Source organism: Muntiacus reevesi, chromosome 3 (genome assembly GCF_963930625.1).
Source record: "Muntiacus reevesi chromosome 3, mMunRee1.1, whole genome shotgun sequence".
Classification (NCBI taxonomy): domain Eukaryota; kingdom Metazoa; phylum Chordata; class Mammalia; order Artiodactyla; family Cervidae; genus Muntiacus; species Muntiacus reevesi.
In genome coordinates this window covers 31,100,607-31,243,522 of record NC_089251.1, presented here as the reverse complement: position 1 = coordinate 31,243,522, position 142,916 = coordinate 31,100,607, and the positions used below count along the sequence as shown (strand labels likewise).

Here is a 142,916-nt window from a genome sequence, read left to right as displayed (position 1 = left end):
CCCAAACTGTAGCAACCAGATGCCATCACATGTGGTTTCAAGGATGAAGAAGGCAGAGGGCCTATGTTACAGAACACACCGTCTGCTCAGGGAGATGGGACTGCAAGAGAGGTTCATTAAAAATATTCGTGGGTGGTTGTCTTCAGACCACGGAGAGACTGCCCAGATTTTGGAAAAAGTAGAATAGAAATGGGGACACCCCTATCCTGCAACTGATTGGTTCACATTTCCAAGGCCACAGCAGCTTGAGGAATTGAATCTAAAAATATGGATCTTAGTAATGGTAGGAAGGCAGTGCAGAAAAGCAGAAAAGGCATGCTAGCCAGAGTTTGAATCCCAGCCCTTTACTAGCTGTGTGACAATCAGCTTGACCTCTTCAAAGACTCCACTTCCTCATCTGTAACACAGAATAACTGATGGCCTCCTTCCCTGGGCTGTTGTGAGGATTAAGATATGAGTCAGACAGACAGTTCAACAGAGCATGTGTATGCGTACTCAGTCAACGAGCTCTAACATTATGGTATGAGTCTTTGACCTATGCTGCCACCAGTGAAACTGCTGGTATCCCAGCTCCCTCCCTTTTTTCTAGGGGATCCTTACTTCTCAGAAGTTGCTCCAGGGGCTTCCCTGGTGGCTCAGTGGTAAAGAATCTGCCTGCCAATGCAAGAGACACAGGTTTGATCCCTGATTCAGGAAGATCTCACATGCCACAGAGCAACTAAGCCTTTGTGCCACAACTATTGAGCCTGTGCTCTGGAGCCCAAGGGCTGCAACTACTGAAGCCTGTGTGCCCCAGAGCCCTTGCTCCACAACAAGAGAAGCCACTGCAATGAGAAACCCACACACCACAGCTAGAGAGTAGCCCCCATTCGCCACAACTAGAGAAAAGCCCGAGGAGCAGCGAAGACCCAGCACTGCCAGTTCAGTTCAGTCGCTCAGTCATGTCCAACTCTTTGCGACCCCCTGGACTGCAGCATGCCAGGCTTCCCTGTCCATCACCAACTCCCAGAGCGTGCTCAAACTCGTGTCCATTGAGTCGGTGATGCCATCCAACCATCTCATCCTCTGTCATCCCCTTCTCCTCCTGCCTTCAATATTTCCCAGCATCAAGGTCTTTTCCAATGAGTCAGTTCTTTGCATCACGTGGCCAAAGGATTGGAGCTTCAGCATCAGTCCTTCCAATGAAGATTCAGGACAAATAAAAATTAAAAAAACAAAAACAACCAAGTCGCCCCAGATGCCTTCTTTGGGCAGAAGTAAGGCATCCCAGCCTGAGAAGGCAGGTGGGACCCCTTCGGATGGAGAGAGGTGCTCTGAGGACCTACTTTGGGCTGGTCTGGTTCTGCCTTCCCTGTAAGCCTACTGCATGAAGGTTTGGCTTCAAGTCCCCTAATCTACTTAACATCAAGAGGGGCTTGGAATCAGCAGGCAAGAGGCAGAGTAAGGTGGGACACCCGGACAGCACCCCTTCTCTGGGGCCTGTGGCCCTTCCTGCTTATCCGTTTCCTTCCCTTGTCCCTGCCATGGACCCACTAAAGGGCTGGTGTCCCAGTCTCCCTAATCTTCCTCTTGGGCACCAGCCCTGGCTGACCCCATCTCTCACTCCACATCAGGTTTCTGGGACAGAATCTGACTGCCCGGCTTGGAGTAGAGGTCACTGCTAATCCAATAAGCTGGGAGGCAGAACAACTCTTGTGATGTTGAAGCCTTTGCTTGGGTATGGAGTATGGCCGGCTCCGAAGGCCAGAGAGCTCTCGTCCCAGGTTCTCAGCTGCCTACTTGCATCCATGCCACATCCCAAGGCTGCCTGTGTCCTAGCTTGACCAATGACACCTAGAGAAGAAGTATTCAGTGACATGAGATTCAAATTTCAGCATTGTGTGAGTTTCCAAGGGCAGCTGTAAGAAAGTACCACAAACTGGGTAGTTTAAAACAATAGAAACTTACTGTCTCACAGCTCTGGGGGTGTAGAAGTCCAAAATCAAGGTGTTGGCAGTGCCAGGTACTCTTTCAAGCCTGCAGGAGGATCCTTCCTGGCCCCTTGAGCTTCTGGTAGCCCCAGGTGATCCTTAGCTTGTGACAGCATCACTCCATCTTCACATGGCCAGCTTTTCTCTGTCTTCAAATGGTGTTCTCTGTGTGTGCCAGTATCCAAATGTCCCTCTTTTTTTTTTTCTAAAAAATATTTATTTATTTGGCTGCATTGGGTCTTCATTGTGGCACATGGCCTCTCTGTTGTGGCACATGGACACTCTAGTTGTGGTGTTCAGGCTTAGTTGCCTGGCAACATGTGGGATCTTAGTTTCCTAACCAGGAATCCAACCCGAGTCCCTTACATTGCAAGGTGGATTCTCAACTACTGGACTACCAGATTCTTAACCACTGGACCACCAAAAGGTCCTGTCCCTCTTTTTATAAGGATGTCTAGTCATACCATAGGATTGGGCCCACCTTAATAACCTCATCATAATTTGATATCTACAAAGACCGTGTTTCTTAAGAAGGTCATAGTCTCAGGTACTGGGGAGTTAGGACTTCAGCTTATCTTTTTGGGGATGACAATTCAACCCATAACAAATGTCCCTAAATAAAATGCAATGGGATCACCACCCTGCTCATTCTGTGACTAGCTGTGACAGAGACCACGTGCGAATTGTGAAATACTTATCTGGTCCTTTACAGAAAATATTTGCTGACCCCTCTTTAAAGGATCGGGGTGGCAGTGGAGGGAGTTCACAGAAGGAGAAGGCTGGGGGTGTGGCATTCTGGGCTGAGGGGACAGCAAGGCTAACCACAGTGAAAACCAGGATGTACCTGAGGCACCATGAGCCTGGAGCTGTCACAGACCAGGTGTTTCAGGAGCTGGAGTTAAAATCACAAAGCATCTCTGGTAGAAACATCTTCAGAAATGCTCCAGGGTGGAGTGGGTGTGGGAGCCCCTTTTGGATAAGCAGTGCAGGGTATACACCAGCAAGGAGACGCCTGGGAGGAGCCGTGGGGGTCCCGCTGGGGAGAAGACCCCGGTCAGGCAACTTTCTCAGGAGCATCATTGGAGGAGGCCAGTGGGCGCTGTATCAGAAGCTCCTCTTCCATCAGGCCCCATCTTCCTCCAGCTGCTCCAAGGGAGTTTGCTTTTGAGGATGATGGCCCGGTTCTCGATTCTCGAGTCAGGCCCTCTTTGGCTGCAGATGTCCTGGAAGTTCTTGGGCACGTCGCCTGCCAGGTGGTGAGATGGCAGGTGGCAAGATCTCTCGTTGTTTCCGTAGCAGCTGGGCCATGGGAGCCGCCCATCTCCCACGCCCCAACCCAGGGCTCATCTTCTGGCTGGGCTGGTGGCCTGACTGCACTCGGGGCCTGGATGACATTACCCGAGTCCGGCATAAACAACCCCACAGCACCCCTGTTAGCGAGCAAGTGCTGGGGGACTGCGCCCCACTTCGCTGCTGGCAACTGAGGCTCCAGGGACATTCCTTGACTTGCCCAGGATCACAAGGCTAGGCCGGGCCTGGCTGGGCAGGCACCTCAGCCTCCTGCAGCCCTGGTCCAGGCCCCCTCCTCTTTTCATTGATAACATAGCAACACTGAAAGAGAAACAGTGAAAGGAAAATCTCTCTGATCCCACCACCTTCACACAGTTCTACACATGCTAAGTGTGTGCTAAGTCGCTTCAGTCTCGTCCAACTTTTTACAACTCTATGGACTGTTGCCTGCCAGGCTCCTCTGTCCATGGGATTCTCCAGGCAAGAATAGTGGAGTGGGTTCCTATGCCCTCCTCCAGGGGATCTTCATGACCCAGGGATCAAACTCGTGTCTCTTATGTCTCCTGAATTGGCAGGTGGTTTCTTTACCGTGAGCACCACCTGGAAGGCCCTACACATGCACACATTCTTTAAAAAAGCATTCTGATGTGCTGAAAGTGTAGAGAACACACACACACACGAGCGTAATAAAACTGGGGAAATCTGAACGAGGTCAGTGGATTATATCACTGTCAATATCCCCATTTTGCAAAATGCTGCCATTGGGGGAGACTGTAAAAGGGGCAGCTCTCTGTATTATTTCTTACAACTGCATGCGAATCTGCAATTACCCAAATAAAACGTCAGTTAAAAGAAAAACAATTGTATGAAGCTGAAATCCATGAGTAGACAGCATTTCATGTTAACCATTTTACCCTAAGATAATATTGCAAACATTTCTGCAACCCTGACAATAACCATCTCCTTGCTGCACAGCATTTCATTGTGAAGGTGTAAAATCCTTTATTTAACCATTCTTCTTACTACATCTTAAAGCTTATTTCTTTTTTTTTTCTTTTTTGACTGCGCCTTGAAGCATGTGAAATCTTAGTCCCCTGACCAGGGATGGAACAGATGTCCCCTGCACCGGAAGTTTGGAGTCCTCTAACTCCTGGACCACCAGGGTCCCTGTCTCTAAATTTTAGGCACTGTGAATAATGCAGTAATGAAAATTACTGTGCATATAGCATTTCTAATTCTTTTAAACTACTTCATTAGACTAAATTCCCAGGGAGTGGGAGTCCTGGGCTTAAGGAAGGCTGGAGTTCTGTGGTTGTATTGTATTCTATTAATGTTTTGATACCTTTATTATTGCCTTTTCCAACCTACAGACTGGCTTTTTCCCAAGCGAGTGAAACTTCTCTGCTGAGCCTTTCAGCATTCAGATTTGTAGGAAAGAACCAAGGACAGCCCCACCTGTTCCTACCCACATAATGTCACCTGGGATTTGAATGGCAGAATGCAGGGGCAGCAAAGTTCAGCGAGAGAAGCTGTCACCGCCCACGGGGGCCTTGGCAGGCATCCCGGGACCTCCCCGATCCGGGGGTGGGGGGGGTGACACCCAAGACTTCCTCCCCAGCGAGACAAAGCGGCAGAGGCTAGGCGGGGCCTGCGACTTCCCCCCAAACAGAACGGGCACTTGCTCGGTCTTCTGGGCGCTCCTTTCCTTTCTAGAACTCTGGGATTCGGCTAGGGGCGCCAGGTGGGGAGGGCCCTGGGTGACAGGCCCACACTTTTCCGGGGCGATCGCCGCCCAGGAGGCGCAGCAGGGCGAGCCCTGGGCAGCGGCCTTCTCCAGCTTTCTGCGAGCCTGGGCCCCGCACCACCCTCTGGGGTGAGCCGCCGCTGCTCAGGGCGCAGGTGGGCGCAAGTGTGGGGGCCACTAGCCACACAGCCTGCTGGGAGGCGGGGGCCAGCCTTCGCCTGCTGGGGCTGTATTATTTCATATTATTTTATCTTAATGGATTTGTTTTATTATTCAAAAATTTGTTTACTTTATACTTTACTTAAAATGTTAATATTTTATATTATTAAAAATAATTTTATCATTTCACTTTATTTTTATATTATTTTATTATTACATTTTGTTTTATTCTTAATTTAATGTAAAGTTTTATTAATATAATTCAATTTGAGGGGGAGTTAAGATGGCCAGATTAAAAACAGTTGAATTTGAATTTCAGATAAGCAGCAGGTATTTTTTTCTTGTTTAGTATGCCCTATTTAGTATATGTGTGTTCCAAATATTCTGTCTTGTATTTTTATTTAAATCTGGCAACTCTATGAGTGGCAGAAAGCCTTTCTTTGTAGGGATCTCACTGATAGCCTCAATACCTTTCACAAAGAAACTGAGGCAGTTCATGTGAACTGGGGGTGGGCAGGAGGCAGGACTCTATGTCCCCTAGCTCCTCCCCTGGCTGGCCTAAAAAGCCCCACTGGGCTAAACCGATTGCCAGCATCTCTACAGGGGCCAGAGAACAAGACGGCAGGAGTCACAGCCTCTGTGGTCACTGTTTCTGTCCCCCCAGATGTGAGAAGGGGACCAAGTGGCACTGAAGAGGGAGCACATTGGATTTTCCCAACCGTGACCAGCCCACAGCTTCTGAAAGTGTTCCTTGTATCCATCTCCTGTGAGCCTCAATCTCTGAGTGTGGGTCTGGGGTTGTTGGCAACTGTGGAATCCGAGCAAGAGGTAGTTACCTCAGTTTCTCCATCTGTGAAATGGGGCTATCGTCGGGGTTACACAAAGTGAGCAGTAGGAAATTGCTTGGTCAACTGCAAAGCGCATATGCTCAGTGGTTCGAATATGTTGCACTTTCTCCATCGGTTTTGGTTGAGTCGCTAGGTTGTGTCTGACTCTTTGCAACCCCATGGACTGTAGCCTACCAGGTTCCTCTGTCCTTGGGATTTCCCAGGCAAGAATACTGGATTGAGTTGCCATTTCCTTCTCCAGGGGATCTTCCCAACCCAGGAATTGAACCATATACCAATGCATTGGCAGGCAGATTCTTTACCACTGAGCCACCAGGGAAGCCCTGTCAGCTTTACTGTGGTGTAATTCACAAACAGCAGCTTTCACCAGTTTTAGGTCTTGACCTATGTGGATGCTTATGGTAGAAATTCATATGGTAAAGAAGGATGAAAGGTAAAATGTCCAAGACAGAACCCTCTCTCCCTCATCTGCAACCTCCAGACCTGCTTCTCAGAGGCAACCAGTTTCTTCTATGTACTTCTGATTTTTTTAAAGCATGCAGATGCTTTTCAGTACGTGAGTATTTGTAATTGCATAGAGGTATATATGTGTATATGTACTCAACCTTATAAAACATACGGTGCAGACTTCTGCACCTTGTGTTTTTCACTTGCAAGTGCAGGCTGGAGCTCTTTTCCTGTGCCTATATCCAAAGACAGCTGTCCTGTTGTTCCCAGCGACTTCCTCTTATAAATAATGCTGCACTGAAATCAATTCCTACAAGTGGAATTGCTGGCTTAATGGAGACATGCGATTAAAACTTGATAGCTGTTGTCCAGAGCCTCTCGGAATGGCTTCCCATTTCCTTTTCCACAGTCTGCGATTTTGCCTCACCCTCACCAATTTCCCCATATTTTTGTCACTCTGATAGGTAAAAATTGGCAACTTATTTTAATTTGTATTTTTAAAATTATGAGTTAGGCTGAGCTTTTCACATATCTGTTACACACATGAATCTCCTTTTCTGTTGAGTCACCTTGCCTGTTCTTTCTACTGGGTTCTTTATCTTTATCTTTTAAGTTCCAAGCATTCTTTGCAGTTAAGGAAATTGGAACATTGTCTTTTGTATTGTAGCAAATATTTCTCCCAATTTTTCAATGGTCTGACTTTCTGTATTTTTGCCAGGAAAGAGTTTTATGCTTTTTAAAATCAAATTAATTAATCATTTCCTTCTTGGTTTACAGAATTAATACCATGCTTTTCTACTCTGACATTACAATAGAAATATATTCATGCTTTCTTCTTATGCTTTCATAGTTTGATTTTTACATTTAAATCTTTGACCCACCTGCAATTTATTCAATGTGAAGGAGAAAGGTATGGATCCGCATTTAATTGTTTTCCAAATGGCTAGCCATTTTCCCAGTGCTATTTACTGAATAATCCATTCCCCTAAGCAGTTAATGCCAACTTTATCATATTCTAAATTTCTACCTATAGGTGAGTCTATTTCTGGACTCTTTATTTTGTTCTATTGATCTTTCTACCTATTCTTTTTTTTTTTTTTCTCTACCTATTCTTATATCTGTGCCAAATTTATCCAGCTTTATCATGTATTTTTTTCCTACTTAGTTTTTTTTTTTTAGAAATTTGCTGGCTATTTTTCACTCATATTTTTTCCAGATGAATTTTAGTGTTATTTTATCAATATAGTAAGTAGGCAGCCTGAAATAGGTATTACAAAATAGTTTAATCACATCGTGGTATGTGATTTGGGGGAAAGGTAGTAGGAATTGGGTAAGTGTAATACACTGGCCCTATAATTCAGAAAATTATATTATAGGTATGTGGCAAACATACAGATAAGCCTAAGGAAATGTCACATTTTCACAATACTGTCTTTTGTTCAAGACCAAACATGTCTTTCCATTTATTCAAGCCTTCTCTTTTGTGCCTCAGTAAAGTTAACAGCTTTTTGTTAGATTCATGTTACTACTTCTGCTTCCCTGGTGGCTCAGATGGTAAAGAACCTGCCTGCAATGAAGGAGACCTGGGGTTGACCCCTGGGTAGAGAAGATCCCATGGCAACCCACTCCAGTATTCTTGTCTGGAGAATCCCATGGACAAAGGAGCAGGTGGGCTATAGCCCATGGAGTCGCAAAGAGTTGGATGCGACTGAGCGGCAACATAAGTGATGGTAGAAGTGATGGTACCAGGATAAAAGGTACAGATTGATTACAGCCAGAATGTAAGTGGCACAAATACAGTAATTGGTTTCTTTTACTTGCTTGTTCACAGCCATTGCCTGGAACGGTGCCTGGGTCATGGTGAGAACTCTGTAGATGCTTGATTGAATGAATGAACTGGGCAAAAAATTGGCATAAGATTGGAGGTTCCAGCAGCATCAAAGGTATTAAGGTGATGTAATTAATTTTTATTCCCTTATTTTATATCTTCCCCATTATCTATAATGGAGTTAGGTAATGCCTGGAATGAAATTTTTTCCCTGTTTTTGGTCAAAGCGTTTCCAAGGTGGCATTGCACTAGATGGCCAGCAGAGGGCAGGGCTGCCCTACTGTCCGGGACAGTAACCACCAAACCAAGTTTATTCTAAAGCCTGGAAGTCACGTGGAGGTTTAGTTACACGTCTGGGGACCTTCCTGGTGACAGGAATCAATCCCACTTCTCCCTCACTCAGATCTCAGCTTCCCAGATTGGAGGCAAAAGCTTTTGTGTGAGGAATACATCCTGTCCCATTGGGTCCTGCGCCTTCTCTGAACCAGCTTTTAATTTATTGAGTGCTGAGCCGCTTCTGAGTATCTTCTCTGGGATCAGCAGTCAGTGGGACTTGGTTACCCCCACAAGGCTTGTCCCTTCTGATTATAACTTTCAGATTCACACAGGGAAACTCGGGCTTGGAAAGATGCCAAGCTTGGCAAAAATAAATAAATAAATAAAAAGAGCTTGATTTAGGAACTCATCTTATTTATTTGTGTGTCTATTCAAAAAGCAAGTTGTACTGGTCCAGAAGTTAGGACTTGTGAGAGAATTCATTCATTCTCCCCAAATAGGCACCAGGTCCCTTTTCTGCCCAGGCACTGCTCAAGGCCCCCGGGGGAGCAGCAGACCCTACCCTCAAGAAGCTCATAGTTTGGTGGTGGTGGTGATAGGGGAACTGACAAGGAAACACAGAGTGTGAAATTGGTGATTAGTCCTATGAAGGAAAACAGGTTGGATAAGTGCATTGAGAGTGATGGGCCGGTGGTGCTGTTGGTATCAAGAAGTTAGGGAAAACTCCGATGAGGTTAATTTTGAGCAGAGACCTCAGTAAAGTGAAGGGGCAGAACTAGTGGCCTTCTGGGAGAAAGCAGCCAGGGACAAGATGTGCAAAGGCCCTGGGGCAGGAGTGTGCTCAGGTGGGAATCTGTGTGCGAGTGGGGAATGCAGGTCCTGGAGAGGCACACGAACCCACAGACCCTGCAGGCCATTGTAGACTTTGCCTTTCCCTCTCAGCAGTTGCACTGAGAATAGTCTGTGGAGGCGCAAGCTGGTGGCAGGGGGATTGGTTATCCGGGTGAATTGATAGTGGCTTTACCCGGAACTGTCAGTAAATGCTTGTTGAACTAAGCTATTCTGGTCTGATTTGGCTTGAAATCATGACTTCCTGGCTCGCTGCAGGGGATGGAAAAAGCACCACAGGAACAAAACCTCCAAAGGAAAATCTGGCCCAATTTTGGAGGTTGAGATAATAAAAAGGAAGACTTTTTTTTTTTCTCACTATTCTCCATCAGGAACCAGAATTCTAACAGGGCAAAGCTCCTGGCTAGAAATGCCCAACCAGACCTTGAATTTGGCAGAGGAGCTGTCTGAAGTCCAGGGCAGCAAGGTGACTCATCCAGCGTCACAGTGGCCACCTGGGACTTGGGAATGAGGATTCTTGCCCTGCACTGTGTATCTTTCACTGCTTCCTTCCTTTTCCCAGGCTCCCAGATGGGCTCTTCTCTGTTCCCACAGTATGAGTCGCCCCTGGCCTGGGATTCTGCCGAGGTCTGGCTACTTGCCAGCTTGGCCAAGTTGCTCCCAGCTTCCCCAACCTTGCCCTGTTCTTCCCAGGACCCCCAGCCGGCTCTGGTCCTCTTTCCTCTTGGCTGACTCCCTGGTTCTCTCACTCCTAATTCAGAGCAGAAATAGATTTGATCCATGGCTGATGCTGTCATGCAGTGCTGATGAGAGAGAGAACTCGCAGTGTCTGTCAAAATTATAAGTGCCATGTCCTTAGACCTAGAATCCCCCTGCAGGATTTATCCCATGCAGACACACGGAGACTCGTGCCCAGGGATCACTGTGGAGGGCCCTGCATTGTGAAATAGCCCCCTCTGAAGTGACCCCTCTTGAGAGTCCCTTGGACTGCAAGGAGATCCAACCAGTCCATCCTAAAAGAAATCAGTCCTGAATATTCATTGGAAGGACTGATGTTGAAGCTGAAGCTCCAATACTTTGGCCACCTGATGCAAAGAACTCACTCATTGGAAAAGACCCTGATGCTGGGAAAGATTGAAGACAGGAGGAAAAGGGGACAACAGAGGATGAGATGGTTGACTTGCCATCACCGACGTGATGGACATGAGTTTGAGTAAGCTCTGGGAGTTGGTGATGGACAGGGAGGCCTGGTGTGCTGCAGTCCATGGGGTCACAAAGAGTCAGACATGACTGAGCGACTGAACTGACTAACTGAAGTGACCCCTGCATCCTGTGACTCTGCCACCTAAGCCCTGAATGTGACTGTTGCACTGGGCACAAGGCCTCCTCCCTCTCTCCATTTCTGGGTGGGTCTCATTCAACCAACTGCCTTTCTTGTTGTTGCTGGCTGCACCGGGTCTTTGTTGCTGTGTGCAGGCTTTCTCTAGTTGTGGTGAGCAGGGACTGCTCTTCGTTGAGCTGTGCGGGCTACTCTTTTTGCGGAGCACAGACTCTAGGCACACAGGCTTAGTTGCTCCTTGGCATGTGGGATCTTCTCAGACCAGGAATCCATCCCATGTCCCCTGTGTGGGTGTGCTCAGTTGCCCATTCATGTCTGGCTCTTTGCCCCCGTGTGGACTGTAGCCTGCCAGATTCCTTACCAGGCTCCTCTGTCCGTGGGATTTCCCAGGCAAGAATACTGGAATGGGTTGCCATTTCTTCCTCCAAGGGATCTTCCCGACACAGGGGTCAAACCCATGTCTCCTGCATTGGCAGGCAGGTGCTTTACCACTGAGCCACCTGGGAAGCCCCCTGCATGGGCAGTAGGACTCTTATTCACTGATAAGAATCAAGGAATTCCCACCCACTTGTCCTTTTATTTTTTATTTTTGAGATATAATTCACATACCATAAAATTTGCCTTTCTGAAGTGTGTATTTCAGTGGTTTTTAGTGTATTCACCAGGTTGTGCAGCTATCACCACTGTATCATTCCAGGACATTTTTGTTACCTGCAAAAGGAACCCTGTACCCATGAACAGTCACCCATCCCCATTACCCTCTCCCCTCAGCCTTAGGAAGCTGCTAATCGGTTTTCTGTCTTCATGAATATGCCTGTTATGTACATTTCCTATAAATGGAATCATACGATAGAGGGCCTTTGTGTCTGACTTCTTTCACATAGCATAATGTTTTTGAGGTTCACCATGTTGTAGCATGTATGAGTACTTCATTCCTTTTTTGTGTCCAAATAAAGTGTCATCGTATACCATAAATGTAAATCACATTTTGTTTACCCATTCATCAGTGGATTGGTATTTGGATTCTTTTCATTTTTTTAGCTATCATGAATAACGTTGCTGTGAACATTTGTGTACAAGGGTTTGTTTGAACATGTTTTCAGTTCTCCTGGGTCTATATTCAGGGATGGACTGAATGGGTCATTTGATAACTCCGTTTCACTTTTAAAAAAATATTTGGCTGCACAAGGTCTTAATTGCAGCATGTGGGATCTATTAATAGTTCCCTGACCAGAGCTGGAACCTGGGCCCCCTACATGGAGAACATGAATTCTTAGTCACTGGACCACCAGGGAAGTCCCTCTGCTTCACTTTTTGAGGAGCTGACGAACTGTTTTCCAAACAGCCCCATCATTTTACATCCCCACCCGCAGTGTGTGAGGCTTTCAACCCCTGGCCTCTTGAAACTCCCCACCAGGATGCACTGTCTCCTTTGTTGGGATGAATGACACACATCTGTGCAAGCCAGACACTTGGGAACCATTCTTCAAACCGCCTGCATTCTTGATCCCTTCAGCCAACAAGTCCTCTCAATTCTACCTCCGCAAATAAGCCTCAAGCCTGTCAGTCCCTCCATCTCCCTGCACACACCCTGTCCACCGACATGACTCACTCAAACAGCCTATGTCATCTCCTCTTGGGATCCTCACCTCCAACTTGCTCCCTCCAATCTATTCTCTAGCAGTGTCACTTCTTTAAAACAAATTTTTGCCTATTTCATTTTTAACTGTAGGATAATTACTTTACAGTATTGTGATTTTTTTTGCCATACATCAACATGAGACGGCCACAGGTATACATATGTCCTTTCCATCGTATACCCCCCTGCCACCTCCCTCTGCCTCTTATACATGCCTCACACCTCTGCTTCCCACCACTAAAGTATATTTTTAAACATTTAAGTAAGAGAATTCCCTGGCAGTTTAGTAATTAGGACTTTGCGCTTTTACTGCTGAGAGAGCATTCAACCCCTAGTTGGGGAACTAAGATTCCACAAGCTTCAAGGTGAGGTCAAACATAAAAAAATAAAAATAAATTTTAAAAATAGAAGACTTAAGTAAAAGTTATACATTGTGCTTCTGCTCTGTCATGTCTGACTCTTTTCGATGTTATAGACTGTGGCCCACCAGGCTCCTCTGTCCATGGGAATTTTCCCAGCAAGAATATGGGAGTAGGTTGCCATTTCCTCCTCCAGGGGATCATCCCAACCCAGGAATCAAACCTACGTCTTCTGCGTCTCCTGCGTTGGCAGGCAGATTCTTTACCACCAAGCCGCCTGGGAATCCCAAAAGGTATGCATACACATGGTAAAAACAGTCAACTATTATCAGATAATACAACGGCCCACAAGGCCCTCTGTGCGCTGACTGCCTGTTACCTGCCTGGCCTCGGCTCCTGCCTCTCTCTCTGGCTCACTACAGTCCAGCCTCCCAAGTCTCCTCACTGTCCCTCGATCCCACCAGGAGTACTCCGACTGCAGGGCCTTTGAACATGCGGGTCCCTTTGCTTGGCATGGTGCACTCTGTCCTTTGTCTCTTTCACCTCTTTACTTAAACATCACTAAGCGATACCATCTCTGGCCCATCTTCTAAAACTGTAACCTCCTTCTCTTATTTCATCTTTCTCTCCTGTTTTTTTTTTTTTACTCCCCATAGCACTTACCACCCTGTATCCTACGTTTTTTGGTGGGGGTGTTTGTGCGCATGCTAAGTCGCTTCAATTGTGTCCTACTCTTTGCGAACTTATGGACCATACCCCACCAGGCTCCTCTGTCCATGGGATTCTCTGGGCAAGAATACTGGAGTGGGTTGCCATGCCCTTCTCCAGGGGATCTTCCCCACCCAGGGATTGAACCCATATCTCTTAGTCTCCTGCATTGGGAGGTGAGTTCTTTACCACTAGTGTCGGGGTGCTGCTCCTTAACTTCTTGCAGATTCTTAGTTCCCTGACCAGGGATGGAACCCATGTCTTTGGCAGGGGAAGTGCAGAGTCCCCTGAACCACCACTGAACCACCAGGGAATTCCCCTGTATCCTACTTTGGATTTTACTTATTTATTATCTCCGTTTCTAGAAGATAAACTCCATTTTTTGGCTGTTTACTTCCATATCCCTAGTGCCTTGAACAAGACCTGTCAGCCAAGTAGCTCAGTAGATACCTGCTGAATGAACAAATGAATGAAGGAAACTCAACTGTTCTGCCTCTTATCTCTTTCCCCTCCTCCAGTTCTCTAACTAAGGGGTAACCATTCTCCATTGTTTCCCTGTTTCTCTAAATAACGTGCAGCAGCTGCTATTTCTGATTTACCCATTTTAAATATCTATCAACTTCCTCTGACTGTGCTACCTCTTTCCATGATCCCCAAACTGATATTTTACATTTAGTTAAATCATTAGGACTATGGAAATATTGTTCACTGCAAAGACAAATTTGCACCCTCATTATGTTTCCTTCCTTAAACAGCTTTTCCCTTTCCTAGAGCTTCTAATTGCCTGTGTCATTACCTGCGATGTTTATTATTATCATCATTCTAATCCTGATCACTTTTGAGTGTGGCACTATATTAGAGATTCTAAGTTGTTTTTTTTTCCCTCCATGGTGCTTATCACAATTTGTAATTATGTATTTACTTGATTGTTTACTTTCTCAAATATCTGTCTCTCTTTGGAACGTGAGCTTCTAGAACAAAGCCTGTTTTGTTTACCAGGGTAGTCCCCCGCATCCAGTACTAATAGATCCTCAATATATATTTACTGAATAAACGAACAGCAAAGACTGGCAGCATATATGGCCACCAGTGATTGGTTTGTTAGGCAAATTGTAGAACCTGTCTCTAATGGATAGTATTTAGCATTTAGAAACAAGGAACTATGAAGGCTGCATACTCTTTCAGATCATCACTGTTTTGGTTCCTATCGCTGCTTAATCTCCTAAATTTTGCAGCTTCAAAGTAACTACTTTATTACCCTCAAGGATTCTGTGTGTCAGGAACTGACCTCCGAATCGCTTTTAAAACTTAACCTAACTTGTGTTTTGTCTTATAAGACTGAATGAAATATGGTTATTGCAGAAAAGCCAGAAAATGTAAACAAAAGATCAAATAGAAAAGACTTGATAGTCTCCCTCCTCTAGCAACGAGCACTGTTAATATCTCCAGTGTGTCCTCTCCAGACTCTTTGTGCTTGTTTTCTTGTAATTCCTTCCAGGCTTAAACAAATGTATATACAAATCCATCGTGCTGGGTTGTGATCTGTATTTTCTACTCACCAACACATTGTGGCTGTCTGTATCAGTAGAACCAACTTCAGCTTCTTTCCTCTAAAACACTTTATAATATCATTTTATGTTTGTTCATTTGTTCTTTTTTTTGGCTGTTCCAGGTCTTAGTTGCAGCGTGTGGGATCTAGTTCCCTGACTGAGGTTTGAACCCAGGCCCTCTGCATTGAGAGTTGGAGTCCTAGCCACTGGACCACCAGGGAAGCCCCTGTTCTTTTCTTCATTGAACAAACGCCTGCTGTGTGCCAGACCCTGTTCTAGGTGTTCAGTGTACTGTGTTGATGGAGCAGATGTCTGCTCTGTCCTTGTGGGGCTTACAGTCACTCCAACATGTGGAAGCACCAGGGCTTATCAAGCCCGTTCCCAGTTCATGAGTGTTTAGGTTGTTTTTAGTTTTTCCTCTTACAAACACAAAAGCCCTCCTTTATATATCTTCATGTACATTTTCATGCACTTTCTTTTTTAAAATCTAATAAATTATTTTATTTTTTAATCAGAGGATGATTGCTTGACAATGATGTGTTTGTTTCTGCCATACAACAGCTTGAATCAGTCTTAAGCATTTTTGTATCCTGTTTCCTGTGAGCCTTCCTCCCCACCCCATCCCCATCTCAGCCATCTAACTTGTCACAGAGCACTGGGCTGGACTCCCTGTTATATAGCAGCTTCCCACTAGTTATCTATTTTACACATGGTGGTATGTATATGTCAATGCTACTCTCTGAGTTTATCCCACTCTTTCCTCCCCCACTGTGTCCACAAGTCCATTCTCTACATCTGCATCTCTATTCCTGCCCTGAAAATAGGTTCATTGTACCATTTTTCTAGATTCCATATATATGCATTAATATACAATATTTGTTTTTCTCTGACTTTCTTCAGTCTGTGTAACAGGTTCTAGTTTCCTCCACCTCACTACAACTGACTCATATTCATTCCTTTTTATGGCCGAGTAATATTCCATTGTATGTATGTACCACAGCTTCTTTACTCATTCATCTGCTGATGGACATCTAGGTTGCTTCCATGTCCTAACTATTTCCTTAGCATAGAATCCTAGAAGTGAGACCTCTATGGTAATGGGCAGGCACATTGGCAATATGGAGATGCAAAACCAGATTGATGTTCAGCCAAGTTGCTTCAATTTACTGACTTCCCCACCCGTGCCCAGTCATGAACGCAGTTGCTATTCAGTCGCTAAGTTGCGTCATGAATGAGAGTCCATTTTTTTTGCCTCTCCCCTGGCCCCGGGTATGAGCACACCCGAATATTTCTGTGGATCTGAAAAGTGGGAAATAACTGTCATTGACTTACTTTCCCATTGTGTCCTGTGTGGAGGCGGTGGCTGTGCCTTGTTCTGTGTTTTGTTTTTGGTGACTTTCTTGTTCACACCCACTGGGGCTTTGGTCTCTCCGAGCATACTACCTGTCAGCCCTCTTAGGGAACAGGCTGTCTTTCTGCCCCCTTTCCTGGTCTTTACAGAGAGCCCAACTGCGTTAAACACACAGCTCCTGCTTTGCTTTAGACTCCCCCAGCCCCTCCATCCTCCTTGCTCCGCATTTGTTCCCAGCAACTCAGAATCTCACTCTCCTGTCGCCTGTAGCCTTGAAAGATTGATGTCAGTTGAAGCCCTCTCTTCAAGGTCATGAATGAGAGTATTTCCAAAGACAGACAGACTTTGCCCAGACCCCCTGAGCCCCACCACTGAGGCTGGGCCCTTCTTACTGTCACACCAGGGTCTGGTCTGTGACTACACACTCCCCCCCTGATGCTGACACACCTTTTCTGAGGCACCTCTGCGGGAGAAGACAGATGACAAAGGCCTGAAGTGTGACGAGACGGGACTCAGCTGCACCGACACCGACCCGTCAAGGCCCTGTCCCTCACTCCTCAAGACAAGGCCTTGACCTGAAGGATTGTTATGGGGTGGGGGGCTTCAGACACCGCGGCAGGACATGAAAGAAGGAGCATTGTGTCATTCATTTAAAATTTATTATTAATAAAATTGCTTTCTTACAAAAGGACTATATGCTTATTTTAGAAAATTTGGAAAATTTTGAGACAAGTGAAAGGAAGAAAACAAAATTTCCCAGTAGTCCCTGAATAAGCACTGCTAGCATGTGGTGTGTGTCCTCTGGAGCATCTAATTCTCTTCTGTACACTCTGTCAAAACGGTGAAAATGGTGTCAAAACACCATAGATACTGATTTGTCACTTGCTGTTTATTACTTAAAAACAGCTTGAATGTCTTGCCCTGTCATAGGGTTTTCTATTGTGGGAGGGATTTCTGGACCCTCAGGTCTGCAGCAACCTTCTCATCTACTTAGATTGTTGGCCCTGCCCTCTGGCCCCAGGTCCCCCCAGACCCCGACTCCTCTGGGCCAAACATACAGTCTCAGGACTGGGGGAGGGTGCGCGTCCTTTTCCCTCCCCTCAAAACCTTGAGTTTTGAGTCTGTCCTTCCAGATGGCCAGGCAGACTCCCAAGTGGGGGGACCAGGGGAGGTGGGTTGCAGAGGAAAGACCCCAGGGTCTCTGAGAACTTCTGAGAGGCTCCCCCTTCCTAGCCTCCCTCCTCCCTTCCTTAACCCCACCCGCAGCCCTCTGCTCTTCACATCCCATTACCCTGGTCTGGCCATCATTATCGTCTAAAACATTCACGGGGCCGCGAGTCAGCGGGCTCCCAGGCCTTTGTCATCCATCCACTTGAGCGGAGCGCAGTAGGCTGAAGGCCGCGGACACAATGGCAAATGGCTACCCGCCTGCGCTGATGCAGGCCCTTGGGCTCCCCTGAAAGCCTCTCCCCTCCTTGAACTAACCGCCCCTCCTGCTCCATCTGGGAAACCTGCCTCTTCAGCTCAGGACCCAGCACACCGCTTCCCCTCTCAGCTCCTGAGCTTTTTAAAAGCAGCAGAAGAAGATGTACCCCTTTTGTGCCCCCCTGCCCCCAACCCCCCACCGCTGCCGCCCTCCCTCCACCCCCTTCCCATTTAGGCCTGCGGAATGGAGGCAGCAGTCGCCCAACGAGAGGCCACGTCTTTTTCAGGAGAAGGCAGGGCCTGGTTGACTCTCTCTCTCCCTCTGGCTTCACCTGAGAAGCCAGGGCCCTTTGATGACCTTTGTTTCCTCTCAGTGATGGTCCCAGGGCCAGTGTCTTCAAGGCCTGGATGGCAAATGGTCCCCAGAAAGACCAAATCGTGATTAGAGCTTAGAATTTTCAACCCCACTCTTCACCCTTGAGAGAAGGGCGAGGGACTGGAAATGGAGTTTCCTGCCTAAGTGAGGAAACCTCCATAAAATCCCAACAGTGCAAGGTTTGGGGAGCTTCCAAGTGGATGAACACTTCCACACCGGGAGGGGGCTGCACCCCGACTCCACAGGGACAGAAGCTCCTGTGCTCGGGACCCTCCCAGACTTAACCGTGTGTATCCCTTCATCTGGTTGTTCATCTGTGTCCTTCATCATATCATTTAATCAGCTGGTGAATGTGTTTCCCTGAGTTCCTTGAGTGGCTCTAGCAAATGAATCAAACCTGAAGCGGGAGTCACCAGAATCTTCGTTTTTTAGCCAAACTGGGCAGAAGTTGTGGGAACTTGGGGACCGACTACTTAACGATTGGCATCTGAAGTAGGGTGGCAGCAGTCCTGTGGGTGCGACTGAGCCTTTAGCCTGTGGGATCTGACACTATCTCCAGGTAGTGAATCGAGTGAAACTGTAGGTCATCCGGCTGTTGTGGAGAACAACACCAGCCACGTGTGGGGGGACCCCACCCCCCTTGCCCAGCCACCACGTACTTGGTGACCGGAAGTGTTAGAAGTGAAGTGTTCGGTGTGAGTAATAAAGGAAACACACAGGAAAGAGCGACAGGAGGGGGAAACTGGGTGGTTTTTCTTGCACAAAGGGATGAAAGGTCACATCTTTGTATCTTTGCCCTTCTCTTTAGCTATGTCGAAACACAATGCATGGCTTTCTCTGTAGTCACTTCTCTGTCTTTCAAAAAATCATCCCCTTTTTAGTACCAGTTTATACTGAGATATAATTCACATCCCATACAACTCACACACTTAAAGTGTACGGTGAAGTGACATTTATAATATTCAGAGCTGTGCAACCATTACCACATCAATTCTAGAACATCTTCATCACTTTACAAAGAAACCTCATACCCACTAGCAATCACTCCTTATTCTTCCCAGCAGCCCCAACCCCTGGTAACTATGAATCTACTTTCTGTCTCTACGGATTTGCCTCTTCTGGGCATTTCATATAAATGGGATCTCACAGTATGTAGCTTTCACTATCGTGTCTCTTCTTCCAATTAGCGTAAAGTTTTAAAATATTTGTCTATGTTGTAGCATCTATTTTTACTTCATTTCTTTTTGTTGCTAAATAATATTCCATTGTATGAATATACCACATTTTGCTTATTCACCAATTGATGGACTTTTGGGTTGCTTTTCCACTTTTAGATACTATGAATAACACAGCTATGGATATTCATGTATAAATTTGGGTGTATACATCTGGGGGTGGATTTGCTGGGCATATGGTAACTCTATATTGTTAAAAGATTAAACCAAGGCATGTTAAAAATTTTAAGAGTTTACTTGAGCAAAAAATGATTCGATTAGGCAGCATCCAAATCTACCAGATAAAGAGGATGTCTGAGGAACTGTCCAAAATAAAAGACTTTTGGACTTCCTTGGTGGTCCAGTGGTTAAGAATCCAGTTGCCACTGCAGGGGACGTGGGTTCGATTCCAGATTTGGGAAGAGACCCCTTGCCGTGTGGGAACCAAGCTGTGTAGCAACCAGGCTGTATACCGTAACTACTGAGCCTGTGCTCTAGAGCCCACGTTCTGCAACAAGAGAAGCCACCAGGATGAGGAGCCTGCAAACTGCAAAGAAGACTCAATGCAGCCATAATAAATAAATAAACAAAATATAAGGCTTTTATGGCAGAAGGGATTGGGAACAAAGAGATTATACTAGCAAAAAGCAGGTTGGTTATTGCAAAGTTACTTCCCTTTAGGGGATGACCAGGGTCCATCAGGCAGATGACCTAACTACTGCTGGTCAGGTGATTTCTGAATTCTTGATTGACTGGTTTAAGATCCCATTTCTGGGAAAGCTGAAACTAATTAAGTCTTGGTTTGGTGACATGGAGCTTAGCGTAAGCAACTCCCTCTTTGGCCTGTTGTCTTGTTTTTAACAAATGTTTAACTTTTGGAAGAACTGCAAACTATTTTCCAAAGCAGCTACATTATTTTGGTATGGTATGGACCTAACAGAAGCAGAAGATATTAAGAAGAGGTGGCAAGAATATACAGAAGAACTGTACAAAAAAAGAGCTCCATGACCCAGATAATCATGATGGTGTGATCACTCACCTAGAGCCAGACATCCTGGAATGCGAAGTCAAGTGGACTTTAGGAAGCACCACTACAAACAAAGCTAGTGGAGGTGATGGAATTCCAGTTGAGCTATTTCAGATCTTAAAAGACGATGCTGTGAAAGTACTGTGCTCAATATGCCAACAACTTTGGAAAATGCAACAGTGGCCATAGGACTGGGAAAGTCAGTTTTCATTCCAATCCCAAAGAAAGGCAATGCCAAAAAATTCTCAGACTACTGCACAATTGGACTCATCTCACACGCTAGTAGAGTAATGCTCAAAATTCTCCAAGCCAGGATTCAACAACATGTGAACCGTGAACTTCCAGATGTTCAAGCTGGATTTAGAAAAGGCAGAGGAACCAGAGATCAAATTGCCAACATCCTCTGGATCATCAAAAAAGTAAGAGAGTTCCAGAAAAACATCTACTTCTGCTTTATTGACTATCCCAAAGCCTTTGACTGTGTGGATCACCACAAACTATGGGAAATTCTGAAAGAGATGGGAATACCAGACCACCTGACCTGCCTCTTGAGAAATCTATATGCAAGTCAGGAAGCAACAGTTAGAACTGGACATGGAAAAACAGACTGGTTCCAAATAGGAAAAGGAGTAAGTCAAGGCTGTATATTGTCACCGTGCTTATTTAACTAATATGCAGAGTACATCATGCGAAATGCTGGGCTGAATGAAGCACAAGCTAGAATCAAGATTGCCGGGAGAAATATCAATAACCTCAGATGACACCACCCTTATGGTAGAAAGTGAGGAAGAACTAAAGAGCCTCTTGATGAAAGTGAAAGAGAAGAGTGAAAAAGTTGGCTTAAAGCTCAACATTCAGAAAACCAAGATCATGGCATCTGGTTCCATCACTTCATGGCAAATAGATGGGGAAACAGTGGAAACAATGTCAGACTTTATTTTGGGGGCTCCAAAATCACTGCAGATGGTGACTGCAGCCATGAAATTAAAAGATGCTTACTCCTTGGAAGAAAAGTTATGACCAACCTAGACAGCATAATAAAAATCAGAGACATTACTTTGCCAACAAAAATGTGTCTAGTCAAGGCTATGGTTTTTCCAGTAGTCATGTACGGATGTGAGAGTTGGACTATAAAGAAAGTTGAGAGCCAAAGAATTGATGCTTTTGAACTGTGGTGTTGGAGAAGACTCTTGAGAGTCCCTTGGACTGCAAGGAGATCCAACCAGTCCATCTTAAAGGAAAGTATTCCTGAATATTCATTGGAAGTACTGATGTTGAAGCTGAAACTCCAATATGTTGGCCACCTGATGTGAAGAACTGACTCATTGGAGAAGACCCTGATGCTGGGAAAGATTGAAGGAGGGAGAAGAAGGGGACAACAGAGGATGAGATGGTTGGATGGCATCACCGACTCAATGGACATGAGTCTGAGTAAACTTTGGAGTTGGTGATGGATAGGGAGGCCTGGCGTGCTGCAGTCACAAAGAGTTGGACATGACTGAGCGACTGAACTGATACTGACACATTATTTTACATTCCATCCAGCCACAAAACTCCCATTTAAGAGTAAATATACTATAAGAGCTTATTTACTATCTTGAAATGAAATTTATACATAAGATAACATTCCCACACCCATCATGAATAGAAAATATTTCAATATAAAGGCCCCACTACAGTGTAAAGGAAAAATAAAAGGAACATAATAGATACATTAGAAAAATGTGATCCTGGACTCAAAGACAGGCCTTCTTGGGTGCCTTAGAAACTAACCTTGGAGGCAGCTCCCCCAGAGGGTTTGCCAAAAGCTGGAACCCCAGCCCCATATCTCTGGCATTAAAGACACCGGCCCAGGGGGCGTTTTGAAGGAAACCACTTTCATCTGATGTAGAGGTTTTGGTCTATTTGTTAAAAAAAAAACAAAACCATCTTTCAAACATCCTTGCACGGCTCAGATCACATGCTCACACACGTGTGTGGGCGCAGATGCAGAGTCACGGACTTGGGGCCACGGCAGAGCAGGTCACGATGCACCAGCTGTGTGCGGGCCTGGCATCACTCCCCCAGGGCAACCAGACATGGGGGCTCTCTGGGGCTCAGGCCGGCTGCTTGAGGATTTGCTGTCCAGGTTGCTTTGTGGAGAGCGTGGAAATGGAAGTCAGGCCCCCAGTAGGCAGGGCGCAGAGATGGCACTGAGCTGAGTGCCTGTAAAAAGGCCACTTCAGCCCCCTCCATGCAGCCATTGTTGGCTCTGGAGGAAGGAGGATGGTTCCGGGGGCTCTGAATGCACTAATGGATGTGCATTATCAGCGTCCTTCCTGGCCACACGGCACTCTCCCCACCTCCACCCCTGGCTGGAGAGCTCTGCATTCTTCTGGAAAAGTGGTTGCCATTCTGGAGGCCCTAACAAAGGCATTTCCCCACAAAAGGACCATTACGACCACCACTGCGTCAGGCGGTGGCTGCTGGTTTCTGGGTTCTGGAGTCTGTTTTGTTCTCAATGTCCACAACACCTTCAGCAAGGCCCCACCTTCAAGAAATCTGCTCTGATTGCAGAGGAACAACTTCTCCTTTTGAAAAAAAGGAATTAGGGTAGGGAGCAATTCCTTTTTTTTTTTTAAAGTTACTTAGTTTATTTTTCGCTGTGCTGGGTCTTCATTGCTACATGCAGGCTTTCTCTAGTGGCGGTGAGCAGAGGCTACTCTCTGATTGCAGTGTGTGGACTTCTCATCATGCTGGTTTCTCTTGTGGAGCACAGGCTCTAGAAGTTTGGACTCAGTAGTTGTGGTCCATAGGCTTACTTGCTCCACAGAATGTGGAATCTTCCCAGACCAGGGATGGAAGCCATGTTCCCTGCATTGGCAGGTGGATTCTTATCCAGTGGACCACCAGGGAAGTCCCAGCGAGCTGTTCTAGAGGAACACACACGTGGTTCCATGTGGCCATACACTCAGGTATAGAGTGCAGGGGAAGAGAGCCTGACCTTGCTAACACAGAACTGTGAACCCAAACCCACAGGCCCCTCTCCTGGGGTGTTGCAGGGTATAGAGAAGCAATTGCAGAGTGCTCTTTGCCTGGGGCTGGCCACGTGCAGGCTGCCTGGACCCCCAAGGTAGCTCTGACCAGGAAGAGAGTCGATAATTAGTCAAAGGACTCCATGGGCTTCCTTTGGAATTTGGAGAGGAGAGAACAGACAATTGACTGGCCCCTGCAAGGGGATTCAAGTAGAAATTTAAAGAAAAATAAGGCATAAAAGGAGACCCAAGAGACTGATGAACAGAAAGGGCTTAGCTCCTTGGCCCAAGGGGTTCTGCTGTCTCCACTCTAGGCCATCTTCTGTGAGACTAGCTATCATCCACTACAGAGTTTGACTCTAGATCTGAGCTTAAAACCATAGAACATCAGGGACTTCCCTGGTGGTCCAGTGCTTAAGACTCCATGCTCCCAATGCAGGGAGCCCTGGTTCAATCCCTGGTCAGGGAACTAGATCCTGCATTCTGCAACAATGAGTTCTTATGCTACAACTAAGACCTGGTGCAGTCAAACAAATAAATAAGTGTAAATATTAAAACAAACATAGAACATCAGGCCTGGAAGGGATTGAGGGGCCCTCTTGTCCACATCCCTAGTCCTGGCCCCTGTTCAGGTAAAGAGCCCGAGACCCAGAGGAGAGACACCATCCAGCAACAGGGCTGGGGCTGGAACCCGGGTGGGCTGTCCTCCCACTGTCCCTGCCTGCACTCTTGACTCTGCTTTGGGCCTGAAGGGGGTTGCAGACCAGTGCCTGGGAGGGCCATGGATGCTGGTTCCCCAGCGCCTCTGGCCTTGCTCCCCTGCCCCCAGCATCCTGGGCATCTAAACGGAGGCCCAGGAGGTTGCAAGGGTGCAGGCATTAGCGGATAAAAGCAGTCTCAAGAGTCTCTTCATGAGGCTCCTTTGGCTGTAATAAAGCAAATTAAAACCCCATTCAAAGGTCAATTGAAATCTCTTCCATTCCCATTCTTTGCACAAATTGATTCCTCTTTGCCCTTGGGGTCAGACTGAAAGCCCTTGAAATGGTCCAGCCACAGTGCTGAGTGGGGGCGTGCAGTGAGTGAAAGGGGCTCTGAGTAGGAGTGTGTTGCTGGGGATAAAGGGGGCTGCTGGGACCCTCCCCCGGTCCCTGGGCCATTTGGGGCCGGGGAGACCTTCTCCTCCATCGTGCCCCAGACTTCAGGGTCCTTTGTTGGAGACTAGCCCTACCTCTGCTCCCTGACTCCCATCAGGCTCCCCTCGGAGGAATTCATAATTAATGTTTCTATTGACAAGATCTAATGGCATTATAATAATAGTTTGAATTTCTTGCACTTGCTTATGAGTCTATTTACTTATAGCTGTGTCAGGTCTTAGTTGCAGCATGCGGGGTGTTTAATTGCAGCATGCAGGCTCTCTAGTTGAGGCACACGGGCTCAGTAATTGTGGCAGGCCGGCTTAGATGCCTTGTGGCATATGGGCTCTTAGTTCCCCAACCAGGAATTGAACATGTGTACCCTGCATTGGATGGTAGATTCTTAACCACCAGACCACCAGGAAAGTCCCTGCTCATGAGTCTTAAGCACTGTGGGCTGAAGCTTTGGAGGTGCCCAGAGGAACTCAAAGAAGTTAATAACTTGCTCAAGGTCACAGAGCTCATGCTTTCTCCCTCCAAACAAAACTGCCCCTTAGTCTTCTCCAGATCACTGAATGACTCCACACTTCATCCAGCTGCTCAAACCAGAAATCTCTGAACCATCTTTAACCTCATCCCCTCCTTTGCTTCATTTCCACATCTGCTCCAAGTCCTATTGACTCTGACCTACCCCCCCCACCCCCCCACCGTCCAAAGAGGCCATTGGTTGTTTGCTCTCTGATTGGTTCTTTCTCCCTAAAAGCTGTCTTTTCAAGAAGTTGTACTGGATCTTGTCATTCCGTTGCTTAAAACCCAGCAATGTTGCCCTCTGTGCTTGGCATAAAATCTAAATTGTCATCTTACAACCTTCACAGCCTCCAAGGCCTGGCCCCTTGTGTCCCTCATTTCAAGGATTACTCCCCTTCCCTGCTTCCTCTCCAGCAGTGCCAGGAATCCCTTCTTTTCTCTGCCCCAGGGCCTTTGAACACTTTTCCTACTGCTAAGAAGACGTTCCCCTCCCCTTCCTTCATAGTCTTTATCATTGTTGGTGTTGTTTAGTTGCTAAGTCATGTCCCACTCTTTTGTGACCCCATGGACCCCATGGCCTGCCAGGCTTGTTTGTCTATGGGTTTCCAGACAAGAATATGTATTTATCACAACTTGAAATTATTTGTGGACTACTTCATTATTGACTTCCCTTTAGAACTGAAGTCCTCTTGGGAGCATAGACCGGATCTCTTCTGGTACATGGAGTGGTCTGTAAACATTCCTTAAATGAATGAGGCCCCCAACTTGGGTCTCCAAGCTGCACTTTCCCCACTGCCCGGGAAGCCCCGTGTGAGCGTCCACTGGGGGCCTGGCACTTGGCGGAGGGCATGTTGAACAGCAGCTGCTTCACCGTCATGGGGTCTCAGCCATTCCCCACCCTACACCGCCCCCTTTCTGATCCTCCTGGTCCACTCCCCCAGAGCCATGCCTAAATCCTGCCTGACTTCCTCCTCTCATCCTTTCTGCCCAGCATCCAGTCAGACCCCAAGGCCCGGCCTTGGCCCTTTTCTGACCCTTCCTCCCTGGGGTCCTTCAGCTTGTCTCTTCCTCTTCAGACTCTGTCCGCATCATGCCCTCCCTTCCCTTCTCCACGGCTGGAGGGCAGAGAGCCCCTGCCCAAAGCCTGCTCACCTTCCCGCCCTACTGTGTGCTTCCCATGGACCCTCCTCTCTGCAGGGCCGGGGTGGGCGGGATGCTGCTTCCTGCTCCCATTCATCGCCCCTCCCACCCCCGTTTCCCTCACTGAGGATCCACCTCTGCTTTGCTCTCTCACCAGGAAGCCCCCCTCCCTGGTACCCATAACACACTTGGTGTCCTCTCTTCTTAGCTCTGAAGGAGGAGTCATGGGGTGCCAGAGATACCCCAAAGCGGCCCGTGTGCCCTGAGCTGCTATAGCCAGGGAGGATTGAGCTTCTTCCTGCCGTCCCCACCAGGCATGTTTATGAAGTGGCAGGTGCTGGGCTATTTGTAATCCAGACACATTGTAAGGAGGGAGATGACCTCTCAGATTCAGGTTCGAGTAGCCTACAGAACAGGTCTGGAGAACCTTTTAGAGGATTGTGAGCAGTGTGGATCACAATAAACTGGAAAATTCTGAAAGAGATGGGAATACCAGACCACCTGACCTGCCTCTTGAGAAACTTGTATGCAGGTCAGAAAGCAACAGTTAGAACTGGACATGGAACAACAGACTGGTTCCAAATAGAAAAAGGAGTACATCAAGGCTGTATATTGTCACCATGCTTATTTAACTTATATTCAGAGTACATCATGAGAAATGCTGGGCTGGAGGAAGCACAAGCTAGAATCAAGATTGCTGGGAGAAATATCAATAACCTCAGATATGCAGCTGACACCACCCCATGGCAGAAAGTGAGGAAGAACTAAAGAGTCTCTTAATGAAAATGAAAGAGAAGAGTGAAAAAGTTGGCTTAAAGCTCAACATTCAGAAAACGAAGATCATGGCATCCGGTCCCATCACTTCATGGCAAATAGATGGGGAAACAGTGGACACAGTGGCTGACTTTATTTTTCTGGGCTCCAAAATCACTGCAGATGGTGATTGCAGCCATGAAATTAAAAGATGTTTGCTCCTTGGAAGGAAAGTTATGACCAGCCTAGACAGCATATTAAAAAGCAGAGACATTACTTTGCCAACAAAGGTCCATCTAGTCAAGGCTATGGTTTTTCCAGTGGTCATGTATGGATGCGAAAGTTGGACTATAAAGAAGGGAGTGCCGAAAAATTGATATTTTGAACTGCGGTGTTGGAGAAGACTCTTGAGAGTCCCTTGGACTGCAAGGAGATCCAACCAGTCCGTCCTAAAGGACATCAGTCCTGGGTGTTCATTGGAAGGACTGATGTTGAAGCTGAAACTCCAATACTTTGGCCACCTGATTTGAAGAGCTGACTCATTTGAAAAGACCCTGATGCTGGGAAAGATTGAGGGCAAGAAAGAAGGGGAAGACAGAGGATGATGGTTGGATGGCATCACCGACTCAGTGGACATGGGTTTGGGTAGACTCCGGGAGTTGGTGATGGACAGAGAGGCCTGGCATGCTGTGGTTCATGGGGTCGCAAAGAGTCGGACATGACTGAGCAACTGAAATGAACTGAACTGAACTGAGCTTCTGCAAACTTAGGCCTCAGAGAGGCTCCCTTCCTCAGTCACTGCTTCCAGCCTTCTCTCTGCAAATAACTCTTGAACACCGGTTCTGACCAGGCACACTTGCAAGGAACTTCTCATACACTTGTTTGGGAACTGTCCCCTTGTAGGCCAGGGGCACCAGCTGAATGGGCCTGAGGCAACCCCCGCTCCCACCGCCCCGTGACCCAGACCATAGCAGGAATGAAGTGCTCCCTCCGGCAGAGAACCCAGATGGGCCCAAGGAGCCCTGAGAAAGCACAGTGGTTCTGACTCGAGATGGGACTGGCTGCCTCCTTGGCTTGCCCACTGCGACTTGGAGCATAAGTGAAGAAGGGAGGCCAAGATGGAGGTGGGAGTCACTCTGACCCTCCAGGCTTGAACTGGTGCTCGTCCTAGAGTTTTTGAAATGCAAGCCTTGTTCCAGAGTCTTCTTCTCCCCAGTGAAATGATGCCTATTGCCTGACCCCGGGGGCCTGGAGGCTGGGGGGCCAGGCCACCCTCCTCATGCCCCCTCCTGTGACGGGCTCTTGGCCACCCGGTCCTTGCTGCCTTCCGCCCAGCCCTTCCTCTCCCCGCGGAGGCTGCCTCCACACCTGTCTCTGTTACGCACTCACACACTGGTGACATCGCTTTTCCAATTAAACCCTCAGAGGTGAGAAGCTGGGGTGACGAGAGGAGCCCTGGCCCTGTGCCCACAGCCAGGTGTAGACGCATCACCCCGCCCCAGGAATCCTCACTGCAAGCCCTGCGAACAACGCATCTGCTCCCCGCCAAAGACTCGGGTTAACTCTGATCTCCTTCCATCTTTCGCTGCTTCCCTTCTTCCTTCCCTCTTCCCCTCTCTCCCTCCCTCCCGCCTCCTCCCTCCTTCCTTCCGCCCAGGCAGTTTCTCTTGTCACCAGCACTTCCATGATAATAAGGATAAGGGCTGACTAAGGCCAGGCCCATGTATCACTTCCTTTCAGCCACAGGACAGCCACATGGGTGGGAGCAGTCATTTCTCTCGTTTTGCAGATGGGAAAACTAATATAAAGAAACTGGGAATTTGCTCCGAGTCACCCACAGCCAGGCAGTGAGTGAGGAGAATTAGAACCAGCCATTCTGGCCTCAGAGCTGTGCCTTTTTTTTTTTTTTTCTTTTTTGGCACCACACAAATCTGTATTTTTACATTGGAGGGGGGAGTAGAAAACAAAGTAGCCCTTATACTGGGCCCTATTCAGTGGCAGCTTCTTGTTCCATAGGGTTAAGGAAGACTTTGAGGAAATGACAGTTGTTTGGAAAAATCCAGGTGGAGTTGCTTTGTATGTTGTGATGGGTAGAAGGGATGAAGTGAAGTGAGAAGGCCCCTCACACCCTCCATCTTGCCTCAGACTATGTCCTGGAACCCTAGGGGCAGAGAAAGTGCCACTTTCATTCCTGCTTCTTGGGACTGTTGACGGCCACGTGGTGATAGAGAACGACCAGCAGGAAGAGCATGTTGGCGAAGATGGCGAGCTGCACATCTGTGATGGTGCTGATCGGCTGGGCTCGGCTCCCCGGAGCTGTGTTCTTAACCCTGACACCACACTGTGCCATCCACGCAACCTCAGATGGGGAGAGTGTCCGTGACTTCTTCCCTGACACTGATGTCACCTCTTAGGTATTTCAAGAAGCTGTCTCTGTCTGCTCTCCTACCCTACCTGCTCCCACTGCTGGCTGGACAGGTCCCCAGGCCCTGGAGCAGAGCACTGGACTCTGGATCACCCCCTGCTGGCTCCAGGTCCCCACTCCTCTGATCATTCTCCTCACTGCCACAGAAAGCTGGTCCTACGGCTCCTTTAACCCAATCGCTGAATGGCCCCCAGCTGTTTGCCGCTGGCCTCTGACTGTTTCCAGTCTTTTCCCTCTCTCCCTCTGCCACCTGTTCAAGCAGTCTGTGAACATAAGGCTTTTCCTGCCTTGAGGCCTTTGCACATGCTGTTCCTTCTGCCTGCAATGACTTTCCTCTCTTCATCCCAGTGACAGACTGTATCAAGGCTCAACCCACCTCAGCATCCCGTTCTTGGGGAAGCCCTTGCTAACTCCCTCTACCCGGCAGAGCAAGTCACCTCCCGATGCATGCTAGGGAGGCTTGAGGCTCTGTGGAAGCAGTCTAGCTCCCCTACGGCATGCTGAAGAGGTCACGTGGCCAGACTGCATGGAGATGAAAATGTCTCACTATGGAAAACAGTGTGGAGATTTCTTAAAAAACTGGAAATAGAACTACCATATGACCCAGCAATACCACTTCTGGGCACACACACTGAGGAATCCAGATCTGAAAGAGACACGTGCACCCCAAGGTTCATCGCAGCACTGTTTATAATAGCCAGGACATGGAAGCAACCTAGATGCCCATCAGCAGATGAATGGATAAGGAAGCTGTGGTACATATACACCATGGAATATTACTCAGCTGTTAAAAAGAATTCATTTGAATCAGTTCTAATGAGATGGATGAAACTGGAGCCCATTATACAGAGTGAAGTAAGCCAGAAAGATAAAGACCATTACAGTATACTAACACATATATATGGAATTTAGAAAGATGGTAACGATAACCCTATAGGCAAAACAGAAAAAGAGACACAGAAGTACAGAACAGACTTTTGAACTCTGTGGGAGAAGGTGAGGGTGGGATGTTTTGAAAGAACAGCATGTATATTATCTATGGTGAAACAGACCACCAACCCAGGTGGGATGCATGAGTCAAGTGCTCAGGCCTGGTGGGCTGGGAAGACCCAGAGGAATCAGCTGGAGAGGGAGGTGGGATGGGGGACCGGGATGGGGAATACGTGTAACTCTATGGCTGATTCATATCAATGTATGACAAAACCCACTGAAAAATTAAAAAATTAAAAAAAAAAAAAAAAAGAAAGAAAATGTCTGAGGATCCCCAGCTCTTCTTGCCCCTAGTTGAGTCTTCCCAGTCAGGAACCAGTTAAGTGAGTGAGTGGCTTCAGGTGATTTATAGAAGCCAGGCTTTGAGCTCCCCAAGCTGATGCCAAGTAGAGCAGGGATGTGTTGGCCCTGCCAAACCTTGGCCATACTGCAGATTTGTGAGCGAAATAAATGTTGTTTAAAGTCATCACATTGGACTTCCTTAGAGGTTCAGTGATTAAGACTCTACACTTCCAATGCAGGGCATGTGGGTTCAATCCCTGGTCAGGGAAGGTCCCACATGCCATGTGGCCAAAATGTTAAAACCAAATAAATAAATAAAATTGGGCCTTAGCAAAAAAACCCAGCAAGTTTTGGGGGTAGGTTGTGATCTAGTATTAAATAACCAGAGCAACCATTATTAACACTCTGGTATATTTTAATTTTTTTCTCTATTTCTATCTCTCTGTATTTACAGTCATTCCCTCCATTTCCATGGATGATTGGTTCCAGGACCCACTCAGATACCAAAATCCATAGATGTTCAAGTTCCACAGGTCAGCTACCCCTATCTGCAGTCCCACTGCCATGGTCTAACTATGATCATGTAAGACAGTAGCTCATATTTACTTAAAAAAATAAGAGTATAAGTAGGCCTGTGCAGCTCAAGGGTCAACTGTATATCCATGTTTTATCATATTTCCTCCCTTCAATATACAGTGCTTATTTTTTATGTTTGAACATCTACTTTATTTTGAATGACTGCAAAGTACTCCATTGCATAGCTTTACTATAATTTTTATAAGTATACTCTACTGTTTTTATAATTACACCCTAGATGTTTAGTGTATTTCATTTCATTGCCACTATGAACAATGTTGTGTGAATAGTCTTAGACAGCATTTAGGATAACTGTCAGATATTTCCTCAGGAAATTCTGGGTTAAAAGGTAAAGGCTTTGGTACAGAATCACTCATCTTTCCATGGCTTTTCTTACAAGTCTCCTGTGTCTATATCGCCTTCTTTTTTGGAAGAGGAAAGCGTACCACTGTTGGGAGGTCAGGTTCTTCCTCTGAACCTCACTCTACTTAAGACTTGGATCATTTGGTTTTTCTGACTCTCATCTGCAGCATCAATTTTCCCTTCTCTACTGTATTATTCCAATCAGTATGCAATCATGTTCTAGTAACTCTCTGCCATCTTTATCCTAGGTCCTATATTACCCTCCACCACTACTCCATATTCACCATTAGATTTCTAGAAAGAGTTTTTTTTTAAGCCAGGATCAAAAGTAGAAGTAGTTAAATTCACAAAATTAATGGGGAGACTTAAAAAACATATATCTATTAGTAACTAATGAATTAAGATGATAAATAATCAGAGAGAATATAGGTATAGAAAGGATATAGAATATTTCAGCAATCATATAATACATATTCTTTTGAAGTTTACATAAAGCATTAATCAAAACAGACCATATGTTCATCCATTAAGCGGTTCCCCAAATTTCAAGGGACTAGTAGCAAAATATGTTCTTTGACCACAGAGGAATTATGCTAAAATGTAGTTTCAAAACAGATCTAAAAAACTCCCAATGATTGACAGTTAAACAGAGAACTTCTCAATAACCCACAGGTCAATTAAGATATCTCAATGAAAACAAAATATTTTAAACTACATGGTAATAAAAATATGATATATCAAAACTTGTGAGATGCAACTGAAGCTATACTTAGAAATTTATAGCCATAAATACACATGTCAAAAAGAATAAAGGTTGAATATCAATTATCTAAGTAAAAGCATTTATTTATAATATCCAACTCAAGAGAATAGAAAAAGAAGAGCTAATTAGAAATTAGAAGGTAAGAAATTATAATAAAAGTAGAAATTTTAAAAATAGAAAAAAGTAAATGTAATAGAATATCATCAACATTGAAATTCATTCTTTAAAAATACTAATAAAATTGTAAGCTCCTAATAAAATAAATAAAAAAGAGAGAGGACATATTAATAAATTACCAGTATCAGAGATAAAAGAGGACCATAGAGATTCCATAGATACTAAGATGATAATAAGAAGACACAATAAAAATTTCAAGCCAAAATATTTTAAAAATTTAAGTGAAATGGACAAAATACCTAGAAGTGCTAAACTTACACAAAGAGAAATAGACAACTGGAATAGTGTTATTTAAGTAATTTAATCTGTAGTTTAAAACCATTCAACAAACAAGCAACCTTAAAGACCTAGATGGGACCACTAACAAAGCAAATGTTTGGGAAAACATTTAAGGAAGAGATAAACACCACTGTATACAAACTCTTCTATTAAATTAGAAAAAATGGGAGCCAGTGAAGGGATTTTGAACTTGTTTTAGAAAGCATAATTTTGACACCAAAACCTAACAGGAATCCTACAAGAAAGGAAAATTACAGGTTGATCTCATAAACATGGATGCAAAAATATTAGATAAAATATTAGTAAACCGAACCCAATGCTATATAATGGTAGCACATCATAATCAAATTGGGCTCACAGAACAGGAATGCATGGTAGGTGCAACACTAAGAATCAACAATGTAACTTACCACATTATCAGGGAAGAGAGGGGTAAATCATATTATCATCTCAGACAATCAGAAGCATCTGCTCCAGGCTTTCAAAGAGGAGCTAGTGATACAAAGAAGCAAGGGCAGTGACATCCTTTCTGGTGACATCAGTCAAAACAGGAATAACAAGCTCCCAACCTGAACATAGAAGTGACATCTGTGTCCAGTGCCTGACTTGGGCCCTCTTGTTCCCAGTAGTGGTCTGTTTGTCTTTCTCATTGGATCCGATCAGTGGCCATGATTCCAGCCACCTTTTGTCTCTGCCCATTTTTGGATCCTGGTTGCCCAGGCTTCCCAGTGATTCTAAATGTGATTCAATGGTCAGTTCACATCCCCTAAAGTTGGTTCTGCTGCATGTAATTAAGAACCCAACTGACAGAGCAGGACAGAAGCTGGGTCAATCTGAACTTTTCCTGGTCTGGCTCTTTTGCCACCATCAGCTGCCTCTTAAGGTTATAAAAATAATACAGAGAAAAATGAGAAACTCTGATTGAGAGGGCTCATAAGCCTGGCAGTGGCAGGGGTGGGGCAGGAGTGGTTGGAAGAGGAAAGATGGAAAACAGAGTGGAATTTGTTCCAGCTTTACAAGCTACATATACAGATGAGATGAGTGTGGGCTTCTCTGGAAAACAGAGATGATCATGTTTCATGCCTTGGAAGGACAACTGACCAAGGAGATCTTCAGGGAACTGGTGTTGATGGATAAGCTAAATCTTACTGCAAGAGTCTAATTTTCCCAGGTGGTTGGAAGGAGAAAGGGTGTTTTAGGAGGAAAGAGCATAGACAAAGAGGTGACGGCTAGAGAAAATAGGGTTTATGGGAATGTGAATGCTGTGGATGGTCGAAGTGCCAGGATACAAGATGGAGAGGTGAGAGATGGCCCTGGAAAGAGGCCAAGGCTGGTTAATAATACCTTATTTAACTGTTAAGGAGCGAGAATCTCTCTTGTGACCCCAAAGAAAAGGATTGCTGAGTGTAAAGCCAATGTTGCCAATCAGAAATTCTCAAGGGTGTCCTGAAGTCCAAAAGAGCATCTGAGAATAAAGAAATTTCCTGCAAATGACACATTAAGCAAGAATCTTTTTGAAGTTCAGTTTAGTTCCAGCACACCTGTTCACCCCCACTGCTTCCCACAATTTGCTTTTGCTTCTTTACTCCGGGTTAAGGTAGAGACTCTTCCATTGCAGGTTTGAGTGCGGTTCTTTCCTCCTTGGCTTGACACTGGGGCCCTCCAACCTGTAACTGAGGGATTGTGACGACTCCTGACATTTTCTCATCACAGTTTCCAAACGTTGGGGAAATCAGAGGCATCACAGACGCACTCCCTGGGTGGTGATATTTACCTCCAAATGAGAAAGAGGCAGATGCCAGCCCAATCAGGCACACAGGTAACTTTGCCCTCTTGTCAATGATCTCAGCCGGCAGGCTAGGCCAGCCCCACACCGGGGTGCTAAGCCTCCCGCTCACCGTAACTGGAGACCCAAAACCATCCTTAATTAAGTTCTTTCCTGACGGCTGCCAGGTGTGCCCTTCAGCAAGAGAGTGTTAATTCCAGCCTCCGGGGGAGAGAGATCCAGACCCCTTTCCGGACACGTCTGCTCTCCAGCTCAGCCCCTACCTGGAAACCCCCTCCCGCGCCCCCACGGCCCCCCTTCCTATGGACGGGGGAGTTGCCTGTTACGTTGCAGCTGCCGGGAAGTCCACTTAACGTCTAGCGCCCACCCGGGCGGGCCCCGCAAGTATATAAAGACCGCGGAGAGCGAGTGGGACAAGACGGCGCGACGGAAGAGAACGAAGAGCAGAAAAGTGACCGAGAGGCCGCTGAACATCCTCTCCCCGGCGCAGCGGGAGCCGCCCGAGGCAGCTTCCCGGTGACAGGTAAGGGCGCAGCGGCGCGGAATCTCAATCTTATCCCCGGACCCCCTGCTGCGGGGGCCTTGGGATGCTGTAGCCCAGCTCCGATCTCAGAGGCATCTTTTGTCTCGCTGCCGTCCTGAATTCTTTGAAAACTTTCTGTGCTGGGCGCGGCGTGGGAAGCCGCTGGCAGCGGAACGGCGAGGACTGGCCTCTCTGGACGGCCGGAGAGCCGCTGCGACGCTGAATGTGTTGCGTTTCAGGAGTTGGCGGCCGCGTCTGTCCCGGGGAGAGGGACTCTTGAGGAGTCCTACCCGTATTCTGGGGAGACTCCTGGAGACCCAGTCTTTTGGGACTTCTGATTTGCCGGGTAGGTGTCACTTCTTAAAAGATACCATATACTCCAGCGTAAATTGATGTTGAAAAAAGGGGCAGAAGAGAAGAGGCTAAAAGTCACAACAAACTCTCTGCGTTCCAGACTTCTTTGAATTCAGATTTCTGAAACTTCGTTTCCCTGCCCACCTTAGCGACCCCGACGTGGCTGCGCTTAGAGAATGACACCGTCTGCTCTACATGAGCTGCTGGTGTTAAAAAGAGGTGGCCGGATGGGAACTGTCCACGGTCCTGAACTACCCCGTCTCTGCCCTCAACAGGATCGCAGAACGGACCTCCAATCCCGCAGACCTTAGATCGCAGGGCAGCAGCAGCAGCCCTAGGAGGTGATGGAAGCTCAGGCAAGACGCAGGCTCAGGCAAGGTGGGTTCCCAGTGAGGGAGGGAGAGTCTGCAGAGCATTTGGATCCCCCAAATTCTTCGTGTATAAATGGGGAGCTGGTGGTTCTCACAGAAGTGCTGGAAGAAGCACTTGTCTTGTTTGTGTTAAGATCTATAGATCATGGCTTATTTAATGACATACTATTCCTTTGACATTGTTTTAGGACTTGATGGGTGTGTATCCTGATGCTAGGATGAAACTCTGCTCCTCTGTTCCTCTAATCTTTACAGACTGGCATGGCCAGTGTGCAATTTTAGAGGGCCAATTTTAGAGGGGGGTGGGGGAGAGAAGGACTGGGAGTGTGGGATTAGCAGAGGCAAACTAATATATATAGGATGGATTAAAGAACAAGGTCCTACTGTATTCAATATCATGTGATAAACCATAATGGAAAAGAATATTAAAAATGAAATTAAATAAAACAAAATATGTTTTGTTTAGCTCATAGAGAATTCACCAACACATATGAATTTCTAGTTAGTGTTGTTCTGTTATAAAGTTAATTTCAAGATTAGCAAATTACAAGTTTATATTTATTTTTCCAAGCTTTCAATTATTCAACACTCCCTACTTACAAAAAGCACATTTGACATCTACCTATTACTTTATTGCTTTAAAACCATGACAATATAATATTTGTTTATTGTAGAAAAATATAAAAATATACATGAGCAGAAAGAAGATAAGTTGCTTTCAGGAAGCTACCTAATATTTTAGCAGGAGACTGCAGCTCTGAGAGGTGGGGAGTGAGGATGTTATCATGTTGTATAATATAGCCCATGGGGCAAGAGAGGAAACACTGGCTGAGACTTTTCAGGAAGGTCTGATATCATGAGGTAGGTTTTTAGAAAATGCAAGTCATCCCAGAATGGCCAACTTTGAGAAGAACTGAAATATAGTCGAGGGGACTGTCAGACCTGTATGATTTTCTTTCTTCTCTACTAAGATGCTATTTTACACTTGTCCATAGTATATAAGGCTTCCTAGGTGGCACTAGTGGTTAAAAACAAAACAAAACAACCCAATTGTCAATGCAGGAGATGCAGGAGACTCGGGTTGGATCCCTGGACGGGGAAGATCCCCTGGAGGAGGGCATGGCAACCCACTCTAGTTATTCTTACCTGGAGAAGTCTATGGACAGAGGAGCCTGAGGGGCTACAGTCTATGGGTTTGCAAAAGAGTCAGACACAACTTAGTGACTAAACAATAACAACAACAACATAGTAATATAAAACTACCACTTTTCTGCTTCTCTTTTAAACTTGGGCATTTTTTTCGGAGCGAAATGTGCTGTGTGGTCTCAGAGATTTAACACAAATTACCTTGTCCACCAAATTCAGGCTTTGTACTTGAACTGGAGCACCAAAAGTCTACAACAGGAGCAGCCTGTCCTCGGTCACAACTGGACGCCAGGTTGACCAGTGTTCTCCGAGTTACCCTGTGATGCAGATAGGCCAGCTCACTGGCTACCAGCACCATCTAATGGCTGCTCTGAAAACACTCGGGCTGTGCTTGGCAACCATTCAGAAGGGAGCCCTTTCGGCTCAGCTTTTGGGGAAAGGAGTGGGGTGGTACAGAGAGAAGGAAGTGGCTTCCTGAAGCAGACAATGAGAGCCAGGGGGAAATTTCACTTCCAAAGCTCTCCCTATAAAAAAGATTTGGCCCATGCCTCCACAAATAGGAGATTCCTTTGGGCAAATATTTTTATTTATTTTTAAATTTTTTATGCATAAATATATATATATATTCTTTTTCATATTATTTTCCATTATGACTTGTTACAGAATATTGAATATATAGTTCCCTGTGCTATAAAATAGGGCTTTATTATTGATTTTCTTTTTTTTTTCATTTATTTTTATTAGTTGGAGGCCAATCACTTCACAACATTGCAATGGGTTTTGTCATACACTGACATGAATCAGCCATGGAGTCACATGCATTCCCCATCCCGATCCCCCCTCCCACCCCCCTCTCCACCCGACTCCTCGGGTCTTCCCAGTGCACCAGGCCCGAGCACCTGTCTCATGCATCCCACCTAGGCTGGTGATCTGTTATCCTTTGGGCAAATATTTTTAAATCAGAAGAGACAATTAGTCATCTATACCTTAATATAAATTTCTTTTCTTATCTAATTAGATTTCTTCCATAAAGGCTGGGTTGAAAAGACCTGAAATCTAGAATGACTGTGGCATGCATGGTGACAGGGCTCAGGGTCATTTTGGAGGGGAGACCTTTGTGAGGGGTGGCAGGGCAGTGTGAAAGCTAGAGGGATGGGGAAAATGTTGGGCACAGAGGGCAAAAGGCAGCATTGATTCTCCCTTTTACTGCGTCTGGACCTCTTTAATTAAGCATCTGCCCAGTGGTGCTTCCTGATTTCTCTGAGAAAGTGTCTTGGGCAGGTGTTCATGATGTGATGTAGTTCTCTTCTGCTCTGTGTGATCATGTCCTTCCTTTCCACGCCAACAGCATCTTCAAGTCCAGCTATTTCAGACTATATTTGAGAGACTCAGAGAACAAGAGGAGGTCTGACGTATATTGTATTCAGGAGATGAACCAGTTTTAAATGGGGGTCTACTTTAAAAAGAAATCTCCAAAATGTCTGCTTCTCATTCCTTTGGAAGCAGGAATACGTCCATAACATGCTACATTAAAAAAGGAGTTCTCAGGGCTGCCAACCTTCCAGTAGAGGTTGAGTAGTAGTATATTTCTCCTACATTAGAAAAAAATAAAATAAACCTCCAAAGTTACAGGGGTCTAGGAAATAGTGATTCCCTGAGTGGTTTATGTACAGGACATCAAACTGGGTTGGCTGAGGTTTTGGCTCAGTTGGACAGAGGTTTCATTTACCATTATACGAACCTACTATTCATAGAAAGTGGAGTTTCTGAGGAATGATAGAATCCTGGTGGATTCAGTAGACCATCTCGAGCAGGAGTTTCACAGTCATTTGTCTTCCCCAAGTTATTCCTTGAATCTAGAGTGTTTGAACTTTAGTTTCCTGAAGATGGGGAAATAGAAAAGATCAGTGATGGAAACAAGAGAACTTGGCCATACGTCATTGTGAAAAACCCAAGTCATTGTCTCTCTCTGGGTCTCAGTTTCCTCATCTCTCAAATAAGGGGCCATACCAAATGACCCCTAAAATAGCTTCCAACCCTAACATCCTTTGGGGTCTAATTTTTAATAGGAGATAAAGGGAAAATTGTGCAGTTTACCCAGGTCCCACTGCCCTCCTCTCTATTACAACTCACACGACCACCCTGCACACCAACCTGCTCCTTGAGCTGCTCTTGTCCTCAAAAAGCCTTGAGCTCCACAAATGAGAGTGTTGTTAATGTTGGCTCACGGTCCTTCCTGATGAGTGGCCAACATTGTTCTGCTCCTTGCAGGGGTCCCACTCATCTTGTTTGCCTCTGCAGAGCCTCAGCCAGCCTGGAAGATGCCGAGACTGTGCAGCAGTCGTTCGGGCGCCCTGCTGCTGGCCTTGCTGCTTCAGGCCTCCATGGAAGTGCGTGGTTGGTGCCTTGAGAGCAGTCAGTGTCAGGATCTCACCACGGAAAGTAACCTGCTGGTACGTGGGCTGTGGCCGCCATCTTGATTTGGGTATCAGATGGTACTGGGGTGGGGACAGCACAAAAAAAGGAGCATGCAAAAGGAGAGATTCATTTCCAGAGATATGGCTAACTCAACCAAGGGCAGGAATAGACCTCTAGGGCGAAGTAAGAATTGGGCCAAGGAAGGGAGGAAGCAGCTTCAGGGAGATGGGTTTGGTCCATAATGTCTTCTTGATTATCTTTACTTCCTGCCTTGTCTTCTTGTAAAGAGATCCACTCCTTTTAAGCTATTTAGAGATAGTGCCATTAAAATAAACAATACTGATAGTGATAACCATAATTGCTCCCTCGACTGACCCTACCTATTCTTTCAATCTTTTAGCCTTCAAATTATTCCTTTTTAGATAACCTCATATGACTTTCCATTTCCATTCCATTTTACTTTCCTTGTATCTGCTGCCAGTTACAAAGTCAGGAAGATAATATCACAAACCATCTCTAGAAGGAAAAACTCAGGTGCCATTTTCCACTAACTGGTGCCAAATGCCATTTGCTTCTCAAGGACTGACCTTCTACAGCCTTTCCATAGCATATAAAAGCCCTTTGTGCCAGGCTGGAACTCCCTCTAGGTCACCATGGCTTGTGTGTGTATTTGTTATTATTTATTTGTATTGGGAAGTATAAATGAGGAACAATACCAACTAAAGGCTACAAGAAACACTACTGATGGCCATGACTAAGTTCCATCCTACTGCCTGTACCTGCCTGGTGAGGGTGGAATGTACATCACTACATTCTGTGTGTTTTGTCAGCAGAGAAGCTGAGTTAAGGTGGGAAAAGACTTTCTCAAAAACATATCAGATTGCATGTAGAATATAAAATAGAAGTAAAGAGCCCAGGAATCCTGTGAGCTCTATTTCCAAGAGACCCAAGAGACTCTTGATTAGAGACACCCATTGCACAGTCTTTCCTGTTGAGAGCTCATCAGGGAAGAAGCACTGGCTGTGGTCAGAGTCTGGAGGTTCTAGTCCCAGTCCCAGTTCTGTCAATGGGCTGTGGAACTTTGCCAAGTTCCTTTCTCCTCTCTGAGAAATTGTGTATCATTATGTGTCCAGGGGAGAGGAGTATGAGATAATTTTTGTTTTCCATTGTTACTATTCTGTAGTGTTATAATTCTAAATTCCTGGAGTATGAAGTTCCCAACTCAACAGAGTGGGTGGGATCCTTCTTTTTCCTCCTTTGTTGTCCCGAGTAACTGAAAACTCAAGGCTGCAGCCCCAAGGTCATTTTCCTAAGCAAATGTGTGCCACAGTTGTCTAGTCACAGACGGCAGACAGGGCTCCATGTACAGGACTCCATGACCCCTGCGATGGAAATAATCCTGACTTCCTATCCTTCCACCCAGTTAGAAAGGCACAGGGAAGTGAGTCGCCCCCTCCCTAAGCTCACTGATTGAGGCAAAGACAGGATCAGCTCGGAAGACCTGAAAGAACCAGAGAAAGTGCCAGATGGCTGTGGGCAAGTCTGGAGGGAGATGGCTAGGGGAGGGCATGAGGTACTTTGCAGACCACTGGGGTACGGCTGAGGCATTATTGAAACTACAGGCCCTGGAAGCCAGACTTCTCCCAAATTTCAACCCAATGCCCTTCCCAGACTCGAACTGAACCATATTTATTTACTCACTATTCATTAAGTGCCGACAACTACCACCCACCTGCCATTTATTGACGAATTCCTATACATCTGGCTTATAAAGTTTAGGACGTTTACCCTACCCACAAAGCTACAACGCAAGTTCACCATGGATCGGGACGGGGATTTCGTTGTAACTGCTGGGCAGGGGTACCAGGAGCCCAGGGGACAAAAAAGGCGCTATCCGAGCTGAATCTCAGACGTCTGGGGATGCTCAGAGGTGGGAGTGGGTAGATATCCTCCGCAGTTAGCCCAGTGGGCGACCCCGCACGTGCGGAGGGAGTGGAGGGCGCAGGCGGCGCGCGTGAGGGGCGGGGGAACGCCGCGGCCCGGAGTGGGCGGGGCCTGACGCGCTCGCTGCTCTCCCGCAGGCGTGCATCCGGGCCTGCAAGCCCGACCTCTCCGCCGAGACGCCGGTGTTCCCCGGCAACGGCGACGAGCAGCCGCTGACTGAGAACCCCCGGAAATACGTCATGGGCCACTTCCGCTGGGACCGCTTCGGCCGTCGGAATGGTAGCAGCAGCAGCGGATTTGGCGGCGCGGCCCAGAAGCGCGAGGAGGAAGTGGCGGTGGGCGAAGGCCCCGGGCCCCGCGGCGATGGCGCCGAGACGGGTCCGCGTGAGGATAAGCGTTCTTACTCCATGGAACACTTCCGCTGGGGCAAGCCGGTGGGCAAGAAGCGGCGCCCGGTGAAGGTGTACCCCAACGGCGCCGAGGACGAGTCGGCCCAGGCCTTTCCCCTCGAATTCAAGAGGGAGCTGACCGAGGAGAGGCTCGAGCAGGCGCGCGGCCCCGAGGCCCAGGCTGAGAGCGCAGCCGCCCGGGCTGAGCTGGAGTACGGCCTGGTGGCGGAGGCTGAGGAGGCCGAGAAGAAGGACGAGGGGCCCTATAAGATGGAACACTTCCGCTGGGGCAGCCCGCCCAAGGACAAGCGCTACGGCGGGTTCATGACCTCCGAGAAGAGCCTAACGCCCCTTGTCACGCTGTTCAAAAACGCCATCATCAAGAACGCCCACAAGAAGGGCCAGTGAAGGCGCAGCAGGCAGGGGCCTCTCTCCGCGGAAAGTTGACCCCGAAGGCCTCTCTTCTGCCCTCCTGCCGTCTTGCAGCCCGGGTGAGGACTCGCCCAGGCAGTGATGGCGCCAGGTATCCCACTTCTTAAAGCTGTCTGTAGTTAAGAAATAAAACCTTTCAAGTTTCATGAATATTGACTGGGTGAATTAAAAACGCATATCCATCAAGTAAAGGGCAGCACATACTGGAGGGGCGATAGTGGTTTCCATGTGACTACGTGTTAATATGTTTCACAGGATATACTGAGAATCAAAGGAAAGGTTACTTCCTCCCCGCCCCTAGCAAATGGGTCTTCTAGGGGTCAAATAAGGTGACGGTTCAGTGTGCTGCATTTCCCACTCCATTGAGTGCGAAAAGGCTGATCAGCCAGCTGATGATTCCTCCGAAAGACAGGATTCCTCCTATTACTCTGGTTCCCACCTAAGTCCAAGAGCCAGTGAGACACAGATGAGCCCCAAGGGGAACTGGGAGGGCTCTGGGCTCTGAGGTGAGACGTTGTCCTTAATGCCTATGTGGATCTAGTGATCAGTGAGAACTTAGGCAAGTCTCTGAACTTCTCCAAAGTTTAGTTATCTCATTCCTTCCTATTATGAGTGCTGTGTGAGGGTTAATGAGAAACTGGGGAGGTCATCTTTTCATCACTGAGAGGCTAAGTGTGAGATTGGTATGGGTTCAGATTTGACTGCTCTCCCAGGCTACCCTCAGATACTCTCAAACACAGGGTCTCACCCACACAGACATATACCCATGGAGACACGTCTGTAGAAATAAAGTATGCACAGATGCTTTCAGCCTCTGGGGTGTAAGATTGAAGTCTGTCTTGACCTGCTTGTCATGCCCAAGCTCCCTGTTCCCCAGGTTGCCCAGTTTCAGCCTTCTCTTCATGCTCAGGCCTCAACTAGCCCAATAGCTTCCTAACCAACTGGTATCCTGGTCTCCAGTTGCTTTTTCCCCAATCCATTGTACAAACTCTTAATGTATATATACAAAATCTTGCTTTCTCCACATTAGTTGGCTCAAGACAATCACCCCACCGCCACTCTTCCATCAATTCCAAACAACTGGGCATGACACATACAAGGGCCCTTCTCTGTCAGTTTCACTCTCCTTACCAAACTTCCCTTCCCTGGTTTTATCACTTCTTCCATCCTCCTCCATCTTCTGCCTCAATTCTCCACCATTCCCCTCTATTTTGAATGTTACACTGTTTTCAACTTGAATCCAGGCTCAAGTCCACTTCTGCTGGGAAAGATGGGATGTTTTGCAGCCAAGCTTGCTCGTTTTCGGGGATTCTGAAGTCAGCCCCTCTGCACTGGAGAGCATGCTGTCTAGCTCGGATGGCAAGTTTCTTACTGCACACACATATTGTGCTCTTTTCTTTCAAGGAAAGTAAACTCCACGAGGGCAGAGGCCAGGGGTTGTGTTTCTTATGTCCCCAAGATGTTTTCACAAAGTTGGGGCCACTGGTTTGTAGTCACACATTCAGAGAGTGCATACACAGAGATGCACATTGCCATGTCAACTGCATCAGTCGATGATACAGATCAAAACCAGCTGGGGAATATTTCTGTATGGCACTTCTATATTTACTTCCATATTTTGATATGGATGTTCACAATTAAAACTGGAATGCACCTGGGAAGTCCTGATAGGGAACAAGAAAGCCAGACTCAAAGTCTCCCTCAATGTGGGTTCTATGAAATGGGGTTGAATCCTAGTCGCTGTAATGAAGCAATGTTCCAGGCCTTCCCATCTGAGGATGCTCCCACGCTGGGAATCCTGGGCCTCCTGTTTACATCTTGGTAGCTTCCTTTCGGAGAAGGCAATGGCACCCCACTCCAGTACTCTTGCCTGGAAAATGCCATGGACAGAGGAGCCTGGTAGGCTGCAGTCTATGGGGTTCCTAAGAGTCAGACACGACTGAGAGACTTCACTTCACTTTTCACTTTTATGCATTGGAGAAGGAAATGGCAACCCACTCCAGTGTTCTTGCCTAGAGAATCCCAGGGACGGTGGAGCCTGGTGGGCTTCCGTCTATGGGGTCGCACAGAGTTGGACACGGCTGAAGCGACTTAGCAGCAGCAGCAGCAACAGCAGCATCCTTTCACTTATTCCCCTTCCGTTCAAGGCAAGTAAAGTAATGGTAGGTGGGGGTGGCTAAATGTCAGTGGTTAATGCTGGTGGTATTTTCAGATCCTGTTTGCATCTCAAAAAACCATTTACTTTAAAGAAATCAAATACACAACTGTGCAGTGACAACATTAACATTTATTTGAAAAGGGCACTGGGAATTCACAACTAATAGTCCCAAAGAATAATCTTGCTAAGAGTCCTTCTTCCTACACACTGAACACCCCCCACCCCCACCCCAATCCTCCTTCCCCTTCCTTCAAATTACTTTGATTCAATGAATTCAAAATACAGAAAACTTCCACAGGCACTAATTCTGCACTCACATATAAATATATCAGCAGTTATATACAAACACTGTCAACTACGAACTACATTATACACACATGCACACACATGGGCACACACACACTCAACCAGGTCATGAAGGTCTTAAGTGGACACAGACATGTTATAATGTGTGAGTAACGCTGCAGCATTTGTGGATTTATAGCCCTGCACTCCACAGACCAGAATCAACAGCCATGGAGGAAGAGCTCAAAAGGGGAAGGTGATGGGCTGGGGCCCCAAGTTCCCCTGAAGGAGAAAAGACTTGGTCAACCTAGTTGGTGATAAAAGACAGAATGGAAAACAGACCACAGAGCCGTCCCACAGGTCTGTGTCCCCTCCAAGCTCCCCAACTTGGCAGGCCGCACCATCACCGTTCTGCAGACTTCAGTCCTAGGCTAGATTTGGGATAAGGGGCATTTTAACTAGAAGGTTTCTAGGGTCATGAGATGAAGAAGTAACACGCTGCCCTAAGCCTTCTTCCCGGACATAAGGCAGATATCTTGTTTCAGCACAACCTGCCTTTTCAGGCGCTATGGGTCCAGAGCATTGACTGTGGTCTGCCTTGAGGAGCTTCCCTCCCTGTCTACCATCAAACTTAATATTCAGCCTAACAGCTCAGGTCTAGTCTTTTCCCATAAGCCCCAACTGGCCAGCTGCCATTTCATGGTCATGAAAAGGAATTGGGAGAAACAGCCTCACTTCTCAATGAGACACTTTCTACCCAGGGACAATGGAATAGTATCTGGAAGGTTTCCTGACCCAGAGGCCCCAAGTGAAGCCAAGAGGTCTGGCCTTTTAGGCATCAAAGCAACTGCAAGGCTGTTCTGATCCTTAAGCCAGTTGAAACATATCCTCTGGGACTGAGAACACCAGAGCAAAGGGCAGTGCCTCCTTGACCCTTGCACTTCAGGTACTTAAGATGGTCCCAGCCCTGCCTTCTCACTGCTCATTCATCTATACTGATGCTTAAGGTGGAGGACTGGACAGAGGAGAATGTCTGAGGACTTTTCTATTTCTTCTTCTGATCCACCCAGGCTCCTTCTCTGGGGAGGAGGTGTTCAGACGTCAAGAAATCACTTATTTCTACTTTTCAGAAAGAGGAAAATGGGAACAGGCACAGGCCATGGTGGATCCCTTTGCAAGGAAAACCAGAAGGAGCCTCCAGGGTCACACTGGGGCTCTCTTCTTAGCTGCTTCTGACACACTCATGTGACTCAACCAAGTTCAGTGAACTTCCAAATCCCCAGTACATCCGTGCTACTGGGTTCTGTCAGCATTCGAGCCAATGGGCCCTACCCCTTGCCCATGAAGATGAGTGTTCAGTGGTTTGGGGGAGCAACTGGTTTGGATGGCTTTGTTAACTCAAAATCATAACACAGAAGGGTAGCAAAGAGGGCTGGTCACTTGACACAGTGTCACTAGATCCCATAGGGCTTGGAAGGCAGGAAGAGTGATGCTAGGCTGAAGGCCTGGGTACCCACCATCCTCTGCTTGCCTTCTCTCCCAGGGTTTGGGAGGGCCAGGGGAGGGTGAAGGAGACTGCTTAATTTATTATTGAATTGTTTGAATTAATGTTCATCTTAAACTTTCTGATTCCGAGGCGTCTTTGACTAGAAGCCAGATTCTACAACATGTCAGCATACAACACTACAACACATATTCTACAATACAGGCAAGCCAGTATTCCACTGAGTGTGACTTTAAATTGAAACTGAGAAGAAGGCCACTCAAGATGCAGTCAGGTCTCCAAAAGCAGCACATCTCTGCTAGACAGCGATGACACAGAGAGAAAGCTGTTTCAGACAGAGGAAACAGCAGTGGAGTGTCTGAAGACAGACATCCTGCACCTTTTCCTTCACTCTGTTCCCAGGGTGGGGATGAGGGAGAGACAGTAGACGGACCCGGAGGTCTCTGGTTCTGGGGCTGGCACTAGAAGGAGGCTCTAGGGAATGACTCCCATGTCCCAGAGCCAGGACCCCCAGGCAGGGCTCAGAGTACAGATGCCACGGGGTGGACCCCACAGTCAGAGAAGCATGAGAGAGAAACAGGGCCTCGTGTCAAAGCCGAGCAGGGGAAGAGCCAGTGAAGACATGATTGTGGTTCAAGACTTAGATTTTCTCCAACATGTCTTCCAAAGGTTACTTGTCTTCAAGTTTGTTTCTAGTTATTTTAATCTTGGTTTCTTAATAAAGAGATATTAAAGTAAAGAGAGATCTCAGTCCATGCTTGTAAAGTTGGGTTGAGCATTAGCCAAAAGCCATAGCACAGAGCCAAAGGCCATGGTGGGAGCAGGGGCCAGCCCCCCTTGGCCCCAGAGTCATGTAGACCCTCTGCAAGTTGCAGGCTCACAGCACAGAGGCAGCGATCAAGGCAGGAAACTACAGGAATGAGGGTCAGACAGCCCCCCTATCCAACAAGTTTACTGCACATGCAGTAACAAAGTCCCTAGGTTCAGATTCTTCTGGTTTGGGCAAATACACCCCTCTGTTCTGATAACCCGGCTCTCACAGGGCACCTGTGCTGGGCCGTGCACAGGGGTGTGATCCGGGGGCGGGGCGGGGGGGGGGGCGTCTCGAGAAGACTGCCCTCTCCTTAGCAGAAATGGCCTGCTTCTGACCCCACCCCACACTGTCTAAAACTGTACCCTCAAAAGGGTTCCTTTGGGTCAAGAAATCTACTCACTCTCCCTCTTTTCAAAAGCAGTTTCTCCAGGGAGGAATCATTTGACCATTCTCCCCTTCCTGTGAGTCGTATCAGCTCAAAAGTTATAGGAGGTTAGACTGGAAAAGAAGCAAAGGGCTACCTTGGGCCAGAGGGTGCTTCCCCAGGAAGAGGCCCAGGGAAGGTTCTGCCAGAGGTGGCTCACATTGGGATCTTCAGGAAGAAAGGCATCAAAGAGAGAGAATCAACTTGGGAGAACATTCCTCTGGACAAAGGAGGGGAGACGCTACAGAGGGGGACAGACTTGCCCACTTCTGCCTGCTGCTTCCCTACAGGAGGCCCGCAGTTGGGGAGCAGGAGCCCCCTCTATCAGCGGCTTCATCCTCTGCTGCCCCCCACCCCCGTCATGGGGTGTCTATCCCAGCTCCTGTTATAAGGGCTCAATATTAACCAACATTAGAAAGAACCAAGGAATGGGAACTGGCAGGGTGAGTCAGGGAATGGAAGAGACATCAAAGATTTGGAAGCCTTTGGTCCCTCAAATGGGGGAGGAGAAGGGGACGCTCTGGAGATCAGCGCCCCGTTTTCCAGCTCCCACACACCACAGCTTTGTAGGAGGAGCCAGCCTCGCTTCCTCCTTATCACGTCTTCAGCTTCCTGTGACCAACTGTCTCCATCTAGTTCCCTCCTGGGGGAATGGGAACTGTGCCGCTCCCTGCCCAAGATCACCCCGCCCCTCCGCTGTGAAAGCCATCACTCACTACATTAAGCACAGTTTCCTGGGACCTCAGCCTCTCTCTGCAGGACCTCCCCTCCACCCCCACCCCCTCACTTTTGGCCCCAGGCTGACACAGAGGAGGAGACAAAGGGCACAGGTGGTATGCTTATTGGCCCCAGAGGGGCAGGTGGCCGGATCTCCCACAGGGAAGACAAGGAGGAAGCAGGGAGGGGAGGAGCCCATCGGAGGTGATGGGGCCCGGGGCTCCACCTTGCTTCACTGGGGAGGTGCTGCTGTCCAAGGTGCTTATTCTCTGAGATGCCAGTTAGATTTCCATGTCATAGGGACGGGCGTGAAAGCGAGCTCCTCCCTCCATACCCTGCCCCTCAGAGAAGCTGTGTCTTGAATTCAGTATACGCAGAGATCAGGAAACTTCATCTCGTAGACAGGGATCGAGTGGTTCTGAGGCTGGCCATAGGCTGCAGTGATGGTTCCTGATGGGCTTGGAGGGGGCCTGGGGCAGAAACACAAGGAAGAGAAAGACATGAGGAAGGGGTCCAAGGGTTCCACCTTGTGCAACAGAGCAGCTGATTGAGTTTTCTCTTTGAATAGGGACCAGAGATTTTGTCAGTCCGTGGGTTCCAAGGTTTCAAGCTCTTCTAGAATCTTCAGCTTGAAGTCAAGCTTCATTGTTGGTTCTATAGTGACTGTTGCTTTAGAAAGTAAAAGTACTAGCTTGGGACACTAGGACCCCTGGGTCTTTTCCAGGGTTCACTGAGCTGTCTCTTTCTCCCTTCAGTCTGTTTCCTTATCTGGGAAGAGCTGGTGGCCGAGCCTTGGAGACAGAGGCTGCGGGCAGGGAGGGCTAAAGACAGGTGTGAAAGGAGGACTTGGGGAGAGGGGTACCTACACTGGGCCACAGAGGTGGGGATCCCCTGCCCAGGGCTGCCACTTACCGGATAGTGATTTCAAAGATCTGATTGAGTTTGCTCTGCAGCAGTGATGCCTAGAGAAAAACAGAGAAGAAAGTGAATTGGGGGTTCCCCACACCTTGACTCCCAAGCTTACCGGTCCAGCATGCACTGGAGGTATGGGGCATCTGCAATCTTAGGAAAGAAACTGCTGTGAGCTAAAAAAGAAAAAAAAAAAAGAAAAGAAAAGAAAAGAAAAAGAAACTGCTGTGAGCTTGTTTCCAGTGCTTATCAGTGGACCCTCACAGTGAGTTCAGATCAGACAGAGGGGCCCAGCAGAGGCCTGCCGGGGACAGCACAGAGGCCAGGCAACCCAGAAAGGACTTCAGCAGCAGTTCTGGAAGGGCCCTTAGCTCCTCCAGGTGAGGAAACAGGGCCTGCTGGGCAGAGTCTGGAGGTTCAGAGCTGGTTCCAGCTCTTTCCTTAACTCCCAAGGAGCAGCTGTGCAAAGTTCGTGTGTTAGGGAAGACACTCTCTCTGGTCCCCTCTGGCTCCAACTAAACCCATGGACACAAAGAGTGAGATTGTGCTCAACTCTGAGCTCACAAAATAAGCACCTCTTGAGATGGGACAAGAACTTAGTATAATATAGACCCAGGAAAATCTGTATTATACTTACTTCTATTTTTATATACCATAATGCATATTAATATAATTATTATATGAGAGGTTTGAATATATGTACATATATTAGAAAGTCACATGCATTTTTATGGAGAGGAAAATGTACAATAAAGTATATTATCTGTATACTTCAGATATTTACAATTATGTTTCATTGTTACTAAGATGGACCCTGGGTCTAACAAATCCTGGTCTATCATTTTCAAGAAATGTTTGCACTCCTCCCTTACCCAGAGACTTCAGACTGTCTTTTTACTTGTCTGGTGCCCTCTCATTCAAATTTCTTTTCCAAGGCCAGGCTGTTCCATTCTACCCACCAGTGTCTCCTAGTTGGAAGAGGCCCCATAGCTAATGCTGGCCATCTTTCCTGTGTCACAGCCCCTCCTGTCATCACTCCATAATGTGAGAGTCCTAATGGCAATCTCACAGAGTTATCATGAGAAGGAGATAAGCTAATAAATGGAAGATGCTCTGGTGAACAGTGAGTGCTATTTATGTTCTTCCTCTGATGATTATTATTATAATCTGTTCAGTACAGGAGATGCTGAGATCAGGATTTCTCCCTTATATGAAAATTGTGACGTCTGGAGGGATGTATGACTAATAGGCTTTTGGTTTGTAGGGAATCGATGCAGTGTTGGGATTTAAATCCTAGTGTCTGGTGGCAATGGTACCAAGATCTCCTAGAAGCTCAGTCCTGCTCTGGACACACATCCTGCGTCCAGTTGGTCCTGGGATGGGCCCCGTTCCGCCTCACTTACCCGGGCCCCGCAGTGCGCTGCGATCTCCTCAAAGGGCGCCTTCTGGAACTTCTCCACCACCTGTCGCCGCCGTTCCCGCTCTTGCTCCTCAACAGCCACGCTGTCCACTGTGTCAGAGAGCCGGGTCAGCATGCGGGTCCTGCCCGCTGATGCGGCCCCAGATGGCCACCAGCTTTCCCCTCTGCCGACGAGGGGCAGGGTGGCATGGAGGGTGCAGTGCCATCACTTGGTCCTGGGAGGGCTAGACCCTTTCCTGATTCTGCCCAAGAGCTCAGCCCCCTTCCCTGAGAGTCTGAAAACTAGTTAAGTAGACCCTTAATCGGGGCTAAAGCTCCATGTAGCTTCACTTGCTACTGGGACTTTCTCTCTCTCTCTCTCTCTCTCTCTTTTTTGGTTTGTCCTATTCAGAATTTTATTTTTCAAAATGATGATTCACTTCCCCACTTACATAAATGTATTGTACATTCCCACTCCTTTGAGACTTTAAATGAAATGTTTCCATCTTTATCAAGAGTTAACTGACATATAACATGGTATAATTTTAAAGCATCAGATGTTATGATTTGATACAGATATGTATTGTGAAATTATTACTACAATAATTATATAAATAATTATAACATATCTGCCACTGGGACTCTTAAACTAAGTTTCTGGAGCAGGAAGTACTATGGGGGTAACATGAAAAGGGACATTAACAATGGAAAAGACAATGAAAAACCCCTATGACAGAGCAGTGTGAGGCCATTTAGTTTAAGGCTTCTACATATTCCTCATGGCCTCCAAAATGAAAAAAAAAAAAAGAGAGGGAGAGAAAGGTATGAAATATGTTCATCATGCCCAGCTTAAAAAGACAGAGCAGTGAAAAATTCAGAAAGAGTACCATGAATGACGACAAAAATAAACATTTGATATCAGCAGAAAAATTCTCTAATTCGGGATACTTCACTATCCAATAATTCAGATGGGTAATAATACTGCATTTTAAAATCCACTGCCATTATTAAATATTAATAGGATTTGGTCTTAATAGCTTTCATTGATCAACTTGCTCTTTTGTATCATATGCCACCAAAAAAAACTGTCAAAGTATTTGTACAAATTAAAATTCCTTTTTCACTGTCTGATTGGCCATAACCCTCAACCAGCTACTTTTAATGGCAATTGCTAGTAGAAAAAGGGTTCCTGGCATAGCACACTGATCCCTGTTAAGATAGGGGGACTTTTAATTGCAGCTTTGGTAGTTGTGAAGAGTTTAGAGGAAACTGCCAGCCTCTCCCCTGACATCTGTGTGAACCACGCTTGGGAGGGCAGCAGACAAGTCTCAAGCACAGTCACATACACCCCAGGACCCAGCCCCACCTGCCTCTCCCTGGGGCCTCCCACTCACCAATGGCCTTCTTCAGCGTCTCGTAGGTGATCTCCTCAGCAGGCACTCGCTATGTATGGGAGAAGGGACAGAAGTGCACAGAATGCTCAGGAAGGTGGAGAGGGGGAGGGAGGAGGTGGCAGCCTCAGCTTCCTCAGTTACCTGGTAGCCCCTTCACTTCTCAAAAGACTGCCCCAATGGGCAGAAACTCCCTCAGGACACCTGCATTCTTACCAGGGTCTCTGGAAGCTCTGTGCCTCTAAGCAGGCACAGACCCCCTAACTGAAGGGGAGCAGTGAGCGATGGAGGCTATTCCTCACGAGCCACCAGTCTCACCTGAAAGAACTCACTGTCCCTTCCCTCTCCTCTCCCTCCTCCCAGAGGGTCCGCTTAAGTCCCCTGGGAAGAAAACACTGTAATTCAAACAAGTCTTCATAAAAATGTCACAGAAAATATTCAAAACAAGAGAAGGCAGTTAGCAAATATAATCTCCTATGAAAATTTCAAAAACTGACTAACATTTTTGTTCCCTTGTGGCTTGACTAGTAAAGAATCATCTGTAATGCAGGAGGCCTGGGTTCAAGCCTTAGATTGGGAAGATTCCCTGGAGAAGGGAAAGGCTACCCACTCCAGTATTCTGGCCTGGAGAATTCCATGGACTGTCTAGTCCATGGGGTCGCAAAGTCGGACACGACTGAGTGACTTTCACAACAACATACGTGTAGGATTCTCGGCGAGTCACTCAATTGCAACTGCAAAATATGTTATCATAGAGAACAATTGTTTTACTCTGAAGACTCATTCACTCTGAAGGTTTATTCTTTGTATGTACATTCATCCGTCCGTTCACCCATCCATCCACTGTCAGTATTGACCAACATCAGGTGGTGACAGGAAACCATGTGGTAGTGAGAGAATAAAGGAAGACAGATCACAGGCTAAGCGCAGGTAGACAGCAGCTGATGGAGGAGGTGGGCCACAAGCTGGGCACTGAAGAAAGGGAGATTCATGAATGTGGAGGTGGAGAGGAAGGGTGATTGCAACATGGGATTCCATACTAGCAAAGACATGGAGACGAATGAGATAGCATGGGGGAGACTGAATACAGACCAGCCAGAAAGGAGGGGAGACGAAATGGCCAGGCACCCCTGACTCCAAATGGCTCTGAATGCCAGGCACTGGGTTGGGAATTTGACCAAACCAACATTTGTTGATCACCTGCTACGAGCCCGGTATTTGAGGGTTATGGGGAGTCACCAAGGGACTCTGGAGGAGTGGGGAAGGGGCATGGTGGGCTGGCTTGTAGACCTGGCCTGTGGCCCACCTCCCCCATCAGCTTCTCTCTACCTGTTTTTACCCAGTGATCTGTCTTCCTTTACGCTCTCACTACCCCATGGTTCCCTATCAGCTCACCTGTGAATATCTGATGTTGGTCAGTACTGACAGCAGATGGACGGGTGGATGGATGGACAAAGAATAAACCTTCAGAGTGAATGAGTCTTCAGAGTAAAAGTGTAAAAGGAAGTGGAAAAGCGTGGCAGAGGGTGGAGGCCCCCACACCCTTGCTCTAGCTACTCAGACATACCTGGGCTGAGCTGACTCTCAAAGAGGGGGAGGAACACGTGTCAGTGATGGGGAGGCCAGCAGGGAGCAGGTGGCTGTGTACCCAGAGGAGTATTTCTCTTCCTTCTGCTGCTTTACTTTATTTATCCTTTTCTAAGGATCTCTCGACTCTTGGGAAGAAAGAATTATAACTACGGAGGGGACAGCAGTCATCTACACTGTGGTCCTAACACGTGTGAGGCTTCCAGCCCTGCAGAACCAGAAGGGCCTTGGAGGATACCTGGCTCAACCTCATTCCGCTTCTTCAATTAGCCCAAGTCAGAGCTTCCTTCCTTCCATGGGCTTCCAGACAAGCCTTGAAAAGCTCTGCCCTGGAGGTCTGCCCCAGTAACTGAGGAGTTGAAGGAATGGCTGAGGGCATGGTTGGGGGAGGCTTGATCTTGACCCCATTGATTTGTCTTTGCCCCAAGCCCACTGGGGAGGGGCTGGGTGTCCAAGCTGCCCTCCATGGCTATGTCAGGCTGTTTGTACTGAAGGACCCTGCACATCTTCTTGTCCCAATTCCACCCAGATGTGTGTCCTCCTCACTTCTTGCTAAGATCCCTCTCATCTCTATTAATTCCCTTAGTTGGCAGTGAAGTGTGAAAGTCACTCAGTCGTGTCCAACTCTTTGCCACCCCATGATTATACAGTCCATGGAATTCTCCAGGCCAGAATACTGGAGTGAGTAACCTTTCCCTTCTCCAGGGGATCTTCCCAACTCAGGGATTGAACCCAGGTCTCCCGCATTGCAGGTGGATTCTTTACCAGCTGAGCCACAAGGGATGTCCTTAATTGACAGAGTCACCATTAAAAGCATCTGTACTGTGGGGGGGGGGATAAATTGGGAGATTGGAATTGACATATACACACTACTATATACAAAATAGAAAACTAATAAGGACCTACTGTATAGCATGGAAACTACACTCAATACTCTGTAAAGGCCTGTGTGGGAAAATAATCCAAAAAAGAGTGGATATATGCATAAGTACAACTGATTAACTTTGCTGTACGACAGAAACTAATACAACATTGTAAATCAACTACACTCTAACAAAAAAAAACTATAAGAAAAACAAGTGTACTGTGTCCTGAAGCTTCTGCTCCCTGGGAGGCCTTTCTCCCTTCTCTCTGCCCTGCCCCCATTTCTTTCTCATTTGAGGGAGTAAATTTGGTATTTCCACTATGACTCCTTATTCTCTCTTACTTGTGGGTACATCTGCTTTATTTTATGAGGCAGAAGTAATAATGGCAGAAGAGATATCACATGTTAATTTAAACAGAAGAGATGATAGAAGAAAGAGCGATCTTTAAGCCACATTGTTCTCTTTAAAAAAGCACCTTTCTTGACATATCTGGAAGAGACATCGTGAAAGCTATTTTTGCCTTCATCCTCTCCCTGAGGCCTTCCAATTTCCAACACGGATCAGGTTTACCTCCATTGTGAATGGGGAATGACAACCAGCAAACCTTTCAAGACTGATTTTTAGAATATCCTCATGGGAGTGTTTGGAGGTTCAATTACTTTTTCCAGATGGATGGAAATGTCTAGGATATATATGATGAGAGTCAGAAAGAAAACAGGGCTTACTTGAGAAATTTACCTTCCATGCATCCTTAAATGCATAGTCCAGTTAAGGGGGCTGGACCATGGAGTGTCTGACCACCTGATCAAGAAGGACACTCACCTCCTCCTTCTCTGGGCTGTTCCTCGATTCCACCTCCACCTGCAGGGAAATGGTCTCTCCAATGCTCTTCCTCTTGGATAAGCGATCCTCATCTGGGAAAAGAGAAGCCTGGAAGCTAGAGTCTCCCAGCCCGGGAGAGGGAGCCAGAAGCATGCCTCCAGCACCATCTCCCATCTTCCCTTCCTCCCTCCCCCAACCCCTTCTGGCTTGGCTGGGTCCTCGGAGGGTTCAAAGGGATTTATACCCTGAGGGCTACAGCTGGAGTTTATAGAGGGCTGAGCGACTTCTCTGCCCCTCTTAGGCTGGTGAGTTTTGCTCTTTAGAGCTAAGATTTTGCAATCATTGATGAGCACAAAGGAGCTGCTTATGACCAGAAAGCATGGGCGTCGCCTGCCAACAGCTCCAGCCGCTGTCATTTGCATAGCATTTGCTCCTACGGGCATTCACATCTTCCCTCTAAGGCAGGTATTATTATTAACATTCCTATTTTACAGCCAAGGCAACTGAGACTCAGAGATGCCAAGGGACTCAGCTAAGAATTTTCAGGAGGGAAGCTGCAGAGAATTGGGTCTCTGACTCCGTAGTCCATGGGCGCTCTTTACAGCACAGTGGGGGCATCTCCCACGCACAAGCCAGGCTATCTTGTGGGCCAGTTATTCCCAAGGACCCTGCACGGAGGGGCAGAGGTGGGGACGTTGAGGATCTCACCACGGATTCCCAGTGTGACATCCAAGTTGCCGTAGAAGGTGACAGAAGGGTTCACAGGTCCCTTCCATTCCTGCCCTTACCTGACCAAGAAAAGCCAGAGGCAGGCTTGGAAGTGCTCGAGCAAGGCTCCTACCTGTCAGCTGAGGGATGTAGGGCACGCAGAGCCTGTCGGCATTGTAACCACTGCCACCCAGGACTTCACTGATCTTGCTCTGGCGGAAGAGCAGCTCAATCACCACTCCGTCAAGGTTGAGAGTCAGCCTGGGAGACAGAGAAAGGGGAGAGGCACGTGAGAGCCCTGGGTAACCAGGCCGACTTCCGGATGCCCTTCCTTATTATAAATGTAACACTCAAGGGAGTGCCCTGGTGGCCCAGTGGTTGGGATTCCAGGTTTTCACTGCCGTGGCCTGGGTTCAATCCCTGGTCGGGGAACTGAGATCCTGCAAGCTGTAGCAAGTAACACTTATTATATGAAATGAAAGACGAGTGAAAGGAAAAAAAAAAAAAAACCATCTGCAGTCCCACTTCCCAGAGAAAACCATATCCATATTTTGTGTAGGCTCCCTCAGTCATACACAATTATGCACACATGCAAACATTCCCCTACCCTCCACAGTCCTGTTCCAGGACCTATTTTATTCACCTATTATGCAGTGACTATTTCACATGAACTACTCTTCCAAAACATTGTGGGTGGGCTACCAGTTGTCTAATGGTATGGACAGGCCATAATTTATAAAGCCATCCTTTATTGTGGGATATTTTGTTTTTTCAGAATATCTTTTCCTTGAGTTCCCCTGATGTTGAAGTGACACTGGCCCACAGACTACAGTCTGACAAGGCCGCTTGGATTGGTGGAGTGGCTTCTCCAGGATGTGTTCCCCTGGGCTTGGCCAAAGTGCCCAGAGGCTCTATCCCATACTTGATTGTATAGCACGCTGAGACAGCTCAAGGCGGGGATCACCGTCATGTGAGGGGGATTAAACTTGACCCAGGACTTCTGCATCACAGGCAGGGTCCATTTTCTGCCTGTGAGCCCACAGAAGCCCGAGTTCCTGGCCTCAGATCACCCACTTTCTTGCTCAGATGCCCTGGGTGTTTTCTTGACCGTGTCCCCGATGCGATCCTCACCTGGGCCTCTCCACAAACACGTCCTCTGGAAGCATGTATGGGGCCTCTTTCTTCCTGGTCTCTATCACCTGAGGTTTGGGAGGAATTGAGAGAGGAGCTGGGTTCAGTGGGGAGAGGGAGATGCAAACGGGCCAAGAAAAGAGCTCCCGCCCCAACAGAGTACTTCCTCCCTCCCACGCAGTCCCTGGCAGCGCCCCCAGAGCTGAGGGAGAAACTCAGACCAACCAGGACCTCGGGGCAGCTCAGGAAGCCCAGGAGGACTGCTCAAGCTGTCTGCAGAGACATACACGCACTGAATGTCCTCCATAGACAGGGCACTTTGCTCCCAGGAGAGTTCAGTGTCTTGCTCCCATGTCCTATTCCTGTTTTCTGTTTATACATGAGAGAGGAAGCACAGATCGCACTGTTCCCAAAACCCACAGGCACCGCAGAGCATCCTGATGGAAAGCCACGCAGTGAGTTTCCCTCGTCATCCTTTGCAAATTTTTGACAAGAAAAGTGACAGCTATTAAGATGGTGAGAAGTGGGAGGACAGTTGGCAACAAAGTACATGCAGGAGGTGAGGAAGCCAGGAGGCAACTATTTGTACTGAAGAGGATGTCAGCATTGCCTTTTCTGTCCTCCTGGATCAGCCCACGGCTGGCAAGGTCCTGCTTCGTTCAGGGTGGTCTTTGGCACAGCAATACAGCATTTTCCTCCATGCCCCCCAGCCGGTCAGGTTAGCCGAGACCTCGGCTTTCTTGTTTAATTTTGTGTTGCTGGTGTATTTTAAAGTTAATTCTACATATGATATCATTCTACCTATACATAGATCAGTATGTTTTAAAATGTCTTTTTGCAATAACTGAGAACATTGGATTGTAGACTAGCTATAAGATAATACCAAGGCATAATCAGTCATTTAATTAATAATTTTATAATGTAAATGGCATAGCAATTGAGCAGGAAGGTGTCCATATTTTTTTAGATATGAATACTGATGTATTTAGAGGTGAAACGATGTGATAACCAAGGTTTGTTTAAGCATATTTCAGCAAAGGAAAAGAAAAAGAGACAGATGAAGAAAATGTGGAAAAACCTTCCTAAGTGTTTAATCTGTGTGATAGCTGTGTGGATGTTCACTGCCCTCCTCATACTGCTTTTGTGATATTTGAAAACTTTCACAACAAAAACATTTCTTAAAAGTAGTTTCAGTCCCAGATGACCTGAGAGGTGTGTACATGTGTGCTTCTGGGGGTGAGGGGGGCATGGAGGGGCAGGAAGTAGAGGGGGGCAGGTAGCAGGCTGGGAAGAGGTACAGGATACTGACTATGTCTGATCCCACCCTGCTATGTCATGTCCTGCAGCAGAAGATGCTCTGCTGGGGATTTCTCATCATTAATTCTCATGCCTGGACTAAGCACGGAGCTCATACAATTCAGCAAAAGATTTTCTGGGGAAACCCCAAGTTAAGTGCCTCCTGAGCTCTTGGGGTCATGAGGACACCAACCTCATGGATGTGCTGGCAGAAGGCAGGCACCGTCGTGAGTTGGCTGATAAGGTTCAGGTAAGCGGCACCCAGTGCATAGAGGGCACAGCGGTTGTAAACAGGCAGGTTCTCTTCATTGACTTGGGCCACATCCTGGGACAAGACAGAGGGAACAACTCACTGTCCAGAGGGTGCCCACTCTCCACCAACCTCTCCCAACCTCCCTTAGAGATGACCCACCACTCTAGATGAAGTCTCTCCCCGCATTTGTCCCATAACCTTCTGGGGGACAGAAGTCACTGAAGTAAAAGGTCCCTAGAACAATCCATGAGTTGGATGCCCATAAATACTCAAGTGGAGAGGCGATAACCTCAATGCCCCACTTTGCAGTTCCAGCTGTAGCGACCTTGATTGTCCAAACCCTCATGAATCCCCACTTCAAGGATGCTGTCTCCTTCACTACAGACCTTGGATAATTCTTGGAGGTCTGGATTGGTTTGCTGTGCTGGATTCACACGTTAAACTGACAAAGCTATGAGAGTTACTAGGGGCTGGGACACAGAGGAATCTCACATTCTAGAATGAAGACTCTTATAGCATCTGGGTTGGTCTTGCAGGATTTAGCACCATCAAGCAGGTAGCTAAAGAGTCTCCCTGACAGAATTCCCGGGTTCACCACCATTCAGAATATGATGCCCACTTAGCTTCAGGACCCTGTGGACCCTGGCCTTTGAGGTCTTAAGAACCTACTTCAATTCTTAGCATCCTGGGGAGTGTACTTTCACCCAGGCAGACCTTGGAAATCTAAACCCTGTCTAGTGCCACACTGGCTGCCTGAGAGTCATGACAGGGGCTTGTTGAATCTCTAGGTCCCCGAGCTTGGGTACAGTATGGGGATTATATATTTTTTAGTAAGTGCTTAAGGCAATTCTGAAAGCACAGACAGTTTTGGGAACCAGGTGACGTTTACACAAACAAGTTTGTATGGGGATCACTGCTTCCCTGGTAGCTCAGCTGGTAAAGAATCCACCAGCAATGTAGGAGACCCCAGTTCAATTCCTGGGTTGGGAAGATCCCCTGGAAAAGGGATAGGCTATCCACTCCAGTATTCTTGGACTTCCCTGGTGACTAAGATGGTAAAGAATCTGCCTGCAGTGAGGGAGACCTGGGTTTGATCCTTGGGTTGGGAAGATCACCTGGAGGAGAGCATGGCGACTCACTCCAGTATTCTTGCCTAGAGAAAACTCCATGGACAGAGGAGCCTGGCGGGCCACAGTCCATAGGGTCACAAAGAGTTGGACTAAAAGTTGGACTGAGCGACTAAGCACAGCACCAGGCTATGAGTACTCTCTTAGTAATCCATGAAGTCTCATTCAGACCTTGCAAGAGACCTGAAATACTAGGGGTGAAGTGATGTTTTTGAAAGATCCTGTTTCCTCGGTCTCCTTTACTCTGAGGATGGGTCAAAGCCATGAATTCAGCATTCTTTGGTGGTTACCCCCAGGACCATGGTTTGCGGTCTTCAGAGGAATGGCTGACTAAGGGAGCAACAGACCTGGGCTCCAAAACACAGTAGTTAAAACAGTGGCCACTTGGCACTCTCATTAGTGCTCAAACAGGTCCCCTCCCCTGACCCTAACCTCTGGTCCTGCCCACACCAGGCCCCACCTGGACGGCCAGCACCAGGCGGATGAGGTCCACCACCACCTCCTCGTTGGCCAGCTCGATGCTGATGAGTGCCAGCAGGCCGTAGAGCGCCTCGTAGTGCTTCTGTAGGTTCGTTTCCTCCTTACAGCTCAGGTAGATGTGTCTGTAGAGCTGCTGGGAGTGCTGGAGAAGTGGGTAAGAGTGGGAGCAAGGCCACGGTGGATGGGAACAGGAGGGGCATGGAAGAGCAGTCTGAAGGGGGTGATGCAGCTCCACCTCCTTCCTCCTGTACCCCCGCTCCGTCCTCAGGGACAGGATACCTTTACAGCAGACCCCAGTGGAATGGAGCACATGCAGGAATATGTGCTTAGGGAAGGTGGGGCCAGTGAAATCAGCAACAAAAGCTGCCGCCCAAACACAGGGGAAGATGGTCAAGCGATGGTCTTCCTCTGGCTTGGGTTGAGTATGAACTGGGGGCTTGATTCCCTAGAGGGGTCGGCTGGTCATTCTGACTAATCATAGTCAAGAGAGGAGGAAGCGGGCTCTGTACGCATGGCCAGTGGTGATGGCTACTGGGGGCTCAAGGCTGGGGTCCGCAGGGCCTGACCCACCCAGGTTTCAATGTGTCTTGAGGTCACGCTTGCTCACCTTCTTCATGAAGATGGTGTCCTGCCGGGAGCACTTGTCCACTTTCAGCTTCAGGATAGAGATGTCACTGAGGGTGCTGCGAGGGGACATGAGGGGTCACCTGAGCCCTGGGGTGAGGCCAGCAGGGCTCATGTGGTATCACTGGGCTCTGCCCCAGTCCTTAGCTGTACTAATGTCTCCCTGTGTCCTCCCACCCAGGTTCTTAGCCTGATTGCCACTTTCTCTCAAGTTCTCAAGCTCCTGTCTCATTTTTTTCTTAAAAACTGATCCAGATTACCTCCTTCCTCACTTTCTTTCCTCCCTTTCAGCCCCCAGGCTACTGATAACCCTGCATCCTCTTCTTCCCTTCCTACCAAAGAGCTCCCGTGAGTACCTGCTCTTTATCTCCCAAATTTCCACTCCCTCCCTCGCTCTCTTAGACACAAGCATCCTTTCAGTCTCCTTCCCTCGCAAGAACCCTGGGTCCACGTCCATGGTCAACTCCTTGGTGAGGGGTCCCCATTGAAGATCTGCACTGTCCTCCCACCTCAGGGTGAGACCCTAATGGGAGCCTTCTTCCCCTTCACATATCAAATTTCGGGGCAGGGGGAGACCCCAAGTTTACCTGATGGTAGAGAACTTGTGACGGTTGCCATGACGATCAATGAAACTGATGAGAATCTCTAGAACGAAGAGACGGATCTCTGCGTCCTCCATGAGGGCGGTAGAGAGAAGGCGGTCAAGGAAGTTGCTGGGCAAAGCTGACATCATGTTGTTGCTCTGGAAGCCAGTGGATACCTGCAAGGGAGCCCGGGATTGCATGCCTAGGAATACTGGTCCTCCTGGCAGCAGGGAGGAGATGGAGAAACAGCCAGCAGAAGCTGGGTCCCAGGCACCCATCCTCTCTAAACATCCCCCAGTCCAGTCCCCCCTGTCCTTCACCTTAGGCAGCTTTGGGGAACCTTCCATCATCTACTGAGGCAACCTGCCGGCTCAGTTTAGCTGAGCAGATGGGGACAGTATCCAGGGACATTAAGCTGCTAAAAGCAAGCAGAGGATGAGCACTGGAGGGGAGCAAGGAGCCAGAGAGTATCTGAACCTAAAGTTCCAACCCATTAAGGCACACACAGTGAATGTTCACCATGAACACACTTCATCAGGAGCATGAACAGCCACAAAGAAAAGGAGAGATAGCGGAAGAACTTACAGCTGGGTTGACGAATTAGAACCCACAGACATAGTCACAGTCAGAGAACACACAGAGCGTTTGTTTCCACCTCTTCTAGCTAGGCCATGATGGTGGTTTTTGGATTAAAGCCTGCTGGCACACTGAGACATCTCATCCACGATGTTGTAAAAAAACAGCCAAACAGATTTGCTGTTAAGTCCATATTGCAAAACAATGCCCGTGATGATTCGGCAGGCCCTTGAAGCTCTGGTAAAGCCTGGTGGCATCAGTGTTCACTGAAGGGGGATGTATTTAAGGTGTGTCCCCAACCATCACCTTGGTAAGATGCTGGGTACAAAATTAACGAGGGTAAACTCCGCAAAGAAATGGCAGGAATACATAGACCAAGGAGGTAGCCAGATGTGGGTGTCAGTAGGAAAAGCCTTTCTAATAAGGGGTGACATGAAAGGTGTGGGCTGGGAAGTGGGGATGGAAGGCCTGATCAGGAGCGAGGGGGCTGTGCCGCTCAAAGACAGGTTGAGGGATGATATGGAGGTTCTAGGGAGCGAATGGGTACTGAGGGTCTTCCAATTTCAGTCTGAGAAGTTCGAAGTCTGGATGTACAGCAATTGAAAACTGAGATCCACTCTTTAACAAGGAGCAATCCATGAGGAATAACATTTCTAGAAAATTCTTCTTGGTTGTATTTAAGATAGGTAAGGAGGGAGGGAGTAACCAAGAGAGTAATCTAGTTGTGAAATGTCCAGAGTTTAGGCCAGGGCTGTGCACAAAAATACCTGCGGCGCTTGTTACAAATACACATTCTAGGACCTCACTCAAACTGATGGTTCAAAGTCTCTAGGGAATCTATATATTGAACAAGCTGGTCATGGGAATGGCATTTGAGAACAATAAATCTAGGCTCCAGTGATGGCTGCAAAGATGGAAGGAAGACAAATGCAAAAATATTGTTAAGTGGAGGGTGGGGGCGGAGATTCCCTGGTGGTCCAGTGGTTAGTTAGCACTTGGCACTTTCACTTTTGGGTCCCAGATTCAATCTCTGGTCAGGGAACTAAAGTCTTGCAAGCCATAATTGCATGGCCAAAAAACTTTTAAAGATAATTTAAAAATTAAATTACCTAAAATAATTATACTTATTATTTTTAAAAAACTGATAAAGGTAAAGATGGTGACTGGGAGACTAAGGTGTGCATAAATGCCAAGGAAGAAACAGGCAGAGGGCACCTGGTGAGATACCTGGAAGGAGAAAGGGCAGGAACCAGTAGATTCCATCTCAATACAGAGATAAGGTTTGAGTGACAAGACCATTGGTATCTGAGAAGGTACCTTTGTGAAAGTTAGAAACAGGTGTCCTGCCTGCTCTGGATAACCTAGCCTTGTGGGTGCCCAGCCTGCCTAGTGAGTGGAGCACAGGTTAGATTCCAGTCCCCTGCTCACCCCTTTGGCTGGATATGTTTGTGCAATGTGCAACCTGCACAACAGAAAGTGGCAGCCTTCTCTTGGTCCCTTGGAAGGAGCTGCCTCCTATGGAGGCAGAGCAGGAATGGGGACAGGAGAGGCTTACCTGAAGGAGGGATTTCAGCAGCATAATCTGGGTCAGTCGGTTCCTGTTCTCCCTATAGATCAGAGATAGAGATGATCAGCAGGATGGTGGTACAGATACAGAAGACCCCGCACTTGTGTGCCCAGTGCTCTCTTGTGATTAGATTCTCCACGAGGCTAAACCTGTTGGGTCACCCAAGACAGTGACTTCCAGAGGAATGATGCTGACCAGCTGGTGGTAAAGAACCTGCCTGCCAGTGCAGGAGACGTAAAGAGATGCAGGTTCAATCTCTGGGTCGGGAAGATCCCCCGGAGAAGGGCAGGGCAACCCACTCCAGTATTCTTGCCTGGAGAATCTCCATGGACAGAGAAGCCTGGTGGGCTACAGTCCATGGGGTCTCAGAGAGTAGCACATGACTGAAGCGACTGAGCACACACACCCCTCGAGGTGGGAGATTGTTACTGTTACAGTCAGTGGAGTTACGTAGGATCCAAAGGCCCACGAAAGGCTGTGGAAGGATTTGAGAACAGAATGAGAGAAGATATGTGAGGGCAGAACCAGGGAAGTTGAGGTGGAGAAGTAAGAGAGCCCAGAAACGTGGGAAGGGGAGTTGGCGGAATCCAAGAAGGGAGAAGAAAGTAGGGTAGACTCACCCAGTCCTCCCCGTCTCCATGGGATGGTGCAGGGAAGGCAGCGGAACCTTGCTCATGATGAAGAGGATCACCTCGGAGCGCTGGTAAGTAGGCAATGTGCTAGCAAAGGAGCCTGTGGGGAAAAGACAGAGGAGAGGGTTGGCTCTGGTAAGGCCGGCAGCTGCGGGGGGGTCTCTGCTCAGCCTTTCAGCCAAACAAACTACTGTGAGGAGTGCCAGCTGACTCCTCCAGGCTCCCATCCCTTGACCTGTTATTCCCGTGGCTGTGGTGAAGGTCTGTGGGACCTAGAGGGGACGCTCCAGGGGCATTGGAACAGGAAGACTCTGAGCCCTTACAATCATGTGTGGACTTCAGATTTTTCCCCTTCGATATCCATGTGCATACCCACAGTTTTCCCCCTGTCCTCTTTCCTTCCTTTTGTCTTTCTTTCTCTCCCCTCCCCTCCAATACTTTGGCCACCTGATGTGAAGAGCTGACTCATTTGAAAAGACCCTGATGCTGGGAAAGGTTGAGGGCAGGAGAGAAGGGGACGACAGAGGATGAGATGGTTGGATGGCATCACCGACTCAATGGACATGAGTTTGGGTAAACTCTGGGAGTTGGTGATGGACAGGGAGGCCTGGCATGCTGCAGTTCATGGGGTCACAAAGAGTCAGACACGACTGAGCAACTGAACTGAGCTGAACTGAACCCGTCCAATCGCTCAGACATGGAAGGATCAGGCAGGCCTAATGGGGACTAGGGTGCAAGAAGAGTTCGCCTCTCTTAGCCTCTGATTTGAACTCCAGGCTGAGAAACCCAGGGAGACTGTTCTGTGATCTAACTCAGGCCTGGCCCCAGGGACGCTGTGAGCTGTGTGCACCGTGGGCTGACTCCACTTCCTCCAGTGTCCGTGCATTAACACGAAGTGCGAGCATGCGTGCCTAGTCCCTCAGCCGTGTCCGACTCTTTTCGACCCCGTGGATGGCAGCCCGCCAGGCTCCTCTGTCCATGGGGATTCTCCAGGCAAGAAAACAGGCAAGAATACTGAGTGGGCTGCCATGACCTTCTCCAGGGGATCTTCCCCAACCCAGAGATAGAACCCAGGTCTCCTGCATTGTAGGCGGATTCTTTACCAGCTGAGCTACCAGGGAAGCCCTAACGCGAGGTTGAGTGGATGACAAACCTGCAACGCCAGGGACTAACATCCTTGGGGGAATGCGGACCGCCCATCTGCCCCTTCTTCAGCAGGTCTGGCCCGGGCGCCCCACCCCCGGGCCCCGCCCCTCCTGGGGCTCACCTATGGTCTTGATGACTGCCTCCTGGAACATGCGCTCTTCGTGTTCCTTGATGATCTTGGTGCCGAGGCTGATGGCCCCGTCGTAGCTCCCGGTCAGAGCGTAGTCGATGCTGAGCCGCAGCTGCCTCAGCAGAGTGTTGAACATCTCCAGCACCGTGGGCCCTGAGCGTAGGGGGTGGCAGACCTGACATCTGGGGCTGGCACTCCTGGCTCATTGTCCCCTGCCCAGGCTTACTGGGCAAGCCCAGGCCCACTTCCAGTCAGGGGCTTCCTCTGACCCCCCACCTTCCCCGGCTGAGTTCTCCTCCTGGATAACCGCTCTGACACCTCCCTACCCTTGCCCTTTTCTGGAAGGAGGGACAGCCCACCACTAAGGGCAGTTCTTCGTCCTTGAGGGGGTTCCCAGCCCCCGTTCCACTCAAGATCCCCCCCTTACCCACAGAGCCGGTGGCGGCGATGACGGCAGCTTCCGACAGGACCTCCACGATGCCCGCCCGCACCGTGGCTGCGCTGCGGCTGTTGGCATCCAGGTGGCTCAGGAGCTGCTGGATAACCAGGTGGGAGTGCTGCGGCTGGGGAGGAGGAAGACGTGCTGGTCCCCAAACAGCGACCCCCACGTGGCCTCCGAGCCAGGGCAGCCCTCCAGGAGGACCCAAAGTTGTGTGGACAAAAAGTGAGGTAAGCCAGCGGGCACTAGAGGGGGCGCCCAGATACCCTGGCTCCTCTTCCTAAATCTCTCCCCCCTCCATGGTCCAAGGAGGAGTTGAGTCAAATCCCAATGAAAACTCGGATTTCCACGTATTTCCTGGGCCCTTTCACTTCAAGTGGGTTAAAAGTCAGTTTAAAAATATTGTCTTCCTTTTCATTTCCCCCAGGTCCCAGGTCTTAAAGTAAGGGCCACAAGCAGTCACATGGTTTAATCCAGTGCTGCTCAAAGTGTGACCCATGGTCTGGTGCCAATTCAAGATCTGTCTGATGCCCATTTACATTGAGCTAAGGACAGAAATTGAGAGTAAGTGTTGAGTAAGCAATCTGACAAAGCCATGGCAGCCAGTTACGGTCTGTGGGTTTATACTTTGCAGAAGGTTTTTCACTTACTTTTTCTAGGAATTCTTTTTGTGTTTTATAAAGGATAAGTCTCTGACATATTAGAAATAAAATGTTTTAAACCAGTCCTTCTCCACGACTAGGTCAAGCAGCACCAGTTCAGACGACTAGGGGCTGACTTTCTCCAGGTGTGCACCATCCCGCTCCCAGGGGTACCCTTGACCAAGGGGACAAGCTGAACCTGGAGAACCATCATACCTGGATTGAGTACATGATGATTTTAAAGCAACGGATGGCGAACACCTTGGGTTCCCAAAGAGAATGGTTATCCAGATGGCTGTGAGGGAAAAAATGTGGAGAGTAACTATGAAATGCAGGTGATGCGAAGAAGGAGGAGAAGCTTGGTGGGAACATAACCTGTCCTGAGAGACCCAGTCCCTCTTGAAGCTTCCAGGTAAGTAGCAAGGGCTTTCAGGTGCAGGTGAGAGAACCACGAGAAGTCAAGAAACAGGGTATGTGGCTGTGGACTTAGGAATGAAGCCGAGCGCCTTCCTTTAGCCTTGGGACTCCTGCCAACTCCTTTCCCCAAAACTGTGATTGGCCACTACGTGGTAGCTTTTGATGCCACAATGCAGAAGAACGTGGGCACAGAGAAGGGACCAACTTGGCTGCAGCCCCTCAACTGCGACACCTCCTTCCCTCTTCCCGAGTCAGCAAGGAGGTGATGGACCTGAAACAGTTCAAAGCTGGAGGCCGGTGGGCAGGGAAGGGGGACACTCACATGAGAACAGGCTTGATGGCGTTTTTGATGTTGCCAAAGGCAGCCCGGCCCAGCAGTTCCCGAAGGCACCTCTCAGCTAGCTCTGCCGGGTTCTCTTTCTCCTTCTCTGGTGCTTGGAGAGGGGAGGGGGACCGGCTGCGGAAACATACAGCCCGTGGGTGAAGAAGGATGGAATGCACAGTCTGAGAGTCAGCTTTGTGCAGACTTTCTGTGCTTCCCTCATGCAAATGGACCCAGGAGGACAAGCAGGAACTTGATGTAGGCTGTGCAAGTTCACAGGGAGATGACCAGGCTCTCAGAAGTTGAATGGGGTAAGGAAGCCCAGAGTGGAGAAAGATGGCGGGAGGAGGGATAAAGTTCTTTTTCTGGACACCCTAGGGATAGACCTGATGGATCTCTGTGGGAAGGAAGGTGCCCTGAGCACCATGGACCTGGGGAGGTGCAGACCATAGGTATCTCCATGTCCCCAAGGCTTTGGAAGGGACAAGAGATGAGATAAGAAGAGAGGGATGCAAACAGAGTTGAAGAAAGCAAAAGAAAAGGGGAGAGAGGAGGGAGGGCAAAAAGCAAGAGGGAAAAAAAGAAAGGCTCAGGAGGGAAAAATGGGTGCTGGCTTGGGTGTGACTCAGTGGTACCCGAGTCACAGGGAGTGGGCTCAGATTTGGACAGGAGTCCCAGGATTCCTCATCCTTAGACCACCTGAGACCACCAAGGAGCTCGTCAGAGATAATGCTATTCCAGGAACAACCACCAGAGGGCATACTAAATTTCCCAACCAGCTCTAGTAACACAGTATCAATGGAAAGAAAGTGAGGAACTCAGATCTTCACTTGGTGTAATGCACAGTGGAGGTGGACAGCACCAGGAACCTTTCTCTCCATCCCATTTCACAGAGGGAAAGAGCAAGTGGCATGAACAGGATGAATTCATGCCTGGGGGTTCCCAGATTAAAATCTAATATCTGGAGCTCATGTCAAATGGCTGCTGGCTGGTGGGCATTTTTTAAGGACCTGAAATACCAATAGGAAGTGAGGGAGAAGAAGGGCCCTCTTCAGCAAATTGAAATGTTGTTCAGTTGCTAAGTCAAGTCCGATTCTTTGCAACCCCATCAACTGCAGCACACCAGGCTCCTCTGTCCTTCATTATCTCCTGAAGCTTGCTCAAACTCACGTCCATTGAGTCAGTGATGCCATCCAACCATCTCATCCTCTGCCGCCTGCTTCTCCTCTTGCCCTAACTCCCAGCACTGGGTTCTTTTGGCATTTAAAAACCTCCTTGTCCTGCTGCTTCTTGAAAGACCGAGGAAACCCGACTCTTGGTTCTTTGTGTTCAGCACACACTCACCCCAGGGAGCCGAGCACCATCACTGCTTTTCCTTCAGGAATGCAGACCTTAAGGGGTACAGAGGGCTGGCAGAAGGACAGAGCCAACATTCCCAAGGAACCAGCTTTGGATGTGCTGCGGAACAAGCCACAGACGCCAAGATCCCTGGCCTTGGAGCTGGGTTTTACCAACCAGCCCCAGCTGTCTGGTTGCCGAGCACCCTGGGAGGGCTGCAGAGTGGCCATGCAAGCTGCTCCCTCGCCTGCTCACCTCTCTGCCTCCTCCACATGTTGCAGATTGAAAAGCAGCGATGGCACGATCTTGTCCATGTGTTGTGGGTCCCAGATATTGGCCTGCAGTTCGTCATTCACCGTCTTCCTCACCACCCCTTGTAGACCTTTGATGCCTGACATTCGGATTCTGTAAAGAAAAGGGAGACGGGCCATGATGTCTGCAAACCTTGGCAAGTCCAGCTTTTGTGACAAGGAGGGGAGCACAGCGAGGGGTTTACAGATGCCCATAAAGGCAGAGGGGAGCCCATCTTCTACTCTTCGTGTGACTGGGCCTCCTGGCTGGCTGCCTGAAAGCCATGTCTTCCAGCTTGTCTTGGAGATTCCTCGACTGCCCTTGCCCTGTACCACCCAGGTTTCATCCCTAAGGTGCCAGTTTTCTCCAGGCTTCTTAGCACCCAGCTGGGTTTTCTCTAGCTTGAGACTAAGATATAAGAGCCCAAAGGGCTGCCAAGAATTGACAAGGCAGAAACTAGGGCTGAGGGCAACTTACAGGGGGAAGAGATCTGGACGGGGAGGCTCAGAGCTGTCAGGCTCTCGGGCACAAGGGGGTCTTGGCTGGGACTAAACTGGCTGAGAAATCAGAGGACACATGAGTAACAGCACAGAGTGAACCCCTTTTGCACAGGTCCAGTCTCTGATGAAAGTGAAAGTCGCTCAGTCGAGACCCACTCTTTGCCACCCCATGGAATTCTCCAGGCCAGAATACTGAAGTAAGTTAGCCTTTCCCTTCTTCAGGGGATCTTAGCAACCCAGGGATTGAACCCAGGTCTCCATTGCAGGCGAATTCCTTACCAGCTGAGCCACAAGGGAAGCAATGGAGTAGCCCTCATGGTCAACAAAAGAGCCGGAGATGCAGTGCTTGGATGCAACCTCAAAAATGACAGAATGATCTCGGTTCATTTCCAGGGCAAACCATTCAATATCACAGTAATCCAAGTCTATGCCCCGACCAGTAATGCTGAAGAAGCTGAAGTTGAATGGTTCTAGGAAGACCTACAAGTCTAGAACTAACACCAAAAAAAGATGTCCTTTTCATTATAGGGGACTGGAATGCAAAAGTAGGAAATCAAGAGATACCTGGAGTCACAGGCAAATTTGGCCTTGGAGTACAAAATGAAGCAGGGCAGTATTAAGAAGAGGTGGCAATAATACACAGAAGAACTATACAAAAAAGATCTTCATGACCGAGATAACCACAAAGGTGTGATCACCCACCTAGAGCCAGACATCTTGGAATGTGAAGTCAAGTGGGCCTTAGGAAACATCACTACGAACAAAGCTAGTGGAGGTGATGGAATTCCAGTTGAGCTATTTCAAATCCTAAAAGATGATGCTGTGAAAGTGCTGCACTCAACATGCCAGCAAATTTAGAAAACAGCAGTGGCCACAGGACTGGAAAAGGTCTGTTTTCATTCCAATTCCAAAGAAGGGCAATGCCAAAAAATGTTCAAACTACCACACAATTGCACGCATATCACACTAGCAAAGTAATGCTCAAAATTCTCCCAAGCCAGGCTTCAACAATACGTGAACCGTGAACTTCCAGGTGTTCAAGCTGGATTTAGAAAAGGCAGAGGAACCAGAGATCAAATTGCCAACATCCGCTGGATCATCAAAAAAGCAAGAGAGTTCCAGAAAAACATCTATTTCTGCTTTATTGACTATGCCAAATCCTTTGACTGTGTGGATCACCATAAACTGTGGAAAATTCTGAAACAGATGGGAATACCAGACCACCTTACCTGCCTCCTGAGAAATCTATATGCAGATCAAGAAGCAACAGTTAGAACCGGACATGGAACAATGGACTGGTTCCAAATTGGGAAAGGAGTACGTCAAGGCTGTATATTGTCACCCTGCTTATTTAACTATATTCAGAGTACATCGTGTGAAATGCTGGACCTGATGAAGCACTAGCTGGATCAAGATTGTTGGGAGAAATATCAATAACCTCAGATATGCAGATGATACTACCCTTATGGCAGAAAGCGAAAAAGAACTAAAGAGCCTCTTGATGAAAGTGAAAGAGAAGAGTAAAAAAGTTGGCTTAAAACTCAACATTCAGAAGACTAAGATTATGGTATCCAGTCCCATCCCTTCATGGCAAATAGATGAGGAAACAATGGAAACAGTGAGAGACTATTTTTTGGGCTGCAAAGTCACTGTAGATGGTGACTGAAGTCATGGAATTAAAAGACACTTGCTCCTTGGAAGAAAAGCTCTGACCAACCTAGACAACGTATTAAAAAGCAGAGACATTACTTTGCTGACAAAGGTCCATCTAGTCAAAGCTATGGTTTTCCCAGTAGTCATGTATGTGAGAGTTGAACTATAAAGAAAGCCGAGAGCCGAAGAATTGATGCTTTTGAATTGTGGTGTTGGAGGAGACTCTAGAAAGTTCCTTGGACTGCAAGGAGCTCAAACTGGTCAATCCTAAAGGATATCAGTCCTCAATATTCACTGGAAGGACTGATGCTAAAGCTGAAACTCCAATACTTTGGTCACCTGATGTGAAGAACTGACTCACTGGAAAAGACCCTGATGCTGGGAAAGATTGAAGGCAGGAGGAGAAGGGGATGACAGAGGATAGATGGTTGGATGGCATCTCTGACTCAATGGACATGAGTTTGAGCAAGTTCCGGGAGGTGGTGATGAACAGGGAAGCCTGGTGTGCTGCAGTCCATGGGGTGGCAAAGAGTTGGACACGACTGAGTGACTGAACTGCACTGAACTGAGTATACACTGTGCAGACCCAGGTGACAGGACAGCCCTGCAGGGGGGCCCTCTTTCCTGGCTGTTTATTTCATCCTGAGGTTCCTTTTTTTAACCAAACCTTTTTCTGATGATAACATAAAACATGCTAATTATAGAGAAGTGCAAAGATGATTTATGCCCCGCCATCACCACTTAAAGATAATTATCATTGGCATTTTGGTGTCCTGCTTTTCTTCTGTGTATAATATGTAACAGAATAAAGAACCTGCTGCATATCTAATTTGTATTGGTTTTTTTCACCCATAGCATTCTATTACAAGCATTTTCCTATATCATTAACTCACAAACATGTTGAATGGTTACTTGATACACTGTTATAAGAACTTTCTAAACTAGTCTCCTATTGGTCATTGGTTGTTTCTAAATTTACTTCTGTAATAATGCTACAGTGGACATCCTTTTATAAAGTGCTTTGTTGTTGTTGACTTGCACAGTTGGAGTTGCCAAGCCAAGGCTGACTTTACTACATTCCAAATCATTGCCGTGAATGGAATTACTGAATCGAATGATAAGAAATAAAAGGCTCCCAATTTTGCCAGATTCCTCCCCCACCCCCATCGCACAAGCTGCAGGAGACGGCTGTCCTCTCTGTTTCTGCCTCAGCACTGGGGATCTCATTTTAAACACCTGCTCTAATTTTGTAGCTCAGAAAAATCCTCACATCTTGTAGCCATTTCAACTCCTATACCTCTTATTGGAGTTGAGCAGTTTTTCTAAACATTTAGTTGCTATTTGTAACTTCAACTTCAGTTTTAAGTGCTGTTGCCAAGGTTCAATCCCTGGGTCGGGAAGATCCCCTGGAGAAGGGAATGGCTACCCACTCCAGTATTCTTGCCTGGAGAATCCCACAGACAGAGGAGCCTGGAGAGCTACAGTCCATGGGGTTGCAAAGAGTCAGACACAGCTGAGAGGATGAGCACATGCGCACCAGGGTGCTATGCTGAGCTTTTTAGCCCAGAGAACATAAACGGGTAGTGGGGTTTGCCTAATGCACCAAGATGCCCTGGCCCAGGACCAGTTAGGCTGCTGGCAATGGACACAGATTCCCTGGGCAAACACTCAGCTACTTCCATCCTGACCCTCAGTCAGCACCCTGAGCCGAGGCTTTTCAGATTGGAGAAAAAATTAACTGGAATGCAGTTCTGTTAACTATTGTTGGCTTCAGGTGAAAGGTTCTCTGTCGTGCAGTCCAGAAATAAATCCCAGACATGCTGGACTCCTGTCCCACCCAACAGAGTCTGGCTGGAAGGGAAACCAGGCCCGGGGGGTGGAAAATTTTCTATTCAGGGTTTCGCTCTTCATGACTATGAATTAATTTTTATTCGCTCTTTCAATTTCCCCACAATCCCTTCCACATATGAACACATTTCATTCCCTGACACCCGGCGCTGACTGACTGGGCCTGAAGAAGTAGCTTCCTACTTCTCCTTGTAATGGGCTCGGTGGAGGTCCGCCTGCATGCGGGGGGCCTAGAGAGTATGAACCCAAGGGGATTACACACACACACACACACACACACAAACCCCACACCCCTATTTACGAGACCCGAGGATAGTTCTTAGAAGGGAGCTCTGGGCTCTGCAAAGGCTGCAAAGGACCAGGGGAGAGCTCCTGGAGAAAGGGTGCAGGGAGGTTATGGATGGGAGACAAGAGGAAGGGAGAATCGCTTCTCACCCCTCAGCCTCCCTTCCATGGGTGGCAGGTGCCAGGCTGTGGGTGCCGAGGGTACTACCCAGCTGTCAGGAGAAACCTCAGCACCTTTCTCCCAGTGTTCATTCGCTGTCCATGTCAGGACACGGTGTGACTGCGCCTTCTCCCCTCCTACCGTGGACTGTCTATATGTTCGTGGTTGTAGGTGTATGGGTGTGTGATTGTGTGTGGGTTTCCCTTGTGGCTCAGACAGTAAAGAATCGGCCTGCCATGCAGGAGACCCAGGTTCAATCCCTGGGTCGGGAAGATCCCCCGGAGATGGGCACAGAAACCCACCTCAGTATTCTTGCCTGGAGAATTCCATGGACAGAGGAACCTGGAGGGCTACAGTCCATGGGGTTGCAAAGAGTCCTACACCACTGGGCGACTAACACAACGTGACATGTGGGTTTGTGTAGTGAACGTGACTGTGTGTGTGTGGATGTCATTGTATGTATGTGTGTGGTTGTATACGCAGTTGTGTATTGTGTGATGGTATGCATGTGTGTGATAGTGTATGTGTGTGAGTGCGTGTAGATCGGCACGAGAAGTGTCCCCTCCTCTCCCTTTCCTAAAGCAGGGCTCTGCCTGTGTGGTCAGCATCCCTTACAGTCACACCTGGTTACCGCCCTGCCTCTTCCTCATCACCTGCTTCTGGACACATCCCACCTGCTCCATCCCCTTCTGCCTCTTCACAGCCATCTGGAGTGAGCTGGCTGCTGCGGGAATCAGCACTGGGGAGACAGGGGGTTCCTTCCTCCCCCGACCCCCACCGGCCTCACAGAGGCACTGCAGCAGCACAGCCCCAGGGAGCCCCTGGCTGGTTCCAGAGAGGGGAGACTGGGGAGCCGGGATATTGCCGGCCAGTCACACGGGTCCTGCCCCAGAGCAGTCCTGAGGCTCAGAAGCTTTGGGAACTGGCAGCCTGGGGGTTGGAGGGGTTTGCATCCTGGGGTCCCTCCAACCCAGACCATCAGCCAAGGTTTGCAAGCAGTCATTAAGGGCACACGGGGCTCCCTGACCCTGCCATCACACATCACGTGGCACTCCGAGTCCCTTGGGGTGCTGACGTGATGCAGGAAGGAGCCAGCAGCTGAGTTCTGAAAAAAAGCCATGGAGAACAGGTCTCCTGTGGGCGTGTTGGCCACCCAGCCTCAGCCTCCCAGCCCCTGCCTCCTCCGGCTCCTGAAGGTTTGTCAGGTGAATGGTTCAGCCCTTCTCCTTCCTCCCTCCGCCTTTTCCTTGGTTTCCCATCACCTCCCAGAGGTGATAACGTACTCTTAATAAGCAGGGGTTTGCTTTTCATACTTTGCACCTTTCAGTTCCAAGGATGATGCTTAGCACAAAACACCAAGGTACTGCTTCATCGGCCTGATGCTGCGTCGTGATTTGTCTGTGTCAGCCTATATTTGTGTGAATTTCTCTGTGATGTTATTTGAGGGGTTTAATTTCTATGTCAACGAGTCTATTTCTGTGAGTGAAGTATTTTTGTATGAGTGTGTGTGCATGTGTGTGTGTGTAAAAGTGTGCTCTGTCATTTAAGATGTTCATCTGAGAAGCACTTATTCCTTCATTCACTTACTCAACAAGTATTTCTTGAGTGCCTGCTGCTCTCCAGGCACTTGGCATGCTTGAGTGAATGAAACTGATTCCTGCCCTCACAGAGCTGACATTGTAGTGGGGAGAGATAGACAATGAAGAGAGACATATGCAAGTGATGAAACATGTTTGAAGGGGAAATAAAAATAGAGCAGCATGAGGAAGAAAGGGATGGGGTATGTGGGAATTTTCAGGGGAAGGCATTGCTGACATGGGGCTATTTGAGCACAGCCTATAAGAGGTGAAGGAGTCAGCTGTACAGATCCACACAAGAAGCATTTCAGGCAGAAGAACAGACAGTGCAAAGGCCCTGTGGCAGGAATGTCCCTGGTGTGTTTCCAGGCAGCACAGAAGCCTGTGTGGCTGAAGGGGAATGTGCAGTGGGAGAGGGGATGAGATGAAGTCAGGAGGGCAGCAGGGATCGACCAATGCGAGGATTTTGGCTTTTTATTTTTGGGTGTACATTTATGGGCTTCCCTGCTGGCTCAGACAGTAAAGAATCCGCCTGCATTGCAGGAGACCCAGGTTCAGTCCCTGGGTCAGGAAGATCCCCTGGAGAAAGGAATGGCAATCCACTCCAGTATTCTTGCCTGGAGAATCTAATGGACAGAGAAGGCTGGCAGGTTACAGTCCATAGGGTTGCAAAGAGTCAGACACTACTGAGCGACTAACACTAACACACTATTTTGATGGAGAGTGGTAAGTGGGAATATTTCTGGGGTGTGTAAGTGCATGCACTTCTGAACAAAAGAGACCATGGGTGTGTGTGTGTGTGTGTGTGTGTGTGAGAGAGAGAGAGAGACTGGCTCTCAGACTGGGCTCAGAGGACCATGACCTTACACTTCACTCTGTCTTCTGCCCCTTGAGGCTATTCTTTTAGAAATCATGTATTGGGAGCACAACTCTGCCCACACACTCGCCTAAGTCCTGCTGGGAACCTTTTCCCTGTCAACAACACCAGAGCTGTGGTAAATGTGGTAAAATTAGACACGCAGTCCAGGCTGGGAGCTCTGGGAACCCACTGATGCTCCTGCCTTATACTCACTTAGTCTTGATCTCCAAGTCCTCGTGGCTGGAGTGGCACATCTCACTGAAGCGAGACACAAAGAAATCGTAGCTCCGATGGTAGGACGGGGTGTCCTCCTCGATGTTGGCGAACTTCACAAACTGTGTGTGAGGGGGGAGAGGGAGAAAAGACAGGAAGGTGACCCACCATGCCCCCCACCTTTGGGCTCTGGCACTTCATGTCTGCAGACCCTTTGCCATAGGGAAGCCACAGGATAACACATCTCGGGAAACACACACACCCCTGGATCCAGCTCTAGTCTGCATCCCAGAGCACACTGTGAGATTTGAGAACCAGATTCTGGAGATCTGAGTACCAAATTCTGCTCCCCTCTCTAGTCTACATGAAACAGGAATCCCTGGCCCTTCCCTGCTAGGTGAGCAGAGAATGGAAGAGAAAAGGGGAGCTCCATCACGTAAACTCCTGTTCCCATTAACATCCAGAGCTGCCCCAAACACACAGGCTTCGTGGCTTCGTGGAGCAACGCTGCAGTTGAGCAAAAGTCAATCCTAAAGCACAGAGCACCACCCTAGAAGGCATTCTGGGAAACCAGGGCAAATCTGAACTTTGACTGGAAACCGTAACTACGTTTTATTGTGAAAATTTTGAGTACATGTTGAAGGTGTGCCATTTCAGTCCATTAAGTCTTGCTCAGCATTCTCAGCTGCTAGATCCCTTCTGCCATCGCTGTGCTGCAAATTTGCAGTTCTAAAAAGGGACTTGATTTCTACTGAGCCCCGCAGGGAAGCGAGAGTCACAGACTGAGTGGAGTTAAATTACCCAAAATGAGATATAATTCTTACAGCTTATTTTGCTTAGTACCACAAACAACTCTAAACAGATTTGATTTAGACTATATTCTCCATTATTCTGCCTTGCACTATTATTCAATTTTTACAAACCTTTGTTGGTTCAAAAAGGACACACTGTTATTACTAAAATTATCTAGTTAGTACACTCTCACAATATTCAGTATTGTCAACCTGTTTTCCCCATTTAAATACTTAAAAGTTGCTAATAACTTTCTTTCAGATGAAAATTAGCAACCCACAAGCATTCTTAATTATTATAGTGTTTTGTTCTTGCAATAATAAATACACATTTATTTTCTGCTGACTCATAGGTCTCAACATGCAAAGCAAATAAGGAAGTCTTTCCTTCAAAAATACATCTAAAATGTACATATGTATTTGGAAGTTTTAATTCTGCTATTAGCAATAAATCCAAATGACAATGTTTGATTTATTGATGTGGCAATGCAGAAGAAGTGTAGTGGTAATCCATGTGATCACAAGATCATCAATTAGACATAAGTTTGGGAGTTCCAGAAACAACGATAAAGCTGTTGTTTGGCTATGTGATCTTCCTAAACCCTGCAGGCTAGAACACAAAGTCAGGCTGATACAGAGTGAGGGAAAGTCACTCAGTTATGTCTGACTCTTTGTGACTGTATAGTCCATGAAATTCTCCAGGTCAGAATACTGGAGCGGGTAGCTGTTTCCTTCTCCAGGGGATCTTCCCAACCCAGGTATGGAACCCAGGTCTCTGGCATTGCGGGCAGATTCTTTACCAGCTGAGCTACCAGGGAAGCCTAAGAATACTGAAGTGGGTAGCTTATCCCTTTTCCAGTGGATCTTCCTGACCCAGGAATTGAACCGGGGTCCTGGTGGCTCAGAGGGTAAAGTGTCTGCCTGTAATGCGGGAGACCTGGGTTCGATCCCTGGGTTGGGAAGATCCTCTTGAGAAGGAAATGGTAACCCACTCCAGTATTCTTGCCTGGAGAATCCCATGGATGGAGGAGTCTGGTAGGCTTCAGTCCATGGAGGTGCAAAGAGTCGGACATCACTGAACGACTTCACTTTCTTTCTTTCTTTCTTTCTCCTGCATAGAAGGCGGATTCTTTGCTAGCTGAGCTACCAGAGTTGATACAGAGGTTGGAGCTAAATATGGGTTCATCGCTGCCTTTAACCACCACCAAGATGGTCCCAGGCTTCACTCCTGGAATTAGAAGTGTGGCTTGGTACATCAGGTGAGAGGAGTCATGTGGCTATGTGGTTCTAACTACAGATCTGCCTCTAACTGGTAGGAGGACCTCTGAGTGAGAGATTTGACTTCTCTATGTCTTGGTCTTCCCATGTGAGGAATGAGCAGCCCAGTCTTCATTCATTATAGTTCTTTCTTTTATTGATACTCTCTCTACTTCAAATATGATAAGGCAGTTTAAGATAAGACTGAGTATGCAAGAGTATGTGTATTTCAAAATAATTAAAACAAGATTGAAGAAGAAAAGAGGCCAGTAATAAAGAAGGAGAAATTGTTAAAGAAAGACTCGGTCCCTGAGACTTCCCTGGTGGTCCAGTGGTTAAGAATTTGGCTTTCACCAGCCCAGGTGGAATGCATGAGTCAAGTGCTCGGGCCTGGTGCACTGGGAAGACCCAGAGGAATCGGGTGGAGAGGGAGGTGGGAGGGGGGATCGGGATGGGGAATACGTGTAACTCTATGGCTGATTCATATCAATGTATGACAAAACCCACTGGAAAAAAAAATAAAACATAAAATAAATTTTAAAAAATACAGTGATTACATGGACTAAAAAAAAAAAAAAAAGAATTTGGCTTTCATTGCAGGGGGCACTGGTTAGATTTCTGGTCAGGGAACTAAGATCCCATGTGCCCTGGAGCAACTAGCCCACCTGCGGGCAACTACTGAGCCTGTGCACTTCAGAGCCCGAGCTCCGCAAGAGGAAAACCCTGAGCAGCGCAATGAAGACCAGCACAGCCAAAATTTTTAAAAATAATAATAATTAAAAAAAAAAGACCTAGTCCTAAATATATATTGACTGTGTAGACCCAAATATATATCAGAAGAATGAATAATCAGACTTCATGGTCACTGGAGTGGGAGTTGATGGGCTAATAGCAATGATGTTTAGAACATACACATATCAGGTACTACCCTAAGTATTTTATATGCATCAGCTATTTCATTTCATGAAATGACTCTAATTTAGAGAGAGATTATTATTCTCACTTTGAAGACAAAGAGACCAAGACCCACAAACGTTACATAATTGCCCAGGGTCCTGCAGGAAAAACCCAGGTATCGACACAGAGGCCTCACTGCAGGTCTCCCCAGCAGAGCTCTCCGGCTTTACTCTTGATCCTGGCTTCCTCTAGCGCCTTAGACCAAATGACCCAGGAGCATTGCTTTGGGGATGGGGGCAGTTGTCAGGGGGAATTGGCAGAAGATGAAGATACTGCTGGAGAAGACCTTGTGTAAACTAAGTCACTTTAGTCGTGTCTGACTCTGTGACCCCATGGACTGTAGCTCGCCAGGTTCCCCTGTCCATGGGGATTCTCCAGGCAAGAATACTGGAGCGGGTTGTCATTACCTTCTCCAGAGGATCCTCCCGACCCAGGTATCGAATTCCCATTTCTTATGTCTCCTGCATTGGCAGGTGGGTTCTTTACCACTAGCACCACCTGGGAAGCCCAGGTAGGGACCTTTGTTGTTGTTCAGTTCTCAGTTGTGTCTGACTCTTTGTGACCCTGTGGACTGCAGCACACCAGGCTTCCCTATCCTTCACTATCTCCTGGAGCTTGCTCAAACTCATGTCCACCGAGTCAGTGATGCCATCCAACCATCTCATCCTCTGTCGCCCCCTTCTCCTCATGCCCTCAATCTTTCCCAGCATCACAGTCTTTTCTAATGAGTCGGTTCTCTGCATCAGGTAGCCAAAGTACTGGAGCTTCAGCTTCAGCATTGGTCTTTCCAATGAATATTCAGGGTTGATTTCCTTTAGGATGGACTGGTTGGATCTCCTTACAGTCCAAGGGACTCTCAAGAGTCTTCTCCAGCATCACAGTCTGAAAGAATCAATTCTTCGGTGCTCAGCTTTCTTTATGGTCCAACTCTCACATCTGTACATGACTACTGGGAAAACTTTGACTATATGGACCTTTGTCGGCAAAGTGATGTCTCTGCTTTTTAATACACTGTTTAGATTTGCTATAGCTTTTCTTCCAAAGAGCAAATTTTCCGTCTCTGAGGCCCAGAACTGCCCAGGAGGCTACAGCTTTCTGGCTCAGGCAGATTATTCCATTGCCTCACTCTCTAAGATTCTTGCTCTGTTACAAGATCTGGGGATGAGACTGTACTTGATGCCATCCAGAGGGTGTGAGCCCCATTTGTTACATTATGAGTGGTATCAGGGCTAATAAAACAGCCCCTTTTTGGTACCAGGATCTCTGAGCATCCTTGGGAACCTTTGGTTTGGTAGCTTGATAGGAGGAGCTTCCCCTCCCCGAGTCTGAAAGTCGGACAACAGAGATGACCTGGTCAGGGAATGCTGGCCTGGGTATCCCCATGGGTGCTGCTCTAAGAGAGCCCAACTTAAGCTGCTCCTGAGTCCTCCAGGGCTGATGAGAGGAGGCCAAAATGGAAACTTTGGTAATCGTGGTTCAGAGGATCAAACTGGAGGGCCCTGGTCATGGGGCCACACTCACTGTAGAAGTCCACGTGGGGAACATGCCCAAAGCTGGCTGAGACGGGGGCTGAGACTCTGGGCTTTAAAGCAGAGCCTCCATTTCTCCTATTAGAGGCAGAACAGTGTCACAATTATGAGAAGAGGTTTGAAGTCAGACTACTAGGAGGCTGATCTGAGGCTCTCTGTGCCTCAGCCACCCCATCTGTACAATGGGGCTAGCAAGAGCAGCTGCCTCATAGACTTGTATGACCAATCCATCACTGTTAACAGTTGCCACCCCATTTTTCCCACAGTGGATTTTGGGCTTGCTGTCAGTACTCCATGAGTTTCCACTGGGCCTCTGTACTTGTGTGACCCTCTAACATTGTTAAATGCCTGAAACAGCAGGAACTTCCTGTCTACTTCATGCCGATCACCGCTAGTTCATACCTTAAGAATGGCTTTCGTTAAAATGCTGCTTGTCTAATGCATAAGATTGTGAAATAATAAAGTAGGGTTTTTTGTTTTATTTTTTAAAGACATTGTCATGATGAGGAAGGTCTCCATAGCAACAAACTGGAGACTGTGAAGATATGACATTTCAAAGGCCATGGGCACCGCTAGAGCCACCCTTTCATGATCAAAGTTTCAGCTCTTCATACACAACAAAGGGTGCTATGCTTGCAGGAGTTGCTCACCCACCCTCTGGCACAGGCAGGAAAGAGCCACAGTTGTATGAAAACTGAGAGTTACCAAGGGGTTGGGTCAATAGAGAGAAAGCAAGCTCCAAATATTGACATTGCAAAACCAGCCCTCCCTGGGTCTGGAAAATGGAAGCTGAGCTGCTGGTCGGCCTTACTTCAGCACTAGCCAAGTCTCTCCAAGCACAAGCCAGCCTTCTCTCTTCCGTAGTTGGATATTCTGAGCCACACAATTTCCTGCGGTCAACAACAGAACCATGGTTTGAAATACTGGGTATAGAGAAACCCCAACTCTGTGAATCTAGGACTGCAGGCCTTTTTACTCTGTTCATCTTCATAAGAAGAAAGTTGTTTTGCTGCTCTTAAGATGAACCCTAGCTGGAAAAGATCTCATAAACCGCACTTTTTTTTTTAAATTAGAGGCTAATTACTTTACAATATTGTCATGGTTTCAGTCATACATCAATATGAATTGGCCATAGGTATATATATATGTCCCATCTCTCTTGAACCCCCTACCAACCTCCCCCGCCCCATCCCACCCCTCTAGGTTGTCAGAGAGCTCCAGCTTTGGGTTCCCTGCGTCATATAGCAAACTCCCACTGGCTATCTATTTTACCCATGGTAATGTGTATGTTTCAGTGCTATTTTCTCAAATCATCCCACACTCTTCTTCTCCCACTGTGTCCAAAAGTCTGTTCATTATGTCTGTGTTTCCTTTGCTGCCCCGCGAGCAGGATCATCAGTACTATCTTTCTAGATTCCATATATATATACATATATGTGTTAATATACAATATTTGTCTTTCTCTTTCTGACTTCCTTCACTCCGTATAATAGGCTCCAGGTTCACCCCCCTCATTAGAACTGACTCAAATGCATTCCTTTTTATAGCTGAGTAATATTCCACTGTGTATATGTACCACAACTTCCTTGCCCATTCATCTGTCAATGGACATTTAGGTTGCTTCCATGTCCTAGCTATTGTAAATAGTGCTGCATTGAACACTGAGGTAGATGGGTCTTTTTCAATTATGGTTTCCTCAGGGTATATACCCAGTAGAGCCACACAGTTTGACTTTAACATCCCCCAGCCATTCTCCCATCTGCTTTTGTTTACAGCTACTCCTGGGAGTCTTCCTTGAAGCCGAAGGAGCAGTCCTACTGTGAATGTTGGTGCCCTGCAAATTGCCTGACTGCCGGCCAAGGTGAGTCCCTCCACCCGGGGCACCCTCCCCTGTGTGCGTGTGTGCCAAGTCACTTCAGTCGTGTCTGACTCTTTGTGACCCTATGGACTGTCCCACCAGGCTTCTCTGTTCATGCGATTCTCCAGGCAAGAATACTGGAGTGGGTAGCCCTTTCCTTCTCCAGGGGATCTTCCCAACCCAGGGATTGAACTCGTGTCTCTTACATCTCCTGAACTGGCAGGCAGGTTCTTTACCACTAGCACCACTTGGGAAGCCCTAGGACACCCTACCCCCCTGTTTACCCATAGTACAGCTTTCCTCCTTCCAGATTCTTTGCAAAACTGATGGTGGTTTCAAAAACTCCTGGGAAATCCCAGTGTTGCTGCCCGAAAAGGTGACCTCTCTGGTCCCAAGTAGCCCCATGTGCTAGCCAGCCTCCAAGGCCTACAGTCGGGAAGTACAGACCCAGGGAAGCCCGGGCTGCCTCTGCTCCGAAACCCCCATCATTTGCTGGGGTTGACCCCCGTGACCTGAGCTGTTCCCCCGGCATCACAGTTCTGCCCCCACCTCCCTTCATGGAACTCACTTCTAGCCTGCTCGTTTTTAGCAGTGCTGATTTCTACCCTGGTGTGGGAGGCAAGAGGATTTCTAGTCTATAGGTGACAGTTAAAACCACAAGAATTGATGAAATTGTCCAGAGGGAGCACACAGAGAGGAGGATAGAGCAGTAACCTTGGAGACCACAGACATCTCAGGGGGGACGTGGAAGAAGAGAATCACTGAAGGAAACTGTATTAGTTTCCTATTGTTGCTGTAATAATTTAGTGCCATAATAAATACCACAATTTAGTGGCCTAATGCAACACAAATTTATTACTTTATTACTTATTACAGTTCTGGGGGTCAGAAGTCTAAAATGGGGGCTTCCCTAGTGGTCCAGTGTTAAAGAATCCACCTTGCAATGCAGGGGATAAGGTTAGATCCCTGGTCCAGGAAGATCCCATGTGCCACGGGGCAACTACGCCAGTGTGCAATGGCTACTGAGCCGGTGCGCCTTAGAGCCTGTGCTCTGCAACCAGGGAAGCCGACACAGTGAGAAGCCCAAGCACAGCAGGTAGAGAGTAGCCCCCACTTGCTGCAACTAGAGAGAGCCCGCATGCAGCAAAGAAGACCCAGTACAGCCAAAAATAAAAATAAATTAAAAAAATAGTCTCAAATGGGTCTCAAATGAAACCAGAAGGTTTCATTCCTTCTGGACGCTTCCAGGAGAGCATCTGTTTCCTTGACTTTTCTAGCTTCCAGAAGCCACCCACATTCCTTGGCTCATGGCCCCCTTCCACCATCTTCATGGCCAGCAGAGGAGCATCTTCAAATTTCTTTCTCTCTATTCCTGATCTGCTGTCTGACTCTGATCCTCCTGCCTCCCTCTTAGAAAGATGGGAGCACATGGAGAATCTCCTTATTACAAGATCCTGAATTTGATCAAACCTGCCAAGTCCCTTCTGTCATCTAAGGTACATTCGTGGGTGTCAGTGATTAGGATGTGGATACAGGTAGGGGATCATTATTCAGCCAAACATAGAAACTAAGAAGGATGGGCCAGGTGGGAAGAGCTGGGGTGACAGGGCAAGGAAGTCAAGGGAGTATGAAAAAGGTGCAATCAACAGGGAGAAATGCCACCAGAGATAGAAACATCAGCTGGAAGTTGAGTGAAGAATGGGTTGTTTGCATGGTTTCCACAGATTTCTAAGTGCAAAGACCAAAAGAAACAAAAAACAAAAAACTTTTACAATTGAGAGAGCTGGCTGTAACCACCCTAACTTGGGATGACACTTAGCATCCATAAAAGTGGGTTGCCAGACACTCCTGCTTCTTTTAGATGCTCAGTGCCCAGCACTCTCCATGAAACATTATGCCCCAAAGTATTTAACTGCATCCAATCAAACATTCAAACACAATTCTAGTCTGTGGGAAGTATAGGAGACAAGAGAGCAAAACGAACACCACAAGGAGATAGTCAGACAAATCCCGAACATGGGATGTTCTACAAAGTGATGACCTGGTCAATACCATAAAAAATGAAGAGGGACAAGAGAGGAGCTGGGACAGGTTAAGAGACATAAGAGACATAGAAAACAAAATAAACACATGATCTATACTGAATCCTGATCTGAAAGACAGTAATACAAGACAATGTGGGGACTATGAGGGAAATTTTAATTTGAATTAAATAATTTTTTAAAATCAGGGAATGATGGCTAGTTTTGTCAGGTGAGCTAAAGGTATTTTGTGGTTATGCAGAATGTAAATTTTTTTAGTTTTCTTTCCCTTGCTTGTTTTGTTTCTTTCATTTTATACTGGAAGAGACTTGAACTTATATTTAGACTAAAGGAAGGAATCAGAAAAAGGGGAAGGGTGGAGACATGGAGAGAAAAATAATGGATGTAGGGAGATTCCTGAGGAAAAGGGAACCTGTGGGGAAGAAAAAGATGGACAAAAGTTGAGGGACCCCAAGCAGATGGTCCCCGTTTTCTCAGTGGACAGAAGAAGGCAAGGCCACCTCTGAGACTGAGGAAGCAGATTCAGGATGGTGCTTGAGGAGACAACAGAAGGTCTCTAGTGACCACTGAGGAGACGAAAGAAGACAGTGGTCAAAAAATGGATAAGGAGCGGCCCTGAAAGCCCAAGTCAAAATTTAAAGCATGCCTCTGTAGATGCCCCAATCCTCACATCAGGTGGTTTTCTGAGGGTGGTTCTTTGAGTGGGGCATTTGGGTGCAGAAGGCAGAGCATGGCTACAGCAGGTAGACAAGGAGCCTGGTTCCTACTGGGTCTGGCGGGGAGGCCAAGAAAGCGAGCCCCAGAGGGTGCTGACCCGGGTAGAGGGAAGGGAAGGCGTCTGAGAGGTGAGGTCTTGAAGCGGTGAGGGTGGCTTCTTAGTGGCTCAGATGGTAAAGAATCTGCCTGCAATGCAGGAGACCCAGGTTCAATCCCTGAATTGAGAAGATACGCTGAAGAAGGGAATGGCAACCCACTCTAGTCTTCTTGCCTGGAGAATTCCATGGACAGAGGAACCTGATGGGGTTGCAAAGAGTCAGACATGACTGAGCGACTTTCACATTCACAGAGCCTCTAGGCAAGTCACAGCCCCTCTGCTTTACCGGAAGGAGAGACCCGCCTCCACCTCACTACCGGGTCCCACATCACCCCAACATGCTTCGTGAGCTTCCCTCCCCTCCCAAGGGACTTCTTCTGTGCTGCCTCTGAGTGTGCTTGCCTTCAGGCTGGGGTGCAGTGTAAACACAAAGGGCTGTATGCCACAATCTGAGATGAAAGCACAATTTTTAAAAATTCGGGTAAAATTCACAAAACAAAAAGTGAACCCTTTTAAAGTGCAAAATTCAGTAGCATTCAATCCATTCACAATGTTTTGCAACTAAAGCAGAACCCCAAAAGGAAACCCACATCTTGGTCATCAATCAGTCATTTTCTATTCCTGTCCCCCCACCCACCCCAGCCCCTGGCAAACTCTAACCTGCTTTCTGTCTCCATGGATTCACCTATTCTGGTATCTCATCGAAATGGAAACACAATATGTGACCTTCTGGTTGTTTCCACCTTCTGGCTACTATGAATAGTGCGGCCAGAAACATTGGTATACAAGTATTTGTTTGAGTATCTGTTTTCTGTTCTCTTGGGTACATATCTGGGGAGAATTGCTGAGTCATATGGTAATTCTATATGTTTAACTTTAGGAGGAACCACTAAACTGCTTTCCACAGTGTCTACACTGTTTTACAGCTCTGCTAGCAAGGTACAAGGGTTCCAATTTCTACACATCCTCACCAACAAGTCATTTTATAGGATTTTAAAATATATAAACAACCTAGTGGGTGTGAAGAAGTCTCTCTCTATGATTTCTGACTTGCATTTCTGTAATAATTAGTGATGCTGAGCATCAACTCATGTGCTTTCTGGACATTTTCTTTGGAGAAATGTATATTGAAATGTATATCTTCTTTGGAGAAATGTTTATTCAAGTCCTTTGCCCATTTTTAATTGGGTATTTTTTGTTGTTGTTGAGTTGTAAGAGTTTTTCATATATTCTGGTTACTGAGCCCTTACTGTATATGAGAATCACAAACATTTCCTTTCATTCTGTAGTTGTCTTTTGTTCTGTAGTGTCCTTTGAGGCACAACAGTTTTTAATTTTGAAGAAGTCAAATTTATTTATTTTTCCTTTGGTTACTTTTGTTTTTACTGTCATATCTAAGATTCCATTGCAAAATTCAAGACCATAAAGATACACCCATATATTTCTTCTAAGAGTTTTTTAACTCTTATATTTAGGTCTTTGATCTATTTTGAATTAATTTAAAATTTTTTAAATTTGTTTATTTGGCTGCATTGGGTCTTAGTTGTGACCAGAGGGCATTTGGAATCTTCCCGGACCCAGGATTGAACCTACATCTCCTGCATTGCAAGGCAGACTCCCCCACCACTGGGCCACCAGGGAAGTCCTTGAGTTAATTTTTATACATGCTGTGAGGTAGGGATGAAAGTACAAACTTTAAATCCATGATCCTTCATAGTATTTTGTTATTTACACTAGCTTCATATATTAGATCGTTGATGTAAATAACCTCAGCATTTTCATATTTAATATTTTCAGTTTATCCTTAGAGTGACCTCAAAAGTCAGGGCACATGATCACTGCATTGCTCCCAGAACTTACATTTGGATCCACCAGGCAATAAAGCAGGTGTGCAGAAGTAAATCTCTAAGCAAATAGTTGAGCTTAGTTGGCTCCATCATCTCCTGACTCCTGATCCCTCAATGTCACCTCAAGTTCAGATATTCTCATTAAAGACTTGAAGGCATCAAATAAATTTAAAAAAACTATACTGCATATGATATGGAGGAATGGTGTTAGCAAAATCATTTTTTTGTGTGTGACAAATTTCAGCATAGCTTCAACACTTGGGGTGGTCAAGCACAGGCTGGATAAATATCCATTAAGAAAGAAGAATCAGAGAGAAGTCTCAGGCTTGCAGAGATGGAAGGAGCATCTTTCTGCTAGCAAAGGCTGCCTCTGAAGCTGAACTCCGAACCTACTGCAATTATCTGACTCATTTATAAGCACCTGTCCTTATATAATCTCCACTGTCTGCAGTACACCAATCATTAGTCAACTGCTCTCTTGCTAATGCAGTGATTCACTGTGATGAGGAATCGAGAAATTTGCAGGACCTGGAATTTTCAAGGCTGTTGCTAATAAAATGCCTACCAGAGGCCAGGATGTGCTGCAGGGAACTCTGGGGCTGGCAGCCACCTGTTTCTATATCTCCCCCTGAGGAGATGCCCTGTGGACACACTGATGACTGGTTTATCTTCCATTTAGATGTTCTTTTCCAGACTATAGTTATCTTAAACAGAGCAAGTCAAATGGTATCTGAAGCTGTTGCCAGGGCAACATGACAAAAGACTTTACCCTTGCTACTGTATATGTAATTTGTCAAAGGCAGCTGGTTCACAGAGAGAGGCAAGAGGGGAACAGGTGGTTAGTTTTGGTTTTTGAAAGAAGAGTTGAAAGACTATCTTCTGGTTAAATCAACTTTAGAAGAGGAAAGCAGTTGTGACCCATGTAATAAGATTCAGAAAAGTCAGGTTGGGAAGGCAAAGAGTGCAAACCTTAAACTTTCCTTTTTTTTCTGGTGATATCTGTAAAATAGTTACATGTCAGGGCTTTCAACACCAAGCTGCTTGAAGGCCTAGAGCTGAAAATATTCCCTGAAGGGAAAGGAACTGAGAGAGAGAGCAAGAAATTGAAGAAAGCAACTGGGATATTCAAGTAGGACAGATGCTTAGGAAGTTGGGAGTTCTTTTTGTTGTTGTTGTTTTAAACTTTTTATTTTGTATCAGGGTATAGCTGATTAACAGTGTTGTGATAGTTTCAGGTGAACGGTGAAGGGACTCAGCCATACGTATCAGTTCAGTTCAGTTCAGTTCAGTCGCTCAGTCTTGTCCGACTCTTTGCGACCCCATGAATCGCAGCACGCCAGGCCTCCCTGTCCATCACCAACTCCCGGAGTTTACTAAAACCCATGTCCATCGAGTCGGTGATGTTATCCAACCGTCTCATACTCTGTCGTCCCCTTCTCCTCCTGCCCCCAATCCTTCCCAACATCAGGGCTTTTTCCAAAGAGTCAACTCTTTGCATGAGGTGGGCAAAGTACTGGAGTTTCAGCTTTAGCATCAGTCCTTCCAATGAACACCCAGGACTTATCTCCTTCAGGATGGACTGGTTGGATCTCCTTGCAGTCCAAGGGACTCTTAAGAGTCTTCTCCAACACCATAATTCAAAAGCATCAATTTTTCGGCATTCAGCTTTCTTCACAGTCCAACTCTCACATCCATACATGACCACTGGAAAAACCATAGCCTTGACCAGATGGACCTTTGTTGGCAAAGTAATGTCTCTGTTTTTTAATATGCTGTCTAGGTTGGTCATCACTTTCCTTCCAAAGAGTAAGTGTCTTTTAATTTCATGGCTGCAGTCACCATCTGCAGTGATTTTGGAGCCCAGAAAAATAAAGTCTGACACTGTTTCCACTGTCTCCCCATCTATTTGCCATGAAGTGATGGGACCAGATGACATGATCTTAGTTTTCTTAATATTAAGCTTTAAGCCAACTTTTTCACTCTCCTCTTTCACTTTCATCAAGAGGCTTTTTAGTTCATCTTCACTTTCTGCCATAAGGGTGGTGCACAGCCATATGTATACCTGTATCCATTCTCTCCCAAACTCCTCTCCCATCCAGGCTGCCACATAACATTGAGCAGACTTCCATGTGCCATATAGTAGGTCCTTCTTGGTCACCTATTTTAAACACAGCAGTGTGTACATGTCCATTCCAAACTCTCAAACTATCCCTTCAAAGTCGGGAATTCTTGACACAACTGATAGTTCTTCTCTCCACACACCAGAAGCAGATAGCAGCCACTTGTTCAGGGACAAGTTATGTTATAAAGTTTGGACTGAGTTCAATCCACTCATGTTATCAGTGAAAAGCCAGGCTCATGAAAGCTAACCTGCTCGAGGTTACCCAGCTAGGAAAGGGCAGAACTAAGCCAGAAGCCCTGCTTCCTGCTTCTCCGTGATCTTTCCACTTATCTGATGCCTCTGTCCTGTGAACATCAGTTTGTTCTATCTTTGAAAGAAGCACAACCTGGACAGCTTTCAAAGTATGCTCCATGGAGTCAGGGGCCAAGCTTTGAGGGTGCTGGGCACCACCTGCTCTCAAAGGAATACCTCCCTTTCTACTTTAATATCTATTGAGGCCCCACCTATAATTATTTAAGGGAAAAATCATTTTTAAAAATCAGAAAACAAAAAGGGTTGGATCATAACAAAGCTGACCCAGAGGTTCTGCCCCGCTCTTTCCACTATGCCCACCCTCCAGGGCCCCTTGGACCTCCTTACCGAGTTGGTGCCGAGGATCTGCAGATTGGGTTTCTCCGACTCAAGCAGCTTGGCCACCATCTTGAGGAAACTCTCCACGAAGAGGTTGATGCTCTGGCAGTGACAGGCCATGAGCAGTTGGTCCAGTGCCTCCATGGCGATGCACACGTATCTGGGGAGAGCAGCACCATGGCCATCACTCAGCCTCATGCTGAGTACTCAGTACTCATCACAAAGTACTCAGCCTCATCACTCAGTCACCTGCATCACATGTCTGGGACAACCTCGATGGCAGTGCAGTGACCACCTGGCAGCATCCAGCTAATACGGCTCTTCCCAGGTTGCCAGGTCTGGATGGCTGCTCCATCAGGTGCCCACTCCAGTCCAGCACTGAGAAGCAGAATGAAGCAGAGCTGCAAAGGAGCCCAGAGATGAATTCATCGAGCCCCTTACTTTACACATGAAGAATATGAGGACAAGGTATACTGTTTCGCGAGGAAATTTGAGCAGAAAGAAAAGCAAGCAAACCCTAATAACCTCTATCCTTTATTCACAATTCTACTTTCAGAAGCAGCAAAAAACAGGACTGAATCTTCTGCTACCTGCCAGCCCTTTAACCACTTGATAACAACAATCTCTTTTACCATGTTCTTTTCTTCTCCATGCTAAAAATACCCAGTCCTGGGAATTCCCTAGCAGTCCAGAGGTTAGGACTCTGCACTTTCACTTCTGAGGGCCTAGATTCAATCCCTGGTCAGGGAACTAAGATTCCCACAAGCAGCATGGCATGGCCAAAAAAATAAAAAATAAAAAAACATTACATTGAAAAAGTAAAAATACTCAGTCCTTTCCAGGCTAGCCTTTGTAGAACAACCCCTAATTGTTGTCTTCTTCAATGCCTCTCTTAAATCCCAAGAAAAATGCCACAAATCAAATTCCTACTGAGAATTAGGGATGCATGCCTAAACTCAAACCCAACATTTATTCCACGATAGTGACATAATGAGCATATGGTCAGGTAAGGCATGTCAGGAAAGATACATCCCCCACTTACAAAGCATTTGCATTCTAAAGAAAGCAAAGCAGACATACACAGAAAAAGGTTATTTTTAACTTCTACTAAGGGAGCCTCAGCAAAACTAACCTGGTTAAAAATGTTATAGTTTTCATTAAGGAGTTAGGTGTTTGGGGCAGAATGCTAGATGTCTCCCCTGGAAACTATTTTTGCCCTTCTCACTGGTTATTTAGAAGTTTCTCTGAACTGTGGCTGCTCACCAGGAACATTTGCCAGCCTCTTCTGTGGCTAGGTGAGGCCACATGACTCAAACATTGCCATTAAAATGAGGGGGAGTGATGCAAGCAGTGTCGAGCATCACTTGCTTAAAAAACAGGCTTGCCCTGTCCTCTGAGTCCTCTCTTCTCTCTTCCTGCTGGTTGTGGAGTGGGAGCAACTGGATGGCCAGAGGTGAAAGCCCCAGATGACCTTGTGGAGCAGAGCCCACTGGCCCAGACTGGACTATTGCTTGAGAGAGAGAAAAAATACTTCTTTACTGCTGGCTGTTTTTCAGTCATTCTGTCATGTCTGATTCTTTGCAATCCCATGGACTGCAGCACGCCAGGCATCCCTGTCCTCCACCATCTCCCGGAGCTTGCTCAAACTCAAGTCCATCGAGTTGATGATGCCATCCAACCATCTCATCTTATGTCACTCCCTTCTTCTCCTGCCCTCAATCTTTCCTAGCATTGGGGTCTTTTCTGAGTCAGCTGTTTGCATCAGGTGGCCAAAGTATTGGAGCTTCAGTTTCAGCATCAGTCCTTCCAATGAATATTCAGGGTTGATTTCTTGTACTGCTGGAGCCAGTATATTTAAGTCTCTTTATATCTAAATAACACAAGTATCTGATAATCAGATTTAGGAGTGCTTTAGCAACCTGAGCGCACAAATAAAAGTGAATCCTGAGCAATCCAAAGCAACTCACAGGCAAGAGAAGCAAGGGCTGAACATGACTCCATCCTGCAGGAGCGGGGAGTCACTTGAGACTCCGTGGATGAGGAGTGTGGCTCACGTGCCTATTAGAGGGCAGAGATCCCTCTACCCGCAGAGCCAAACCACATGGAACAGAAAAGTACTTCCTGATACAAACAAAATGCAGACCAGACAGAGACAGTGGACAACTCCAAACCTACCTGGGTGCTGAGGAGTCAGACTAATGCCTGTAAGTCAAAGCAAGTAGGAAAAGGCCTCTCTTCAAGAAGCTGCCCAGTGTCAGCTTTATAGGCCATGTGTATAATAGGGGACGAATTAAAAGATTTATTCTGAGGACCTCCCTGGCAGCCCAGTGGTTAAGACTCCAGAGTTCACCGCAGTGGGTGCAGGTTCAATCCCTGGTGGGAGAACTAAGATCCTACCCATGCCAAAATAAACAACTTAAGTAAATAAGTAAAAATTGAAAACAACTTAAGATACTAGTGTCTTAAGTTATTAAAATCTTAAGATCTTGCAGACCCAAGCCTGGCACATTCTGGGTCCACTGTGTAGGTCATGAAGCAGGCTGACTCTTACAGGGTTGAGGGAGCAGCCTTAGGTGGGGCCCTTCCAAAGGGCTGTCAGGGAAACAAGGACACATTCTGGCAATGAAACACGGCAGGTGGGAAATGGGAGCAGGCAGCAGCATGGAATTCTATTCTTCTATGAATCATCCCAGAGCATCCCAGGTGACACAGTGGTAAAGAATCTGCCTGCCAATGCAGGAGATGCAAGAGATGCAGGTTCAATTCCTGGGTTGGGAAGATCCCCTGGAGTAGGAAATGGCAAGCCACTCCAGTATTCTTGCTTAAAAAACTCCATGGACAGAAGAGCCTGGCAGGCTATGGTTCATGGGAGTCACAAAGAGTCAGACATAACATGAATCATCCCAGCATCCTTCAATATGAAGGGTTTCACCATTATTTTACAGAGTTTAAATGAGGGAAAGGAAGGGATGGGGTGGGGTTTGGCAAAAGAAGAAACTAGAAGGCCTCCCAGGTCCCAGAGTTTAGATTGCTGCTTTTCCTTTTCCTGTAAAAAATTCCCAGAAAATACTGATAAGGAAAACTGTCCTTTGCTAGCTTCTGGTGGGGGTAGGGGGGTGGAATTGGCTACTTACCAGGAGTGGAAATTTTGATGGAAAGTGAAAATTATGGTAGAAGTGAAACTGAAAAGTAATGAAGTTTAAGGCCCCTTCTTTTTCTTGAAGATTTTTGTTTTCTTTTGATGTGGATCATTTTTTAAGTCTTTATTGAATTTGTTACAATATTGCTTCTGTTTTATGTTTTGGCCTTTTGGCCAGGAGGCCTGTGGGATCTTAGCTCCCCAACCAGGGTCAAACTTGAACTCTTTGCATTGGAAGACAGAGTCTTAATCATTGGACCACTAGGGAAGTTCTAAAGCCTAGTTATTTGAATACGTACATGCTGTGTGCTAAGTCACTTCAGTTGTGTCTGACTATGTGTGACCCCATGAACTGTAGCCCGCCAGGCTCCTCTGTCCATGGAATTCTCCAGGCAAGAATATTGGAGCAGGTTGCCATTTCCTTCTCCAGGGGATCTTCCCAACTCAGGGATCGAACCTGCATCTCTTAGGTCTCCTGCATTGGCAGGCAGGTTCTTCACCACTAGCGCCACCTGGGAAGCCCCTTTGAATACACTCTCTTTCAATCCTCATCTTTAATCCTAACATTAGGGATGGAAGGGCTGTAATTGAGAACTTAAACTTTTCAAAGTATCTTAGAAGACTAGAAGTTAGTGGGATCTTGGAGCCTCCTAGCCTAATGCTCATTGCCTTGGTCCTATCTTACCATAACCTTCCTGGGTATATCCTATGCTTTAAATCCATATTCTCAAAGGGAAGAGAGTATGGGCCTCTCAGGGTGATGTGGGACCAGGTCACTCTCAGCAGAGATCTAATCTGAACTTGGGATTCTGGAAGGGGTTCAGTGTAATAATAGGTCTGAAAAACAGACCTGACTGAGTTGTTAGAGCAGGGTGGGGAAGGTCGAAACTGGTGAAGACTAACCTACTGCAAAGGAGCAGGGCACAGACCACAGCAGCAGGGGATGACCAAGGGTCTTGGATCCACCAGTAGGGCTTCCCAGCAGGTGGAGAAGGCAGAAATCAAGGAATCTGGGATGGACCGGAGTTCATGGGCAGTAACCAAGGTCAGGAGTAGCCAGTTAGTAGGTTACAACAACAGGAACTCAGGGTCATGGGCCAATCAAAGCAGAAGGTGAGTTATAACAACTGAGAAAAAGATGCAGGGGGCCCGGTGCTTGGGGAGAGGCAGGAAGTTCCTTGAATTGAATTCTAGAATAGGCAGCTGCTTCTGCTGCCCTGGTGGCTGGGTGGCAAAGAATCTGCCTGCAATGCAGGAGACTCCCTGGGGGAGGATCCCTGGGAGCAGGAAATGGCAACCCACTCCAGTATTCTTTCCTGGAGAATTCCAGGGATATGGGAGCCTGGTGGGCGACAGTCCATGGGGTTGCAAAGAGTCGGACACGAGCTACTAACACGGTCACATTTTCTCCTTGAACACCTCTTATTCAGCAAGGAGTGGCCTTAGGACCCTCTGGGAAAGCAGGAGCCAGCACGCAAGGTCTGGGAACCAGACTTGGTTGGAAAGGAGTGCAGATCTAGGGTCAGAGATGGGGACCAGCCAGCAGAGAGAGGGGGCAGCTTTAGCTGGGCCAGTCATCGCCTGAGAATCACTCAGAGCACGGCAGCCTTGACAAAGAACCTCTCATTCTGGGCAGTCTGAATGTATGTAGTCAAGCCCACCTATGGGACAGAAACTTCCTGGTTTTAGAAGCCCAGAAGCAGGGGTTGACGTCAGCCAAGGGAAGGAAGGATGAACCTTCCCGTCTGGTAGGAATCTGGAAAATCTCTGTCTGAAGGGTCAGCTCCACTCTCTAACAGGGTTCAGGGTCCCTCTGGGGACTGTGTATCTCTCGGGAGCCCCACTAAGTCGGTTTCAGGCTCAGGCTCCTGGGGAAGTAGCCCAACTCTTTTGGCATGGGTGTCTCCATCCTCCAGTCACTGGGAAACCTGACGATTCATTTTTTTAAAATAATTTTTAAAAAACTGATTTATTTGGCTGCACCAGGTCTTAGTTGTAGCACGCAGGATCTTGGATCTTCATTGTGACATTTGGATTTTTTTTTTTCTTAGTTATGGTGTTCAAACTCTTAGTTGCAGCATGTGGGATCTAGTTCCCTGACCAGGGATCAAACCCTGGGCTCCCTGCACTGGAAGCTTGGAGTCTTAGCCACTGGACCACCAGGGAAGTCCCATTCTGACAGATTCTAATGTGGCCTTCTATACATGGTCATTGCTCCGGGGTCACTGTCAGTCGACCCCGAGTCTCACCCACAACTGTTGTTACCTCCCTTGCTCTTCAGTTTCTAGGGGTGTTCTAGCAATTGGGCTGAACTGGAAGGAGGAAAATAGGGGGAATTCTTGCTTTTTGTTGCTCTGCATCTCACTGTTCACCATAGCCCACACCAAGGAGAAATACCTTGAAATTCTTATCTTATTCTCTCTCTGCCCACATTGAGTTATCACCCCTAATGCTAAACATGTGCCTATCGAGGAGGGTGGTTCTACCACTCTGTCCAACAGCCAAAGTTCTCATGTATATGGTCAAATAAAAAACACAAACATGATGGCAGGGAGATAGCTCCTCACACCATCTCACCTGTCTGCAAGTGAATATTTTGCTACTCCAAAGCTGCCATCAGTGACTAGGACAATGGTGATGAGTGTGGTAAGGAAAGGAAAACTGAGTGGGGTAAGGAAACTTGGGGAAGAAGCAGAAAGAGACCCAGAGAACAGATCTAACAGATGTCTTTTCTCCCAGTGTTTATGATTAGAGCCCCCAGTGAGGCCATCAAGGCTTTAAATACTTAGATGCTGCAATGGCTATTTTTAACAGACTGATGCCAATTTTGAGTGACAGTTCTGAGGGTAGTGGAATGCTTCTAAGTGGCTCTGCTGGCTACAGGACATTTTTTACTGAGAGAACCATCACTGCAGAAAGGGCAGGCAAAATTGGTATTAAATGTTTAATGTCATTGCGTGCATATTAGTTTCAGGTTCAATCTAGGATAAAGATATTTTTATTGCACTTGCTTAAGCCTGCTTTATAATATGTCAAGGCGATTTATATAATCAGCATGTTCAGTATATTCATGCCCTTTTTATTGAGCATGTTAACCTAATTTTATTATATTAATAGAAAGGGATCATAGAAATGAATTGCTTTAGTCTTGTTTTTCTATCAGGGATAGCTTGATGTAAGAGTGGCTGGTGGGTCCTATGGAGGGTGGACCTCTATACACTGTTGGCACAGTGAAGACTTTCACCCTCTGATTCTCACTCCACCTTCCTCATCAGAGGGAAGGGGCCTTCATTGACTATTTCAAGGAAGGTGGGGGTGACAGGTGGTAGCTGGAGGGCAGGACAGAGAGGGTCCGGGGAGGTGATCACTGCAAAAGCACAGAGGCCAGAGAGCAAGGAGGCAGGTCGTTAGCTAGTCCATCTGGAGTAGGTGTAGAGCAGCTATGGCAGGTGTGGTGGGTTTGCCTGAGGTTAAAGGCAGTTTGGGGCTTCCTTTGTGGCTCAGTGGTAAAAAAAATATATCCACCTGCAATTCAGGAAACACAGGAGATGCAGGTTTGATCCCTGGTTCAGGGAGATCCCCTGCAGGAGGACGTGGCCACCCACTCCAGTATTCTTGCCTGGAGAATCCCATGGACAGAGGAGCCTGGCGTGCTGTCATCCATAGGGTTGCAAACAGTCGGACATGACTGAAGTGACTGAGCACGCATGCAAAGGCAATTTGGGGGCAGGTCGTGGAAGACCTTAGAAGTCAGGCTGAGGAGCTTGGATTGTAAGCTAAAGGAGCCAGGACAGTATAGCTTTGAGTCTGTGTTTTGAAGATCATAGCTAGCAGCATTGACCTGGAAGGGCCAGAACAGGAACGATGGGAAGCAGGGACACTATTTCCAAGGCCACTGCAGTAACCTGGAGTCTGTACCAGGAAAAAGGTAGGAACAGAGGAAAGTAGAGGATAGATATAAAAGGTTTCATGGAGAATAGAACCAGTGGGACTTACAAACAACTGCCCTGGATCTGCTTTTCCCTCTGTCCCATCAACAGTGCCACCAGAAACATCTTAGTGTTCCCTTTACATCCACCCCACTCCAGATTGTGACATTAGGTAACAGACATGTCTCTCTTGCAGTTGACTTTTTTCATTAAGGACCCCAAGTATTGCCCTAAAAATATAATATTATATAATTTCTGAAAATCTCTCTCCTCCTTTCACACTACTTACCCATATCGATGACGACCCACGTCACGGATGAGCCTCTCAGAGAGGTAGGCGCCAATGCGATCAAGCTTTTCAGGAGCTGAGAGGGCGTAGAAGGTCAGCTTCTCCATGTTGGTCTTCACCAGGCCATCCTGTAAAAGACAGGTAATCCTCACTGGGGCCATGTGATGGCTAGAGGAGTTCAAGTCCAAAGGTAAGAGATAATTCAATTTAATCAGTTTTCCAGAGTTCCCATCATGTATGTGACAGGTAACATGTGGGTTTCAGGGATACAGAGATGATTAAAACATAGACCCCGCTCTCTAAGAGTTCACAACTTAGCGCAAAGTATGCTAGCTATAAATAAAAATAGTAAGTGATAGAAATATACATATGTGTGTGCATGTGTATATGATATGGGTTTACACACTTATATGTATATGTTCATGAATGTATATATATGTGTGTGAATGCATGTGTATATGGATGAATGACAAGACTTCAATGAAAGCAACCCAGAATTAAAATGTTTTGGATCTCCAAAACCAAGAAGTAAACAGAAAGAAGGCAGCTCTATAGCTTTCGGGGAATTGCCCAGAGGAGGCTGGAAATGTAACCCCCCCACCCCTGCTCATCAAGAAAGGCCACTGATTTCCAGAGAGCAAGTCAAGTACATCAAACCTTGACATTTCTGAAACCACATGACCCACATTGCAGTCTGACAGTTGAGTGGCGGCTTGGAAAACCAAGAAACCAGGCGCCTCGTGTGCCCACCTGACACCTGGCAGATACCAGAGGGAGCACATAGAAGACCATGAGCTCTAGAGCCAAAACCCAGGAAGGGAAATGCTCACACCTGACATCAGGGAAATAGTACCCTCCAGAGAGTTAGCGGCTCCAGGAACTATCACCCAGAGACGAGTGAGCAAGATGCTCAGCAGCGGCCAGAAGCACCAAGACAAACTTCTGAGCCCTCTGCAGATCTTGCCTTCAGAGGGGTCTGAAGCTCCTCAGCCTTCAGGCTTCCAGCTGCCTCTGGTCATTGACAGGGCTATGGCTGTGGTTTCAGTGTGTCTGAGGGGCCCTGGGGGGCTTGCCTCCCCTTGTGGCAGCCCTCAGGGCCCTGGATCAGGTGAGACGGTGAGAGGCATGCTGGCGCCAGGAGATGGACCCACCTCAGGATCCTCAGGGAAGATGTTGTCCACCAGCCTTTTGTACCTGGGGCGCAGGGCACCGCAGCAGCCGCACACACCTGGAACGGGAATGAGAATGCCCTGTGAGCTAACCCTCCCGGGACCTGGCTGGGCAGCTTCTGAGAAACCAAATCCAGGCTGGAAACAGAAGGGTCCCTCCGTTAGAGCACCAGGGCCTCAGTCCTTCCTGCTGTTTCCCCGCCCCACTCCCACTCTAAGACATTGCCTTTCTGGTTTGGTGTCTTTTGCTTGGGGATCAGGCATAGGTGTCAGCAGATCAGAATTTGTTCAGGAAACCAGGCCATTGAGCACACATGTGCGCGCATGCACGCACACACACACACACACACTCACACACTCTGGGCCAAGACTATATAAAACTGCCTCTTGCAGCCCAAGACTCTTCCCCAGGTCCTGGGAGATCGTCCAGCTGGGAAGAGCAGTTACTCCACCTACCCCACCCTCTCGCTTTCTGTTCACTTCTCCACTCTGGTCCTCAATCTCTTTTACCATCCTCTCTCCTGGGGCCATTTCTATTATAGAATGTTCTGTGAAACTGTGATAAATTAACATTGCCATTAATTATTAACCTTTGACAATGCATCTTTAATACAATGAGATCACGGTGTTTGAAAGCCGTGGTCTTTGAGAGCTGGAGGGCTTCCAGGGGCCACCTTGTCGGCAGTTCACAACACCAGCCCTCTCCCACCGCAGGAGATTCTCACCAGTCTGGGGCAAAACAAAAACCTAAGAATAACGTGGGCTCCCCCAGTGACTCAGTGGTAAAGATTTCACCTGCAATGCAGGAGCCACAGGAGACTCAGGTTTGATTCCTGGGCAGGGAAGATCCGCTGGAAAAGGTAATGGCAACCCATTCCAGTATTCTTGCTTAGGCAATCCCATAGAGGAGCCTGGTGGGCTACAGTCCATGGGGTCACAAAGAATTGGGCACGACCGAACTGACCGAGCGAAAGAATAATATGTTTTCAGAAAGCTGCAGACTGACGTGAGCTCCTTTGTGAGACAGTGTTAGGAAATCAGTGATAATAGAACAAATCTTGGGAAAATAAAAAGTTGATGATTCTAGAGGTCCCACCGTAAAAAGTTTTCAGTTAGAACCACTGCGCTTTTCCTCCCTTTCATCCTCTGCAGACACCTTCCTTGGCACGTCCCAGCTGCACCCTCCCACAATTGGGGGGGGGGGGCAGTGACCCCTGAGGGAGAGGAGAGGGTAGTAGGGAAGGGCCTGGGAAAGTCCACCCCCTTCCAAAATAATTGCCTTCTCACTCTACCAATTAACGCTTAATTTTGTTTGTACAAATGCTCTACTTGAAATGCAAAGGTGCCCTGGAAGAATCAAGCCTACGGGTCATTCAGAGAAGAATGAATTACTTTAGTGGGAATTACTTTAATCACACAAAGAGCCACAAAGAGCTTTACAGTGGACAGAAAAGCGGCTGGGGGGCGGAGCAGGGGTGGGGGTGGGGGGACCTGGACTGGGAGGGGGTCGGGGGTGGGCGGCACCACCAGGAGGAGGAAGGAACGGGCAATCTAGGCTCCCAGGTAGACTCAGGTGTTAGGGGATGGGCGTGTCCCTAAGGAAACGGGGGTACTTCAAAGGTAGGATATCAGATTTCTGATATTAAGGGACCACAAGGGTCCCAGTGTGTCCCCCAGTCCCCCACCCACCCCAGGCACAAGGAGGATGGTGGAACCAGTCCACAGCTGCACACTGGCCTCTGGGTCCCATCTTTCTGGGCTGAACTGGCACTGGCATCGCCTCATCTCCTCCCTGCCCACCTGGGAGAAGGTGTGAGGGCTCCAGCTGGCTGGCATCCAGGGCTATCTCTTGTGATGGGGCAGCTCCCTGGGGTGGACCCTGACCCCGAGGCTCAGGATTGAAACCTGCCCTTGGGCCCTCTACTCAGATCAGCCATCACTGCACTTCTTCTAGGATGCCCCAGAGCACGGGCCCTGCACGCTAAAACAGCAGCATGGACCTGTTTGCATCTTCAAGGGAGTCAGAACTAGAGACAAGGAGAAATTAGAGCCCCCAAACCCTCCACTGTCTGTCCCATTTTCAAACCTTTCTGAAGGACCCATGAGGTGGGACCTGCCCTGCACTGAGGCCAAGCTCACGGTTGTTAGAAACCCAGACTTGTCTGAGAAAGCACATGCCTATTTTGGGTACTCAGGGTAGAAACCTTGGTGCAGGGGTCCCTTTACAAGCACAGAGGCCCCCAGAAGCCATAAGGCAGGGGCAACCCATCACATGGAGGCCCAGGCATTTCCCTCCTGGGGGGAGAGGTGAGAAGACCGAAGAACTAGAGAGGCGAGTAGGTGCCCAGTCAGCAGAGCTGCCCAGCTTCTGGGTGCTTCCGGACCTACAGGCTTCCCCGGTGGCTCAGACGGTAAACAATCTGCCTGTAGTGCAGGAGACCCGGGTTCAATCCCTGGGTCAGGAAGATTGCCTGGAGAAGGAAATGGCAACCCACTCCAGTACTCTTGCCTGGAGAATCCCATGGACAGAGGCCACAGTCCATGGGATTGCAGAGTTGGACACGACTGAGCAACTAACTTGACCTACACCCTAGCAATTCCTTCTTGTCCACTCTTTCATTCCAGCCTCCTCTGACCCCTGGAGGGCAAGGGCTATTTGAGGCCAAGTGGGCAACAGCATAAGTTTCAAATCAAATCCTGGCACTGCCACTTCCCAGATGTGACACTGCGCATGGAGTGGCATTCTGTGGGTGCGGGTGTCCTGGTTTAGCGCTTGGGGCTGCTGTGAGGCCAAAGCGAGTTTATGCTGCAAAGCACTCAGGGCAGATCACCACCAGCCACCCTCCTCTCCGCGTTCCCCAGCCCAGGGCGGCAGAGCCATCCCCAGACTGCCAGCTGGTCCATGCTGGCTGGTACCTCTTAGTGCAGCTTCCCCACCATTCATTACTCAGTAATGGTGACCAACTGGAGGCCTAAGAAGTGAGAGTCCCAGAACATTCCTTCAGAAGACCTAACCTCACTGGCCTATGGGTCTGCAATGATAACTTGACCTCAACCTCCAGCCACTGCCGGCCGGCTTCTCAAAGTCAGCATTCCCGAACTTTCCTGCCTCAGCACCAGCTCCACAAACCTCAATGCAAATGTGACATGTTTCCAGCATACACAACAGACCAGAGTCAAATGCTGCTGAAAGATAAAGCAAGAGGATCACTGGAGAGAACCCACGGGACTGGTTGGCTGTTGGAGGGTCACCAGGAGAGCAGCTGTGGTGGGTAACTAACAAGCACTCTTCAGAAAAAGGGTCTGAGGATGAATAAATCCATGAAACCATGCACACCAAATCCCCCATTTTAGATTCGCAGGCAAATAAGCTTACTAAAGCCTCTGAAAAGTCATAAGGCAAAGAAATCTATTTAAAATTTCAAATCAACATCTCCCCATTTTTCACTGTTAAAAATAGCAACATGATGAATACTTTTAATACTCTTTTTTCAAGGCATATGTATTGCCTACTATGTGGGAGGGCTTTCCAAGTGGCGCTAGTGGTAAAGAACCCGCCTGCAAATGCAGGAGATGCAAGGGACACGGGTTCGACGCCCTGAGTCAGGAAGATCCCCCAGAGGAGGGCATGGTAACCCAATCCAGTATTCCTGCTTGGGAAATCCCATGGATATAGGAGCCTGGCAGACTACAGTCCATATGGGTTGCAAAGAGTTGGACACAAGCAACTTAACATGCATGCACTAGATGGGAACAGAAAGCTATACACTACTGTAAATACAGTACATTGGAAACAGTGCTATTTTTTTAAGGTCTTAAATAGGAATTTATTTTAGAATATAAGAAATAATTAAAATAAGTGGATTAAGTTTGAAACTTAACAAAATGAAAAGAGAAACAGTTAAAATATGAGAAGATGCTAAGGAAACAGAAAACAAATAGCAAAATAATCACAAAATACGACCTCAGTACTTGAAAATACTCATAGGCAAACACCAAAAGATACACATTGCCAGTTACCAAAGAAAAAGAGATACACCAAATAATAAGTTTAGGAACAAAAATGGAACATACACGGGGAGAAAAGTATTGAAAAAGGAACACCAGTAAATGTGAATATCAGATGAAATGGACACTTTTTAAAAAGTGTAAAATTAGTGAAATTGGCCCAGTAGTATATTTGAATAGACTAAGACCAGAAAGGAAATCCAAATGGTATTATTGATCTGTCTCTACAGAAGGCACCAAGGTGACTGTTGTCAACTCTTCAAACAACAGGGGTTATTGGTGGCAGTTATGCTCCATAGAGTCACTATTAACAGAAACAGTGCTAATTTTGGAGTTTAAAAGGTTTTGAGTTCAAGTCCCAGTTCTGTCATTTGATCTTTGAGACTCAGTTTTCTCATTAATATAATAAGAGAAGATTTCCCCCTAAGGTATAACCCTATGATTAAAGTCCCAGACCATTTGCAATAGAATCTAGAAAGGGAGAAAACACCTTGAACTCTGCTGGTTGGGGGAAGGCTTTTCAGGAGAGGACAGACAAGAAGATGAGGGGCAGGAGTCACAGGGCAGTGGCTGCTTTACTTCTTATGTTCCAGTTCAGTTCAGTTCAGTTGCTCAGTCATGTCTGACCCTTTGTGACCCCATGGTCTTCAGCATGCCAGGCTTCCCCGTCCATCACCAACTCCAGCAGCTTACTCAAACTCATGTCCATCATGTTAGTGATGCCATCCAACCATCTCACCCTCTGTTGTCCCCTTCTCCTCCCACCTTCAATCTTTCCCAGCATCAGGGTGTTTTCCAATGAGTTGGTTCTTCACATCAGGTGGCCAAAGTACTGGAATTTCAGCTTCAGCATCAGTCCTTCCAATGAATATTCAGGAGTGATTTCCTTTAGGATGGACTGGTTGGATCTCCTTGCAGTCCAAGGGACTCTCAAGAGTCTTCTCCAACACCACAGTTCAAAAGCATCAATTCTTCGGTGCTCAGCTTTCTTTATGGTTAATCTCTCACATCCATACATGACTACTGGAAAAACCATAGCTTTGACTAGATGGACCTTTGTTGGCACACTAGATGGACCTATGTGTCAGACACAGTGCTGAAATACTTTACAAGCATCAACTCATTAAGCCTATAACCCCATGGGGTAGGTATTGCTTTTATTCCCATTTTACAGATGTGGAAGTTGAGGTACCAAAAGGTTAAGTTACCTGCCTAGAACCTCACAGTTAATAAGTGGCAGGATTTGAAACTCCAAAATCTACCTCTAGAGGCAGTGCTGCTCTTAGGTACTATTCCAGGGAAGGGATGCATTAGCTAGGGAGCTAGACTAGGCTTATACAGAAAGGTAAGGACCACTAGGGCAGTGCATCTTGAAGGAAATCAGAGTATGTCATCCTAAATATGCCTCTTTGACATAAAAAACTGTCTTGAGCTGAAGGTAAGCAAAGTGGCAGCAAAAGGCAGAAGCTCCCCCCACACCTTTTTGCCTAAAGACAGGAAATAAATGTTTCTCTTACTTTAGCGACTAAACAACAATGACAAACCGGGGGCAGATTTTTAAGAAGTCACCAGAGAAATCTGCAAACAAATCTTGTTAAACTAACCCTTATCCTCCCACTTCTTTCTTTTTTTTTTTTTTTTTTTAAATTCTGTTTAATTTTTTTTTTTAATTTTTTTTATTAGTTGGAGGCTAATTACTTCACAACATTTCAGTGGGTTTTGTCATACATTGACATCAATCAGCGATAGAGTTACACATATTCCCCATCCCGATCCCCCCTCCCACCTCCCTCTCCACCCGACTCCTCTGGGTCCTCCCAGTGCACCAGGCCCGAGCACCTGTCTCATGCATCCCACCTGGGCTGGTGATCTGTTTCACCATAGATAATATACATGCTGTTCTTTCAAAACATCCCACCCTCACCTTCTCCCACAGAGTTCAAAAGTCTGTTCTGTACTTCTGTGTCTCTTTTTCTTTTTTGCATATAGGGTTATCGTTACCATCTTTCTAAATTCCATATATATGTGTTAGTATGCTGTAATGTTCTTTATCTTTCTGGCTTACTTCACTCTGTATAATGGGCTCCAGTTTCATCCATCTCATTAGAACTGATTCAAATGAATTCTTTTTAACGGCAGAGTAGTATTCCATGGTGTATATGTACCACAGCTTCCTTATCCATTCATCTGCTGATGGGCATCTAGGTTGCTTCCATGTCCTGGCTATTATAAACAGTGCTGTGATGAACATTGGGGTGCACATGTCTCTTTCAGATCTGGTTTCCTCAGTGTGTATGCCCAGAAGTGGTATTGCTGGGTCATATGGCAGTTCTATGTCCAGTTTTTTAAGAAATCTCCACACTGTTTTCCATAGTGGCTGTACTAGTTTGCATTCCCACCAACAGTGTAACAGGGTTCCCTTTTCTCCACACCCTCTCCAGCATTTATTGTTTGTAGACTTTTGGATAGCAGCCATTCTGACTGGCGTGTAATGGTACCTCATTGTGGTTTTGATTTGCATTTCTCTAATAATGAGTGATGTTGAGCATCTTTCTCCCACTTATTTCTTCATCCTTTACTACCCACAGGTCAGTTCTTCACAAATGCATTGTTTCTTTGCCTAAAAGGTATAAAACCTCTTTGCTCTGGTCACCTCTTTGGGTTTTCGTTCTCTTGTGAAGGCTTCCATGCACATGTGAAAATTCAATCACATTTGTCTGCGTCTTTCCTGTTAATCTATCTCTCTGTCAGTTTCATTTTCAGACCCAGCCAGGGACCCTAAGAGGGTCAAAGAAAACTTTTTCCTCCTCTACAAACTGTAAAGAGCACACTCATCATCCCTCTGGGGATCTTATTAAAAGGCAGATTCTGCTTCAGCAGAACAGGGCTGGGGCCTGAGGCTCTGCATTCCCACCAGGCTCCAGGTGATATTGATGGCCCTTGTCCAGGGACCACACTTTGAAACTGCAAGGCACCAGAGCACAGCGGCTAAGAATTTGGGCTCTGGAGTCAGGCAGGCTCAGGTTGAAACCTCAGCTCTCCTAACTTCTTACTTGTTTGATCTTGAATAAGTTACTTAACCTAAATCCAACTTTCCTCATATGAAAAATGAAGATGATATGGTTCCTTCTTAGAAGAAAGTGAAAGAAAGTGAAAGTGAAGTCACTCAGTCGTGTCCAACTCTTTGGGACCCCATGGACTGTAGCCTATCAGGCTCCTCCGTCCATGGGATTTTCCAGGCAAGAGTACTGGAGTGGGTTGCCATTTCTTTCTCCCTCCTTCTTAGAGGGCTGGAGATTAAATGATATCATCTTCCTGGCTTCTCTTTTTCTTTTTCCCTCTAAATTCCTAGAAGGAAAAATACAGAAGACCAGACTGGGGCCAGACTGAGCACAGCCTTGAACAGGCTGAAGCGGTCAGATTTGGCCTAGATGAACCGTGAGCTCTGGGAACCTCGTGAATCGCCCCAGGTGAGGGGTAGATACCTGAACTGGGTGATATCAGAAGAATCAGCAAGACATGAGGGGTTCTGTGGGAAAGAAGAGGAAGGTATGAAACATGACTGGGGGCTTTCTGTTCCAGCGACTGGAGACCACAACCCCCTTGGTTGAAACGGAGGAGACGGAGGTGGTTGGGACTAGGGGAGCGGCATCATCTAGTTCGGATCATCCGGTTAGTCGTGGGGAGCGCTGAGACTCATAGGGGAGACCAGGCTGAAGATCTGAGGGTCACCGGCGCTCAGTGACCACGGGTGCATCACAGAGAACCTGATCGCTCAGGGGAGGAGGGGCAGGATGGAGGAGCAGACCCCCAAGGATGGCTGCCTTGTCCACTTCCTCTGTCACTTTCTTCCTGTTTTCCCCACCCACTACTTTCCTATAAAGCCTTTCACCTTTCTTTTTCTCATTTCTCTGCCCGTTCCCCAGGGTCCTCCAAGCTAAGGCATTTGGGGACTTCAAGCTGCTCACACTGACCCCAGAAATACTCCCTTGTTAGCACCCACTCCATCAAAACCCCTGTCTGATTATCTAATTCAAGAGATGCTGGTAACTGATCAATAGTCTTCCAGAGGGTTTATGCATTTTTCTTCATATGCATTTGTAAAGGCTTGAAACCAAGTAAAATAATGTCTAATAGTTGAACTTTGAAAAAATTTAGGTAATGAAGAGTATTTACATGAGGAAATCAGCATACAAGTATCTGAAAACTGTCCTGCTATGTTGGGCTCTAAAGTTTGGTTTTTAACCCCTTTACATACCCAGTTTTAAGAAAAGTAGGAAGCAAAGTTAATAGAATTGTTTTGGCCAGGGGTTGGGGGTGGGGGAGTATAGAAAATGTTAACCACTTTTTGTTTGTATTTAAGGAATCACAGTAACTTTCAAAGGAGGATGGGGTAGACAACTATGAAGCCATAGAGCTGACCATATCCTAATTCAAGGAAAGAAACACAAGAAAGGATCATTGAGGGAAATAAACCCAAAGCTATTTACCAGTTTAAATCTGCTCTACTTAGAAAGTAGATGATCAGTCATATAAGTAAAGAGATTTGGAATCTCAGCCAGAAGGCAGAAAACCCTGAGTGGCACATAAAGCTTTCTGGGTAGGTAATCAAAGCAGCAGATAAAGGTCTCCTCTCTGATAAGGCAAAGAGCCTGAGGGTCTGGTCAGGAACCCCTGGCCTCTGCATGCCACAGCAGCTCAGGAGGTGACCGGAACTCACAGGCACCCCTTGAAAGCTTCCCACCAGAAGAAGGTCATTTCAAAGTAACCACAACCAGGCCAAGGGAAAAGAAGCCCAAAGAAATTGAAAACAGTTCTTTGTTATGAGCGATTGTGATACATTTTAGCATATTTCTTTAGTCTGGCTTCTGATGGTATTTATTCTTAATGTTCATACATAGAAGTATATGGAGTTCAACTCACAGCCAAGTGCCTATTAAAAGAAGCTTTTAGATTCTGAGCCATTTTATTTCTAAGAGAGAAGCACTCTCTACTAGGGCCTTCTCCCCCTCTCTGGGGATCAGGTCTGGCAGATTAAACCATGGATGCCAAAAGTAAATTTAATAAGGATGCTTTTCTGTCACTAGGACTTGTCTTACCTAATAATTTTATACCTATTTTTTAAGAAAGAGAGGGAAACGTGATATGGCCAGTTTCACTAGTAAATATAAAGCTGCTCTGGTTTTACTGAAAAATCGAATCAGTGAGATTAACAGAGTGCCTAATGACACTCAGTGGCTTCATTCCAGTGGCTTCCTCCAACTTTTCAAACTCTAAGAATCTTTAGACCTGCCCCAGTCATCTCCCTATAGTTCATCCTACCCCAACCTCAGGGGCCTCCTTGCACACCATCCTGCTTCAGGGCCCTTGACTTAATATTACCCACCTGGAGTGTTTCTCTGTGTTTCCTCCAGGCTCCCACGCTCATTTTCCTCAAGGGTTTGCCCCAGTGTCACCTAACTAGAGAATTTCCCCAACCACCCTTCTCCTTTAATTTTCTATCCCTATTTCCCTTCACAGCACTTTTTACCAATCAACATCCTTCATTTGGGTCCACACTCTGTCTCCCCCACTTTAAAGGTAAGTTTCTGGAGAACAGGAGATGTGCCTGTGCATCCCGGAGCCTGAACAGGGTGTAACCTGTAGCGGGGAGGTGGAGGGAATGGTCACACACGTCTGTTGAATAAAGAAAAGAGTGTGCGATTGGGAGAAAAGCAATCATGGATTTCAAAGTCAGTAAGGGAAAGGAATGGCAATCTACTCCAGTATTCTTGCCTGGGAAATCCCATGGACAGAGGAGCCTGGTGGGCTACAGTCCAGGGGGTCACAATGAGTCAGACACGACTGAGCGACTAACACTTCCACTCACTTTAAGGGAATGACAGGGCATTTAGCAAAAGATCCCCGGGTGCTCACAAGACCTTGTCCTGGGAGGGCTAGGGGAATGTTTCTATTGAGAACCGTTGGCTCCAGTTCCTGAATCCTGCCCAGCTTGTCTTCTGGGGTTGGCACCTGAGGCTCAGAGCCAGGCTCGCTGGGGCCAAGCTCCCTCCAGGTGTGTGAGTGGGGCAAGGGGGTCTTTGGGTTCCACTGTTCTGCCCCTTCCTCCCGCTGGCCCTCTGCCTGCCGGCCCCAAACCCCGCCAGCCCCGCTTGCTGGCTCCGATCCAGCCTGCTCATCTCAATCTCCACCTGTCTCCGAGGAGGGGCCCGAGGTGATCCTCTGTGACTCTGGCACATGGCCAGAGTAAGAAGCCCCGGCCCAGCTCTCTGCCTGGCGGCATGCGATGGCAGATCTCCCAGTTGCTGGCAGCCTCTGTGGACTCTGACCTCTCACTGGCAGCAGCTGTGTCCTCACACCTCCCGCTGTTGCCCTGGCCTCTTTTGCTCTGCTTGCCTGATCCTGTTTTTTTCGACTGAACCGACCCCTTGATCAGAGCTTACTCACTACCACGGGTGATGGGAGGATTGAAACAAGCAAGCGCTCTCAAACACCAAGTGCATCATACTGCTAGACATCCAGGCCACTTTCCCTCCAATTCCCTATTTCTAACCCAGCAGTCTGCCAGGCCCCCTGAGGTATAACATTAGATTCTTTAGATTGATTCATCGCCAATCCAGCCTCTGTCATGCTGATCTTTAATACCTAAAAAATACCACGGTTTACCACCTCTGTGCAAAGCACTAGGCCAAACACTTTACAAATATTTTCGTATTATAATACTCATAACAAAGCACTAAGGTATGTACTATTATTCTCATTTTATCAAAAAAGAAGCAGGATCAGAGAGGTCAGATGCCCTGCACAAAGTCACACACCATGTACTCTTCTGCAACGTGTATGTGTGTGTGCACTCAATCATGTCTGACTCTTTGCAAACCCGTGGACTGTCCCATGGACCCCCACCAGGCTCCTCTGTCCATGGAATTTCCCAAGCAAGAATACTGCAGTGGGTTGCCATTTCCTTCTCCATTTCTGCAATTAGGCTTCCCTAATTTTTCTTTCCCATCACTTTCCCTCAAAATAAATCCTCAACAGTTTCTCAGTTTCACCTTGCGCTCTCCTTTGCCACAGCTGCCGCGCTAGGTCACCTCCTTGACACTGATATCCAGTCCTTGTGAATGCCAGTGGGCCCATTTCCTTGACTCCATTCATTCTCTGGGTAGTTTTGAGGTAAATCTTCACTTGATTTACTTTGCTGCACAGCCAAGCCGTGAACGTGGCTCACCATTCCATTACACGTCAACCCTGCCACTTAGCATTCAACAAGGGATGCCCTGTAAAGGTGGGGGTTGTTCCGCCTTCATGGCCTTCGTCTTGGCACAGCTCTTGCCCAGCAGCCAGAAGCTACAGCAGAGTCCAGCTGTGAGAAGGACAGGGTGGTCTGAGGAGCAGACTGAGGGACGCCACGCAACCATGCTGAGGCCCACAGCTGCGGAGGAGAGGACGTTCAGGGACCAGGCAAACACTGGAGACGGTAAAGGAGCAAGGGAGTCAGAGCCCCAAGAGTGTCCTGGGGGCCTAGAAGTCATCACACTGGGCGGGGCTGAGGGGCTGGCAGACCCCAGCTCCTGCTGAGCCCTCCTTAGAAGACCTTCATTAATAACACCCCCAACTCTAGGCTTTACTTCCTCTCTGCCAATTAACTTCTGTACACCTCTTGTACCATATTATCTTTCTTTAGAAATTAAGTAATTAATTATTTTTGGCTGTGCTGAATCTTCATTACTCAGCATGGCTTTCTCTAGCTGCGGAAAGTGGGAGCTACTCTTCACTGTGGTGTGCCAGCTTCTCATTGTGGCGGCTTCTCCTGCTGCAGAGCAGGGGCTCTAGAGCAGGGCTCTGTAGTTGCGGCACGCAGGATTTGTTGCTTCCCAGCATGCAGAATCTTCCCAGACCAGGAATCAAACCTGTGTCCCCTGCAGTGGCAGGAGGACTGATTCTGAATCACTGTGCCACCAAGGAAGTCCAGTATCATGTTATATTACAAAATCTTCTACTTGCTTCCTGCTTGCTCAAGCTGTTTTTCAGTGAATCGTATTTTCTACCCCCCAGATAAACTGTAAATTCCTCAGGTCTCATTTCCTTCCAACCTCAGTACAGTATTTGGAGCCCAGCAGGACTCGAGGAAAGCTGGCATGACGCGTGATGCCTTTGATCAGCGTGAGATCCAGGGAAGTCACCTCCTCTCCTAGACCTTGGTTTCCTTTTTATAAACATCAATGCCATTATCCCCATTCACCAAGAAAAATGCCTTTTTGCTCAAAATAGTTCGTATTTATTTTCTTAGCTTTACAATCCCCTTGTAAAGGCAAGGGCTGGACTTGCTCGTCCTTACCAAAGAAAACTGAATTCTTTTTAAACAATTTACAATAAAACTTAACCCACGGCTAATGGCACAGACACTCCTTTGAAATGAATTGGAGGAAACAGAACAAAGTTCAGACAGAAAGGGGCGTTAGATTCAAGTACCTCCCATGAGGACCAGGTCTTGTGTCCAGCTGATGTGAACTGAACTTTAGCACTTTGTACAGTATTCTTGCTGGGTGGGCTGGGGAAAAGGAAAAAGTTTGAAATAGATAGGTTCTGCCATCAAAGAACTTACTCTCTAGTTTGGGACATAAAACCCACCCACATTGAAAGTCGATGATATTTCACAATGAGACTAAGAAGCCCCAAAACTGAAGAAATCTCTGGGAGTTTGATGAGTCCAGGAAGGCTTCCTGGAAGAGGCAAGACCTGAGGCGGAGAGAGCTGGTAAGTACTGGTGAACCCATGAAAGGAAAAGTCAACAGGTCTTCAAAGGGAAAAACTTTAAGAAAATCATAAAGGTTCTCTTTTCTCTTTTCCCCTTTTTCCTTACTTCAGATTTGCAAATGAATACATGCTCATGCATATAAAAGTGTAAAATAGGAAAAAAAATAAAATGAATGCAAACATCACTTATAATCACAGTTTGTGATTATTAACATTTTAATGTATTTGTTCTAGTTTCTGTGTTTATGCATGTTTTGAAAATAGGCACATAAAATTGGGATCATACAGTATAGCATTAAAGCCTATGTTCTTATACTGTACCTGTCATCTCACTAAATTTTTTCAGAATCTCATTTTAGAGGTTACTTATTCCATCTTTTGACCAGATCCTCATGGCTGTTTCCAATTTTTCATTATTCTGAATGATACAGTGATTTCCCTTGGATAATTAAAGCCAGAAATTGTACTGGGAGAGCCTGATCTGGTTTTATTGGTGATAAGGAAATCAAATGGCGCCAGGTGGCTGACAGGTCAGCAGTACAGTGGAGGGGGCATCTGTAGGCACCAGGGCCTGGCTGTCTTGTCCAAGGATGATTCAGGATCGAAAGACCAAGAGGAGGTGCTGACGCAAACGTGTTTGGGGAATGAGGCAGAGTCCGAGTTTCCAGACAGATTTTATTGGAAGTGGAATTAAACAGCAGCTGAATTCTCCCTGGGGAGACAGTTTGGACCAGGCTGTGTCTGAATTCACAGACAACCAGTAGCTGTCAGTAACCTGACTTTTTCAAACTCCATCACTTCCAATACGCTCACTGCTTTCCGGCCAATCTTGGCTAATCTAATTGCCATCCTAATTGAGGATGGGCATTTAAAAACAGAGAAATGTGTCCAGTTGGGCTTCTATTCTTTACCAAAGGTAAGCTTCCCTGGGCTTGGGTATCACACTTCAAGCAAATAATAGATAAAAATAAACAGAATGTTTTTCCATTCCTTGTCTCTTGGAAACACTAACAGCAGGAAAAATGTATCCCAACTATTTTCAGGAACCAGGCAGCCTAATTTCCAACCCTAGTTCCAGCTCTCACAAGCTGTGCAAACTTAGGCAGGCTTTCAAGCTTTCTGTGCCTCGGGCTACTCATCTGCAAAATGGGAGCAATAGAACCTACTTCACAGGTTTGTGGTGAAGCCTAGATAAGCTGCTGGAGAAGGGATAGGCTACCTATTCCAGTATTCTTGGGCTTCACTGGTGGCTCAGTATTCTGGCCTGGTGAATTCCATATACTGTATGGTCCATGGGGTCACAAAGAGCTGGACACAACTGAGCAACTTGTACTCACTCAGCTCTCACTAGATAAGGTAACACAAGTGAAGTGATTAGAACTGTCCAGGCATATAATAAGCATTTAAAAAAATAGTATTGGTATACCAATATGGTAGTTATTATTAAAATCTCTTCCCTAACTTAGGAGAGAGAAAGTGTGCCAAGTCGCTTCAGTTGTGTCTGACTCTTTGCGACCCTATGGACTGTAGCCCACCAGGGTCCTTTGTCCATGGGATTCTCCAGGAAATAATACTAGAGTGGGTTGCCATTTCCTCCTCCAGGGGATCTTCCTGACACAAGGATTGAACCCTGGTCTCCCGCGTCACCTGCATTGGCAGGTGGGTTCTTTAACACTAGCGCCACCTACTTAGGAGAGAGAAGGCAGGATAGAATTACAGCAAGAACGGCCCTTAAAGACTTTTGTTTTCATTTTATACTTGGAGTGCACAAACAGCTATTAAGAAATCTAAATCCAAATCCACATAGACAGACATGACCTCTGGGATGTCCAAGGACAAATCTCCGAGTAGAAGCACAACTGATTGGGGGTTATTCTGACCAACGGCAGCAGATACCGTGTTTTCAGGTGGGCTGTACCAGGCACCACCCTACGTGTCTCACCTGCGTCCACGCATTTACTCTTTACAAAAGTCTATGAGGTTGATATAAGTATCCTTGTTCTGTAGATGGCACCAAACCAAGGCTCTTTCAACGTGTTGGCTTGTAGAAAATAAAGCACCGAGGTCTCAGGCCTCCAATACTATATATTGTTGATAGGTAAAAACAGAAATGAAAATACAGTCAACAGAAATGTGGACCAAATAATTGGGATCATTCTAATTAAGTGTTACACATCCACAGAGTAGCATTGCTAAGAAACGGAATTGGAACATGTCAGAGGAGGCTAATTTTGAACATTATTTATAAGAGAAGGATCCCATTTAATTGTGACAAAAAAAGGGCTTTCCATGAAGCAAGAGGGTAGAAAGAAAACACTGACAGTTCCTGAATGCTTATTATATTATGTGCCTAACTTAAACACTTTCCAGTTTTTTGTTTGTTTTTTTAAAACCCCATGAAGTATTATCACTTTCCAGAGAGGTTAATTAATTTGCCCAAGATCACTCAGGGAGCAAGGAACAGGGCCAGCAACAGAACAAGGAAGGCCCTCTGATTTCAGAACAACACAATTTGAAGTGAGAGTAAATATGTCAGGCAGGGATATGAAGAAAAAGTACTTGAGCAGAAAATGATAAAATTTATGTATAACTGATGATGGGGGAAATCTGAGCCAGCTCCATGGACTGTACCCACACCAGTTTCCTGGTATTGATACTGAACTCTCCTTGTGCAAGATGCTAGCATTGGAGGAGGCTGGGTGGAAGGCACGGGGGCCCTTCCTGTACACTTCTTTGCAATTACTTATGAATCTATATTTCAAAATAATAAGTTTTTTTAAACTTATTTATGTCTGAGCTGGGTCTTTCTTGCCATGCTCTGGCTTTCTCTAGTTGCAGGGCATGGGCTTTTCACTGTGGTGGCTTCTCTTGTTGGGGAGCATGGGCTCTAGGGTGTGCAGGATTCAGTAGTTATGACCTGGGGACTCAGTTGCCCTGTAGCATGTGGGATCTTAGTTCCTGGATCAGGGACTGAACCCGTGCAAGGCAGATTCTTAACCACTGGACCACCAGGGAAGCCCTCAAAGTAAGAAGCTTTTTTTTTAAAGAGTGGCATATAGGACTTCCCTGGTAGTACAGTGGGTAAGAATCCACCTGCCAATGCAGGGCACACCAGTTTGATCCCTGGTTGGGGAAGATTCCACATGCTGCAGAGCAGCTAAACCCATTGCCACAACTACTGAGCCCACCCACCTAGGTCCTGTGTGTCCCAACAAGAGAAGCCCACGCACCACAGTCAAGAATAGCCTCCGGTCACTGAAACTACAGAAAGTCCATCAAAAAAAAAAAAAAAAAAGAAAGAAAGGCTGGCATATAACGAAGGCAGAGTTCACCTCCTTTGAGAGGAGACAGTAACTAGTAGAGGAACTTGACACAGGCCTCATCTGCTCGTGGGGTGGGGAGCACGGTGTCACACCAGAGCCTCTCCCACAAGTCCTTTGGGTGACCAGCCAGCCCCACACTCAGTTGCCTACACCTAGAGGGAGAAATAAGGTTTGCCAACACAGATACTGAGCACCTATCACAGGCCCCTGTTGTGCCAAAGGCTTCCTGGGGATGTGAAGTGTTATCAAGACACAAGTCTGGCTTTCGGGGCTCTTACAGTGTAGTTGGAGAGAAAAGGCACAGTCAGTCAATAAAATCTAAGCAGGCCTGGGTGTACTTTTCTTGACGTTTCTCGAGGAAAGTTTCATGTGTTAACAGCAGTGACTCAAAGGTAAAGGCACGCTCCCTAGGCTGGGTTGGTTAAGGAAGACTTCTCAGGGGCAGTAGAATTTCAACAGAGCCTTAGAGGAAGTGCAGGGGAGGGGGAGGGGCAGCCCAGGCAAGAGAAACTGCTAAGTAAAGGATTACATGGGGCTTTCCAGGTGGTTCTAGTGGTAAAGAATCCACCTGCCAATGCAGGAGACATAAGAGACGTAGGTTCACAATGAGGTACCACTACACGCCAGTCAGAATGGTTGCTATCCAAAAGTCTACAAGAAATAAATGCTAAAGAGGAAGTGGAGAAAAGGGAACCCTCTTACACTGTTGGTGGGAATGCAAACTACTACAGCCGATATGGAGAACAGTGTGGAGATTCCTTAAAAGACTGGAAATAGAACTGCCATATGACCCAGCAATCCCACTCTTGGGCATACACACCCAGGAAACCAGAACTGAAAGAGACACATGTACCCCAATGTTCATCGCAGCACTGTTTATAATAGCCAGGACATGGAAGCAACCTAGATGCCCATCAGCAGACGAATGGATAAGGAAGCTGTGGTACATATACACTATGGAATATTACTCAGCCATTAAAAAGAATTCATTTGAATCAGTTATAATGAGATGGATAAAACTGGAGCCCATTATACAGAGTGAAGTAAGCCAGAAAGATAAACACCAATACAGTATACTAACGCATATATATGGAATTTAGAAAGATGGTAACAATAACCCTATATGCAAGACAGAAAAAGAGACACAGATGTATAGAACAGACTTTTGGACTCTACGGGAGAAGGCGAGGGTGGGATGATCTGAAAGAATAGCATCAAAACATGTATATTATCAAGTGTGAAACAGATCGCCAGTCCAAGTTGGATGCATGAGACAAGTGCTCAGGGCTGGTGCACTGGGATGACCCAGAGGGATGGGATGGGGAGGGAGGTGGGAGGGGGGTTCAGGATGGGGAACACATGTAAATCCATGGCTGATTCATGTCAATGTATGGCAAAACCCACTACAATATTGTAAAGTAATTAGCCTCCAACTAATAAAAATAAATGGGAAAAAAAAAAGAGAGATGTAGGTTCGATATCTGGGGCCCCTGGAATACTGGCATGGTAACCCACTTCAGTATTCTTGCCTGGAGAATCCAGTGGACAGAGGAGCCTGGTGGGCTACAGTCCATAGGGTCACACAGATTCAGACACGACTGAAGTGACTCAGCATGGGACTATGAGTTGTGTAACCTCAGACAGGACACAGTGGAGTTGGTACACAGTGGAAAGTGGAAAGTGAAGTCGCTCAGTCGTGTCTGACTCTTTGAGACCCCATGGACTGTAGCCTACCAGGTTCCTCCGCCCATGGGATTTTTCAGGCAAGAGTATTGGAATGGGTTGCCATTTCCTTCTCCAGGGGATCTTCCCAACCCAGGGATCGAACCCGGGTCTCCCACATTGCAGGCAGGCTTTACCCGCTTAGCTACCAGGGAAGCCACCGCAAAACAGGCTTAGCTTTACCTGCTAAGCCACCAGGGAAGCCATCACACAGCAGGCATTCCATAAGGTGAGCTCTTTGGTCCCTTCATCCTGTTTCATAAGCATTTTCCCTGCTGCTGAATCGTCATCAGAACTATCATTGTTAGTGCAGCTTAAATTTCCAGGAAAAAGATCTATAATCATTTACTGAACTGTTTCCATATTATTTGACATTTATCTCATTTATATTATCATGCTATTAAAAAGTAAGGTTGACTATGACTGATTCATGTTGATGTTGGCAGAAACCAACACAATTCTGTAAAGCAGTTATCTTTCAATTAAAAAATAAATAAACTTAAAATTAAAAGAAATAAAAATATAAGGTTGAAATGAATGCGTGTACCTTACAGATTGTTTCACTTTCTGGATTATCTCCTAGGATAGATGTCCAGAATTTGAGTCAAGAGATATGGATATTTTTAAGACTTGAGACTTTGATCTGCCTCTTCAGGGACAGGAAATGACCACGACTAGATTGAGAGGAGGTTCCAAGCAGAAGCCTCTCAAGTCCTTAGGATACAAGAAGCTCTGACTGCCCAGGTAAGGACTCCAGATTTGATCTTCTAGGTAAGGGGGAATTATTTGAGGGTTTGTTGAAAAGGAGGTGTAAGAGGATGAGACTAGTGTACTCTAGGAAGACCAACCAAGAGTAATATGACCACTGGAATTTGAGTTTAGAGACAGCAGAAGAAGGAAAGCCATCAAGAGAAGGAGCTGGAACCAAGACATAGGGAAATACAGGTGGTGGGGAAAAGAAAGAGAAAGAAAGAGCTAGATGATGCCAAATCTGGGACTTCCCTGGTGGTCCAGTGGCTAAGACTCCATGCTCCCAATGCAGGGGGACCAGGTTTGATCCTTGGTCAGGGAACTAGATCCTGCGTGCCACAACTAAGACCCAGGGCAACCAAATAAATATTTTTTCTTTTAAAGGAGCTGGAATGAAGACATAGGGAAACATGAGTAGTGGCAAAAGAGAAAGCAAGAGCCAGATGGGCCAAACCTGAGAGAGAACAACCCACAGCTGAGACTGACAGCACAAAGGTGAGGGGAGGGGTCCGAAGTCTGGAATTAATGACAGAAATGGGCATGTCTCACTCCCCAGCGGTGGCTTCCTGCCCACAATGGTCTTGGAAATGGACTTAGAAACTCTACTTCCTGCCCACACTAGTCTTGGAAATGGACTCAGAAACTGTCACTGTGGAATGACAATGTCAGTAATATCATATCACCACAGTGATGTGCGAGGTTGGGGACCGCCCATGAGAAAGAAGGTTGATTAGGGCCAGAACACCACCCAGTAAAATCAATGCACCGAAGGCCGATTACAAATCTGGAAGGCAGACAACCGAGAGAAGCCTGTAGCATTGCACTCTGTTTTCTGATGTCTATTAATCATAGGCACACACTACCACCATGATGTTTGCAAATGAAGGAACCCAGTATAACTTAGTCAGCTGGCTGCAACGTATTTGAATAAATAATTTAAGTGCAAACCTTACTGGCATGCTTTGGAAGACCAGGTGACAGCTTGGAAAAGTGCCTAGAGTGGAATGTTGGATGAGAAAGGTATGTATGTACAAAACTATATCCACAGTATGGCCCAAGCTATGAAAATCAAGGGCTTCCCTGATAGCTCAGCTGGTAAAGAATCCACCCGCAATGCGGGAGACCTGGGTTCAATCCCTGGGTTGGGAAGATCCCCTGGAGGGGGAAAGGCTACCCACTTCAGTATTCTGGCCTGGAGAATTCCATGGACTGTATGGTCCATGGGGTCACAAAGAGTTGGACACGACTGAGAGACTCACTTTCATATATTTCATATACTTTCACATGAAAATTATGATTAAATTAGGACAGGGGATTTGGAGAAAAGAAAAACAGCTTGACCTGCTGGTGTATCAAACCACAGGGAATTTTCTCCTTGATTTTCATTTCCTTGAGCACTGTATGGATATTTGCAATTCCCTCTTGCCACAATTTTGCTTGTCTGTAAGCCTGGAGAAGGAAATGGCAACCCACTTCAGTACTGCTGCCTGGGAAATCCCATGGACAGAGGAGCCTGGCAGGCTACGGTCCATGGGGTCACAGAGTCGGACACTACTGAACGACTGACAACAACAGTGGGCCTGGTGAGCAGGGTCTGCCTTCTCTGAGCCTCTGCTCCCTCTCCTGGGCTCATTTCACTCCTCTCTCCTTTCCCCAGCTCTTTGTTGCACAGGGAACCACTCCCACTCCTGGCTGTGATGGGACATTTCTAATTTAAAGGATGCTACGGGCTGCTCACCCTTTTCCTCCTCCATTTTTCATTTCAGCTCAGCCGTCACTAACCCCTCCAGGGTTGAATTTTAAATCTCTACTGGGAGAGGAAAAACTTGCTGTGGAATCTTTAATAACTTTTATTTCAGTACACTTGGAAAAGGGGGGTGGGGTGGGGGGACGTATGGCATGAGATAAACTGTGGCCGCCACAAGTGCGTGACGGCTTCTCTTTTCACTTTAATCTCACTGACTCCCAGCCATCCTCAGGGCCCGGACCTCCTTTCCCTCATTTAGAAAGTGACTCTGGTGCAGATCAGACAATGAATCTTTGTTTTAATCGTTGCTCAACACCCAGTATCAAATGCTGGCAAATACAGAGATCTTTAAACCGAGTTATCTTATCAGTATATTTGTGTCCCAAGATGGGTCTAGCGGACATGGTTCAGGAAGTCTAACTAAATACGAGGCACTCAACATTCCAGATTGTCCAAGTCTGCACTGAACTCAGCTTGTAGATTGATGCTGTCTGTGCCTGTCATCTTCAAACTGTTATTAATGTCTCAGTATTATCAGAGCTCATCACAGCCTGCTTGATAAAATCTAGATTTCAGCTTCTCGGCATGGGGAGTGAAAACAAAGATCAGACTAGGACACAGCTGCCAGCTTCCTACAAAAAAGTAATAATGATAACAAGGACTCCCCGACACTGTCTCAGATACAGGGGGCTGGTAGGTCACATCAGCCCTGACCCTGTACGATCAGCCCGGAAGAACCAGCGCTAGGAGGTTCAGAGATGGAATATCAGCACTTTTCCTCTCCTTGGCTCAGAAATCCCATTCTTAGTACTGGCACCTGCTCATATGTACAAGGAAGCAGATATGAATGAATTGGTGGCTTTGTTTGGAATAACCTAAATGTACCTCAATAGGGAAATGACTAAATAGACCAGGGAGCATTCATGCAATGGGCCCTGTGCAGAAGTTGAGATGAATAAAGCAGAGCTGAGAGCGCCACTATGATAGCTCTTCATGATGTCATGTGTGCAAAACCCTCACTGGCCAAACCCCCACTGGCACATGTGTAAATATGTGCATGAAAAATGCTGTAAGGTAACACAGAGCAGGGTCATCAGGGGTTACCTCCAGCGTGGAATGAGGAGATGAGGGAGACACCAGTCACTTGTGGTTATTTAAATCAAACAAAATTTAAAATTCAGTTCCTCAGACACACTAGCCACACTGTATGTGTCCAATAGCCAGAGCTGGCTAGTGGCCACCTTACTGGACAGTATAATAAAAGAACATTTGCATCATCGCACAAAGGTCCTTGCAAAGCTCTGATTTCAAGCTTTACTTTCTATTTGAATTTCCTTTGCCAACCAAAACGTTTTATATTACTCCTCACCAAATTTGAAATAAATATAATTGTTAATGTTTCTCCCATTTTCTTCTTCAGGATGAAACTCCTCACAAAATCTGATGGGAATCACTTTCTGTTCAAAGATATGGAATCCAAGAGTTCAACACACACACACAAACACACACACACACACACGGACAGTTTTCTGTACTTGCTCTGCTTGGTTCTCACTGGAGCTGATTAAAGACCTGGCGTCATCTCATTTATTCATGCACACACCAGGCAAACAACACAAATGAATCGAGTCCATTAGACATAGATGGAAAAAAACAGGATGTACAAGTCCTCATCCCCTTGGGCATGCTCTCAAGCAGCCATAACAAAAGGACAAGTGTCACTTGAGTCAGAGAGCCAGCATGCTGGGACATCAGAGGGTGGAGGTGTCATTTCAGCTTAGGTGCTTCCCAACAGAAATGAGGAACAGATAAGGTGGTGACAAAGAGAAGGGAGGGCCTTCCAGGCAGGGGGAAGAGCACTTGCAAAAGCTCGGAGGAGCCAAGTCCAAGTCCAAGAGAGCCTATGAGAGAAGTCAGTAGACCAGTCTGTCCAGGGCTGTGTGATGGAAGCTGGGGTGTCAGGCAAGGATCAGGTGGTGAGATGCTCCCGGATGCAGGGAAGCTGGGGTGTCAGGGAAGGGCCAAGTGGTAAGATGCCCCCGGATGCCAGGCCAAAGGGGAGGACTGTCATTACTCTAAGTAACAACTGGGTCACCTTTTATTGTGCTTTACAATGCATAAGGAATCTACTTCCAGTGTCTAGATGGTTGGGGCATGGCCAGGAAGTCACGAAGAATGTGACGGCCCTGGCAGAGGAGTAAGACAAGACCCTGAACTAGGTATGTGCAGCTGGAGGTGTGACACATGTGGGGGAGTCACACGGGGTGAGCCTGCAGTGCAGGCGGGCGGGACATATTCAGTCTCTGGCCCGTGGTGAAGCAGAAATAAGCGGAAAGGGGAATCAGGAGGAAGCAGAGGCTTCTGATGGGGGGTTTCACCAGCCCCAGAGCCGAGGGATGACATTTGGGAGCAGGACCAGAGATGGGGTGGGCGGAACGCAGGCTAACCTCAGTCTCTCTCCCTCTTTTTACACAAGAGGGCCATCAAACAGAGCTGACAGCTGAAGGTGGGGTGGAGGGGCTCCCTAGGAGCCACGTTAGAGACAGGAATAGCCAGGCCTCTTGGCTTTGGCACAGCATCCGCCATCACAGAGGGAGGCGAGGAACCCGGAGGGCACCGGGCCACTGCAGTTTGGGGCGGGGACTGAGTTTCAAAAAGTGAAAAAAGTCCGGAGAGGAAAAAAACAGTGAGAAGTGAGAAGGCAAAGGCAAAGGGCCCAGCAATCAGGCCTTAACTGGTGATCTTCCAGACAGGCTTTCAGTGGAGTTGACCTCAGAATCTCAAATAAAATAAGCCAAGTGGGGAAAGACTTTTTTAAAAAATATTTATTTATTTGGCCGTTCTGGGTCTTAGTTGAGGCATGCAGGATCTAGTTTCCTGACTGGGGATTGAACCCAGGCTCTGTTGCATTGAGAGCCCTGAGTCTAAGCATTGGACCACCAGGAATTCCCGAAATGACTCTTAAGGGAAGAGAAGAGGTAATCTCAGCTTCCATGACAGCTGGTTTAGAAGCATCGGGAAATATTATATGAAACATTGATTTAAAAACAACACCACCGACAGTGCTTGGTCTGCCTCTATGTGGTTCACGGGAACACACAGCTTTGGGGGCTCAGCCCTTACCAGGTGTGAATAACTGAGGAAGTCCAGAGTGCCCCCAAGATCAGCAGCAGCACAGGCCCCAGGGCTGAGGGTGAACTTCTGAGGTGGCCTTGAGACCTTCTGCTTCCATTGTGGCCTTAGGACCCTGGAGCTATTTTTATAGCTTTGATGATAGAATTACTGCTAACAGAGCATTGTTGGCATTTTATAATTTAATTGGTACTTACTTTATAAACTTCATCAGTATAAGCAGTGTATTGGTTACATATAAAGAAGGAAATGCTTTGTGGACCTTTAAAACCCAGAGAATCCAAATAAATGAGATCAAGGCGGGTGGGGTGGGGTGGGGATTAATAATGTTCTTATGCATAGCTGTCTGTAAGGTGTTCTGAGCTCATGATAAGAATTTGTTCATCTGAAATTTATCCATCTGGATATCTACAACTCAGTACATTGAGGCATTCATTTTTTTTTTTTCCCAAGAACACAGAAACTATGGGGTTAAGAAGCCTTCCAATGGATAACTCGTGCCCTCAAAGGGTCTGCAGCTCAGAGAGTAGAATCCATCACAGGAAAACAACACAGTGTTAGAAATTTCACTGCTGATTTGGTTTAAGTTTGGAGCTAAGAGCCATAAACCAGGACTCGGGATTTACCATTTATGCTTTCCCCATTCCCATGATATTAATATGTCCAGTTTCCTACTGTGGTCACCAGGCAGCCTATAAAAAGTAAGGTTACTCACCTCTCTCTTTCCAACTGAACACATCATATCAAATATAGAAACTGGAGGAAGCTTCATTGTTATAAAGCCAAAATGATTGAGAGCAAGAGTGAGTGCTTTAAATATACAGACGAACTAACATTTAAGACGCAGACTCTAAAAGGCTAAGATTCCAAGATCAATCATTCAAAAGTCCAAATATATAATCAGAGAGTCTGTCACAGCATGAGCAGTGGGGCTGGAACACAAAACAGGCACTGTGCCCGGAGCTGCTAAAAGATAAAGCTGGACCACGGGGTGACCCTGGCGCCAGAGGGGAGTTTCAGAAGCAACACTTCTGAAATGCAAAACAGAATTAGGAGCAAGCACCAGAATTCTGCAAAAAAAAAAAAAAAAAAAGCAAAACAAGTGCTAGGTTGAGCCACACTAAAACTGCCATGTAAGCAGCAGTTTAGGCACAGTCAAGACCCATTTTTAATGATGCATTTCAAGTGCACACGGGCCTACTGGGTATATACCTGCATGAAGAAGAGTGTCCCTCCAGCAGGGCCTGCCCACACTGCAAGAAGCAAAAAGCAGACAGTGTGAAAAAGCAGCTGAGCAGGCTGGGTCCTGAAAGCAAAAACCCAGCTGGCCAGGGACAGCTTCTTAAAAAGTTCTGAATGAGGAGCGGTGATTACATTCTCTAAATCAGACCCTCAGCCTCTGAAGGGGTGGCTCTGTTACCACTACGTTGTCATTAAAAAGGATCTGTTGATAGTAAAATATGTATTATGACCTCTCCTATTAACATCTACATCAGCTAACATTAAGCTCGCACTTTGCATCTGGAATTGTTAAGAGGGTTGAATGAATTATTTTATTCAATCCTCCCAGCAACACTGAGGTGGGATCTATGTCCCCATTTTACAGATGAGCAAAACGAGGCTTAGCACAGTTGAGAAACTTATCCAAAATCACACAACTGTTACCTGGGATAGTGGGATTCAAATCCAGGCCTATCTGACTATAGGGTTTTCACACTTCACCCCAGAGCTGCAAAGGAGATACTGAGATTTATCCACTTCCATGTGCTATTAGAAAAAAAAAATCCAATTTTAGCTAGGGAGATGTAGATCTTCGGGCAGAGATGTCACAAGCCAGCACATTATTAAGAAACAGGTGAATAATAAAGCTATTAAAAGGCTATGCATTTTTAGGAGATGACATCCCTGGGAGATCACAGAAGCCCCAAGAAAGAAATGAAAAAAATCAGTCCTGTACAAACACCCAGCCCTGCTTAGCCACTGGCCATGTCTGTGCTGACGCTGAGACAGGGCTGCAGGCCTGGTCAAGCTGGCCTGTGTTCTGTCTTTAAGGTCCAACGAGAGTCAGCAATGCCATTGGCAGTGCTCAAAAAGCCTTGCACCAGATGGCTCTCTTTACAGGCTCTCTGCCCACTGCCCTGCCGGCTCTAGCAGCCTCCCAGCTGCCAACGTCAGACTGGACTTCCTGGGTCAGCTTCTTCCACTCTCTGCTCAGTATGTAAGTTTTCCAGCAGTGTGAGCCCTGACCAGCAGCTCTTAATGAACGCTTTCACTGGGGTGCTGGGGACCCTGCTGGGCTTCGGGTAAGAGCTCGGTGCTGGCTGGCACAGGTCCCTGGCTGTCTTCTGGCATACCAACTGCCAGCGATGCAAAACAGACCTGCAATTGTTTGCATGCCTGTTTTCTTCTTTCCCTGACTTTCCTGCTGTCTTACTGCAATATAATTCACATGCAGTAGATGCACAGATCTTACCAGTTCAGTGCTGAGACTCTTGACAACTGTTTGTACACTTGTGTAACCGCCGCCCAAATAAGAGAGAAAACTTTGGGATGTCCCCAAAGAGTTCTCTTTTCCAGCCAACCCCTGCACCCAACCACTATCTGATTTCTAACTTCTATCAGCATTGATTTGTTTTTGCATGTATTCTTGCCTAATCAGAGATACAACTGCCAACATCCGTTGGATCATAGGAAAGGCAAGAGAACTCCAGAAAAACATCTACTTCTTCTTCAGTGACTACCCTAAATCCTTTGATTATGTGGATCACAACAAAATGTGGAAAATTCTTAAAGAGATGGGAATACCAGACCACCTGACCTGCCTCCTGAGAAATCTGTATGCAGGTCAAGAAGAAACATTTAAAACTGGACATGGAACAATGGACTGGTTCCAAACTGGGAAAGGAGTACATCAAGGCTGTATATTGTCATTCTGCTTATTTAACTTATATGAAGAGTACATCATGCAAAATGCTGGACTGGATGAAGCACAAGCTGGAATCAAGATTGTGGGGAGAAATATCAATGACCTCAGATATGCAGATGACACTACCCTTATGGCAGAAAGCAAAGAAGAACTGAAGAGCCTCTTGATGAAAGTGAAAGAGGAGAGTGAAAGAGCTGGTTTAAAACTCAACATTCAAAAACTAAGATCATGGCATCTGGTCCCATCACTTCATGGCAAATAGATGGGGAAACAATGAAAATAGTGACAGACTTTATTTTCTTGGGCTCCAAAATCATGGCAGATGGTGATTGCAGTCATGAAATTAAAAGATGTTTGCTCCTTGGAAGAAAAGCTATGACCAACCTAGACAGTGTATTAAAAAGCAGAGACATTACTTGCTGACAAAGGTCCGTCTAGTCATAGCTATGGTTTATCCAGTAGTCATGTATGGATGTGCAAGTTGGACTATAAAGAAAGCTGAGTGCCGAAGAATTGATGCTTTGAACTGTGGTGTTGGAGAAGACTCTTGAGAGTCCCTTGGACAGCAAGGAGATCCAACCAGTCCATCCTAAAGGAGATCAGTCCTGAATATTCACTGGAAGGACTGATGCTGAAGCTGAAGCTCCAATCCTTTGGCCACCTGATGCAAAGAATTGACTTATTGGAAAAGACCCTGATGCTGCGAAAGATTGAAGGCAGGAGGAGAAGGGGAAGACAACGGATGAGATGGTTGAATGGTATCACTGACTCGATGGACATGAGTTTGAGTAAGCTCCTGGAGTTGATGATGGGCAGGGAAGCCTGGCATGCTGCAGTCCATGGGGTTGCAAAGAGTCAGACATGACTGAGTGACTGAACTGAACTTGCCTAATTATATTTAAAACATAATTAGAAGATGTTCGATAACCATCCACAGGCCTTTGATGATGAAAAACACTTTGGATCATATCTATGTTCTGCCATTAAAAGACATGCTCACTATACAACATGTGAAAAATATAAAATAAGGGGGTTTGTGTGTATGTGTGTTATTTAAAAAAATTTTTAATGAAGCATAGTTGACTTACAATTTTGTATTAGTTTCAGGTATACAGGAAAGTGAATCAGTTACACACATACATATAGCCACTCTTTTTTTAGATTCTTTTCCCATATGGACCATTACAAAGTATTGAGCAGAGTTCCCTATGCTCTACTGTAGGTCCTTATGAGGTATCTATTTTAAATAGTTTGCATAGGTCAGTCCCAATCTCAATTTATTCCTCCCCCCATTTATCCCCTGGTAGCCTAAGTTTGCTTTCTACATCTGTGACTCTTAAAAACTATTATAAACTCTTTTAAAAACCTTCAAAAAATTAAAAACAGAGCTACCATATGATCCAGTAATTCCATCCCTAGATATATACCAAAAGTTTTTAAAAGAGTTTAAAAATCACCTGGGATCCTATCACCCAGAAATAACCACTATTAGTATTCTAGTGGGTTTCTTTCAGGGTTAGTAGACATGCATTGATGACAGGTTCTCTAGCGTGGCATTAGCATTTTTTGTAAATAAATAAAGCTTGTTGCTGCTGACCTCAGAGCAGGTCATGTGGAGTTGCCTGTGTAAGAGACAGCTCCACCAAAAATCAATCTGGAATTTCAAGCACCAACTCTTGTGGTTCATTTGGGGCCAACATCTGAATTCACTGCTTGTTTTCTTCGGGGGGATATGTCACTCTTTTTTCCACTGGCAGTCACATGACCTCTCCTGGGACCTGAGTTTTACTGCGCAGAAGGACAGTGGCTAGCTCCTTGAGATATACCTTGAGCATATACCTCCACAACGTGAATAATGCATTTGCCATTAAATCAGACCATCTATGGGCTTCCCCGTTGGCGCTGTTGGTAAAGAACCCGCCTGCCAGTGCAGAAAACACAGGAGATGCAGGTTCAATCCCTAGGTTGGGAAGATCCCCTAGAGGAGGAAATGGCAACCCACTCCAGTATTCTTGCCTGGAGAATCCCATGGATAGAGGAGCCTAGTGGGCTACAGTCCATAGGGTCACACTGACTCAGATACAACTGAAGCGACATAGCACACACACAGCTCATCTGCAACAAAACCTCCAAACTGGACCATCATTTCTCTAGCTACTTTCATAAGAATGCAGTCACAGACATGCCCTTGATATTATATAGATTTTCTTTGAAAGATGGCACTTTAATAACATTCTTAATTTTAAGTTGGAGGAGTTTTCTAAGGATCCAAGAATATGATGGTGTCAGTTGCTGAATCTTCTTTTATATACATCCCAAGCAAGAAGGCAACCAATGCTAGGTCATCTTCCCAGCATGAATTATGCTCCAGAACTCTTTTTGTCTTGCAAAACTCTGTACCTATTAAACAACGCTCCACACCCCATCCCCTCAGCCCCTGGTGACCTCTGTTCTACCTCCTGCCCATGAAGCTGACTGCTTTAGGTATCTCACATGAATGAAATCACACATGGTGTGTCATTTTGTGACTGGTTTATTTAACTTAGCACAATGTCCTTGGGGTTCATCCATTTCATGGCACGTGTCAGGATTCCCTTTCTTTTCAAGGCTAAATAAAATTTCACTGAATGTGTATACCACATTTTGTTTATCCCTTCATCTGTCTAGATATATTTAGCTAGCTCCCACTTTCGGTTGTTTCTCATGATGCTGCTGTGGGCATGGGGGTACTGTATCTTTTTGAGGCCCTGTTTTTGCTTTTTTTGGTACGTATCTAGGGATGGAATTACTAGATCATATGGTAGTTCTTTTTTTAATTTTTTTGAAAAGCTGCCATACCATTTTCCATTGTGGAAATTATTTCCATTTTACATTCCCACTGGCAGTGCACAGGATTCCAATTTTTGTACACCCTCATCAACACTTGTTATTTCCCGCCTTTTAAAAAAATATATAATAGCCATCCTAATCAGTGTGGAGTGGTATTTCACTGTGGTTTTGATTTACATTTCCCTAATAATTAGTGATATGGAACATCTTTTTATGTATTTGTTGGCCATTTATATATCGTCTTTGAAGAAATGTCTATTCAAGTCCTATTCCTATTTTTAACCAAGTTGTATTTCTGTTGCTGAGTTGTAGGCAGTCTTTATATATTCTGGATAGAATTCCCTTATTAGATACAGGATTTACAAATATTTTCTGGGTTGCCATTCCATGGGCTGCCTTGTCCCTCTGATGATGGTGTCCTTTGGTACATCAAAGTTTTAAATTTTTATGTAGTCCAATTAATAATCGTGTTTTAAATAAGAATCTATTTGAACTAGAAGAGAAAAGTGTTGGGAAAAAATCCAGACCTGGGTTTTTTCTTAGTTATGCCACTTAATGAGCTGGATGACCCTGGACAAGGCATTTAATTTCTCTGAATTTCATTATCCTTATTTGAAGATTGTGTGTGTTAGTCACTCTGTCATGTCCAACTCTTTGTGACCCCATGGACTGGAACCTTCCAGGCTCCTCTGTCCATGGGATTTTCCAGGCAAGAATACTGGCATGGATTGCCATTTCCTTCTCTAGGGGATCTTCCCAACCCAGGGATTGAACATGGTCTCCCACATTGCAGGCAAACTCTTTACCATCTGAGCCACCAGGGAAGCCCTATATGAAGATGGGAGAAGGGAAAAGAATATCTACCATGTAAGGCTTTTGTGAAATGTGAATGCACACAGAGCAAGAATCAGAGTGCCCAGCACTTGGAAGACACACGCCTCTTCTCCACGCCTACCCCAGCATACCTATCAGCAAGTATCAATTCATTCAACAGGACCCCAGGACAGGCACTGTTTGAATTAACAAAGGAATCATTATCCTGGTCTTATCAATGAGGAAATGGACGCATGGCCAGGTTACATAAAGAACCTGAGACCACAGTGCCTACACTGTTACCACTTAGACCTTCTGCTATGGATGTACCCTTCACCCCCGGTCCCTGCTGTCTCACTCACAGGACAGACCAGTCACCCCAACCCAGGTGCAGACATAAGAACTGGGAAACCCTTAAAGGCCATCCAGTCCAGCTCTCCCAACTTACAGATGAGAGAATATGAGGGAGGTTGAGAATCTTGCCCAGATTCACACAGCAGCATTGCCTGAGTCACCCTGCCGGCCAACCCTCCCTTCCAGTGCGGCAATGAATGCCCTTGAGAGAGCAGAAGGGAGGCCTTGTATCAGGTCCAGCACCACCCACTCCTCCCTGGAACGCTCAGCCCTGTTCTCCTCTGACAGTGTTGTCTGGGGGAGAATAGGACATTCTCAGCAGTGCTGGGGAACAGAATAGCTTTAGGGGTGAAATTTCTCAATATAAGACAGACAACTGGATGTGTTTATTTAGCAGCCCCTGGATCCAGGCCTGCTAGGAGGGCCAGGCCTCTCTTGGGGGTTGAGGAAAACAATGGGATGACCCTGGTATTTTTTCCCCTTTCTACCCTACTGTATAAGCCCCTCAGCCAAGGTCAGCATACCAATTAATGCAGGTGTCCTTGCACTCCAGCCTTGAGACGGAAGGAGCACAAGGGAGCAGAGTGCTTTATCCAGGAACATTCGGGCCAAGCGCTTCCAAGCAATGAGAAACAGACATTTCATTGCTTTTGCTTCAAAAGGCCTTTTCATCTTTCTTGTTTTGTGAAGGAATAATGCACAGATGATATGAATGGAAATCAAAATAAGGATTTGCCCATAATTAGGCCACTAAGTAACCTTGCTTTTTGAAGAAAATGATTGTACCATTTATTCTGAGATCCATAAACCAAGAAAGAAATGTGTAGGAATGACTCTCTAACTGCCTTAACCATCTCATCGGTAGGCCAAGTGGCTATTTCTCATGACTAACACCATTAAAATCTGGAGGAAAAGCCAAGTGGTTATATTCTGGCATATTCTTTATTCTATAAAGAATATTTTATTCTATGATCTATGCAGGAAGGCATAGTAAGATGATAAAAAATTATTGTCTCTGACCTTGGAGAGATTCCTCAGCCCACCATCACTGGTATCTTGGAAACCTGGATTGTCATGTGTGTATGCATAGTTGGATGAATGACACATATAACTATTTTACAGTTCAATGCAAATATCTGAGCTCTTACTACATACCAGAGATTTCCCCTAGGTGCCAGGAAAAACAAAGAAGATTAAGATAGAGGTTGTGTCCTCAAGAGGTTCACAGATCTACTGTGTAAAGAAATAAATGACATTTAGTGTGACAAACACATGATAAAAATAACAGCAAAGTATAAGATACAGTTGGGGACACACAGAGGGCTTGGCGGAGGCTGCAGAGCTCTGAATTTTTTCAGCATCCATCCTGTATGATTCAGCTCCAGGAGCACCTCCCGCACAAGTAGTGACAGGCTAGGAGTGATGCTAGGAATGGATCACTTTATTACAAGCAGGGCCTTTCTAGAGATCTTCACCCAAGGTCTTTATAAATGTGCTTGTACCTTAGAGGTTCTGATTTATAAATGCTATTTCACACACCATTCACCTAAAAACAAAGTTGGGACATGGAGAGAAGTCTTTCCAAATAGTTATGATGAAGCTTGGAGCCCTACCAAGCTACAAATCTCCTGGTTCCCAGGTGCTTGAATTTACCTGAGTCATTCTATAGGGTAAGGAAAAAGTTGGCATTTGAGCCCAGAAATCCTAATTGTCAGATTTATAGGCAGACTTCAGGATGTGCATTAGGGCACTGAGCTTCCAAGTCCTCACCAGGCAACCATATTCCTAGATGTAAAGCCACAACTAAACTATGTACAAGCTACTAAAATATTCTGTTTGGAATTCTCTTGTGGGGAAATGTGCTGTTTGGCATAAGACACTCGTCAACACCATCAGGTACAAAAGCAGTGTTTTAATCTCACATGCAGTTCTGTGAACACTTGCTCAGGAGACAGTGGAGAGAATGAACTTCACCCAGCTGCGTGACCTTGGCCAGATGATCGGTCTTCCGAATCTCTGTGTTCCCAGCTCAGCCACCAGTGTAACGACATCCACCACCATAATGGTTGTTCTGAGTGCAGACACTGCACAAAATGACTAAACATCGCTACAGTTTAGTAACGGATATGGATTTAGCATATTCTAAGGACTTAGATGAAGATGTCATTCCTGTCCTCTTTGTGGTCTAAGAGATTTTCTCATCTTTCTGGTACAGAGACGAGAGGGACACAGTCATGGCCCACCAATCTGTGGATGGTCTTCTAGGAGACAAGCAAGTGCTCAACAGAATGGGCGTTATGTCCCCTCTCAGGGCTCCCATCTGGCAGGCAGACTTCCCAGAGTCAGGAGTTCAGCTTGCCATTTCTGCAGCAGCTCTCAGGTTTGTATTCTTATTACCCAAAACTTCTGTCTAAGGATTTTAACAAATACAGTCAAAGTATGACATAATGCATCCTCATAAGCAGGGATTATCACTGTTTCTGGAGAGGGCATGGCCATGCCCCAGAAGCACCCACAAGAATTACTCACATGGTGATAATATTCCCCTTCATAGGTACCATGTTTTGTAAAGTAAATACATGTATGGGGACATTTTCTCATTTGACCCCTCTCTCAGGTGTTGCTAGTGGTAAAGAACCTGCCTGTCAATGCAGGAGACGTAAGAGATGAGGGTTCCATTCCTGGGTCAGGAAGATCCCCTGGAGGAGGGCATGGCAACCTACTCCAGAATTCTTGCCTGGAGAATCCCATGGACAGAGGCACCTGGTGGGCTATAGTCAATAGGGCTGCAAACGGTTGGACATGACTTAAGTGACTAAGCATGCAGCATGCACATACAAAGCAAATTAATTATCCCCATTGTTATCGGGGAGGAAATACGCTCAGAGAGAGGAACTAGGGACCTAAGGCTTGCAGGTGGCCACTGGGGACTTGGACCACCATCCCTCTCACACACACAGCGAAGTCCCAACCCCGCTTCTCAGAGGCAGCAATCGCTGCTTCTAGACTGGGTGGACCTGAAGAAGTAGGGAAGGAGTTTTAAATTCATGGACAAACTATCAGAAAAGCAGACGCTCCTCCCGTGAACAAACGTCGCGATCTCTAGAGTCTTCCTCGGTTCTCCAAGCCCTGACTAGGGTCCATGTTGTTAAGAGCAATGCAAAGCAGGCGTATGTGGGACTCAGTGCTGGTTGACAGCCCCACCCTTCTGCCCATCTCTCTCTCTTTGTTTTCCGGATCATTAATTTTATTTTATTTTTAATTGAAAGATAATTGCTTTACAGAATTTTGTTGTTTTCTGTCAAACCTCAACATGAATAAACCATAGGTATACATGAGAGGCAGCCCATGCTCCCGTTTTTCATGACATCCCTAGCACTTGCCTTCTGTCTTCCACTCAACCTACTCTCCTGACTCCTCTCTTACCCTTTCCTCATCTAGGTCCACAGACTCTTCCTGGGGCCCTTTCTCTCTCTGACAAAGTAAACAGTCATAAAGGAGGTGGGCAGGCTGCCAAGAAGCAGAGGCTCCAACCAGAAGTGACAGCTCCGAGCTTCTCTGCTGACCGGCCTGTAACCAACCAGAAGGCATGTCCCCTCAGGAGTTCATGCCTGTTGTGTGCACGCTCTTCTCTCCCCAGATTAACATGTGCCACTCTCTGCGGTACATGGAGCTCTGCAAAGGAAAGACCCATATTCTCTGAAACATTTGGAATATTCTAGGGACAGCAGTGTAGGTAGGAGTGGGGGTAGGGGTGAGCCCACAGTCTGGAGTTGGAATGCCAAGGTTCAAATCCCAGTGCAATCACATAAGTGTGCAGCCAGCCACAGGTGGGTCACTAAAACTCTCAGCATCTCAATTTTCTCATTTCTAAAATGAGAATAATAATTCCCAATCCCCAGAATTTGGGGAGGATTAAATCAATAAGTGCTTTTGAATTCTGATGCTAGAGAAGACTCCTGAAAGTCCTTCGGACTGCAAGGAGATCAAACCAGTCAATCCTAAAGGAAATCAACCCTGAATATCTGGAAATCAACCCTGGAAGGACTTATGCTGAAGCTGAAACTCCAATACTTTGGCCACCTGGTGAGAAGAGCCGACTCATTGGAAAAGACCCTGATTCTGGGAAAGACTGAAGGAAAAGGAGAAGGGGGCAGCGGAGGATGAGGGGGTTAGATAACATCACCAACTCAATGGACATGTATTTGAGCAAACTCCGGGAGATACTGGAGGACAGAGGAGCCTGGCGTGCTGCAGTCCACAGGGTCACAAAGAGTCAGAAATGACTTATCCACTGAACAACAAAAAAAATCAGTAAATACTTAAAAAGTGCTTAGACTACTGCTTGGCACATAGTGGTGCCCAATGAATGGAAATGAAGTTATATGGAGATAAATGTTAGAAAAGACCTCTAGCTCAGGGTTCATTCATTCAAGAAGGATCAAAAAGGTTTTTGAGCATCTGCTTTTCACCAGGCAGTGCTCTGTGCCCTAAAGATGCAGTAGGGAACAAGAGAAGTGAACTGTGGGAAACACAGACAAGAGGAACACTAGATTGTGGTCAATGGCTGTGCAGTGAATTAAAATATAATAAATCCCCTACATACAAGTAGTTTGGTTCGAAGAACAAGTTCCTAAGTCCAACAAAGTTAGCCTAGGCACCCAACTAACACAATTGGCTATGTAGTACTGTACTGTAATAGGGTTCTAATAATTCTCACATAAATAATACATACATAAAAAACAAACACAAAAAATAAACATTTTAAATCTTAGAGTACAGGACCTTGAAAAGTACAGTAGTACAGTACAACAGCTAGCATCCAGGAGCTGGCTTCAAGTGAACAGGCAAGAAGAGCTACTGACTGGAGGAGGGAGACAAGGTGGGAGATGGTAGAGCGGAAGGAGCTTCAGCAAAAGGAGATGGAGGGAAAGCTGCAATTTCACTCATGCCATGATGGCACAGGTGCAGGTTCCTTGCTGGAACCAGATACACGTTTGCATCTTTGAAAGTATGCAACTTGAAGGTTCGTATGTAGGGGACTTACTGTAAGGCAAGCGAATGAGAGGGAAAGACAGCTTCCATGGATTGTAGAGGCAAGAATGGCTTCTCCAGGGAGCAAATTCTCAAAAGACATGCAGAGTGACATTCATCCATGAAGGGAGAAAATAACATCCACAGCTTCGAAGGTGGGCGAGAGCCTCGGCAAGTCCTGGCTCATCCAAACTAGGAAGGAAGCCATGAGCAGAGTCTCCAGCAATTTCTGAGGGAGGAATCAGAACCCACAAACTCCAATTTGGACCAGTCTTCATACTCTACAAGGGGCTTCCCTTGTGGCTCAGCAAGTAAAGAATCTGCCTGCAATGTGGAAGACCTGAGTTCAGTCCTTGGGTTGGGAAGATCCCCTGGAAAAGGGAAAGGCTACCCACTCCAGAATTCTGGCCTGGAAAACTCCATGAACTGTATAGTCTATGGAGTTGCAAAGAGTCGGACATGACTGAGCGACTTTCTCTTTCTTTCTTTTCTTTCATACTCTACAAACTGGGATACAGCCAATGAGGGGAACTATATTTTCAAAAGAAAAATAGAATTTAGGTCAATACTTTTGAAATATCTCCTTCTTAAGGAGGAACTCCAGGAGGAATTTATCGTAGCATCTCAAAAAGCTGTATTTGTCCTAGGCAACTGCATTAAAAAAAAAATTTTATAGATGCCATGAGTTTTGCAAATGACTTTTCTCCTGTGAGCTACAGGAAGCTCAAAACTGAATTTGCAACAGGGCTAGGTGGTAGGTACTTTTTCCCTGATACGACTTTATTTTTGGCTTTTTTCCCTCTGTTTTACTCTTAGATTTTCTTTGAGTTGATCTCTTTATTTATCGTAGCACAGGTGTGTGTGTGTGTGTGCGTGTGTGTGCATGTGTAAAATATATGCTCCAAATCCTCTTTAGTACTAGCTAGATTATAATAAATGTACTGTTTGAGGTAATTTAGCACCTATTTAAAAATAAACAAACTATTTTTTATATCCTCTTATATTACCCACATTTTATGTACCATGGGAATTTTTAAAGTTTCAGTTCACCTTATCCCCACCTGCGCCCACTCCCACCCACCCACACCCATCACTATTTTTTTTAAGGGGCAAACATCTTCTATTACATATGCACAGTTGTAACTGGTCCAAAACTTTCTCATTCTTGCAGTTGTAGCATCTATCTTTTTCTCTTTTCTTCATCTTCCCATCATCCCCCCCTCCCCTCGCCCACAAACATTCTGCACAGTGCCCCCTAGTTTTCATCTCTTTAAAGCATCAGTTGAGCAAAATCAGCCATTTGACAGTTTCAAACTCTTCCCCAGCTCCTACTGCTCATAGGGATGAAAGGAAAACTCCTTATCCTGACAAAATCTCCTTCTTATCACACACTTCATCACCTAAACTCTGCCCAGTCCCACTCTGCTAACTGTCTCTGGATGTGTCTTCTCTTTCCCCGCCTCTGTGCACTGACACTGCTGTGTCTATCTGGCACGCCACTCCCCCACCCCGGGGACCCATCCTCACAGCCCTCAAAACCTCACACAAACGCTGTCCTCTGAAGCTCTCCTAATGGCTCTGCCTCCCAGGGGTCTCTTCCAAATCAAAATGTTGCTGGCTGGCTATTTGAAGAGTAACTCCATTCCACCTTGCAAAAACTGTGTAATTTTACTGAACCTGTCTCTGTATTGTTAAATTTTTTGCAGGTCTTTACAACTCGTTTGCCCACTGGAATTGGCATCTTTTTGATGCTCAGTGTGTATCATATAAAGTTGATACTCTACAAATACTTGACAGTTCATGTCTCTTTCCCTTCAAAATACAAAGCATAGAGCAAATGACAGCCAAAGGTTAAATCCTCAATAAATAAACTAGTCATATTCATATGACAATTCACTAAAATGCAAAAAGTCAGAAAACATAGGAAGTTTTAACTTCACTAGTAATAAAGAATACAAGTTAAAATGTTGTTTGCTATCAAATTAACAAAGATAAGGAAAAAAATCTCAATCTTTAAAGCTTTTTGAGAGTGAAAGGAGATAGGTACTCTCATAACTGCTGGTGTAATCAATACAAATTGAAAACAATTTGACAATATGTAAAAGCTTTAAAATGTCTATACACATTAGTGTGTGCGTTCATGCACGCATGCTAAGTCATTTCAGTCGTGTGTGACTCTTTGTGACCCCACGGACTATAGCCTGCCAAGCTCCTCTGTCCATGGGATTCTCCAGGCAAGGATACTGGAAGGGGTTGCCATGCCCTCCTCCAGGGAATCTTCTCAACACAGGGATCTAACTCACATCTCCTGCAGTTTTTGCATCGCAGGCAGATTCTTTACTGCTGAGCCACGTGGGAAGCCCCAACTCACTGGAGGGTTAGGGACATATTCCGAAGTCCAGAGAGAACCCTGGGCACCAGGGACTCCTCCCAGGGTTATAATACTGAATGTTTATGAACAACTTAAATGTACAATAAGGAAATTATATGCCCATTAAGTGGACTGTTACAGGGCATTAAAAATGGCAGCCAGTGATTCTGTGTTAACTTGGGGCTGGGGGAATGCTTATATGTAAAGTTAAGTAGAAAAAAATAAAATACCAGATTATAGGAAATGAATAATTCTAACCACATAAACAAATGCATGAAAGAAAAGATATCAAAACAGTAAAAGCAGTTATACTTGCTTATAGTTTATTGTGCTTTCCAGGTTTTCTAGAAAGTTTGGATGACTACCAGAGGGGGGTGCGGAAAAGATGCTTTTCTTTCTTTTTTGGCAGTGTGCCGTGGCTTGCGGGATCTTAGTTTCCTGACCAGGGATCGAATCCGTCCCAACCCCACCCTCACGTCCTGCAGTGAAGTGCAGAGTCCAAACCACTGGATTACCTGGGAATTCCCAAAAGATGCTTTTCAAGTAGATTTTTTTCTTTTCTTTATACCAGGAACAGCATCACAAGCACCGTTATTGAGCTTTGAGACATAAGTTTTCATTTATTTTATTTTTGCACCTGTTTTAAAACTAAGAAACAGAGAGACGAGAGAAAGTTGAAGAAAGGGAAGGAGAGAGAGAGTGAGGGCAGCTCTCTGACCCTGATTAATCGTTGCCATGAAACAAGCATTGTTATCTTGTGGAACCAGGAGACAGGTTCAGAAAGTCAAGTTCAAGGTTACCTGAGGGCAGAGGCGCCACCACAACCAGGCGACCACGCCAGGATCAGGCAAGAGAAAAAGAAACCAAAGGGCAAGACAGGTGAGCACAAAATCTCAGGGGTGATTTATAGAATAGTGTAAAAGGGTGGTTCTAGTGGTAAGATTGCAGTGGGTTTTTTTCCCCTCCTCACTTTTCCAGGTTTTCCATAAGGTGATATGAACTTTTTGTTTTTATTTATGTGCAAGAAGAAAACTGCAACCGTTTGAAGTCACTGAACTGTGAGCAGCAAGAGAGAAAATAGGCTCTACTCATCCCGAATTCCCTCCTAAGGGGAATACAGGGGTCGGAGGGGAAGGGGGGAACAGTCTTACAACCCCGACTTGAACCATATGCTGTACCACGGGGCCGCCTCAAGGATTCAGGGGACAAGGGTGGAGCGTGTGTGCGTGTGTGCATGTTGGGGAGTCTCCTGTGATGAGAAGCAGCAGGACTCCATGGAACTGTCCGCAAAGGTGAGCCGTTGTGTCACAGGTAGAGTCAGCCCCCCCTTGCATGTCTCCCCACCATCCATAAGTCACACACGAGCACTCTGTAAGGCACATTTACAGGAAGCTATGTGCCATGGCTGTTTTCCCTATGGTCAGCTTTCTGGATCACAAAGCATGAAGAAAGGCATGTGTTGGGGATGGGGCAGCACCTAGAGGTGAGGAGAGGTTCGTTAGGGCAGCTTTAGTTTTAGGAGGATGGGGCCACCCAGACAGGGGTTCTCGGAAAAGCCATCCCAATCATCTTCACATCCAGCTGCCCTGATTCCAAGGGCAGCATTTCTTAGAGAGCTTGGCCTCACCTTGGGGTGTCAGTGGGGGGCTTCTAGGCAAGACCACTGTGGCTTCATTCCTGGGGAAAGGGTTAGGGAAACTTTTAATTATGTAATTCTAACATGTACACACACACACAAAAAAACCTAATGGGAATCCGTTTTTTTGCAGAGAATTCGCCCAGTCTTCCTGCCCCAGTATAAAGTGCTTTTATTTTCCCAGGTTCCTTGTCAATCTACATTCATAGGTATAAACAAGATTATGGGGCGTCACCTGTGGCCTTTTGGGGAGCCATTTCCAAACAGTGACCGGGGTTTAGGAATGAGTGAGGGTTCAGAGCGGCATGGTTAAGTCTGGTGAAGGGAAGCAGACGTGGTTCGAAGGCTTGAGTGGCTAGCTAGGTCAAGGTGACTTGCGTGTTAAAGTGGGAGGTCGGGGAGATGATGCAAACACACATCTTCAGGAGCCTCAGAGAGGAAGAGAGAAGGGCAAAGGCCCAGAAGGATCTGAAGGGCACAAGCTCTTGAGTGATTTGTCTTGTGAGTGCAGAACCTCCTATAATGCACTGTTACATCCAGGGGCCAGCCCTGAGGCTCGCACAGAACTGGGAGATACATGGGTATCTTGTCATTTAATACAGAGATGCAATTCCAAGAGACAAACCCACCTGTCTAAGGTGAAATAGCCATGATCTGACTGTGGGTTGAGATGGGCTGATGCCAGGTCTAGGATTCTTTCTGTCCCAGATGATACCGTGTCCTCTAGTAAAGACAAGGGACCCTTATTCTCCCATAGATGGGAGGAAGAAGATGGGGGAAACTGAGGACCCAGAGAGACTGAGATGTCGAGGACAGTGGAAAGTGAGGAGGAGACAAGAGGGGAGATGAAGACCTGTCCAGCATCACCATGCAGCTGAGAGGCAGCAACGGGAGTGAGGTTACACACATCGACAATGGATCCTGTAACCAGGCACATGGTCAAGGGACACCTTTACCTAAAGCTCTTAGGTGACTGTTGGCTCCACACAGGGGCCTCACTGCCCATCAGTTAATGAAATCCCTGGTGGCATTTTCCTAATGAGCACTTACCTAGGGCATTAGGGGAGGGGTACTGGGCTTGGAAGCCCCCATTTTCATTTTGCTCCTTTCTATATAACTGTATCACCCTGGATAAACCACTAGAAAAATAAGAACCAAATATAAGAAGTCTATTGTTCTACACCTTCCCAATCTCCCTATTCACTTCTTATTTCATCATTCGACTGCCTCTGAGGACAGAATGATTGAAAGTATGACATGGACCCTTTCTTTTCAAAAGCATCAAGAAAATACTAAAATCCAGGCCAACAAGCCCTCCCCTTGGAGAGTGGGTGCCTCTCACAACTCCTGAGACAAGGCTTTGCACTAAAACTCAGTAATCATCTCCTAACCAGCACTGGCGAGGCTCTGCTGCAGGCAACTGCCCAGAGGATTCCTTCATTATAATCTTTCTATGAATGATTCAGGGGTGAGGACTATTGCTGTTTGTGTCTGAAGGAATAAGAACATATTATAAAAGAGACCTGAAAATCTGTGATGTATCCAAAAATAGTACCCAGATACGCCAGCTTCCCAGCTCACCTTTCTGTACCATCCAACTCTTCCTTGACTTTCCTCACGCAACAAGGGTAGCTTGGGACCCCCACTGCTCAGGTATCCTGGGATCAGTCATCAACAGTCTTGGACTGAATGCTCCAGGTGACCCAGCAGAATTAGCACTCCTAATTCTTACTCACTCTGATGGGCCTCGTCCTAACTCCTTCCCCACTGCAGGTGCCCCTGCAGTCACATGCGTTTGTCAAGTGATCTGCAGCCTTAGGCTGCTCACTCTGCAGAAAAGAATGGGGGGGGGGGGGTGGACAGAGAGTAAGAAAATATAGCTCTCTCCTGGGAACCTCACAAGCTTCTAGCTTATAAAACATAACTGCTTTGCTACAATTTCTGCAGAATCCCCACTGGCCAGCAGCACACGCTGTGAAGTCAATCCCCTCCCACTCCACTCCCTGACATCGGCCCATTGGGAGAGAAAGGATACTTGCTGAAGGGATCTGCTGATGTTCCCCATGGTTCAGAAATGCACATGTGTGACCAAAGGGGCAGGAGAGGAGGCTGATCATAAGGTGGAGTGTCTCTAAATAAGGAGGCCCACCGACTGCTGAGCCTCTCTGCACTCTGCTCTCGGCTTCCTGAGCCTCCAACAAACTTTGTGACTCAGTGTTTGCAGAGTGAGGCAGCCAAGCAGACTCGGTGATGGATTAAATCCAGAATGCGCTTTTCTTCCAACACTCACCCCTTGGCTGCCACCTGAGCCCCTACCTGGCTGCGGGGGTGGGAGCTGGAGCTCTTCTGCTGGCCCTAAATAGCTACCAGAGCCTGAGTTCTGACAACTTTGGTCCATGGGTATCCTCTCTCTCTTCTCTGTCTCTGTCTGTCTCTGACACGCACACACACAGCAGCTGGAGGCCCTATAATGCAGTTGATTTCCAAACTGGTCTGGGTCTCCTGTACTCCATTCCTCCAGGCTGCAATCTGGACCCCGAGTGCTCTTTTCTTCACCCACACTGCCTCCAAACCCAGAGGAATTCCTGGAAATTTTTAAGGCAGAGCAGGGCATCATGAGGGTCTGGCTAACTGTTGCACATCAGTTGAGGGGATGGCCGTGGAAGGGGGCAAGAGAGATCGGGTGACAGACAGAGGTGGCCACCCTGAGCTGCCTGGCACCCTCGGCAGCGTCTCTCCCCTTCAGCACCGCCGAGGGCATACCCGGAAGTTCGGGAGCTTGGGTCCCACGCGCGGCAGGGGCGAGCAGAGGCCAAGTCCATCCAGGGGCGGCGAGACCAGTCTCCCAGAACTGGCTCGCTGGCCAGCCCTCTACACCGCGGGCGCCGCCTCCCACATCCTCGGAGCCGGCACAAGGCAGCCGGTGAGCGTCTGCCCGCAATTCCGGACCGGCTTCCCGCATAAAACTCCCCAGCACAACCTGCTTTTGTTAATTCTGCAAATGCTGTCACACGACCACCTCCACCAACACCCCCTGTCTCCTCGGCACCAAGGGAGACTCGCTTTCCCCGAAACCCAGCTGCTTCGGATCCCCCGAGCCCCGCCGCACCCAGACGGACCACCGCCCACGCGCCCCAGAGCCCTCAAACAAGCGGCCCGAAGGAGCACAAGGACCCCTGGGTCTCCGGTCCTGAGCATCTTTGTCCTCCCAACGCAGGCGCGCGCACACCGAGCGACAGAGAGAGCCCAGCCGGGCACCGAGTCCGCACCCCTTGGCCTCGCCGGGGCCCCGCAGGGGGACAATGGTACCCGTCCTGCAAGTTTGCCAGCCCGGAGGCAGAGAGCCCTCCTTACCGTACATCTTGGCGGGGCGAGCGCCTCCCGGGAGGCCGCGTCGCCTGCAGCCAGCCCCCGGCGGCGCCGGCCTTTCATTCACAGCCGGGTTGGCGGATGGCGGCGGGCTGCGGAGGCCGGGGCGGAGCGGGAGCCGGAGCGGGTTCGGAAGCTAGAGCGGGGGCCCAACGCGCGAGGGCAGGGGCCGGGAGCCGCGCGCCCATTCAGCAGCCGGGGCTGAGCGCGGCCGGCCTCCGCTCGGGTTTCTGGGCTGGGCTGCGCCGAGAGGGGCGGGGGCTATGCTAATATTGTCCCTCCCCCCGGGCTCAGTCACTGTCTGGCCGCCCCGCCCACACCCATCCCGCCCCGCCCCCTGCAATTCCCACCCTCCTAGAAACCCAGATCCTTAGAAACACCTTTCCCGGGCTGTCGACCCCAGGTGCTGGATGGAGCGTTTTCCAGCGGCAGCGTCCCCTATGGGAAGTGACCCGCCCTGCTCCGGTTGGAATGCTTAGGCCGACAGCTAAGATCTCCCGTATAACGTGCGGGGGCCCCGAGTGTCAGCAGGGGTGCTGGAAACTGCAGATGTAGCACCCCCCCCCCCAATTTATCTATAATGCGTTGGCTAAGCCAGGGGGCGCCAGGTAGAGAAAATGGGGGGGGGGGAAGAGTATCACCCCCTCCCTTTAGCCCCCTTAATAAACCCCGTTCCCTAATCAAGCCCTTAGCTATTACCCTCCCAGCCACTCTTTGGTCAAGTGCTCACTACAAAATCGCGTCCTTCCTGGGCCAAGAATGCTGGAAATGCACTCCGTCCTACCCCTTAATCGCTGCAGGAAGTCACTTGCTCTTCCTCTCCCGAATTCACACATATAATTCACATGCTCCGGTGTCCAGGATACTCTCTACCTATGCCCCAGGGATCACACTCTGGACTCAGACACAGAGGGGCAGAAGGCTCATGCCCATAGCCTGAAGACAAATTCTAGCCCAGCTCAGGGCTTCCCTAAGGCTTCTTACCCAGCCTCCATTTCACATCTACAGCATGGTTGAAGGAGTTTGTCCTCAAAATTCTGCTAGTAGAAGTTCCCCTGATGTTGGGAAACATTGAAGGCAGGAGGAGAAGGGGATGATGGAGGATGAGATGATTGGATGGCATCACCAACTCAGTGGACATGAGTTTGAGCAAACTCCAGGAGATAGTGAAGGACAGGGAAGCCTGGTGTGCTGCTGTCCATGGGGTCCCAAAGAATCAGACACTTTGGAGCGACTGACAGTAATAACAGAAGTTCAGGAGGAGAGACCCTTAAAGATCCACTGGATCATTGAAAAAGCAAGAGAGTTCCAGAAAAACCTCTACTTCTGCGTTATGGACTATGCCAAAGCCTTTGACTGTATGGATCACAACAAACTATGGAAAATTCTTAGATGGGAATACCAGACCACCTGATCTGCCTCCTGAGAAATCTGTATGCAGGTCAAGAACCAACAGTTAGAACTGGACATGAAACAACAGACTGGTTCCAAATCAGGAAAGGAATATGTCAAGGCTGTATATTGTCACCGGCTTATTTAACTTATAGGCAGAGTACATCATGCGAAATGCCAGGCTGGATGAAGCACAAGCTGGAATCAAGATTGCCCGGAGAAATATAAATAACCTCAGATACGCAGATGACACTACCCTTATAGCAGAAAGCGAAGAGGAACAAAGAGCCTCTTGATGAAAGTGAAAGAGGAGAGTGAAAAAGTTGGCTTAAAACTCAATATTCAGAAAACTAAGATCATGGCATCCGGTTCCATCTCTTCATGGCAAATAGATGGGGAAACAATGGAAACAGTGACAGACTTTCTTTTCTTGGGCTCCAAAATCACTGCAGATGGTGACTGCAGCCATGAAATTAAAGGACGCTTACTCCTTGGAAGAAAAGTTATGACCAACATAGACAG

General features: G+C 46.9%; 3 protein-coding genes and 1 non-coding gene across 5 annotated transcripts; 2 read left to right on the top strand and 2 right to left on the bottom strand.

Moving 5' to 3' along the window:
- Positions 1-29,152: 29,152 nt before the first annotated feature.
- LOC136163954 (dolichyl-diphosphooligosaccharide--protein glycosyltransferase subunit 4-like) lies at positions 29,153-29,317 on the bottom strand. Its single transcript, XM_065928778.1, has one exon. The coding sequence runs from the start codon at positions 29,315-29,317 to the stop codon at positions 29,153-29,155; it is 165 nt and encodes a 54-aa protein (XP_065784850.1).
- Positions 29,318-38,472: 9,155 nt separating this feature from the next.
- On the top strand, positions 38,473-38,602 carry LOC136165887 (small nucleolar RNA U109). Its single transcript, XR_010662850.1, has one exon. It is a non-coding gene; the product is annotated as a small nucleolar RNA U109 (small nucleolar RNA).
- A 721-nt stretch (positions 38,603-39,323) lies between these two features.
- POMC (proopiomelanocortin) lies at positions 39,324-42,327 on the top strand. The gene is made up of 2 exons (XM_065927205.1): positions 39,324-39,455; positions 41,502-42,327. The coding sequence occupies exons 1-2, from the start codon at positions 39,324-39,326 to the stop codon at positions 42,159-42,161; spliced, it is 792 nt and encodes a 263-aa protein (XP_065783277.1). The 3' UTR covers positions 42,162-42,327.
- Positions 42,328-44,590: 2,263 nt separating this feature from the next.
- EFR3B (EFR3 homolog B) lies at positions 44,591-141,180 on the bottom strand. Of its 2 annotated transcripts, none has more exons than XM_065928683.1 (23): positions 140,988-141,180; positions 98,214-98,290; positions 97,063-97,190; positions 89,715-89,865; positions 75,859-75,980; positions 68,728-68,877; positions 67,135-67,269; positions 66,612-66,690; positions 65,743-65,878; positions 65,307-65,468; positions 64,028-64,139; positions 63,396-63,447; positions 61,268-61,440; positions 60,664-60,739; positions 60,037-60,198; positions 58,390-58,521; positions 56,901-56,968; positions 55,903-56,030; positions 55,062-55,153; positions 51,790-51,838; positions 50,400-50,506; positions 49,000-49,049; positions 44,591-48,557 (listed from the first exon to the last, which is right to left on the bottom strand). In XM_065928683.1, the coding sequence occupies exons 1-23, from the start codon at positions 140,992-140,994 to the stop codon at positions 48,452-48,454; spliced, it is 2,454 nt and encodes an 817-aa protein (XP_065784755.1). In that variant the 5' UTR covers positions 140,995-141,180; the 3' UTR covers positions 44,591-48,451. The 2 variants fall into 2 exon arrangements, with proteins under 2 accessions (XP_065784755.1, XP_065784756.1); XM_065928684.1 differs by having other exon boundaries at positions 65,743-65,851.
- Positions 141,181-142,916: the final 1,736 nt, after the last annotated feature.

Excerpts from the sequence above, each read along its gene's own strand:
- POMC (XM_065927205.1), top strand. The coding sequence starts at position 39,324 with ATGCCGAGACTGTGCAGCAGTCGTTCGGGCGCCCTGCTGCTGGCCTTG. Across the intron at positions 39,456-41,501 it reads CCACGGAAAGTAACCTGCTG|GCGTGCATCCGGGCCTGCAA; the intron begins GTACGTGGGCTG and ends GCTCTCCCGCAG.
- EFR3B (XM_065928683.1), bottom strand. Across the intron at positions 56,969-58,389 it reads TCTGCCAGCACATCCATGAG|GTGATAGAGACCAGGAAGAA; the intron begins GTTGGTGTCCTC and ends CCCAAACCTCAG. Across the intron at positions 55,154-55,902 it reads CTACATCCCTCAGCTGACAG|ATGAGGATCGCTTATCCAAG; the intron begins GTAGGAGCCTTG and ends CTCTTTTCCCAG.
- LOC136163954 (XM_065928778.1), bottom strand. The coding sequence starts at position 29,317 with ATGGCACAGTGTGGTGTCAGGGTTAAGAACACAGCTCCGGGGAGCCGA.